General features: G+C 40.3%; 1 protein-coding gene and 1 pseudogene across 1 annotated transcript; one reads left to right on the top strand and one right to left on the bottom strand.

The window, feature by feature from the left end:
* Positions 1–60,367: 60,367 nt before the first annotated feature.
* On the bottom strand, positions 60,368–60,741 carry LOC130890124 (transmembrane protein 258). The gene has a single exon (XM_057794111.1). It carries the CDS (start codon positions 60,720–60,722, stop codon positions 60,483–60,485), a length of 240 nt encoding a protein of 79 aa, XP_057650094.1. The 5' UTR covers positions 60,723–60,741; the 3' UTR covers positions 60,368–60,482.
* An 18,413-nt stretch (positions 60,742–79,154) lies between these two features.
* Positions 79,155–141,243, top strand: LOC130889349 (protein S-Myc-like; annotated as a pseudogene).
* The last annotated feature ends 2,936 nt before the right edge of the window (positions 141,244–144,179 follow it).

Here is a 144,179-nt window from a genome sequence, read left to right as displayed (position 1 = left end):
AGGCAGCTCCACAAGATGACATCCACACATCAGTAATGAGCAGACATCTGCATACACACTGGGCTTGAAACATAAAGCACTGGAGGACTTCGGAGCTGTCAATCACTGGGGTTGTCCTGGCCCTGTGTTTATTCAGAAGTAATTTTCAAGGCTGCAGGAAGTGTTGTTACTAACTGATGAGCAAGTCTGAACACCGAAAATGAAGAATGATTGATGCCCATTTAAGTAAGCCGAGAAAGTCTTCATCCACTAGAGGCAGCCAGCACTCAGGATGTTGATAAGGCCTGACATGGTGGGTGAGTGATGAGCGGTGTGCAGTATCTACCGAAAAACAAAAACCTACAGCATTGAAGAAGAGTCCTTTGGACACGAATCCTGCAGCTTCCCATAGCAGCTAGTGGTCCTGATATCGTGACTTGATCCACAACCGAAGTTCCTGTAGGATCACTCTTACTTTTCTGATGGGACAAACATAAAAGCAGAAACTTACTAATTGGTTACAAACTCCTCTTTGATTTACTAATTGGTAGGTAATTATAAAATTTCCTAGGCTGAATGCTTAATTCAGTGTATTTTCCATCCTGTCATGTTCTGGTATGAATAGGTAGAATAAAGGATGGAAATGAATATTACACATTAGAAACATTGAAACCATGAGACCTAATTTGGGGACTCATGCCATGAAGTCAACAGACCTACAGGATCCCACCCTAGCATTCTTTCCTGAACCTGAGTATAGTAGAATGCTACTCTACTACGGATCTTTGCTGTTTGGAAAAAAACAGAATGCCCTTTTGATTATGGACCTATATATTGGCCGGCTCACAAGTTAAGGCAACTCTAAATATTGCTCAACTGTAATTCCAGATCAAAGTGGTCACACACACTTACACACAGCAGCTGAAGTGCATGTCCATTCAGTGATGCCCAGTGGGACATGCTCTATGCAAGACATAATATTGGTACCTGGTGAATGAAATCGAATTCTGTCTCCACCCAGAGGTGCCAGGTAGGATAAGAGTCTATTGTTATGAAAGAGAACGATGGGCTTCTGCAATGAATGGCTTTCTGCAGGCATCGTGTCCAGGATGAAACATAAAGATAAAATAGAACAAGACCAAGTAGCAGGCAAAGGTGTCCTGGAAAGGGGGAATTGTATGCAACGTAGGCAGAGAATAGCATATGCTAAATCTGTGCCAGACAGAGAGGCCGTAACCACGGGCTAATATGACCTGTTCTTAGGCAATGGAAATGATTGCAATTCATAAATACATTCTTTGTCTTCAAAGATTCTGCCTCTAACTTGATTATCCTTTAGGATTCATTGCAAGTCTCTCACTTAACTCAGAGCTCTCGATCCTGTACTTCTTCACTGGCATCTTTGGACTCCCTTCTCTGGCTTTATCCTCGGCACTTCAGACTTTTTCTATCATTTTCTGCAGCACTGAGAGGAAGACAAATAATCTGTTGGAATATTGACTTGTGGCTTGTCCCTCTGATTGTACTGTAGCTTGACATATTGAGAAGCTTTTCGGATCTCTCCTACACAGGAAGGAACCGACAGCCTCAAACATCTCAAGTCTCTTTTCTACCTGCTTGCAATGAATAACTTGCTTCTGTGTGAGAAGCCCCCTGGAGGTCTGCTGTTATGCAAAATGTTGTCCCATCAAGAGAGAGGACTTGAGATGGAACCTGTGAGCTGTCTTGCTGACAGATGATTTACGTGTCTTTGTCATTTTTCTATTCAGGAGTCTAAAAAGTCTGTAATCGTCAGTCAAACCTGGATTTCAAGGGCTGGGATGGATCTTCCTTGGCAGAGTGCTGGCCTAGCATATGCAAGGCTCTAAATTTGACCTCCTAGTACCATGCCTGTAACCCCAGGAGTCAAGAGTTAGAATCTGAGAGGATCCAAAATTCAAAATCATCCTCAGCTATATGCAAAGGCCAGCTTTGACTACATGAGACCGTTTCTCACAAACAAAATCCTGTACAGTCCCCTATAAGGGCCCTTCTGTCTTCCTCCTAACCAGCCCCACCTCTTCCAATTCTATGCCCAGTACTAAGTCCTGCTCTATCAACTTCCCTGTAATTCATCTCAAATCTCTTTCACTCATGTTTTTCTCAAGTCCTGTTCTCCACTTCAACCTCGTTTTGATAATTTATTTTCCTGATATCCTATAGAACTTCCTGCCTCCTCTGTGTGTATGCCTATTAATTATATCCGCTTGAGTACACAACAATCACAGAACAAAGTATGGATGTTTTCTCCTTGGCTATGTGGTAGAATGCTTGATTACTGAGGTGAAGGCTCTCCCTTCCTGACGTGCATCTAATTTCCACTGCGAAGCTAAATGTGTGGCAAGCACACGAAACATTAAATTTACAAGATAATGAATATTCAAATAAATAATCTTTTGGAACCAGTTTATATATGGTAAGGCATGTAAAGGACATTTCACCCTGCCTTACTCCTCGTCATCTCTCCACGCTCAGTTTATACACGCTGCTTCTCTCTTCCTGACTCTAAGTTCAGCCTTACTACTGTGCTACTAAAGTGCCCAGTACCGCTCAGAACACACCATTTTATACAAGAGCCTGTCATTGGTCTCTTCCTCCTTAAAGAAAGGTATCTCGTTTGATTCAGTTATTGAGCCCAATGCCCAGCTGTCCCATTGCAGTCATTGCAGAAAACATCCATTGAATAAATTACTGAAAATTTTGCTGATTTTAATACACAAATTATGCAATTATTGAAATAGAAGATCTAAGCGTCCATATTTACTAAATAGACCCATATTTCTTAACAAATCTGTTTAGCTAAGGCTAAATAGTACAGTTTGAATGTTCTTCAGGGATGGTAAGAGGGTCACGCGATGACAAGTGGTAAGCTGCACGCCTGCAAGCAGTCGTTATTAGCAGAGCATGTCAATATGTGACTTTGTAGCTTTGCCATAGGTAACAGCAGATCACAGAATCTCACCAGACACTCATCTCAGGCTCACGGTTAAAACTGTAAATTTGTCAAGATCTAGAATCACCTGGAAAACAAACAAACAAACATAAAGCCTCTGGGCATATCTGTGAAATTACCTAGATCAGGTTAACCTCTGGGCATGCCCATGAGGGGTTATCTAGATTGGATTAATTTAGGTGGGAAGGTCTACCCTAAACTCCAGACAAATAAAAAGGGGAGCAGGAGCTGGGAATTTACAGCCTTCTGCTACTTGACTATAGATAACAGCTCTGGGATTCTCTTGGATGGGGTAACTGAGATAGGAAGACCTGTGCAGATTCTGGAAGCCTGCAATCAAGATAGCCAAGGGTTTTATGAGCTGTCGTGTCCTTTTTCTTTGATCCAGGTTGACCGAAATTCCACAGTCTCAAAGTGTGTGTACCAAATACAGCTTAAAGTGCTTGAAGTGATTTACATTCCTGAAACCTCACCTGCCTTTAATTCTCAAGTTAACTTCCTTCTTCATGCCTAGGTGGCAGTCATTATTGTAAACCACTCAGTACTTTCTAGGTGTCTATCGAGATTGGATAGCATCTGCAGATTCATAATTCCCACCTTGAGGTTTTGAGGATAGTTCAAGATTTTTAGCAGACTATCAGTTCACCCATGTTTTCCCACTTTGGGTAAGTATTTAGGAAGCAACTACTTACTATGTAGTACAGCATTTGAAGTTAAGAATGGGGGAAAAGAATCCCTTACATGTTTCTTAGGTTTTCCACTGCAAAACAGAGGAATAAATACAGGTCTTCAGTTTCTCTTGATTTACCAGCACGGCCATAGTTTTAGAGTTCCCCACTGTCTGTGACTATAAAGACAAGTTCCTGTGGCAAATTAAGATGCTATCATGTCTAAATTCCTCTAACTTGCATCCATACCATGCAATTGGTCTATTTTTCCTGTTATTTTACTATCAGGTATATTTTTGCTCTTTCTTTCTTTCTTTCTTTCTTTCTTTCTTTCTTTCTTTCTTTCTTTCTTTCTTTTGAGCCTGTCCTCCTGGAACTAGCTCTTTATCTTCCTAAAAAGATGACTAAATCACAAAGGGTGTGGAATCTTTGTGCCACCAGAAGAAGTCTGCTTCCAGTGATTTTAAGTCTGTAGGATTTTCTTTTAGCTTCCTTCCAGGACTCATTCTGAAACTTCATGCTATAACTAATACATCAATGGGGATTCACTTGACTGATGGAGGGTTTGGGGGTATGTGAACCATGAAAATTAAAAGTGAAAAGAATTATATTTCCAACTGACCTGATTAAATGCCCAATCCTGGAATTTTTACACATTTCCTCATCAAATGAAAGTTATGCATCTCATGGCTGCCAGTGAAGGGCCATCTAAAAGAAAAGGGATGCTGAGAAGTTCTTATAGTGACATTGAAAAATCACAGAATTTGGGGATTTGGAAACATGTAGCCCATAGATGAAACACCAGAAAAACCACCAGCTCCTTCTCCATGGCCGAGCACCACCAAAGGCAGATCAGGGGGGCTGTACATTGTGGGAGGAGCAGGGTGTGGTCACTATGAGAGCACCGCCCCATTTGTGCCCATGAGCTGTGACATTCTTGATCCTCCACACTCTGGAGTTGTCAGATCAAGCATGTTGAGGACAGAGTGGTTTGTGTTTTGTTTTGATTTTTTACTATGATATACACCATATTCTCAGCAATGCCTTGGCTAAAAATGATAGACAATGTAAATACTGTACCACCTAAATGACTATTGTTACTGGTCATTCTTTTTCTGTTCCTTTTTTTTTTTTGTAAAAGAAAAAAAAACATTATTCCCGCACATGAATATTTAAAGTTGTCTTTTTAACACTGCTTCTGGGAGTCCTAAAATGTTGTGAATATGACTCCTATGAGCCCCAGAGAGTATCGGGTAGCTTATGGCAGGGACTGAGGAATCTCCAGTCTTGACACACCCTCTTCAACTTGATGGGCCCTATATAATATCACTGATGTGTGACATGAATGACGTTTTTCTTTGGCAGAGATGGGTGGATTTTGCAATAAGCCAATGGCTAAACAAACAAGAAGTCATGGTATAAGCTCATGAATTTTATCTATTTTGAGAAAAATATTGGATTTCAATGACATATATCTTGGGATACATCATTGTATCCGAAGTTTGTTTGTTTGGCCTTCGTTTATGCAAGTTAGTGTCATGAAGATTGCTTCTTTCGTGGGTCAGGCTCTAAGTGATACTGCAGAATAAATATTAAGGAAATGCAAAGTTACTTGTCAAAATAGCTTAATATTGCTCTGTACTGTTCTCCATGAAGGTCTGGTGAAACTGGGCATCACTGTCAAATGCTGTTTTCTCACATTGGAAGCAGAGCCCACATGGAAGTAAAACATATACCCATTCTGACAGGAATCTGAAATATAGAGTGTTTATGTAAGATGAACATGTGCTCATTTCCAAAGGCAGTTTGAAATGCAAGAAAACTAAAAGACTACAGTGTTAATCATTTGAATTCTATTTTCAATTTATTGTTTTAATTGATAAGACATAAAACGGCATGTATGAATCCTGTATGATTAGATGCTCTGATGTATGTGTGCATTGCAGAAGGAGTAAAACCAGCTAATTCACTCAGACTGCAGCTCACACGGCTTTACTTTTTGTGAAAAGAACATATCCTCTCCTCTCTGCATTTGTCTTCAAGAATATGGTGTGTTATAAACTACAATCACCATATTGTACATTATCTACATTCTTCCGTGTGTTTTCACATCCTCCCAGTGCCCACTGTGAGCCATTGCTGTGGGGAAATTTCGATGTGTAATTCCCATTAACAATGTGACAGAAACAGCAACTGTGTGACTAATTCCCCACATTGTATGGTGTCTTCTGCTTACACTACATTGAACACATTCCCTCATGAGTCTGACAGGAAGGAAATGGCACACCACCTCGTTGAAAAGCAGAAAGAATCCAGCAAGTCCTACAATTGTTCTGGGTACCAGAAACAGTCCAGCCTTGGATGTTATGTGTGCTCTCTGCACTGGAGCCATTATCTCTTTGCACACATGGGATACTTACATCTAATTAGCATTTGGAAACTGATGAACTCTCAATATGGTCAGCACAAGGCAGGGAAATACATCTTGATGCAGTCTATTAGGTCATTTATTTAATAAATTAAAATACTTGAGGAAGGAAAAATCAGCCTGGCTTTTCCTCCAATCTGTTCTCTTTTGGCGAACGACTGGATTGCAGCACAAATTCTAAGAGAGTGGAGGCAACACTGCATTAAAAGCTCCGTAATCAAAACAGAGAGCATAAAAACACTTGAGCATTGGCTAATGGACAGTTTATCATCCAAACAGATGCATTCATTAAGGGAAAAATTACCTTCAAATATCAGTAAAATAAATTGGGTCTCCTCTGATTTCTTATTTCTGCAGCAAGTGTTCGGAACTACAGAAACAAGAATATAAAAGATGTTCGTTGTGGAGGCAGGGCAGTTTGGGCATTTAAGTTTATTGGGCGAAGCTGTTTGAACTGCTTGAAGATGGTAAATCAAGCAAATATGGAACATTCCAGCTGATAATGTCTTTCTGGGCCAATTACTTCTCTTCTATATTTCAAACACAGAGACTGTTTTGTTACTCCATGGCCATTGCTGTTATTAATGCTATGGATAGTGCTAATAAGAAATCATTTTCTGCTTTGCCGTAGCAGTGTGGACTCGGATCACTCACTGCAGTATCCCCTCCGCGGCAGGGAGGCATCCCTCTCCAGCACAGAACTGGAAGGCTGGCCTCCTGCACTGTGAACTCACAGTCAGATGGCAGAGGGAATAGCTCTGTACAGCTGGTGGCCTGGGATGAGAGCGCTCCCATTTTGCTGCATTGTTCTGAAATTAACGCAGAGAAGCAGGGCTCCTGGGTGCCCCAAGGCTGCAATCCAGCCACTGAATGCTATAAAGAACTTTCATAAATAAACAAACTAAGCAGTGGCTCACTGTGATGTGGCCCTCAGGCACGTGGAAAGTGTTGCCCTGAGAGGGAGCCAGCAGAGAGATTCCCTAGACTTCCTAGTGCTGTGTCAGTACATAACACTTAGGGTGGCCGTTTCCAAAACACCCAGGGTGTGATGAGCACTCGCAACTGCTCTTGCATTTTCTCTGACCCTCACAGCAATCCTGTCTATACATATCATTGTCACTGAGAGGGAAAGGAAACGAAGGTTCCATGTGAGCTTGCAAAACCTTTTGTGTGAAGATACTTCCCTAGGGTCCTGAACCTTGACCATCATAAACATCATCTAAACACTGATTCCAAGCTAAAAGGTAGCTGGATCCTTTTATTTTGCATAGGATGAAATGAAGGAAACACCAGCTAAAGTAAGCACCGTCAATCTAAGTTTAATCAAGCAAGTTACCATTTGACTGTTTCACCTGTGGCCTCAGTGTGTGGAGCCAGGCCACCTCTCTGCAAAGAGAGAGGCCATACAGTGTTACAGGCAAAGATTCTCATGTTGGTCTGACCTGAGGGCATGGCCAGCTGTGTCATCTTTAGGAAACTAGCAAACTTTTCTGATCCTTGTCTTGTTATTTGTGCAACACACAAATAAATAGTAACAACTTGAGTGTGTAACGTGTACAAAACACTTTTCTAAGTCTTTAACAATATCTCAATTCACTTAATCCCTAGAGTGATGGTGCTGCTATTAATTCATAATGGTAAAACTAGGTTATAGTTAGGTTGTAGAATTTACCCAGGGAGAAATAGCAGAAAGTGCCACGAGTGATGTTGCAACTCATGTATTTAGACCCCAAAGTCTATGGTTGTACTGTTACTGTTTTCTTACCTGCCTCCCTTGGCTGCTTTTAAGATCAGGGAGTACAAATGTTATCACACACACATACGTACACCACACATACACACACACATACCACACACATACATGTACATACATACATGCACCCCATATATGTGTTTGTCATATATAGTATATGACACTATGTAAATATATTTGGAGGCCATCTGGTTTTTGAAGGACACACGTTGCGTGGCTTTAAATGTCAGTATCTCATACATAATGAGAGTAACTACATTGTTCAGTAAATGCTGACTTTCTGAGGTTAAGTATACCCCACAAACATGGCACACTCTTAAAGACAGGGCAAGCACCATGGAAGAAATCTTCAATCATCCTGTATATGTAAATGAGACAGAATGGTGTAGTCTTCGAGGAGAAGGCAGAGCTTTAGCCATTGTGTTAGCCTCAAAAACAATACTTTGCATGTAGAAACTGTTCCATCAAATTGATTCAAAGTGCTGGTTTAATTAGGAAATGTAAATGTAAGTATTGTGTTTCTATTGCAGGCATCTCTTCATTTAATTGGGCACTAAACCCTAGCCAGGACGATGAGGGTGCTGTAGTATGATTCTCTGTACTCCTGTACCTGAAGAATCAGGAGTCTGTTGGTTATAGAGATATAGACGATGCAGACAACACCCCTAAGTAATAGCTTTGTAGTATATGCTACAGTGTAGGAAAGTTAGACGGGAGAGGGTGGCTGGCTTCATCTATTGCTAGCACTTCAGGAAGGAAGATTTTAGGAACTATCACAAAGGATGACTAGGAAGTATCCAGTTAGGCAAGGCGGGCTCTAGGTGGAAATCCACTTAGAGTAAGTGCTCCTCAAAATGTCAAAAAAATTTAGACAGTAGGAGGTTGCATTTAGGGCGCTTTCAACTATATATATGCATTGCTAAAGTAGGTGTATGCTAATTGTGGAAGCCACTATAAAATTCAAGAACTGACGCTAGGAAAGTAAACCGTGTTTAGGTTTAGAAAAATGTCTGTGCTCTGTTTATACTTCAATTGTATGCCTTAGGAAAACACTGATTATTCTAATAAGGAGATTCATATGATAAAGTTTATGTTTTGTTTCAACATTTGTTCAGTGTGTATGTGTGTGTGTATTGGTATGTGCATATGTATGTATATGTATATTGGGGTGTATATACATGTGTATTGGTGTGTGTATATGTACATATGTGTATATTGGGATATGTATATGTGTGTATGTATACATGTGTAAGTATAGAGACTGTGGAGGGAAACATGATGTTTCTATGCTAAAAATATTTAAGATTCCTTGACCCCAAAGTTTATATGTAGAGGTCAGAGGACAGCTTGTGGGAGTCAGCTCAATCCTTCCAACAATTTTGGTGCCTCTACCCACCAAGCCACCTTATGACCAAGGATTTATGTTTTATCAAAATAATTGGCAAGAGGATCAACTAAAGAAGCTATCAGGAAAACTAAAAACAAAGACCTGCACCCAAGCCAGACAGGGACATGAAGAAGCGTGCTAGGCCATCACCACATGTGGGAACAGAAGTCGAGCTGCTCACGCCGAGACTTAGTAGCAATGACCCAGTTCAAGACCACGTGCAAACACTGAAGCCCACAGCAACAAGTGGCTTGAACTGCGATCACACAGCCTGCGTCTGTTCAACCCTTCTGTGGGAGAAAAAAAAAGTGAGTCTCTTAAAAATTAATTTACCTATTTTTTTAAAAAAATTCCATGTGCATTGGTGTTTTGCCTGCATGTATGTCCATATGAGGGTGTTAGATCCCCTGGAACTGGAGTTACAGACAGTTGTGAGGGGCGTGTGGGTGCTGGGAACTGAACTCAGGACCTCTGGAAGAGCAGTCAGTGCTCTTAACCACTGAGTCGTCTCTCCAGCCCAAACGAGACCAACCTTTAATGTTTTCAGCATGGAAATGTGAGTGCCCATGAACACATGTAGAACCCTAACTGTGTCATCTCCAAGGCAGTTCTTGTCTTCACAGCAAAGATCATTTCATGTCTTCGGGCTTCTCTTGGCCCACAGGATATCTATGCCACAAGAGATATGGTATAGGATATATGTCCACTGGGTAAGAAGCCTGATGAAAGGTGTGGGTTGTGTGTGGTTCATATGTCCACATTCTTACAAATAGGGTTTCTCCTTAATGCTAAAAAATTTAAATAGAAATATTAACACGTAAATACAAAAGTTGGGAATATTGCAATAGAACCAGGAAGAAGTCGTTCTCTTGTAGAGAACATAGAAGAACTTTGTCTGTGGTCAAGGCCTAGTCAGACTTCCTGGGGTTCCTACTTTGTGCCAGCACCATTTCTTATGAATTACATGCTTCTACCTCCTACAGCCACCTCCATACATACATTAGTGACCAAACATACATTGGTTCATCAGCAAGTCTCAATTTTCATGAGCTGAAGTGGGCATTGTGCAGCTGAATTTCCCACCAGCGTATCAAAACCAGAGTGTGGGTAGCCAAACCCTTTATCTGCTCTCTAGCAGCTGGGCATCCTGCACTGTCCCCTGCTTTCATCCACAGTGCACCGTTAATGCAGAATGCCATTATCTGGACTCCAAGCCTCCATTTCGGAGGAAGAATTCAAACTGCAGCGCATAAGCGTCAAATTTCCCAAGTAATTCTGCAAATTCAGAAGATCATTGCCCACTCAGCTGCGTGTGTGTTGTGGGTTGGCTTTGAAGATTTTGCTACTGTGGTCACTAAGGCCAAAGCTAGTGTTGACTTCCCACTCTATAGCTACTACTACTGCTACTCTCTCTCTCTCTCTCCCTCCCTCCCTCCTTCCCTTTCTCCCTCTCCCTCTCTCTCTCTCTCCTCCCTCCCTCTCTCTCTCTCTCCCTCCCTCCCTCCCCCCCTCTCTCTCCCTCCCTTTCTCTCTCTCTCTCTCTCTCTCTCTCTCTCTCTCTCTCTCTCTCTCTCTCTCTCTTTCTCTCTCCACCTTTCCATAAAGCAGGGAGAGGGTCTGAAAAAGTTTGGGGCTCAGTGCGTGGTTGTGGCAGTGACTTCTGCCCTTTTCACCTTATAACTCACTCCTCTAAAATCTTGCAGCATATCGTCCTGCAAGAACACCAGGGAGGAAGCGATTTCCTTGTGTGCCCAGAAATAAATGGGCATTTGAACTCACCTGTATGTGGGACAAACAAACAAACACGTGAAATCCAAGTGTGTATAATATTCTGTGCTCCTAGCCTTTGGTGGAGAGTGTGTATAGGTGAACAATAGCAGTTTATCTGCAACATAAAAAGATTCTGTTTATTCCTGATTTCTCCACAACCCTCTTGAGGCGCAAAAAAATTTCAAATCATCGGGAATAATTATAGTCCAAGCCCTTGGTTTGAAGCATGCACTGTGAGCCTGTATTTGTTTTGTTTTAGGAAGATTCGTTCTTTAAAACAAGTAGGTAGTTTCCACTGAGCAAGGCTTTGTTTCAGTTCCTTATAACTAAAGTCCATTTGTAAACTTGCAGGTTTTCTGAAGTGGCGAGTGAACTCACATTTTAGCAATAGCGACATTGCATAACATGGAGTGCTTTGATTTTTCCCATCTAAGTTGAAAAAGTTGTCACAAAACACCAGCAGATTCAAAACAGCTCTCGAAATGACTTTTGTTAAAGGCAGATTCCTGAACTATTCATCTGTGTTAAAATGCATTTTGCCTTGAATCATATGTCATGTTGCCAGCAAAGACTTGTTTCCATGCCAACTCGTTTGCAACACAGGGGGAAAAAAATCAAAGCTGGTAACATCTGGAAGATGTCAGTACTGATATCAGCCACTTACAATGAAAAACACGGTACCACGAGTGTCTGCCAAACACATCCTATATATGGGGGTAAAATTTTACGATATAATTGCCTAACAATGCACGGCACTTCATTAGAGGGGGAGGGGTTGTTGTCTTGATCTATACCCTATTCCAGAAAAGGCTTGCAGAAAGGAAGAATTAATATGCTTCTGACACAGTGTTATTCCTAGAGAAACTAGCACATGGGCCTCTTAACAAGCCACTCAATTTCCTGCAAGACATCAAAGCGAGACAGGAGCCCATCCCTTCATTCTCTGCGCGCTCCCTTTCACCTGCGGTCCTGCAAAACCCCACTTTAGACGGCTGGAGAGATGGCTCAGAGGTTAAGAGCATTGCCTGCTCTTCCAAAGGTTCTGAGTTCAATTCCCAGCAACCACATGGTGGCTCACAACCATCTGTAATGAGGTCTGGTGCCCTCTTCTGGCCTGCAGGCATACACACAAACAGAATATTGTATACATAAGAAATAAATAAATATTTTCAGCCAGGTCTACAAGAGCTAGTTCCAGGACAGGCTCCAAAACCACAGAGAAACCCTGTCTCGAAAAAAAAAAAAAAAAAAAAAAAACCTCACTTTAAATGAAGGTGCTATAGCTGAGATCAGTGAGACCCAGCATCAATGGATGCCATGACCACCAGTTCCAAAATACTCCTCTTTCCACATATTTCTGGCTTTTTTGGCATGTGTATATGTGTGAAAACATGTGTGTGCTCATATATATAGTGTGTGTACATATATGTACATATATTTAATTAGTTTGTTTCTTTCTTAAGTTATAAAGAATGATGCAGGCCAGGTGGCTTCTTAGAAATAGTGTCCTATAGGCAATGAGCCTAAAGCTACAAACTTTAGAGTGCTGGGAACGCTGTCAGAACAGCTCAAGTCAAACGCAGTAACAAGGACCCACTGAGTACCCTTGAGTGAAGAGCATGAGTATCTCACGTCCCAACAGAACATGAGTGTTTACTAAGCTTTAACAACTTGTAAGCATCCAAAAGGTCATGGGAACAGTAACCATCTGTGGTCCTTACCCCTGCCTACTCAAGCAGGAGTTTGGTCTTCTCTTGGGGTCCTGGTATATTCCAGTATTCCTGTCTGCAGAAGATGCCTCACCTATGCACACATGAGAACTCTGCTTAGAGGCACTGTCAGCGGACTTTCTTCTGCTACATCCTAACTCTATAGCTCTGCCCACCTTCAACCAGAGTAGGGGCAGTCTCCTGCAAGACCACAGACTGCAAGCAAGTGGTTCTGCATCTTACCACAAAGTCAAACTTTCACTGTGTCAAAGATGTACTGGTGTCTCCGATAAGGTAGGAAGGCCTTGGCCAATATCTCCCAGCACTACTCAGAATATTTGATGACAGGGTTCAAGGATTTTAAATTCAAAATTGCTTTCAGTGTGGCTTGCTCATGATTCTGTTGGGACCTGAGTCAGTTCCAAGCAAGATAAACTCCCAGTGACAATCACGATACGATTTTTTCACCCTGATCCTGACCCTCTGTCATGGTTTAGATTGCCTTGCTGAGTCAACCCACCCTTTTGTGCCTTGTCTTCATTTTAAGTGTATTCTTTTTCCAAGAAGTTCATTGATCTCCCTTGCAAAGAGATCATCTGACAGGCCCTCCCCAGGCTACCCAGCAAGATCTAAAGGACAGCTGAAATGCTAAGTAAGAATCCTATACTGTTGTTTGGCATCTCTTGTTTTTCCAAAGGACCAGATCTTTGGAGGCATTTTCAGACAGGACTTTTCCTTAAGAAAAGTCCAGTTTGTTCCTCCAAGCCCTCATCACCGTAAGTTCATCTTCAGTGCAAGTGGACTGTATTCATGGTTCCTTCTACACCCAATCAACATGAATGTGTTCTCTTGCTCTAAAGACACATCAGCTCTCTTGGCATATTGGCTGTCCTGATCTCCGCTTTACAGCGGAAGTCTAGCCAGAGCTCTGGTTTGTTCTAGTTCTTTCTCTATCTCAGATGCGTATCCCCACCTTGGGCTTTGGGACTGAGCTTGTTCATATTGCTGAATGAGAGGCCTGGCTCTCTAACCTGGGAGACCCTACAACTTGCTGCTGGTTTCTTTATTATTATTGTGTGGCTGGGCATATGTGTTACACATGTGTGGATGATGTGTGTGCGCACGTGTGCCATGGAATGTATGTGGAGATCAGAGGACAGTCGCGTGGAGTCATTTCTCTCCTTACACCTCTGTATGAGTTCTGGAACTAAAACTCGGGTCTGCAGGCATGCGCAGCAAGCGTCTTTGCCCACTGATCTACGCTGTCAGCCCCGTGTTGTTTGTTCTTAACCTCACTGATTCCACACTGGAAACCAAGTCTTCAGCCCCCACTGCATCTTCATGTCTGTTTCATTCTTCTCGAATCCTTCCTCCTGTCAGCTGTTCTGCGGCCACGCCTCCAGGCCTGTTTCTACATACAGGCTTTTAACGCGATATCTACAATCTGCTTTGTGACTGCTGACCCACTTGCCCTGAACTCCCCCTCCTGAGGGTCTCCAGGAACTCTCTGATGCATCCTCACAACTCTCTCTGACTCCTTTGCCCAGCTGCTGCTACATTTGCTTTATGCAAGGGCTGAGCCTCCTTTTCCTTCTTAGCCTCCGTACCTCATCTCACTACTCACTGAGCTCAGATTACAGGTTCAGAAATCAGGTTCCTCTCATAACAACCTTAGTATTCTCATCTCAGCCAATGAAAAGCTGACGAGTATTTCAGAGAAGCCAGACTCTATCACAAACACCACTGGGCCATGTTCAATGGGAAAATGGCCTTTTTTCATCCATGTAGGTTTCAAAAAATAATTGTGCCAACCATGGGATTAGTAAATTTCATAGTAGACTGCTAATTTCAATTTCTCTTGAGAAATCAGAAGTTCTTATAGTTTGCTCAAATTTCTTCATGGTGAAAATCTGGCTAGATTTGAGCAGTGTTGTTCACTAAAAGGGTACAAGGAGCCTAGTGCCCACAACCCTGAATGTTTTCTATGACACGGAGGTTATTTACCATTATCCTGGCACCGATGCCCTTTTCATAGTTCTAGTGCATGTCTCTGTCAAAGTTTAAAAATAGGAAGAGAAATAGAAACCTATTTGAAAAACACAACACGGACAATTAGTTGGGGGGGGGGCATTTGTATAACAGTAGAATAGCCTTACATGTTTAATAAGTAGCATGTATAAACATTGATCATTTAGTACAAGGCCCACATTATCAGTTTATAAACATTTGATTTGACCCCTGTCCTAATTTGCCTTTCTGTTGCTGTGTTAAAACTCTTACCAGAAACAATCTGAAAGGCAAGAGTTTGTTTCAGCTTGCATGTGATAGGCCATCATGGAGGGAAGTAGGGAAGCTCAACACAGGAACTTAGAGGCAGGAACTGAAGCAGAGGACCTAAGGCAGCAGTTCTCAACCTGTGGGTCGCAACCCCTTTGGCAAATCTCCATCTCCAAAAATATGTACATTACTATTCATAAGCATGGTAAAACTACAGTTAGGAAGTAGCAATGAATATAATTTTATGGCTGGGAGAACTTACCACAACATTAGAACTGTATTAAAAAGTTACAGCATGAGGAATATTGAGAACCACTATCCTAGTGCTTACTGGCTTGCCTCCTAGCTCAAATCTTATAGAACCAGGATAACCTGGCCAGAGGCGGCATTACCTGCAGTGGACTGGACTCTTCTCCATCAATTAGAAGTCTAGACAATGCTCCACAGACATGTCCCAGATTAATCTAGTGGAGGCAATTCTGCCATTGAGATTCTTTCTTCCCGGGTGGTCTAGCTAGTGCAAGTTAACAAACTCTAACCAGTGCATCCCCTAGCCTGAAGGATAAATGAATTATCTGCAACCAAGGCAGGCTCTATAGACACTTCAGCTAGCAACCAACCTATAAGTCGTGATTTAAGGACTACTCGTGTGACCATATTCATCAAGAAGCCCTGGAAAAGTTGGGTCATGCCTCACCAGCACACCTTCCCTGGTAACGTGGGCTCAGTTGCTGTTTATTGGAATCACACTAAATGTAATAGCAGCAGCTGAACCTGCAAGGCAGCTTTACATCTTGAGGACAGCCGCTCGGCTTTCATTTATTCAACTCAGCCAGTATGCATTGAGTTCCTCTGTCTTCTTGGCACCCTACTGTCACTTTACATAATTGTATTTAGTGTTGTTCATGAAGAGGCTGCTGTGCGCTGGGGCTCTACCAAACCCTTTCCAGATAGTAATAGTATGCGATTTGTGAGGCTCTGCCATCATGACTATCCTCCAAGTGGGAAAAGGGTATGGAAAAGGCTATGCGTCTGGTTCACAAATGCACACTCTTAATGATGTACTTAGACCCTGACCCACGCCAGTCGAAGTTTAAATGGAAAACGGTGACATATGATGGTTGTTTGTTTAAACACCCCAGTCTCTACATTACTCAAAACTGGATAATATGTACATGGACCAGTCAAGGTGGCTTGGTTGGAAACTATCATCCAAGAGACTCATCTACTGATGAAAAGAATGATTGGCTCACGCAGAAGGACAAAGCTTGCTTGTTCAAAGGACTTTAGTTTCAATTTCTAAATTATCCCCTGGCTTTGACAGTCCTGAAGAGCAGCTGGTCTACAGTGATCATCCGACTTCAGATCACATTTTTCACCGCCTCGTGTCAATGAGCCTCCCAGAATGTCACGATCGGCGTCCTACAGTAACTTCCACCTCTCTGCATGTTAATAAATAGTGGCAGAAACCCATGTGTAATAGCACAGTGAGGGAAAAAAGTAATAAAGCTGCTCATTACCCTTGACTCTTCTGCTCTCTTGCCCTTGTTTTCCCTCTGCACGGGGCCAGAAATTGAGTGGGTACTGAATTTGCTTCTCTCTTGCAGTACTGTTCATTCATGCTTTTGCAATTCATCTGCTTTACTTTGTGTCATTTCAATCACTTGAATTCTGCTTTGGCCTCCTTCATATTCGACCAACGATATTTGTAGGCATAAGTAGATTTATTAACTTTACTTGCTTACTTTCTGATTACAGTAGGCACAATCTCATCAGGAAATGGGTTTGTGTACTGGAATAAAGCCCCGGGAGCACAGCAATATCAGTCTTCCCTGGGGCAGGTACCCAATCAGGGAACATGACCTATAGCCCTCCACAACAATAATATGATCTGTCAAATATGTCAGAGCCATAATCACACGGACAGAGTTCATGGCTATGCTTTATATAGGAGCATGGACAAGCAAGTTAGCCCCTGTGTGTTTGTGTCTTCATCTGGAAAACACTTATAGCAACAGTTATTAGTTTTAAGGCTGAGATAAAATACTGTAACCAAAAGCAACAAAAGGAAAAAAGACTTTATTCTAGCTTATATTCCAGGGGGATAAAGTCCATAAAAAATAGAGAAGGCACTGCATATAGGCAGCAGGAAGCTAGCCAATCATGTACATATGCAACACAGAGAGAAAAAAACACAGGAAGGGAGAGATGCTTTAAACCTTCAAAGCCAGTCCTCAATGACATACTTCCTCCTGTTAGGCTGTACGTCATAACACCCCCATAGAGTACCTCTAACTGGAAACCAGGTGTTCAAATATGTGAGCCTGTGAAGATCAGATGTGGGAGTCCCCTCCCTTCTGTGTGCTGTGATTACCATTAATGAATAAAGAAACTTACTTGGCCTGTTGATAGGGCAGAACTTAGGTAGGTGGAGAGGACTAAACTGAATGCAGGGAGAAAGAAGGGAGGAGTCAGGGAGACACTGTGGAGCCGCCAAAGTCAGACATGCCGAATCTTTGCCAGTAAGCCACTGCCACATGGCAAGATACAGAACACTAAAAATGGGTTAGATTAAGATGTAAGAGTTAGCTAATAAGAAGCTAGAGCTAATGGGCCAAGCATTGTTTTAATTAATATAGTTTCTGTGTTGTTATTTTGGTTCTGGATGGCCGGGAAGAACAAGCAGCTCTTCCCCCTACAAAGAACATCTCTCATTCAAACTAACACACAACAGTATTGAAAGTAGGATTGTTTAATGAAAAATCTATATTGAGCACTTAGCTCATAATACTTATCAATGAATGTACATTATCATAATTAGCATTATTATTATGATGGAGCCAGGAAGGTGTAGCAATAACCTCCCTTCTTTTAGAGTAAGTTGGTTGAAAATGAAAAAGGCTTAAAAATATTACTTTCATGCTGTAATGAACGTAAAGACAATAACAAAAAAGTCACATTTAGTACAATTATGTATGTTTATGCAATCGAACAGTGTAAGGCTCATCTTGAACAGATCAGTTTGTCCTTCATTATCATCTCCCAATGCTATAAAAAAATGAGGATTGATATGCTGCCTTTGGCAAAATAATGAGTTTTTCTATCTTAAATAAGTTTAAGCTCTTTGGGGCTCTCTTTCTTAGACCTGTAATGTTGTGAAATAGACATCTAGGTGAGAGAGCCCCATCAGAACCACAGGTGAATATGTTGGTGTTTGTTTTAACATTGTTAGAATTTACTGATAATAATAATCTCATGAGATATTGGAGTTTTAAGGGCAGGAATCGGTCAGATAATCTTACCTACCTTGTTAACCAGGCCTAGATTAATGTGGGTTCTTTTGTTTTAATCTTAGTTATAGAATATTAACACATATCACAAAACATATCATAAATAGAGCTTTCTCTTTGTATATAAGTGGCTTACAGAATGAATGGAGGTTATCGAGGTTATGATCAGAGTTTAAAAATTTTAGAAGTGTGCTCACAAAATGTTAAGTATACTTTGGATTGAAAACAAACCAAAATCCAGGCATGGATAAGAAGCTTTTGTTGAGGCTATAAGAGAGTCAGGGTGGAGAGAGAATCGGTAGTTGAGTCTGGCTACAAGGTCAAAGGCAGAACGAGGTCAAGCAGAAATAGTACATCCATGTCCAGGCAGGTGAACTGGAGCATCAAAATGAACCAAAGCCTCAGGGTTCACCAGGAGTCCTCTGTCTGTCAGTCGTCCGTGTACACACCAGGTGTCAGGTGAGACAGTGGTGGGACTGGATAGATAGGTGGGACTAGATAATGAGGGACATAAACCTTTTTCTTCATCTGGTATGATTTTAATATGCCCATGTGACATGAATGTTATAGTTCATCCCAATAGACTTATAGGGTGATACCATTTCTACTCCCTGGACTACGTAATTCACCATCAGTCAATGCTGCCTAGGTGGTACCAGGCAAACATTGTTTAGAGGCTCACCCTGGTACACAATCTTCCTCTACCCTTAAAGTGCACTTAAAAGTTGCTTTAAAAAAAAATGGGGTCTCTCAACCCAAAACACAACATATATATATATATATATATATATATATATATATATATATATCATACATATGTATGTGTGTATACATACACACACACACACACACACACATATATATATCACTGTTTTGTACAAAAAAAAAAGAGTAACTCAGAATAGGGATTGCCTGAATACTACAAACTTTCTTTACTTAATCACTAACTTTTATTGGTGAATGAATTACAGCTTTATGGGCTTCCTCTTCATAGAAGATGACATTCTTGTCTCCTACATTCATGTAAAAGTAAAGGTAGTGACCAAGACATCCATGGACCATAGAAAGTCATAGTTGGGGCCATGTCTTGATTGACTTCCTGGTATCAAAAACAATAGCCATCATTGACATGAGGGTCACTAGCCTGGATAAGGCCTAACAGGATGAATAAGAAATGAACAGATACAGAAACTACATCTAACTATGTCATCTGCTTGGAAGGCTAAGCAGATGAGAAGGTACAGCCTGAATGGAAATGTCTAAAGGCTTCTGGCTGCTCCAACAAGGATTTGAAAGGAAAGTCACCTGGAAATAATCTAGTTCAGTTCTATCATGGTTGTTGTTATGTACCTGAGTGTTTCAAGGCAGAATCAATGCCCTGATTCACTCAGGATCATTGCTAGCTGGGTCTGTGGATAAAGACGCATGTGATGACCTGTGCCAAGGCTCCTTAGCCAACCCATCTAAGGTTCCTCTCCATGACCCAATCTGAGAGAGCTTGCCTTTTAGAGTGCTCATGCTCAGCATCTTCCTTCTGTATGCCTCCCTGGAGACGGTCCTCGGGGATCAAAGGTGTTTAAGTGAGCCCATAGTGCTAGTCCTTTTCAGGTGTGCTTGCTGGGAAACCATTCCAGCGCATTTGTCTACTAAAACCTGCCCGTCTCTGGCCCCTTACCAGGTCAGTTATAGCTTTCTGGAAATGCAGTGACCAGAACACGATCTTCGAGGGTAACACTATACTTTCTATTTCCATTCTCATCACCTTCTTGGCAATGCCAAGAACACTCTGGCCTTTTTTTCCCCCTGCACTTGTAGAAGGAGCCTTCAAGAACTGAGACTCTATGCCCCAGAAGCAGTTTAATCCAGCTGCTATTTACTGAGATCTTGTAGAGGCCATGAAAGAAACCAAGGGCTAAATTGTGGCCCTCAACGAGCTTAGGTATTCACAATTCTGTTAAACCGTGAGCACCTCTGAGATGAGATAAAATACTATGAAGTACAAATATTTGAGAAATCCAAAATAACTCAGATACTTTTGTTTTAAAAATATTTTACTGAGGTATACTAATCGTAACACAATTTTTCAATAAATAGGCCATAACGAGATAAATTAGGTGATTCTCCTATTACTTTGGTTCGATGCTAAGTTATATTACTCGGATCTTCTTATTCTTGCATAGCATCAAGAGAGGTATATAAAGGACACCCAGGAAAAGACAGATTAATATTAACTAAAGTCTTGGTGCTCCTGGCCTTGGAAAGGTAACTCATATGTGAGCTACAAGAATTTATTTTATTGTACTGGCCTAAGACTTAAGCTAGAGTCAAAAAATAAACTGTGTTTTCTGTGCCTCTGGACAAATAATAACAATTTTTCCTCACTAAATCCAGAAACAACCACCAATCTCAATTCAGTCCCTGTAATATTTTGTAAGTCATCACCTGTAATCAGAAATTGACATTATAAGCTGATACCTGTTTGCCAAATAACCCCAAGTCCAAGCTTTTATTAACTCGTTGCAGTTTGAAAGCGGGACAAGCCCTGTCCATATGCAGATTGCCACCACTGTCAATCTTTATGACCCTAATGACTTTGAATCAGTAATCACTACATGCATTATTATGGAAGATCTTTGTGGCCCAATAAAAGTTTAAGTCATAAATACAATCATGCTCTAACATGTCAGTTGTGACAAGTAACCCAAACACTGGTAGGGATAAAATGAGGTTATGACCTAATCAATCTATGTTCAGTCTTTCCTGATGTCAGTCATCAGCAGCAAGTTCCAGCTACAACTACAGCGAGCCATACACAATCAGGAAGGGCAATAGCCCTTATTCTACAATGGTCTGTCTCACTGAGCCTTGCTGCTTAACAGTAAAGACATCCCTTAACTTATAGCATTTTAAACTAGCATTGATTTATTATTGGCCCAAGCTTTCTTTCCACTCAGCAAGGTTGGCTCATATCAGACTAAATAAATTTTAATATGTTTGCAGGAAATTAATGTATGAAATTTGAACCATCTCTTCCCTCCATCCAATAAAGGACTTAGTTTCAGTTCATTAGTAAATCAAAAGACAAAAGAGGACTGGAGGGGTGTCTCAGCAGTTAAGAGAACCAACTGCTCTTCCAGAGGCCCTGAGTTCATTTCCCAACACCTACATGGTGGTTCACAATTGTCTGTACTCCAATTCCAGAGGACCTGATGCCTTCTTCTAGCCTCCAGAGGAACCAGGCATGCATGTGATGCGTATACATACATGCAGACAAGTACTCATACAGATGGAGTAAAAATTAATCAATGTAAAACTGAAAAAGAAAGGCCAAAAGAGGCTCATCCTCCAAATGGTGACCTCATGACATCTCATCGCCAAATGGAGGTAGAAACCTCCTTGACATGCTGACTCTTTGTGAATTGTTCTCTTTCAAACACTAACATTAAAATATTGTCTGGCATGCAGTCCAGACTACAAAAGTCCCCTGAATCAGGAGAAAAAAAAAAAAGGAAAAAAGTGAACAGAAAAAGATAAAAGGCAACTTTACACACACACACACAAAAAAAAAAATTCAATGAACAATTAATATAATGACTACATGAAAGTCCATCAGTGATCAGAGAAATTGAAGCCAAACCACAATGAGACACCACGTCACTTCAGAAAAATTAAGTTCAAAATTCTGTTAGCATCAAATGTTGGGGGAAATGTGAAGTTTCAGGAATGCTTTAGTGGAGTAAAAACATATGGAGTATGGTTTAGTTATATCAAGTGAAAATGAAGCTGTACAAACTTTGGTCAAGCGGGGCTAAGAAATTCTGTCCAGGTGCACAAAGAGGCATGCTGGGGCAATTGAGGCAATATTTATTTTTGTAATACACAAAAAAGAAAACTTTCCTTCTGGGAGCAGGAAAGGATGTAGACACAAACTTTGAGACATCTCTACGACAGAGTGCTGTTTGGCAACCTTTTATGTGGCCTAGAACTGCAAGACAGGTTCTTCAATCTCTGTTACAGGAAACTGCAGCTACAGAAAAAAAAAATCTTGTGACACAGCAAACAATACTGTCTAATACACACATCAGACATGGGGAAACGAATGTCCAGTGCACTCAGGGCAGACGGAAGGAAGTAGCATCACAGTATGTCTTAAGCTTCGATTAGAATTGAACTTTAGGGGCTGAAGAGAAGGCACAAAGGTTAAGAGCACAAACTGCTCTTTCAGAGGACCCAGTTTGGTACCATTTGGGGCAACTTGCACCTGCCTGTAATTCCAGATCCAGGGGAATCCAATGTTTCTGCTCTGCCAGGCACCTGCACTCATGGTACCCATACACATAATTAAAAATAAGTTTTTAATGAAGAAAAAAACTATGATTTTTGTTTATTTTAATGAGAAAACTGAAGCAACAGTGACAGAACATCCCATATGTTAATTCCGGATAGTGAGTGCATCTGTAATTATGTGTCTATTTTCCATGCCCTTCCATCATTTGAAATGTTGTATAATTATTTTCCAAATAATTTTAAGGTATCGTAATTTATTTTATTCAAGTCTGGTTTGTTGGTGGATTTTTTTTTATAGTCACAGAAAATTTTATAAATGAAACAAACCACTTCCAAAAGTAATTTATTTGGGAATTTCTCAAAGGAAGCCAGTATTAAGTGACTTTTCATCACTGAGAGAAAACAACTCAAGGGAGGAAGGATTTACTGTGGCTTTTGGTCTCAGAAGCTTGTGTCTATCTTCAAATGATGCTCTGTTTCTGGTTTCGTACATGGTGAGACAAAGCATCATGGGGGAGCATGCAATAGAGCAAAGTAGCTCAATTCAGTGAAGAATAAGGGGAAAAGAGAGAGTGATAAGTGAATCGAAGACAAAGTACACCCATGGTGAAATACTTCCTCTATCCATATCACCCCCAAACTGTCCTTTCAGCTGTGAACTCAACAGTGACTCAACCCATGGATAAACATTAGCATCATCAGCATCTAGTCACCTCGAAGTGAATAACCCATCATCTTGAGACCAAAACTTCAACACATGAGCATCTGGGCCCTCTTTATATCCAAACCATAGCAAAACCTCATACTCAGGACAGATAAAACCCTGTGTGACCTTGCGAAAACTAGAAAACTGTATCCTCTTCACTTTAGAGCCCCTGTCCTTCCAGAACCAGGGCTTCTTTTGTGTTGGTTTCTTTTCTTCACGTTCCTGTCTCTAAAATGATTTGTTTTCTCACTAAGCCAGGACTTATTTTGCTCTCCCTGTGCTCTGCCCTCAATTTCTCCAGACTCCCTGTATTACTTACAGCCCATTAACAATGGGTTGATAAAAACGCCTAATGCCCGAATGGCTAGACAGTAAGAAAATTGGATTCTAGTCTAGATTCTACTGCTCTGACTCCAATATTTTATTAGCTATTCATATTCATGGGTTATAGTTATGCCTGCGTCCTCAAGTATAATAAAGAAATAGTGTTGTGTCTAGCAGCAGATGCATACTTGAGACTCTAAATCAATAAAAACAAATATGTTGTAAGAATACCAGCCAAGCCCAACCCCATGGGACTTACCATTCCTTCACTTTCTCGGTCCATCTTTGTGATCAATCATTAATTCATTCCATAAGCAAACTTTCATTGTATTCTTCCAACACACAAAAGAACTCTTAAAATCTTGAAAATTCTTAAACATGCCAGGTTATTCTTTGTGTATCTGTGTGTATGCGTGGTAACCAGATACTGAACTAAGGATCTTGCGCATGCTTAGAAAGAGATCTCCAGCCATCTTTTTGCTTTTAATCTGATAGGATCTCACCAAGTTGCCCAAGCTATCTTAGAACCTGTGATCCTCCCTTGGTTATGCAAGGCTGGCCTAAGTCACCAGGCAGAGCCTATTTTCTTTTTTGCGTAATATGTAAGCTAATAAAGAAGTACCAGAATTCTTCAGAAGAAATTAAAGGTTACCCTACAGAATATTCCTAATCCACATTTTCTTCTCTAAGACCATATGGGGTTATAGATGAAATCTATGTTGAAAGTCGTTTGAAAGCTGTTAATGGCTGTTGACCAACAGTCTAATAAGTTAACAACTAAGAGTCTAAGAAATAACAGGTTAAGAGCAATTGTTTAGATGACCAACCCAAGTGCAGTGGTTTGAATAAGAATGATTCTATAGCTTCATATAATTAAATGCTTAGGGAGTAGCTCTATTGAGAAGGGTTATTGAAGGGAGTATGTCACTGGAGGAAGGCTTTGAGGTTTCAAAAGCCCAAGCCAGACCCAGTGGCTCATTCTTCCTGTTGACAGTGGATCCATCTGAATGTAGAATCCTCATTTCCTTGTCCTTCTTCCATGTTTCCCGCCACTCTGTTAATGAGCTAAACCTCTGAAACTGTAAGCAAGCCCCCAATTAAATGCTTTCCTTTGTAAGAGTTGTATGGTATTGGCATCTCTTCACAGCAATAGAACACTGACTAAGGCACAGGGCATTTTATCCTTTGCTCTACTGCAGTACCAGCCAGTATCTGTGGCTTAAAAAGACAATGAAATTTCCCTCCCAAATTGCATGCGGTGACTAAGGCTTATTTCCTAAATAAAATCACTAAATGAACAAATCCTACCATCAAATTTAATGAGAAGAAAGCATATGAATATAGAATAAAACATACAAGAAAGAAGAACATGGGGACTATGGTGGAATCAGAGCACACATCTATCCTAAAGCCATCCTGGGTTTTAAGCACTGTGAAGATTACATCAAACACATCAGTAGATATGACTTGCAGGCTTACAGTTTGCAGGCCATGTCTTAACTCCTCTTTTTCTGGATTACTGTAAAATACTTGGCAAAAGTCAACCTGGCAGAAATCCACTTGTACCAGTTATTGCTGCATAAAGCAAGTACTACTAAATCATCAATCAATATACTTTTTATTGCCCTAGTACTATTGTGGGTAATACGATCAATCAAAAATTTTATAAGGTAAAGAATTCATTTCTTAAGGAATTGATCTAGAAAGTAGCAATTATTTGGTGCTGCTATTTGCAAATCATGATGTAAATATAAAAGAAAGCATCTTTATTTGAAGCTCCACAACTTTGTGGTTGGCTCTTTTTCATTCTTGTTAGAAACTCAGCAAAGTACAGCTATATTCTTAAAGATTAGATTGTTAAAGACGAAGAAGACAAAAAGTAGAGAGATTATACGATTTATCTAGTGGCTTGCTTTCAACCTCTTTTCAGTCTTAGTTCAAAGGCCACAATTTTTCCTGCAGAGAGAAGCACAGAAGAACTTGAGCCCTGAGCAAATCTGACATGGTTTTGAATTCCATGCTGTGCTTTATGGCTACATCTCTTTTTGGTGTGTTGAACTTCTCTCTGTCTCTCTCCAAGTATTGTGGCCATGGAAAGAAAGAGCTTTATAACTAGTCTTGGCTTTTTGATGGATAGAGAAAATCTTCTGAGCTGAATTGCAACTGAAATTGTTTTCCCAGTGAGTAAAAACCATTCATTCTATGAAATGTCCTGTGTAGCCACATTGAAGAACTCCTTGTCTTCAGAGTATTAAACACTGCTCTTTAACTGTTCCTAGTAGGTATATGTTAGCCTAACAAATATATAATCTAGATATTCCTCCCACATTTGCAGAAAGGTAGGTAGTAGACAGACAGAATGATAGATAGATAGATAGATAGATAGATAGATAGATAGATAGATAGATAGATAGATGATAGATAGATAGATAGATAGATAGATAGATAGATAGATAGATAGATGATAGAGAGAGAGAGACAAAGATAGATAGATAATAGATGGATGGATAAATAGACAGACAAATAGATAAGACAGATGGTTCTTAAAAGCAAAAAGCAACCCAGCACTCAACAATAATAAATATATATATACATACATACATACATACATACATACATACATACATACAACACCAAATGTCCTTGTTGGATCTTGTTTTCATAATTATTATTCCATAGCCTAAAAAATCTCATAGATTCATCTGTTTTTATCTCAACAATGATGTATTTTGAGTACATGGACAGGTTCACTTGTGCCTTAAACATGTAGCTTGAGAAGTTCCTTAAGGATGCAGGCTGAGACACTTTCCGTTTATTGGCACACTTTTTAAATCCACTGTAACAGAAGGAGAAGAGTTGATGAACGAGCAAGTGGGGGTGTTGAACGTCTGGTCCTTCTCCAGATGGTGTCTGCATTTGAACGAGTCATTTTTTAAGGGAAGCCCATATCTCACAGATTCATTTTCTCTGCTGTTTGACAAATTTCGAATGTTTCTGGACATGATGCAGTGCACTGGCTTTCAATCAAGGTTTGATGGATAGAAGAGGTGGAGATTATGCTGGGAACAGAAATACTAGTAATTGAATGTTTGCTGCTGTTAGTAAGGTTCTTTGATTTGGGCATTAGAGAATTTGGTGAAAATAGAAAACTGGCATCAATGTAAATTTTAGGAGAGTGTCTAATGTTCTGGAGCGGAGGACACACTGCTGTTCTGTCTGCTAGTGGAGTTTAAGCAGCACTTACCTTTCAGTTTTTATCAATCATTACTTTCTTGACAATGCCTGTTTTTCTTTTTTTATTGTTTTTATTGAGCTCCATATTCTTCTCTGCCTCCCTTCGTTCTGTCTTTCCCTTCTACCCTCTTCCATGGTACCCAAACTGCCAATTTACTCAGGAGATCATGTCTTTGTCTACTCCCCATGTACTTTAGATCCATGTGTGCCTCTCTTGGGGTTGTCTTTGTTGTCTGGATTCTCTAGGATTGTGAACTATAGGCTGGGTTTTTTTTTTTTTTATCTTTTTTACTCTTTTGCCTTATATCTAAAAGCCACTTATGAGTGAGGGCATATGATATTTGTCTTTCTAGATCTGGGTTACTTCACTCAATATGATGGTTTCTAGATCCATCCATTTGTCCGCAAATTTCAGGATGTCATTATTTTTTCTGTTGTGTAGTACTCCGTTGTGTAAATGTACCACATTTTTCTTCTCCATTCTTCAGTTGAGGGGCATTTAGGTTGTTTCCAGGTTCTGGCTATGACAAACAATGCTGCTACGAACATAGTTGAGCACATGTTCTTGTGGTATGATTGAGCATCTTTTGGGTATATACCCAAAAGTAGTATTTCTAGGTCTTGAGGTAGGTAGTTTCCTAATTGTCTGAGAAATTGCCGTACTGAAATCCAAAGTGGCTGTACCAGTTTGCACGTCTACCAGCAATGGAGGAGTGTTGCCTTTACCCCACAACCTCTCCAGCATAAGTTGTTATCTGTGGTTTTGATCTTGGCCATTCTTACAGTTATAAGATGAAATCTCAGAGTTGTCTTGATTTACATTTTTCTGATGAGTAAGGATGCTGAGCATTTCCCTAAGCGTCTTTCAGCCATTTTAGATTCCTCTGTTGCAAGTTCTCTGTTTGGGTCTATATTCCATTTTTTTATTGGATTATTTGTTCTTTCGGTGATCAATTTCTTGAGTTTTTGTATATTTTGGAGACCAGCCCTTTGTCTGATGTGGGGTTGGTGAAGATCTTTTCCCATTCTACAGGCTGCTGTTTTGTCTTGTTGACCAAGTCCTTTGCTTTACAGAAGCTTCTCAGTTTCAGGAGGTCCCATTTGTTAATTATTTCTCTGTCTGTGCTACTGGGGTTATATTTAGGAAGGAGTTTCCTGTGCCAACAAGTTCAAGTGTACTTCCCACTTTCTCTTCTATGAGGTTCAGTGTGGTTGGTTTTATGTTGAGGTCTTTGATTCACTGGACTTGAATTTTGTGCATGACGATAGATGTGGATTTATTTTCATTTTTCTACATGTTGATATCAAGTTATCTCTGCATAATTTACTGAATATTTTTTATTTCTTCTATTTTATAGCTTTTGCTTTTGTCAAAACTCAGGTGTTTGTGTGTGTATTAGTATCTGGGTCTTGGATTTGATTCCATAGGTCCTCCTGTCTGTATTTATGCCAGTACCAGACTATTTTCAGTACTGTAGCTCTGTAGTAGAGTTTAAAGTCAGGGATTGTGATGCCTCCAGAAGTTCCTTTATTGTACAGGATTGTTTTGGATATCCTGTTTTTCCATGAAGTTGAGTATTGTTCTTTCGAGGTCTTTGAAAAATTTTGCTGGGATTTTGATGGGCATTGCATTGAATCTGTAGATTGCTTTTGGTAAAATTGCCATTTTTACCATGTTAATTCTACCTACCTAAGAGCATGGAGATCTTTCCGTTTTCTGGTGTCTTCTTCAATTTCTTTCTTCAAAGATTTTAAGTTCTTGTCATTCAGGTCTTCAACTTGTTTAGTTAGAGTTACTCCAAGATAGTTTATGTTATTTGTGGCTATTGTGAAAGGTGATGTCTCTCTGATTTCTTTCTCAGCCCATTTATCATCTGTGTAAAGAAGGCCTACTGATTTTTTTTTTTAGTTAATCTTGTATCCTGCTAAATTACTGAAGGTGTTTATGAGTTGTGAAAGTTCCTTGATTATTTATGTAAACTATCATATCATCAGCTAATAGTGAGAGTTTGACTTCTTCTTTCCCGATTTATATCCCCTTGATCTCCTTTTGTTGTCTTATTGCTCTAGTTAGAACTTCAAGTACTATATTGAATAGATATGGAGAGAGTGGACAACCTTGTCTTGTTTCTGATTTTAGTGGAATAGCTTTGAGTTTCTCTTCATTTAGTTTGATGTTGGGTATTGGTTAGCTGTATAATGCCTTTATTATATTTAGGTATGTTCCTTGTATCACTGTTCTCTCCGAGACCTTTATCATGAAGGGATGTTGTATTTTGTCAAAGACTTTTTCAGCATCTAATGAGATGACAATGTGGGTTTTTTTTTTCAGTTTGTTTATATGGTGGATTATATTGACAGATTTTTGTATATTGAACCATCCTTGCCTCTCCAGGATAAAGCTGACTTGATCATGATGAATGATTGTTCTGATTTGTTCTTGGATTTGGTTTTGCCATTATTTTATTGGGTAATTTTGCATTAGTGTTCATGAGGGAGATTGGTCTGTAATTCTCTTTCTTAGTAATGTGTTTATGCGGTTTTGGGTATCAGGGCAATTGTAGATGCCTGTTTTTCTTAACGTAGCTCAAAAGTAGGTTTCATCTGGTTCCTATTGAAGCTAATTGACAGTTTTTTCTATGTCATCCTTACCTCCCATCTGCAGTCATTACCTGCACTTATGCCTCTTTGAACTCTGAGCTGCTTCGGTAGTGACCCTGATATTGCATATTAGCCTTTCATGTGGAGAAGTGGCATTTGTGGGCTGGGAGAGTACAACTTCTCTTAGCTCATCTTCAGCCTGTGGTTTCCCATGATAGGTTTGACTCCCTCCCTTTTGGCTTGCTTTGCCTCTCCAGAATACACTCCATAAAATCTGATTTGCCCTGAGATGATTAAGTACCCACACTTTTAAGATGTTCATATTTTTGTCTCATTTAGTTTTGGCCCCACATTTTTTTTTTGCAATTTTTATTGCATTTTTGGAATAGGACAGCCTGCAAAAATCAGTTTTCGCCTTCTGTCATGTGGGTTCCAGGTATCAAACTCAGGTCACCAGGCTTGGCAGCGGATGACTTTCCTGTTGAGCCAAATCATTGGCCAAAAATTGCCTTGGGTATATTATTGCCACACTGGAGTACATGACTTCTTCCAAAGTACTCTAAAGAACTCTGCCAAAGTGACAGCTAACATTATTGAGTGTCTATCATTAGTCAGAGGCTATTCCTGGACCACTCCACTAATCCTTACAAGAACACCAAGGAGATAGAGATTAAAACTATTGTTCCCGTTTTACAAAAAAAAAAAAAAATAGTTAGATGTGTTTTTTAAATAGTTTTATGCATATAACTATGTTGCCTAAATATATATCTGTGCACCACATGTATGTCTGGTACCTAAAGACATACATGTGGTGCACAGAAGAGAGCATCAGATCTCCTGGAACTGAAGTTACAAACAACTATTATGTGAATTCTAGACATTGAAACCCAGTCCTCTGGAAGAATAGCCGGTGCTTATCAGGGCTCTTAATCTCTGACCCCTCTCAAGCCAAACCACGAGTGATCTTGTTTTACACTTGCTCAACATAACTGCCTTGAGTGCCCGTTCCATGCCTTGCAAATTTCTACTGATCTTTTGAGACCCATGTCAAGCATTTTGTGAACATTTTAAATCCACCCTGTAGACTTCAGCCCAACCCCCCAGCTTTAGCATTGACCATTCCACTCTTGGTGGTATTTTTAAAAAGAAAACATATACATCTGTTTCTCTTACCAAATTATAAAGCCCTTGAGAGTAATGTCTTATGCTTGTCTACTTTTATGTTCTTCTCACCTATGAGAAATTACTGGTCCCATCTTAGGAATCATTTCTATCTACCAGTTTGCTTCTTGTGTAAGAACAAAAGTTTTTTGTTTCTTAACAGATCTGGCAAAGTTTTATGGAAGGTTCAATTGTGGCCAGTATGTAGAGATTCAATTCTGTTATATTCTTCTAAAAATTATTGATTCTTTCTTGTTAGCAAATAGTTCTAAAGCTGGCTGGGCACTATGTACTAGGAAAATCTTGCGTTTTGGCTTGGATGTTGTAATTCACATAAAGTCCAGTGGGTTATTCAGAGGCAGAACACCAAACCCTCTCCTCTGAAGATCTTGTTGAAAGATGATTTTAGATCTTGGAAGGAAGGATAAAGATTAGGCAGCATTTTAGATCATTACCTTTATTCAAAAATTACAGGTTTTCTGCATTCCAGCTGCCTAAGGATATCATCAAGATGACTTTTATACAGAACCAGTCACATTATATTGCCATGTCTTAAGTTTGGACACGACAATATGCTTGTGCCTCTATCTCAGAATCTATTGAATGGAATGGATCTATCCTACACACATATAAAACCGATCTCCAGCCACAAATTCCCAGTGAATCTCACTTAAGTACTTGTGGGTCTCTGACTCTGTCTAGTCCCCAATTTCTGTCTCCTTTGACACCTATCATTACAACTAAGTAAGTTGATCTTACTTCCCCTAGCTTAGTGAGGATATCATGTTCTCAGCTAAGATCACCAGGACCAGGCATGTCAGAGTCAGAAAATGACAAGGCTCATTTTTTATTTTCTTGCCCTTATATTGTGGTATTATCCTGATCATACTCCAAAATTTAACATTTGTCTCATATACTTAGTCCATTTTATAACTGGTTTTGGCAAGGGAGGAGGTTTAGTGTTAATTATAATCTCATAGCTTTATAAGTTTAATATTTACTTTTACATTCCCAGATATTATGTTAACAAACGATAAATCTCTGATGATAAATAAATCTCTATATAGGAAATAAATGAATGAACTATGACTTTTAATGAGTTATATATTGTTCCAGATAATTAATATTCTTAGTATCTCATGAGATCACCAAAGTGGATTTAATTCTGCTATAAAATTAATTTGTTGAAATTAATGGAGAGGCGAGAAGAGGATTTCCCCCGCTCACCTCAGTTGCTGTCACTTATTTACAACTAACATATTCTTCTATTCCTTTGATGACGGACAGATAGATACAATTTAAAGTAAAACCCTAAGTTAACTGGAGTGCCTCAGAGACTGGAATTTTCCTTTAATGTAACTTTTCCCACCAGTGACAGTCAATAGAAAAGCTTTTTTGTTTCGATACTGATCATTGAAAATGTCAATGAAATAAAGAAATTCGCTTCCCTTTACCAGACACAGCCTCTGACCGCATAATGCATCTGAGGGCAGTAGAATTCCCATTCTGAATACTGCTCTGCTATGTACATCACAGCCCTCACACAGAAAGGAGAAAAGAGTAGGCAGTTCCCTTGAGTTGTGGCTACATCAAATGTTGATCCTCCTATTTTGACCAGTGCCTATGACTCTACCTCTGACTTCAAGTGTGGTTTAGAAATAAAGAACTATTCTCTCAGAGCTCTTCTTAGCTACTCTCCAATCTAGATATATGTAGTTCAGGTCCAGAGATACATGTCTCGTCTTGATGCCTGCTTGGTCTTGGAATGTTCCTGAAAAGTCTATTCAAACCTGCAGTTGAAAAAACCATGTGACCAAATCCTTAGAAGAATACATACTCTGTGACCTCATGTGCCTGTCTTCTGTGAGATCGTTACAGACCTAACTGCCAAGTACTTTGTTAACTGAATGACTGAGTTGATTTATCTTCCATTTTTAAAACATCTTTTTTTAAAAAACCTTTTCTCATTTTACATACCAATATCAGTTCCTACTCCCTCCCCTCCTTCCACTCCTTTCCCCATCCACTCCTCAGAGAGGGTAAAACTTCCCATGGGTCAAAAAAGTCTAGCATATCACTTTGAGGCAGGACCAATGCCCACCCCACTATATCTAAGTTGAGCCAGGTGTTCCTCCAAAGACAAAGGGTTCCAAAAAACAAAAAAAGAAAGAAACAGTTCAAGCAGTAGCGATAAATCCTGGTCCCACTGCCAGTAGGATGGCCCATGGACATAAATAAATAAATAAATAAATAAATAAATAAATAAATAAATATAAAAAATCTGTAGTACTTGGGATTTATTTGGCTTCTGTGATGGCTAATCATAGTTATCAATGACTACATCTGGAATCAGCTAAATCACTGATAGTTGGCATGCCTGTGAGGGATTTTCTTAACTGGTTCATTGGAGGTGAGAAGACCCACCTTCAATCAGGACAACACCCTCTTGTAGCAGGCCATATAAAAGGACATAGAAGGAAGCTCTTGCTTTTTGCCCGCTTGCCTTCACTCTCCCTGGCAAGTTCATCTCTCCTCACAAGGCATTACTTTGCAGGGATTAGAACCTACTTCTTTGGGATTGCAACATAGACTGAAGACCAGGTGAGACATCTAGCCTCATGGATTCTTGGCCTTTCTGTCAGGAGAGAGCCATTGTTGAACTAGTAGATCACAGCCTGTAAGGGATTCTAATAAGTCCCTCTTAAGCAAATATTCAATTTTATCAATTTTGTTCCTTTAGAGAACTCTGACTACTACAATTGCTAAAATCTATGAGTTAAACCTGTGATCACATTTGAAGAACCTTAACTCTCACTCTCATCAAATTTGACTCGTGCTGTTTTATTCTCTCCTATACTCCACTCTGCATGATTCTTTGGCTTTGAGAGCACAGAATTAGAAAATTCTTTGTTTTAAAAATAAACGAGACAATTTTTATTCATGGTAAACTGGAAAAAGCTGTGGTGGTTTGAGTAGGAAATGCCACCCATAGGGTATTAGTCTCTAGTTATTGGTGCTGCTTGGGGGAAATTTAGGAGGCCTAGCCTTGCTGGAAAAAGTATGTCACTAGGGAGGGCTTTGGGATTCCATAGCCTCCAGGGACCCTTGATTCTCTCTTTCTGTTTTATGCTTGTATTTGAAGATGGAGATCAGATACCTGTTCCCACTATGCTGATTCTTACAGCCACACCTCTCCACCATGATAGACTCTCATCCCTCTGGAATGAAGTGTTATAATTCTCAATTTTATAAATTCTATTCAATTCTTTTCAACATATGCTTAGTAATCCTTGTTGTTTCTAGATTTTTCTTAAAATTTTTCACTTATTTGTTTAAACATAATAGCTACATTTGTTTTGCGTACCAATGTTTGAAGTCTTTGGGGATCTATTTCTGTATTATATTATTTCTGTTTTATGTTGCATGGTACCATATTTTCTTCTGCACTTAATGAGATTTTTATTGTCAAAATGCTTATTTAAAAAAAAAAACTTGCTTTGGCTGTACTTTTAGGTCTGGGATGAGGGTGTCCTCCTCTAAAGATAACATTCATTTTTTGATGTCAAATAGATTAAGCACTTTAGAGTTACAAAGTATTCTGAGTCACTCACAGAGGAACAAACTATTTGAGGGCTAGCTAGCTGCTGAAGGTCCTCAGAAGAAATCTTTTTTCTTTCCCTTGGTCTGATTATCTTGAAGAAAAATCTCCTTTCATTTCTAGCAGCTGGCAGAGAGGGAGAATGACTTAATTGGGTGGAAGGGTTACCTCTGGACACTCCTTAATGGACTGATGGTCTCTTATTAGACTCACTACCCTAGTTATCTTGAGGCTTAGACACTTCCCATTGCACACGTCCAGTAGGCCAGAAGTTCAAAGCCCCAAGTCACCAACTTCAGTAAATGGTGTCAAGATGAAAGTAACATCCTTGTTTAACCTTCTCTGAGACCTCACTGTGATGACTGAACATTTATCAATCCATCTGTGTGTACACAGGCAGGGTACTAGAACTGGCTTATATAAGCGGGATCCTAAAATGAGATTGCTTGTATCTTCTTCCAATATGTGTTCAATGGTTGTTACATTGAAATCTTGAAACCAAATAGTCCATATTACCATAATAGTTAACAACAACAAAACAAACTAGTGTGTTTTGATTTCCAGGTGACAGCTTTGAAATATTTGAGCCGATGCTTTAATATACCTATGAACCAAACATGAATCCTTGTGTTGTTCTTCAGGAAGATAAGTGTGGTTACATAACATGCAAAGCACCCCCCTCATTGTTATTACTGCAGAACCTCCTTTCCCCCACAGTCTTCATACAACATGAATATATTCCAAATTTCTCAACTCCAGACCAGAAATGCCCTTTTTGTACTATGTATTCATTTATTGAGAGCCAGACTCTCCTTTTAAAGCTCAGGTTAATTGAATTTACCAATTATGTCAGATTGGGCTTTATATCATGATTCTCCGACTCTCACAATCATGTGATTACTGGCATATTTCTTGTATAATGTATTTGATGTGAGATTCTTCTCTGTATGCTGTGAATATGTTTGGTTAATAAAGAAGCTGTCTTAGGCCTGTGATGGGGTAGAGTAGAGCTAGGCAGGGAAAACTAAACTGAATGCTGAAAGAAAGAAGGTGGAGCCAAGGCGAAGCCATGTAGCCCCGCCAGAGACAGACACCAGAACTTTTCCAGGTAAGCCACAGCCTCATGGCAATACACAGATTAATAGAAATGGGTTAAATTAATATGTAAGAGTTAGCCAATAAGAAGCTAGAGCTAATGGGCCAAGCAGTGATTTAATTAATACAGTTTTGTGTGGTTAGTTTAGGGCTGAGAAGCTGGGAACAAACAAGAGGCTCCTACTACATGCATTCTTCAAGAATATTCTGCAAAGTTGTTATATTACTTCTCTATTTTAATGAAGAAACTCGGGCTATGGAAGATTACATAATGTGATCAATTATAAATGATTGGAAGTGGATGACAACAAGTTTTCACTTTAGAAGCTATGTTGTTCCCATGAACTAGCCACATCTTTTTTTCTCTCCCTTATTTTCTGCATGCTGAGGATTGAACCTGGGGCAACATACCTCCAGAGTTATAATGTAGAGCCAAGGTTTGAATCCTTGTCCCACAGGGGTTCGTGTGCTTTAGGTACAGTTCCAGTATAGGGTGCTAGGGTGAAAGGGGCTAACATGGGTCTTACCAACCCAGACCTGGTTTAGTTCCTGGTTCCTGGGAGGATAAGCTATTGTAAGGGCAATTTCACCCCCTCTCTAACTCCCTTTCTGCCTTTGCATCACACACACACACACGCCATCTTCCATAAGACCCTCACAAGAGCAGAGTAAACAATGATGGCATGCTATTAATATTAAATATTAAACTTCCTAAACTGCTAGCTAAATAAACTTCTTTTTAAAATAAAGTATCCAGCCTCAGGTAATTTTTTAAACAGAAACACAAAATGGACTGTGACAAGTAGCTTGGGAATTGTACTCAAAAGAGGAATATATTCATCGCATCTCTGTCTCGCACCGAGCCCTAAAACTACTAGGATTTTATTACATGTAAGATAGTCTTGTTGTTGTTGTTCATAACTAGCCTCCCTTAAATCATACTTGAGTTCTGCTAATGAGGTAATTTAGAGGCTGCCCTTAGGGAGCCTCAGGATGGAGCCAGTCTCCTCAAAGACGAAATGATTGGTGAAGGGGGGATTTTCAAACCCAATCCTACTCTGTAAGGAAGGGTGAGAGAGAGTGTCTGGAGATTGGGCTCAGTACAAGCTCCTGAACAAGTAGATTCCAGACGTTCCCATCTGGAAAAAACAGAAAAATAACTGGAAGCTGGACCTCCCTGAGAAGCAGGAAAGCTCTACCTCATAGCCTTTGCTCAGCACTTCCTGTCCCTTCTATGTCTCTTCCATACTTTTGTTCCTGGCCAATAATGTTTAGATTAAACTGGAAAATGTAAGTCAACTATTGACCTAAATTCCTTGAGCCATTCTAGCAAGATCTTGAACATGAGAAATAGGTCATGGAAACTCCTAATTTGTAGCTAGTTTGAAACTCAAGGCCAGGACATGAAATTAGCATCTAAAGTGGGGACTGAGACTTTTTTTGATTTGAGGGATTTGTCACTGACTATAGATAGTCTAAACCACATTTGATTGAACTGAATTATTAGAAACCTGGGTAGTACCTGGAGAACTGGTTGTTGATGTGGAAAAAGACCCCATGAGGAAAGTTATGATTTAAATGCCATATTCTTGGCAGAATATTTATCATCAAATAAATTATAAAAATGAATAGTAAGTAAGCATTTTTATTTTTCCTTTTATTGAAAATAGATTTTTCCCTCAAATAATATATCTTGATTATGGTTTTCTCACTATCTAATCCTCCCCTTTCCTCTTCAACTCCCCACTCATCTGGATCCATCCCCCTTTGGTCTCTCATTAGAAAACAAACAGGCTTCTAAGGAACCATAACAAAATATAACAAATCAAAAACTAACACATCTGATGAATTGAAAAAATAAATAAAAGAAAATAAAAGCCCTAGAAAAGGTATAATAAACAGAGATCCACTTGTTCACATACCCAGTAATCTCATAGAAACACTAAACTGGAGGCTATAATATATACACAAAGGAACTATATGGTAAAAAGAGAAATATATATAATATTAAAATTAAAGAATAATTAGCTACATTTTAAAATGAAATGAAAAAGGGAAAAAGCACTGACCTGACATGAGACAAGGAACCACCAAGGATGCCTTTAAGTTTTTTTACTCTTGATGTCTACTGCTCGGAAAGCAGCCTACCCTTAAGAGTAGTTTGCTGCCGGGCGGTGGTGGCGCACGCCTTTAATCCCAGCACTTGGGAGGCAGAGGCAGGAGGATCTCTGTGAGTTCGAGACCAGCCTGGTCTACAAGAGCTAGTTCCAGGACAGGCTCCAAAACCACAGAGAAACCCTGTCTCGAAAAACAAAAAAAAAAACAAAACAAAAAAAAAAAAAGAGTAGTTTGCTTCCCAGGTCTTCCCCTCCAAACTTCCCTCCCCCAATTGATTTCTTTACCCCAGCTCCCCACTCCAGTAGGCCACTCAAGCTAAGGAAGCAAGTAGGTAACTGGAGATCTTCACCTCTCTCTCTGCTTCCACCTCTCTCTCTGTAGCAGGCCACCTGCTGCAACGTCTCCTCATTCTCTATCCCCCATTCCTGGAGGACAAAGAAGGTTCTGGGGGAACCCCTTGCTTTGTCTCCCACCTTTGGACTTCCTCACACCCACCCCCAGCACATCCCCATTCCTAAGTGTCAGCTCCCAATATTCAGAAGGACATTTTACCTGGAACCCCCAGTGGCTAGACCTATCAAGATTCCAGAAGAATTTCCTACCAAACAACATGCAGCCAAGGCATTCTCCTAAGAACCAGATAGAACAACAGAAACCAAGGAACAAAAAAGCGTACCCAACAAAGACCAGATATCAGCATCTAGAATTACAATCTTCCCAAATCCAGATGCCTAGATGCCAGCATTAATAAAACAATCAGTAGAGTGAGGATTATATATCCCTTCTAGAGCCCAGCAACCCTACCACAGGAGTACTGCAACACGGACGTTTTCTTAAGTAGTCTTTATGAATATGAAAATAACAAATAGCCTTCATGAATATGATGGAGGTTCTTAAAGAGGAAATGGATAGACCCCTTAAAGAAATCTATGAAAACACAAACAAAGAGTGAAAGGACATGAAGAAAACAGTCAAGATCTGAAAATGGATAGAATCAGTAAAGAAAACTCAAATTGAGGGAAACCTAGAAGTGGGAACTTTAGGAACAGTAAACATTCTTAAAACAGTGGTCTCAAAAGAAGTTCATACAACTGTATAAATTACAAATACAGTTATATTTGATGACCGAAGGGAGAGCATTATACTATAAAGAGCATTCACATCTATAACACATTCAATCTAATTTCTCTGGCTAATAAATTTGATCATAAATAAAACTAATACCCTGTCTCGAAAAACCAAAAAATAAATAAATAAATAAATAATAAATAAAACTAATATTTGATCATTATAAACATTATTAAACTTTCTTTCCTTCCCTTCCAGAGCCTTAGAAGAACTTTCTAGACCCCTCCAAAGAGCTACAAATTGGAAAGCCTGGTAAGATGACAGTTCACGACACCATTCTCTTTAATTTGTCCAATTTAGCCATTGCTGTTGGATGCAGGCTGGCAAGTGTGTACTGTTTATTGTGAACTTAATGTGCACTGATAATCTTCACACTACAGAAAAATAAGTTCTGGATTTCCAACAATCAGATAGCAATGATTTACTTTGGAAAGCAATCTGGTGCTGCCTCTAGTGAGATGAAGCAGGGGTGCTTACTGGCTGAAGTGTACACTGTATAGGTGTGTGTGTGTGTGTGTGTTATACAGTTATGTATTTCTGTGTAAATTCCTTTGCTTGCATGTTTTCTAGATCTTCTAAATTTGGGGAGTATTGTGATTGATTCCTTCTAACTAGAGATACTGCTCAATTAAAATTTTAACAGTTCTTTGAAATATGGTACATGCTAAGATGATCTGCTTTCAACACCTCAGATTCTTACAAGATTTTTGATTCAATCATTAGACTTTTGATACACGTTCTACTTATATAAGGCTGCCAGAGTTCCCACTGTTGACTTAAAAATACTTCAGTCTCTCTTTGTTTTGTAAGACTCTGCAGGAGGGGAACTTTCCTCTGGATCTTTCATTGAAACCTTTGTCTGGATATGCAACATTTGTGTTTCAAAACTTCCATTGTCTTTGGAGACAGTATGGAAGAACTATTTTGATACCTAAGAGTCTACTTGTCTGTCTACTGGTTTATCTACATTTTTAAAAATAAGCTGATGAATTTGAAGAGCTTCCTGCTGTGGTTTCAGAGCTACATTTCTAGATCCTTGTCTTTTCCAGGTTTTTTTTCCCCCTATATTTGTCATTTCCCCAAAGCCTTTATGGATGCTGCCTTTGCTCTTATCATTATGTCCAGACATACTTCTTTCTCCCTGGGCTTGTCCCCTGGGGTTTCCTTCCTATACTTCTATTGCCTTTCTCATCTTATAGGTAATAATATGTCATTTCCTGATCTCTTAAAAATTCCCCTGTAATTTTAATTATCCACCAGTCACTTATGCACCATGATAAGACAGAAGAAAGGTGGGAGACAATCTCCTCTTCTCATAAATCAGTTATTACCTACTAGATCAAAACACACCCTAGTCCCTCTGTTGTTATCTCACAATTTATAGGTTTTTTAAAAAATTAGTGTGTGTGTGTGTGAGAGAGAGAGAGAGAGTGTGTGAGTGCGTGTGAGCGTGTGTGTGTTCAGAACAGACAGGTGTCCAGAGAACAAGAAAGTTTTTGGATCCCTGTAGTTAGAGTTGCAAGCAATTATAAATTACTCCATGTGGGTACTAGGAGCTAATTTAGTCCTCTGGAAGCACAGTAAAGGCTCTTAAGGACTGAACCATCTCTCTAGCCTCCATTCCAGTTCTCTCAGCTGTTTTCCTTGTTCTTTTCAGTTTTATTATGATATGCTCTTGTATTGGCATTTCCCAATATTAAGAGGTGACACCTTATTTATAGAGCCTTGGATCCCAACTAATAGCTTTTACTTTAGTTTAATTTCCACTGGGATGTTGATACCATCAAATTTAAACTTGGCCTCCCTACTTTTACAGAGATATATGCCAACTGGTCTTCAATAAAATAAGCTCTTACTTTGCTCCTCTGACCATATTTTATATGTGACCTTTAAATTTTTGATAATTTCCTTCTCTTTCAGGTACAATTTTATATATGAATCATGAATGCTTATCTAGACTGCCTAGAAAATATTATTAATATCTAGCCCTTCAACAATTGTAAATTTTTAGAAATTGTTAAGAATTGCTCTATATTTTACTTGTGACTTAAATATTAAAGCCATGTCAATAAAATTTTCTGGTTGAACCAAATATGGTACCTAAATATAGTGTTTGAAATATACTAGTAGCCAGTTCATGTATTGGGATCGAAACTTAGTGCCATTGTCCTTGGCTTCTCATCAGCCTTCATTGTCCGCCATGTTCAGAGAGTCCAGTTTCAACCCATGCTTATTCAGTCCCAGTCCAGCTGGCCTTGGAGAGCTCCCAATAGATCAGTTCCACTGTCACAGTGGGTGGGTGCACCCCTCGTGGTCCTGACTTCCTTGCTCATGTTCTCCCTCCTTCTGCTCCTCATTTGGACCTTAAGAGCTCAGACCGTTGTTCCAAATTGAGTCTCTGTCTCTATCTCGATCCATCGCCAGATGAAGGTTCTAAGGTGATATGTAACATATTCATCAGTATAGGACAGGGTCATTTCAGGTTCCCTCTCCTCAGTTGCCCAAGGTACCATCTGGGCTTTGTGAGAGCTTAGCCTGTTTGGACGCTCACCTTCCTGGACCTAGATAGAAGTGGGAGGACCTTGGTCTTCCCTCAGGGCAGGGAATTTGGACTGCTCTTCAGTATCGAGAGGGAGGGGGAATGGAGTGGGGGGAGGAGAAGAGGAGTGGGGATAGGGGGAGGGGAGTGGGGGGAGGGGGCAATATGTGGGAGGAGGGGAAGGGAAATGGGAAACGGGGAGCAGGTGGAAATTTTAATTAAAAAAGAATAAAAATAAATAAATAATAAAAAAATTAAAAAAATATACTAGTAGCAATGGCAGTTAACAAATGTTTATAGTGACACAATAATCTTGTTTGTACTTCATCTTTTATGAGAAACTGTTTTAGAGCTGGGGAAATGACTCAGTCAGTAAAGTATGGGCCATGTAAGCATGAGGATCTGAGTTCAGATCTCAGCACCCACAGAAAAACCAAGACATGGCAGCGCACCTATATAATCCCAGAATTAGGGTGTGGTGACAGACAGATCCCTGGAGCTCAGATAACCCAGCCAAATTCATGAGTTCCAGGTTGAGTCAGGGAATCTAAAAAGTAAGGTACATAAATAGATTAACACTTAAGAACATCAACCTCTGTCCTCCACCCTAAGGCACACACATCCACCTGCCCACACAAACATGTAAACTGCACTACAGTGTGTGATAAAGAAACAGAGACAAGAGAGAAAATTCATAAAGATTATTTGTACAATTCTACTTACTTGTGTAAGATTCATGATCTGGACCTGAACTATGCAAGTCTAGAATTTGTGTCCATTTTTACAAGTGAGCTATTTCTTTAGTCATCTTGTTATCTGATTAAACTCCCAAATCTCACCAATCCCAGTGCTTGGGTGGCAGAGGCAGGAAGATCTCTGAGTTCCGGATCAGCCTAGTCTACATAGTGAATATCAAGATAGCCTACATAGTGAGACCCTGTCTCAAAAATAAATAGATAGATGATAGATAGATAGATAGATAGATAGATAGATAGATAGATAGATAATAGATAGATAGATAAAATCGGCCTAGTCTACATAGTGAGTATCAAGATAGCCTACATAGTGAGACCTTGTCTCAAAAATAGATAGATGATAGATGGATAGATAGATAGATAGATAGATAGATAGATAGATAGATAGATATAGATGATAGATGGATGGGTAGATCAATCGATTGATTGAAAATTTCTATCTCATTGTCTTAGCTTCTTTACCCATTGCTGTGATACAGTACCTTAACATTTTAGGGAGGAAAGGTTTCTCTGACTTATAGGGTTGTACTCTATAATTACAGGGAATTTAAGGCATCAGGAACTTGAAGAATCTACTCATGTTACATCCACAGTCAAGAGCAGAGAACAGTGAAGGAATGCATGTATAGCAGTGCTCAGCTTGCTTTTTCCATTCTTTTTTTTAAGATTTATTTATTTATTCATTTGTTCATTTATTTATTTATTATGTATACAGGATTCTGCCTGCATGACAGAAGAGGGCACCAGATCTCATTATAGGTGGTGTGAACCACCATGTGGTTGCTGGGAATTGAACTCAGGACCTCTGAAAGAGCAGCCAGTGCTCCTAACCTCTGAGCCATCACTCCAGCCCACTTTCTCCATTCTTACGTGGTTCAGGATCCCTGCCCAGGGAATAGTGCCACTCACAGTGGGTGGTTCTTCCCACTTCAGTTAATGTTATCAAGACAGCAGAAAAGACCATGGGCCAAACTGGATAATCACTCATGGAGACTCACCTACCAAGTGACTCTAAACTGTGGCAAGCTGACAATCAAAACTGGTCATCACAATCATTTTTGTTACTGTTTTTCTGCACAGATTAAAATATAGCAGAACTAATAAACTTGACATAGCAAATTCATTCACTTTCTATATGAGCTATATAGATCACTGGATATCCATTAACACCACAGCCCCTGGTATTGCTTTAGAAGGACTGAAAGGAATGAGTCAACTCTGAAAGGTGTGTGGGATATAATGTTGCCCAGACATGATGGTGGTGAAAGTCAGGGCACTATGCCTGGGGTCACGTTCTCACATCAAGAATCTGCTTCACTACTTACTAGACTGAGGACATTTTACAACCGACTTAACTTTATAAGCCTCTCCTGTTAAACAGTAGCTTAAGGACACGGTTTTCATAGTATTATCAAGTCGACTAAAGGGGATAACATATGCGCAAAGGTGTCTTGTTTGAACAATACTCCATAAATTTAAGCAATGATCATCATTTCATTAGAGAAACCTTGGCAGGCCGATTCGTATCAAACTGAGGCTATTTAGGAAAGGAGGGTAAATATGTTGCATGTGGTTGTTCTATTATTTAAATCTCTTCACATTTGAACATCATTTTTCAGTCTGGTAACTTTTGGTTTGCAGCCTTACATCCTCCAACTGAAGTACCACTTGCTTTTGTTTGGTTCCCATCTGTGTCTTTTAGGCTACAGAACAGCATCTTTGTGTACTTCCTTTCCTACCAAGGTGTGACTGCATATTTGAGAGGAGTCTTCAAATGCATATCTCAACTTTAATACTTCTTGTTGACCATATCTTTCTTTTACAGCTCCGTGTGATGAGAAGGCATATATGAATTAATCAATAATAATTAATAAGCCTGTGACTGTGACATATGCTCAGTACAACCAAGTCCCAAGGGCAACACACACAGCGTGTTACACGTCTGTCACAATATGTGGTGATTTATGTACATAAGTTCTAAATCATCATCAATCTTCATTTAAAGAAATCACATATTTAGAAAATGAAGTAAGGCAGCAGTTAATACCACTTCTGTCATTGACAGTGACGTTTAAAGCAATCCTGTATCATTAGATACATATTACATATTAGATACCATAGTTCATCTCACATCACATGCCAGATACGTAAAATAAGATGGAAACAAAATAAGGTACTTATTTTTTTTAGCATGGCATACGTGGGTAGGTGGGGTGGCATGGCATACTTTTTTTCTTTATGCCAAACAAAACATACAATAAACAATAATTAAGAGGGCAATTTGATGATCTACTGAGGGATTTCAGAAGGTCTGTTTCCCATTGCCACATCTTTGAGATACTCAAAATCTCTCTGTGTGCTTTAATTACTGAGACTTTATAGTATTCATTATAATAAATTATTTCAGCTCTAATGTTAAAACAAAGATGTAGCACACAGAGTAAAATTAAGCAAAGGTCCAAATGGGATATTATTAAAATGTCAAATTGGGTAAGCAGATGGGGTTTGCATGGCTCGGTGGCTTAGTCACCAAGTCCCATTACCTTAGGGACTCTGGTGAAATCTAGTCTCAGTAGAATGATCAGAAAGTCAAAATAAAGAATGTAGGTAGGAGCAAATAAATAATTTTGTGCTCTCATCTAATCCGAAAATTCTTTATTTGTTTTTTTCTTTCTTTAATCACAGGCTTCAAGATTACAAGGTTGCTACATTTATTTCTATTAGAGCTGTACCCCCCTATACATCTTCTCTAAAGTTGGATGAATAAAAATTTGAGGCAAAATTGAAAAGTATCCAGATTTGTCAAGACCATCTCACAAGTGAGCAGGGGAGGTGGGGGGATATTTGGGGGTTACAGAGGCTAGATCTAAGTGTATGCTCTCCTCTGCAGCTGCAGCAGGCAACCTAGAAATGCAGGGTGATGCCAGTCAAATGCAGGGACTCTTTCCTGTCTCAGAACGAAGAAATTAAAGTAATCGCTGTCCTTCATCCTGGCCAGCTCTCTAACGCCATCTACTCTTCAGCAGCAAATTGATCTGTAGTGTAGGCACCTGCACTTCCTCCCGACTTTTACAAATCATTTTGATGTTTACCATGGCTCTACAGGATTGCATGTGTCAAGTCCCTGAGCTGGGCATGTTGGCGAAAAGCTGTCATTCCTGTTAGGAGATAGAATTAAGAAAACCAGAAGTCCGCAGGGTGGTAACGGTTCACACCTTTAATCCCAGAACTTGGGAGGCAGAGACAGGTAGATCTCTGTGAGTTCAAGGTCAGCCTGGTCTACAGAGCAAGTTCCAGGACAGGCTCCAAAGCTACAAAGAAATCCTGTCTCAAAAAGAAAGAAAGAAAAAAAGGAAGGAAGGGAGGGAGGGAGGGAGGGAGGGAGGGAGGGAGGGAGGGAGGGAGGGAGGGAGGGAGGGAAAAAGAAAGGAAGGAAAAAAAGAAGGAAGGAAGGAAGAAAACCAAGAGTTCAAGCCAACCCTGACTTCATAGAGAGTTTCAGCCTATACCTTATCAACTAATTTATTTAATAGCCTCAGAATCTGTACTAACTCGTAAGATAAAGAATAAGAACATATATGGTTCAGGAAAAAGTAAACTGCATGGCAAGTCTTTGCCCTACATCAAATAAAAGTGCCACTCAAACATTACATCATGAGAGAGAAAAGTACTTGACACTGATTTGTAAAGGGTGCTTGTGAGTGATGCTATGGTAACAGCTCCATTTGTCTGGGTACTGCTCTTCTATATGAAAAGAGCTCTCTACTATATGAAAAATGCAGATTCCACATGGAAGCAGCTACAGGGTAATCATGGACCAGGTGTAATTCTAGACACTGAAGTCACAGCAAGCTAACAATCCCAGACCAACAATGTACTGTGCTCATGGAATGACAGAATTCTGCTATGCCTTTATTGCTGTTTGACTCCGTTTGTTTTGATTTCTTGATTGATTGGCTAGTTGGTTGCTTGGGGTCAGAGATATGTTACATGTAAGTCTTGGCTTTCTTAGAGTGACCTCAAGCTTCACATGGTGATCTACACCTGTCTAATCCTGACATTCCAGAGACTGAAGCAGGGGAATTGTGAATCTAAGGTCAGTCTAGGCATCATAGTAAGAAAACTGGCTCAAAAAAGACAAAAATAAACTTGTGATCTTTGAGAACTTCTTTGAGGAGAACAGTGCTAAGTGTGTGTGTGTGTGTGTATGTGTGTGTGTATGTGTAAGTGTGTGTGTGTGTGTATTTCCACACTGTTACAATACATAAGTAGTTAAATTTTCAAATAGATGATAACAAATAGAATCAAGACACTGAAACACAGGACTAAATTGAAAGCAGAAGAAAGCTTCTTGTTGCTACACTGAGCCAATTATACTATCATAGTTTCCTTACTACAAGACTAATAAGAATCCACAAGTGCCTAGAGCCCTAGGGATTTGAACATGCCTGGTGAAAATTAGAAATCAATAGGAGTCTATAATCACAAGCCCATGGCATCACTTTCATTGGGGTAAAAGATGGCCGGCTCACAAGAACTGCTTCCTGGAGGACCAAATGATGCTTTCTGTCCTCAGCACATTCTCATTGATCCTGCCCTGGAAATTGCCGGGATTTTCTTTCCCTTTAGCTGTTTGTTCAGTCACTTCTTGAACACAGCTTTTATTATGAGATATTATGTATTGGTTAAATGTGTATCAGATACACCCAAACTAAAAACTAACCGGGTTGGCCAAGATGCAGCTGTCTCCCTGGACACTGTGGGATGGTGTTCTTCATTGTTCACTAAAAACAAAACAGGAACATGGGTAGAAGGAGTATATAGATCTTCCTGGACTTGTTCTAAGGGATGCTTCATAAAGAGTCTCCTTCCAACAGTCATTTGTCCCACACTCAGGTTCCTAGCCAGTTGTTCTCATCCCTCCCCAGCCGTCTGAGGAGGTTTGAATGAGAGATGTTCCTGATAGGCTTGGTTGTCTGAGCCTTTAATCCTAGCTGGTGGCGCTGTTAGGAGAGATTTAGGAGATGCTGCCCTTTGGGGAAAGTATGTCACTGGAGGTGGCCTTTGGGAGTTTAAACCTGCCAAATTCCAGTTTCTTCTCTCTGCTTTGTTCTTGCAGTTGGGAAATGTAGATGTTTGCTCCTCCTGCTGCTATGCCTGCCACCTGCTGTCATGCCTCCACTCTTTTGTCATAAATTCCTCACTCTGGAACTGTAAGCTAAAGCAAGCTCTGGCTTGCTCAAGTTGTCCATGGTTGTGGCATCTTATCTGAGCAACTAACTTAGTCTTTAAGCTTCCTGCTTAGTCTTTAAGCCTCAGAGGTCTTAAGAGCATACAAAGCCCCGCCCCCAACTCCACAAGACTCCTTTCCTCCCTGACCTCATCTCTGTCCTCTTCTTGAGTGTTCTCTGCTCCCATTGAGATTATTTCAAGATGTCCCAAAAGGCATCCTCAAGAGGTCATTTTTACCCTTTAAACTCTGACTGTCACCCATTTTATCAGTTTATTTCTGTTTGTTGGACTCCACCCTACTATAACCATCCCTTTACAAGCCCTGACTTCAGCCATTCAGTCTGCTGCCATGGGCATAGGTCCCCAGCTTTGGTCAACTTTATAAAACTCATGTCCTCTCACAGGGGAGTGTTCTCCCTCCTACCCCTGTCTTTTGTGGCAGAAGCTCAAATCTTTCCCTCCCATTTGTAATCCCAGCCCCTGGCATCCATCTTTGGAAGTTCCCCTCCCCTCAGCCCACCAAACCTTGACCCCTCCCCAGGAAAGGTGAAGACCACTTCCATAGGCTATTCAAACTGTGCCCCAGAAAATAAGCATGTGGTCTTTCCTCTTCCTCTGCAGTGATTGTGTTGGCTTTCCATCCCACCCACCCCCCCCCCCGGGCCACCTAAGAGTGCAGACATCCAATTAAAGCTGGATATCTTTTAATTTGGCTTGATTTGGTCTGATTGGGATTATTTGCGTCAGCGGAGAGGCTCGTTTTTAGGAATATTCCTAAACCATTTCATACCCTTCCCTCACTCCACAATGCCCATTAAGTTATTTGTATTTTCTAGGGAGAGGAATATATGATAGCTGATGTAGGAGCCTAACCTGGCTTCCTATAGCTGTGCATAAAGTGTATAAATCATTTTTCTCAATACTTATACTGGATTTTCTATCTACTCTACAAGATTTCCACTTGAAATTGGGAACATTTTGAAGAGTTAATACAGTCTTTGAGCATCTGAATTTAGATGCTCAAGTTGAGTACCAGCAGGAATTTCTTTCACATTAAAAGGTAAATCCTAGAACAGAGGGGTTGTGTTTATCTTGTGCTCATATTTTATAGGAATACAGAGTTGATGAATAGTTGATAGATAAATGAGTGAGTGAATTAACACATGAGGGTAATATGTTTTCTTCAGCAAGGGTCCCCTGTGGCCCAGACTAGTCTTCAGTTTACTAAGTAGCCAAGGATGACCTTGAACTCTTGATCATCTAGTCCCTGCCTATTGAGAGCTGGGATTGCAAGTGTGTACACCATGCCAAGTTTATGCAGTCAGTGCTGAGGACTGAACACAAGGCTTCGTCCATAGGAGGCCAGCCCTCTACCTACAGCTCTATATTCCCAGATCTACAAATGTCATTACTAAATTAGTTAGCTAGTACTCCGCCAAAGGCACTAAGTAAGAACAAATAAATTTTGAGGCCAGGGAAGGGAAATCTCTCCAACACTGGGGCATCCACCAGGATGGAGGCTCGCTTTGTCGCACAGGACTGTGGGAGGAGGGGCAGCTTGTTGAACATGGTGTTGATTGTGTGGGACATTGGGTCAGATTATCAATACAAATTTGTTCTCTTCTTCCCAGCATATGGGAAAGCATGGTTAGGAAGCTAGCCATTGTAGTATCTTACTTCTCTTGTCTCATGATAAACTCCTGACCCAACACCTTAGAAGCAGGACTCACTTTGCTCAAAGTTTTAACTCATTATGGTGGAAGGGGCATGGTGGCTAGGAAGAGACACAGGACAAGGGACCCAGTACAATTTCCAAGGTTTCAACCCTAGTGACCATCTTCCTCCAGGCAGATCCTACTTCCTAAGTTTCTACCACCTTCCAAAATAGTTTCCTAAACTGGAGGCCAAGGGTTCAACACATGAACCGTTGGAGGGTCTTTCAAATTCAAGCTGTCACAACTATGGAAGGAGAAAACTTTGAATTTTAGCCTCTTAAAACACAGAACTTAGAAAACTTTGAGGGCCTTGCAGAAGTCTACCTTTCCAGCTACCAACATTTCCTCTCCAGTCCAATGTTGTCACCAATACCACTCCACCACCCCTGTTCCTCTTGGAAGCAGAATTCTGCACTGGGCAGCAAGACTCCAGCAGGGCAGCTGGCAGCTGATACAATTTGCAGGGAAAGCCCAGAAGGGGAAAGGAAGCATGTTCGTCTTTCCCACCCCTTACCAGGATGGGTCTGCTAGTAAATTGCTTCTTCCAGAAAAGCCAGCTTGGCAAATGTGTTAGTTTCTCAGTGCTTGAGAAGTCGGTCCTAGGGTCTTCTGCATGCTCTGCCACTGAGCTACCCCCGCAGCTTGACTCCCAACACCGTGGCACCAGTTCAGCCAGCAAAGATGAGACCCTTTTTTTTAGTTATTGAGGAAGGTCATAGGAGGACCTGACATACTGAAACAGCACCTACCACGGCACTGGGGTCCCCTGCTTTCTACAGACGAAAGACTCTCCTTTGCCTCCTCTCTCTTCCTAAGGAAACTCACCTGTATCCATCTTCTCTCTTGTGAGAGCAACATAGGATCAAGGGATCATAAGTCAAGCTACAGCTTGCAGGGAGGTGTAATTAAAAGGTGTCGCATATAGGGCTAGAAAAAAATCCTTCACTCTGCTGAAGGATTCCTGCTGCCTGCTGTGAAAATCTATGTCAGCCTGACAGCGCCTGGCTTAATTACTTTAAACTTAAAATAATTAATAAGTTCTTCATTTTCCAACAGGAGTGCACTTAACACTGCCCAATAAAATAATCCATTGCCTACATAACTTGGGGCAGCCAGGAGGAGGGTTTTAGGGTTCTTTCCTCCTCTATAACTTTGAGTGATTTATCTGCCTCATGGCGTTTTCTTGCTGAGCCTCCCACAGGAATGTGTGTCCTATCATGGCGTTTCTCCAAGCAAACCCAGAGTCTCTCTCTCTCTCTCTCCCTCTCTCTCTCTCTCTCTCTCTCTCTCTCTCTCTCTCTCTCTCTCCTCTCTCTCTTCTTTTGACTAATGCTTCTGAGCCGTGGGCTTCAGTGAAAATGGTGTAAGAAGGTTTTCATCTCAAAGCCTAAATATTTGTTTTTAAAAATATTCAAGAAGAGATTGGAGGAAGGTACTCTAGTGAAAAGAAGGAAACCCAGTGACAGAAAGGGTACAATGTTGAAGTGTAGTGGTGGTGGCCACCACCAGCAGTGTGGGAAGGATACCAGCATTTCACCCTTCTTTGGTGGGCCTTCACTTAAGGTGCCTGCTTAGAGGCAATCTGGATGTGCAAGACAGAAAATGAACTTTAAAACCTGTTCAAAGAGAGGCTACTTGGTCTGCATGTGGATTTCTTTCAAGAAAAGACACTTTATCTAAAAGTGCCCATTGGAGAGCTTACAGCGAACCATGGTTCCTCCTGTTTTTGATGTCTACTTCCAAAACAAGCAGTAGGTTATTTGTAGCACAGATAAGTTCAGAAGTCTGAGGTCTTCACCAGGGACAAACTGAAGGAAGACACTAGGTCCTAATTTGTTGGCTCTCAAACCTCACTGTGTACATGACAGTCACCTCAGAGGTAGTGCAAAGACATAGGGCAAGATGCCACCTTCAGATGCTCGCATAAAATGTGACTCAGGATGTGCGTCTTGAGTTTCCACACCGGTGCTCTGATCAAGTCATCATGAATGACGTTGATATAAAGGTGGGTGGAGCCACCTGGCTGAGACCAAGCAGCCAGAAAAGGGAGCATGGACGCTTGGTGGGTAAATGCCATTTCACCCTGCTCTCCAGGCCTTATAATAACCAGACTCTCTTCCTCCTTTCACCCCACCATCATCTTCTATACCATCGGGGGCAAGGAGGACCCAGCAGGGCCTAATTGAGAACCCACCCCTAGATGATCAGGCTCTCTCCTTATTGGTCCTTATGTCTCACCTAATCTCAACCAAGGGGAGAAATTTCTAACTTATTTTAAAGCTTCGTTTATTTTTAAGTGTGTGTGCGTGCGTGCGTGCGTGCGTGTGTGTGTGTGTGTGTGTGTGTGTGTGTGTAGACATGAGTACAGGTACAAGCTTCAGTAAGAAGGTGTAAGATCCCCTGGAAGTAGAGATACAGTTAGTGTGAGCTTCCTGATGTGGGTGCTGGGAACTAAACTCAAGTCCTCTGCAAACAGAACTTTCTCTTAACCATTGACCCTTCTTTCCAGCCCCAGGAATCTCTAAGTTTGACAGATCTACATCATAATGATAAGTTCGCATCAAAGGCACCATAGCGTCAGCAGCACAATTAATTCTCCAAAATTTGATGGTGTTAAAATTTGATCAGAATAACTGTGATGGTTAAAGTGATATCTTAAGTTTAAATGACTGTGCTTGCAAGTTCTGTAAAACAAAAATGCCTGTAACCTGTAAGCCCCACTTGCTCAAGGACATATAATTTCCTGAAATCTGGAAGCAGATCAAACAGCTGAGGGCTGTTGCTCACCAATGACAAAGAGTCATGTGTTTTCACTTCTATAAACCAGTTCGATTGCCCCATCTGCACAGTGTGCACTTGATCACTTGTAGGCAGGAGATATGAAAGCAGGAAGTTCATCAGGACGTGTGCTTTCCCCTGATTGGACGAAGATGCGATGTAGGTAGCCTTGTGGGTTTTGCTTTTATAAGCCTCTTACTGATGTGATTTGGTGCCGTACTCTAAGACTCTCGGGTGTGGACCAGGCCAGGGTCCATCGTCCTGGCTAGTATTTAATAAAGCTTGCTTCAAATGTGGCTCAAAAATCGTGGTAGTGGTCTTATTCTCACCTGGTGAGCTTAAGATAACCTTTTTTTTTTTTTTTTTTTTTTTTCGAGACAGGGTTTCTCTGTAGTTTTTGGTGCCTGTCCTGGAACTAGCTCTTGTAGACCAGGCTGGCCTCGAACTCACAAAGAGCCTCCTGCCTCTGCCTCCCGAGTGCTGGGATTAAAGGCGTGCGCCACCACTGCCCGGCAAGATAACCTTTAAAAATCAGTTACCAGCCTATACCTTGTGTAAGTGCAGGATTCCTCAAATAAACACTGTTCACATTTCTGAATGGCCAGTTAGAGCTTGAAATGTCCTTGATCCATCGTGAGTGGATTCATCATCACAGCAAAGCAGCTTCTGACCTACAATATGGTGGGCAGTGAAGAGACATGATCCAGGTGCGGCTGCTTTGCCGCTATAACTTTGCTCAGTCTTCCTGTTCCAGGACTCAGATAAGGTTAGGGTTACTTGGGGAGGTTGGATCTGTACCTCTCTGCTGAGAGAAGAGAGTTGAGGAAAATGCACAATCCCCCTTAAAACTACTGCTCAGATGTGGCATGAAAGTTAGTCACATGACCCATCAGAGACAAGTTCCTCCTCTTCGGAAGCACACACTAGAAGCTCCATGGACACTGGTGGCGAGGTATGATATTTTTATAGGAAGGAAAGAGAATATTTAAGAACAAAACACTCTACCACAGTAAGTAACCAATACTGAATCTTTCTCATCTTAATGTCCCTGGGGCCTAGCACAGGTGTCCAATGAATATTTATTAAATTACATTGAATATTCATTGTATTGAATGAATATATCATTTCAGTGTGAGTCAGTCATCTGAAATAAAGAGCAGCTTATCATTTACCAGCTCTAATATCACCAAATGGTATTTTTAAAAATACTATTCTAAAAATGCTATGTATAACTAGCACTTATCTGGGCATTCTCCAGATGACAAAAGATTTTATTGATTACTTTTCATGGTTTTACAATATAATAAAGGAAAAGAATGGCAATTTTTTTGAAAGGCACTAGTCTACAGACTAGTTTATTAACACATAAACAGACATTTTTAGAATTCAGCTGATAATGCCAATCAAACCCAGAAAAAAAAAAAGAACACTTGTGTTTCTGAACCTTGTCTCTGAAATATGAAATTGTATTTCTCCTAACGGAAGCACTCTTAGGGGAAAACATCAAAAATAACATGTGAAGATATGAACAGTTCCTGTGCATAACGAACCCAGAAATTAGAAGTTGACTTGTGTTTATTCGTTTTTAGGGCAGTCACTGAAATAGTTACAGGGGTAAGGTAGAAAAGAAGATTCCACGTTGAGCCTGGATGGACTCCAAATATGATAAAAGTTGGGACTATGTTTGGACAAGGGCGAGTTGTGTTGCTGGGACTCTGCCAGCCCCTTCTTAGGGACGTGGGTCTGAAGGCTGTGCGCTGTGCTACCCCGTATCACAGAAATCTCTCATTTTAATTTGCAACCATTTCAGCCGTTGGCTACGGACAAATTCACACATCTAGAAACCAGCTTTTTCTCTCCCCCGCCCCCCCCCCACACACACACCAGTGTGCTGCACATTACAAGAATCAGGACTAACACCTTTATCCTGGAAAACAATGCAAACCCCTCCTAAATGCAACTGGAAAATGTGGCCAAGTTATCATTTGTGCTCAGCGAGTTTGTGAATTAATTCATTATGCCGTTCAAATCCCGGAGTCTCTTATCGCAGGCCCCTTTGAAGACTCCTTGCATGAACAGTGGCTGTCCCTTCAGCTGCCAACCTCGGGAGCTGGAGGCAGCTGAGAAGTGAATCCTTGAACTGAGAAATTCCACCTGGGGGAGGAAACGCAGCTTGGACTTGCAAACAGTGCACGGGGAACCCAGCGTAGCTATTCAAGAACCAGCCAAATCATCGATCCAGAAAGCCCTGATGAAAGTCAGTGCCGACTCCAGCTCAGATCAGAGTCAGGCTTAGAGAAAAATGCTGTCTGTAATGATAGCCCTGTTCTCTGACCACCGACAAGACGAAGGGATCAGTTGTGACTTACATGGCAGAAATCTCGTGCAAACACTAACCTGAAAATAGCAATCAGTAAAGCGAGGCAAACCCCTTGTTTTGAAATCCCTTTTTAAATATATGTGACTCGCGCATTTAAACTTAGATGTTACCTTAGAGAAAAAAAGAGGCCAGATCGCTGATTAAAAGAATATTTATTTTCTGTGCTACCACAAGCCTCATGCATTTGCCTGGCTGCCAAGCAGTAATTAATTTGCTAGAGTGCACTGCCGGTCCCCAGATTTCCATGGAGCCCCACTCGTATTTCTCATTAAAATGGATCCTGAAGGCACTTTGTTATTGTTTAGTCTCAGAGAAATATTGACAGTGGTTTTCTTTTTTCCCTTCATCAACATCATTGTTTCATAAATGCTAAGCCAAGAAGAAATTTTTGCTCACCTTTGAAGTATTTCTTATCAATAATTCATTCAAAATCACAAAGGAGCAAAGTAGCTGGGTGGTAGAAAGCATAGCAACGTTAGGAAAATCACATCTGCTTTTAAATCGTCATATTACTGGGAAAAAAAAACCTCCTGGAAGCAACAGCAATATCCACAAGCTCATGCCTGGCTCTTTGTGTGTGTTTCAGGCTGTGTCTTTTAACTCAAGCTTGGGAATAGGGGTGGGGATCCCTGTTCTGCCAGTATCAGGATGATGGTACGACATTTTAGTTCATCTTATATGGTATTGGTATTCCTCCTGAAACTTTAGGGCACCCATGTGGTGTTTAACTAGATCTGGTGAATGGATAATTGTTCTTAATATAGAGATTGCAATGCCTGCCTTTTAAATTTTTTATTTTGTATGTAGGTGTTTATGTATTTGTGTGTGTGCAGATGCATGTGGAGGTATGTACACACATGGGTGTCTGTATGTACAAAGAGCACAGGTTGACACTTAGTATCATCTACAATGGTTCCTCTACATTTTTTGAGACAAGGTACTGGAAGCTCACCTCAGGGTGGCCGGTCAAAGAACTTCAGTAACCCCTCTGTATCTGCCTCCCCAGGACTAGCATTGCAGGTGCACACTGCTGAGCCCAGCTTTTTACATGGGTGCTGAACTCTGGTCCTCATGATGGTGAGGCAAGCACTTTAGTCATGTCATGGTTGTCTTATTTTTTAATGCAATGCTCATCAGGAAAGGATTATCCCTGCTCCAAAATTCAATGTATAGTTGAATCTATTGCCACAACCACACACACACACACACACACACACACACACATTAGATTAAAAGAATGATATCAGCCATGCCACAAACAATAGCTAGCTAAGAAAAGAATAAAATTAAAACCAGTTACACATCTGCCAAAGACACCCTTTTCAGAAGTTAAAGATAAAAAAAGTGAGTCTTTTGGTTTTATGTTTGATGTCAAATGAAAAGGCCATACTATTTAGTCAGTCCAACCACAGATTAAAGAAAACAGCCATTAGCCCTTTGGTTCAAATATCCTTCTCCTCTCCTCACTGATTTGGAAGTTAATACCAGTGGTATTCTATGCTGAGCCACGGAGTTTCAAAAATCACTGAATCTTATTCCTGAGGTCTAAAGTGATGGAAAACGTGAAAGCGCAAACAGAAAACTGGAACTTATTTCCTTGGGGTTATTAGACATCTTAGAGCCAATGTTATTTAAGAAACTACAAAAAGATGAATTAAAATGTTGGTAAGGAAGCCTACTTAAAAACTTAAACCGTAGAAAAGACTTAGTCATACTTTCCAGGAACTACATGGGCACCTCCGAGCAGTCCCTCATTACTCAAAAGCAATAAAATCTCATTTAGCCTAAAATCAATCTTTAATATTACATTAACATCTCCTCCACAGCAAATCAGAGCATTGGACAGAACTAGCTATTAAATACCTTCGCCCCAATTATTCTTGTAATTATCTTTTTTTGCTGTTAATAAACCCCAATATTTTTGTTTTTATGTCATGTAGCCAAAATGTTCTACCTCACTTCTCCTCTGTTTTGTTTTAATTGGTTTTTTGTTTTTAGATGTCAGTTCCTTCTGTTGCTTTGCAGGCCTTGGCTCCTACATTCAAGGAACCCATCCTCTTTCCTCGGCATCCACAGTGGTTGAGATTACAATAGGTGTGTATGGGTAACTGAGAAAGTAGCTACCAAGGAAAGTTAAATGCAGGCTAACTTTTCCCAACTGACTGTCGGGTTTGTTCTGAATCCCTGCCCACGCCAGGCAGTGCTTAAGATCCACTTAAGGCTAGGTTTAGAATGAGCCAAGATTGGCCTGTCAACATCAACACACATAGAAACGAAACACTCAGTCAAAGGTTTTACAAATTGGGAAACACAAGCTAAAACTGAATTATATATTAACTCAGGAATAAAAAGTAAATGTCAATCAATAATCAATCCCTTGTCTACAAAGCAAACTAAGCCAAACAAGTCTCCTGTGTTTGATAAGATCTATGTCTATATTGATCAATTTCTTTGAGTACATGCCCTACATAATATTAATAGCAGCTACCCCTCACTGCGAATCAGGCACTACTCAAGAGGACAGTCCACACTGTCTATGGCAGTGCTTCTCAACCTTTCTAATGCTGTTATCCATCAATATGCTTCCTCATATGATAACCCCCAACTGTAAAATTATTTCCATTGCTTCTTCATAACTGTAATTTTGATACTGTTATGAATACTAATGTAAATATATGATATGCAACCCCTGTGAAAGGGTTGCTCAACCCCAATGGGGTCGTGACTTATAGTTTGAGAACCACTGATTTATGGGTTACATATGTAACATATATGTATTTGTGCATGCTTATTTAAGTAAGTCAGAACTCATTCTTTGCATTGTACTTAGACATTAGCGATATCATTCCCACGTTTTAGTGAGAGAAATAAAGGCTCAAAAGTATTTCCATAGACACAATGACAGGGCCAGAGTTTAAATTCATGTGGGTTCCACGAGCTTCATTTAGTAATAGGATTGCGAGAAACCTTAAGAATGGGACAAAGTACATAAATAGAAATTATTTCTCAGCATTCTCCACAGAGAACACTGCTGCGAATTTGTACATTCAGCCTTAGTTGATTCGGATTCTTTGTTTTGTTTATTCGTTCTCATGTGTGTTTACCTGCATGTATGCAAGCGCATCATGTGTGTTTCCTGATGTCCAAGGAAGCCAGAACAGACATTGGATCACCCAGACCTGCGTTAGAAACAATTTTGAGCCTCCAAGTAAGTGTTAAGAATCAAACCCTGGTCCTCTGCAGGAGCAACAAATGCTCTTAATCACTGAGCTATTGCTCCAGTCAAATTTCTTTCTTTCTTTTTTTTTTTGGCTTTTCGAGACAGGGTTTCTCTGTGGCTTTGGAGCCTGTCCTGGAACTAGCTCTTGTAGACCAGGCTGGTCTCGAACTCACAGAGATTCACCTGCCTCTGCCTCCCAAGTGCTGGGATTAAAGGCGTGCGCCACCACCGCCCGGCAATTTCTTTCATTTTTAATAACCAACTCTATTAAGAGCTGCTTTACCACTATACATATGACGCAAATCTAGGGATAGGAATCAGTTGATAGGGCAGGTTCTTAAATCTGTTTTGACAAAGAAGTCAACAACAAGAACAATCGCTGATTAGATATATTTAATATAGGTGGATGTTAAGGATTTGGTTCATCTGCCTTTGGTCACATGAGGGGGGAAATCCCAGTTATTAGTTGACCACAGTGGTATGAGAAGGCTGCCCCTGAATTAATGTTCCATGCCCTATGCAAATGGAGGGAAAGAGTTAAGCCATTCTACTCTGTTATCCCCAGGAACTGCTACAACGTGAAAAGTTCCCAGCATGGGGGACAGTTGCAATGAGCATGCAGGAATCCCCTCTCGGGTGTCATCAGATTAGGGAAAATATCAGGTTCAGCTGGGAAACCTTGCTGAACTCACCTAAGTCTCTGCATCTTGCTTCCCTAGATACCCACATGTTTAGCACTGCAGGTAGATGTGGCCAGAGGTTTCAGCTGATACATTTTGAAAACACTTTCTTAGTGACTACTAAATATTTTTGTACACACAGGATCATACACTGTCCCAACTTCTTCAAATATTCTGAATTTCAACCATTCATCTATACTCGTGAAGGCTACAAAATAGAAAAAGGCATTCAGAATCATATGGTAGGAGAAAGATACCAATGTGTCTTTTCTGTATTGTCGCCAAGATAGAGAAACACGTCACCTTAAGCATCTGGCATCAAATCAGAAGTGAGAAAACAGCCAGGCAGTGGTGGTACACGGCTTTCCTCCCAGCACTCGGGAGGCAGAGGCAGGCGGATGTCTGTGAGAAATGAGTATTTGTAACAACTGAGCCATCCCTCCAGCCCCCAGCTCCAACATTTCTAGCTATATGAGACACTGAGAGACACACAACTCCTGTGACACAATTTTTTCATCTTTAAGTCAGAGCAACAACAATGCCCAGTTCACAGTGCTCAGACAGGATTAAAAATGTCAGTGCACAAAATATTTACATGTGTGGTTTACAGTTGGTCTTAATAAATTGTACCTGCGGCCCATCGTCTCCCTCAAATGGTGATTATAGAAGCCACCTTATCTATTCTATGGAACTGTTAAGAATCACAGGCTGCAATGAGAGAAAAGTTACTCTGAAACCTGAAATTTTAGGTCTATCTTAGCTAACGGTTTCATCTCCACTATCTAAGAGTGCACAGAAAACTTGTGACATTTCTACTAGACATGACAGTTATTTGACAGGCATATTTGAGGGTATTCAAGAATCAAGAATTTATTGATAATTGTTATTAATTTTGCACATAGAACTATGTATGAAGATAGTCAGATTTATAGGGTATTGGAAGGAGACTCCAGAAATTAAAAATTCCAAAGCAACTTTCATAATAAACTTCATTGTGAAGCTGCTTTTGTTTTTGCTTTCTCAGTCAGATTTAAAAATAGTTTCCCTGGAGCAATACTTTTTACATTTAATTTATTCCAGTTGTGAACATGTGTGCATGAACATACATGTTCAATGCCATGCATGTGGTAAGCAAAGGATGCCTTCCAGGATCTGTTCTCTCCTTCCATGATGTGTGTTCTGGGATGGAACTCGGGTCATCAGGCTTGGCAACATGTGCCTTTACCTGATGAGCCGCAGACTTACAGTCATTTTTAATAAACTTCTCATGATTGAACTCAGGAGAACGGAATCATCGTTTCGCGCATGGTAACTTAGAATGAAAGCCCAGCACTATCATCAGAGGGCATCATATCCTCCACATGCTGAATCATAATCTTGAAACTCAGCTTCTAGTGGCCTTGAAAAGTCAGTTGTAGAGCTACCGAGGCAGCTCAGTTGGGGAGACCTCACCAGGAACAGAAAGGTGCTGGGTTCGGTACTGAGCATAGACAGCAGTCTGGAGATGGAGGCAGGAGAATCACTACAAGCTTCTGACAAAGCAGTTTGAGGCCAGGATGAGCTGCATGAGATCCTGCTAAAAAGAAAGAAAAGAAGGAAGGAAGGAAGGAAGGAAGGAAGGAAGGAAGGAAGGAAGGAAGGGAGGGAGGGAGGGAGGGAGGGAGGGAGGGAGGGAGGGAGGGAGGGAGGGAGGGAGGGAGGAAGGAAGGAAGGAAGGAAGGAAGGAAGGAAGGAAGGAAGGAAGGAAGGAAGGAAGGAAGGAAGGAAGGAAGGGATAAAAAGAAAAAGAGAGAAAAGTCAACCTTGTTGTTTTTGTTGTTGTTGTTTTGTTTTGTTTTCAAATTTCTAACAGGAATTTCTCTATGCCTGCTGTTTAATAAGCATGGTCATGTTGAAGAACTAGTTTAACGCCTCAGCAACAAATTTTGTTTTCTCTTCTCTGTCTTACACACATGGCTTAAAAATTGAAATTCTGGCCCAGGAGATGGCTCAGTGGATAAAGGGCTGTGATGCAAGCCTGAGGACTTGAGTGCCATCCTGGGACCCCAAAAGTTGTCCTCTGACCCCTACTTATACATGTGCAAATGCACACACAATGATGATAATTCTATCTATCCTTCTATTTCGATATATACATATGATGATACTGTGTATATCTACATATAAGTATGCAAAAACATATATAAACATATATACATGAGAAAATATATATATATAATCATGTGTGTGTGTGTGTAAAAGAGAGGGAGGGAGAGAGAGAGAGAAAGAGAGAGAAATGAAAAGTTCCTGGATAGTATTAAAATGCACAGAAGCTGATGTATCAAGTTTTGTCATATAGAATGGCTTCTCTGAAGGTATCAGAAGGTGGACCTTGAATCCAAACCACCTCACAGAGACTTCTTTTTTCGTATTTTTATTATAGACCCAATCATTGAAATGCTATGCTGCCTCAAAATTGATTGGATTTACTGAATTGGGTGTTCAAAGAAAAGGTTGTTTTATGAAGAAAAGGAACCAACTCCTTTTTGTTTCTGATCAGAAGATTATCTATTTTTTTTTTTTTAGTCACACATCTGCCTTTATTGTAAACAGCAGTTGGGACACTTGTAGCAATGGTAAAAAATTAATTTACAAAAGCAGGGACTTGGTGAAGCTGCCCGGTGGGTACCCTTGGGGACTCATACGTAGATGCCAACCCAGAGCAGGAGGAAGAGGACTCCAAAGCCCATGAAGAGTGACGCCACCAAGGAGATGAGGAGCTCTTTGTAAATGTCACGAGTGTACTTGGTGGAGGTGACCTCGTAAACGAAGAACCAGGCGGTGAAGAACATGCCGATGGCCAGAAGTACCACAGTCAGGTGTGGGAAGACGGCTGGGTTGACAGGGCTGGTGTACCTACTCATGGCCTCGAGCTCCATTTTGCCCCGCACACGATAAACCACCCAGAAGATTATCTATTTTGAAGTGCACCATCATCTCAAAATAAATGAGAAGCAGCAACAGGATCTGAATGAACACCCAAGAGATGACACTTGCTTTGAACTGAAGTGGAGGTAGAAAACATTCTGGCTAGAAGACGACACACGGGGCTCTGCCAGTACCATGGAGCATGGCAGATCCCCAGCCACCAAGAAAGAGCTTTGTTTTCAAACGCCCTGAGTTCTTGATGACACTCTTACTTTCACAAGAGCCAAAAGTAAAGAAAGCAATAACTTAAGAAAATTGTTGCTTTGTTTTGCTTTGTTTTGGGCTTTTCAAGAGTAGCTCCACTCTTCAAGTCATCTCCAAAGAGATACTTTAAAGGCCTCAACTTGCGCATGCAGACAGAATATGTGTATCTAATGACTGTCCTGACAGTGACCTTGTAAGGGGACAACTTAAGGCAAAAAGTCCATGCAGGTTTTATTTTTAACCCCGAAGATCAGTGTTTGAGATGTTTAGTCCACTTTTAAAATAATATCCACTGAATTGGAGAGAGGTAGCTCAGTTGGTAAAATCCATAAAGAACTAATTTTAATGCCCAGACCCCACTTTAGAAACTGCTGGGCCTGGGACTGTGCCCTTGTGACTCTAGCACTCAAGAGGCACAGACAGGTGTGTCTAGGGCTTGCTGGCCAGCGAGCCTAGTGTATTTGGCAAGCTCCAGACCAGTAAAAAGCTTTATCTCCAAAAGAAGGGGGTGGATGGCTGCTGACAATACCCTAGTTTGTCCTCTTGTCTTCTCTTACCTCATATGGAGATAGGCACACACATGCATGTGCACACACCCACACACATGTGCACAAATGAACGCTTGTGCAGACAAGAACAAACACTGAGACAGGCACACATACACAAAAATAAATTAAAAGTTCACATAGATACCCTAGGGTAATTTAGCTGCAACGTGTTTATACTAAAATAGAAAATGAATCATGCCACTGAGATTTTTAAGCTCTTTTCCCTGAAAGGGTCTGGCTGTTCCTGAAAAAGAAGATACCTTTTCAAGAGAAAAAGGCACAGCCAAACAGCTATTCTGACAGCCCACCTTTCCAACTGACAGAGTCGTCCCAGAACTTGAATCAAGAGTCTCTACAATGGAACACATCTTTAACACTGTCCTTTTCTCTTATAAAGATGAAATAACATCACAATAAAAAGAACTGTATGGCTCTATCCTCCAAAACAGAAGCATCCAAAATGCAAGTTTTATACACTTTGAAACCCACAGAAACAATAATTTAGAAATTTTCTCTCAACTAACTTTATGAAGAAAGGACACCTAGATGATCACACATAGAATAGCTGGAGAGATGGCTCAGAGGTTAAGGATACTAGCTGCTCTTCCAGAGGACCCAGGTTCTATTCCCAGCACCCATATGGTAGCTCACAACCTTCTGTAACTCCAGTTTCAAGGGACCTACTGACTTCTTCTGGTCTCCATAGCCACCAGAAACCCATGTGGTACTCATACCTGTAGGAAGAACACATACACATAAGTTATGCACATAAAGTAAATATGTAAATAAAATTTTAGCTGGGCACTCGAAGAAATAGGAGGTGACTTCAAGGCCAGCCAGCCCTACAGTGAGACCTTGCGTCACAAACAAACAAAAAAAGAATAATTCTTCTATTCAAGGGAAAAATAACAAAACCAAACCATACCTCTGTGACTGTGCTCAGATTAAAGTTGGGCTCCCAGCTTTTTTTGCTTCAGGAAAGAATATGTTAAAGAACAGAAAGGATGCCAATTTAAAACATCAACATTTAATTATTGCTACCAAAATTATAATGATAGAAAGAAGGGGCTTCTAAAATTAGAACCCTGGATAACTATTGAGCTAAACTCATAGTCAAAAACAGTACTAAGCATTTAATTAGGCAATTCCTGCAAGGAAGGAGCTGGCGAATCAATATCATCTAATAAGCTCTTGGCCAGGGCAGAGAAGAGTGATCACAATTGCTTGCCATGTGTTTACTCTTCAGGCCTTTTATTGGGCAAGTTCCACTAAGGAACAATACAATCAAGGAGGAAAGAGCAGAGACATTTTTTTTTTAATGGAAGAGTTCTGGCTTCAGGACATGATTTTATATATTGAAGATATATAAACCTTCTTTAGAAATTCTCCCTAACTATTTAGTTGGAGCTTCATAAGTTTGATAAATGACTGTTTTTTTTCTCCACCCTATTAAATAGAAAGAACAGGATGACCCGAGCATGCATGGTTTTAAAATACATGTGAATCTGTGAGCTAGCAGCTTTTCTAATTTGATTCATAGCAGTACGAAGAAGGGCTGGCTTTCTTTGAAATGAGAGGGAAATACTTTAAATGAGACAGTTTGCTTCAGCATGCTTCATTTTCACTCACTCACTTATTTATTTATTTATTGCTTATCTATCTGTCTTGAGATGGGGGGTAGGATGCTTGCGATGGCATGCGAGGCATGTGGAGGTCAGAGGACAATTTGTAGCAATCAGTTCTTTCATCCTGCTATATGGTTTCTGGGACTCCAACTCGGGTCTTCCAGTAGGCTAAGGCATCTTACCAATGTTTCCTAACTTGCTTTATTGACAAGAATTCTAAATTTATGTAGGAATATGTTCTATACAAAGAAAAATTACCCGGGTATTTCTTAAATCAGTAAGGAGGACTTTACTACAGACAAGTGTGTAGTAAGTAGACACTTACTGTCAAGACAACAAAGGACTCAGATTGGGCACAGCTCCACCCAGAGTCCAACAGAGACCCACTGCAAAGCTATAGTCACTAAGTGAGAGGTCAGAAGGTAGAAAATTACTAAGGAGAGGAATATCAAATTTGGGGATTCTTAATTAAACAACTAAATAAGAAGCAAGGCAGAAGCAAGGAGAAGTCAAGTTTTGATGGTCGGTTACTGATGAAGAGGCTGAGGACTCTAATCAAATATCAAAAGTGGAAAATTCTTTCTGTTGAGTACAGGAAAATCACATTTTAACAGAAGATTCTGCCTTGTCTGGTCCTGCAGTTGTTCAGTCCCATAAAAACACACAGAGGTCTACAGTAATTATAAACTGGTTGGTCTATTAGCTCAGGCTTCTTATTAGCTAACTCATATCTTAAATTAACCCATAATTCTTGTCTGTGTTAGTCATGTGTTGTAGGAGGCCACTTGTTTGCTTTCTAGCTCCTCAGCCCTAAAATAACCACACAGAAACTGTATCAATTAAATCACACCTTGTCCCATTAGCTCTAGCTTCTTATTGACTAAATCTTACAACTTAATTTAACCCATTTCTAGTAATCTGTGTATCACCACGTGGCTGTGGCTTACCAGGTAAAGTTCCAGCATCTGTCTCCGGTGGGGTTACATGACTTTTTCTGACACTGCCTTCTTTCTCCCAGCATTCAGTTTAGTTGTCCCCACCTACTTATTTTCTGCCCTGCACAGGGCTAAGACAGTTTCTTTATTAACTAATAGTATTCACAGCATACAGAGGGGAATCACACATCACACATGACTTGGTATCTTTTATCAGTGAGGCATTCTTATCTTGCTTCTTATGTATCTGGGTGATGACAGCAGATTGAGCCTTTCCTCTTCCCAGAAATCTAGTCTGGTTGCCCCACCTATACTTCCTGCCTGGCTTCTGGCCAATCAGTGTTTTATTAAACCAATATAAGTGAAAAATCTTTACAGGGTACAAGACCATTGTCTCACAGTAGTCACAGGACCTTTTATGTAGTCCTTCAAGGCCTGTCCAGTTCCAGTCTGGCTCACGCAATAAGGCTTCCCATGAGCCTTTACTACAGTCCCTGTCTGTTGTAAACAGAGCACTCTGACCTACTGATGCTTAAAAATATGTTTGTGGAAGTGTCAGTAAAGTAAGCTATGCAATGATAGACTACAACCTTGGTCAAAACCTAAAGAGATTCAGTAAACATGTTTACATGACATAGAAATTGGGTTATTTTTGATTCAGACATTTAAAATTAATAACTTAAATTGTAACTAGCAACATTATAACAGATGTCAAGAGTGTGGCAGTCTTCTGACAAAATTTCTAAAAAAAAATAAAAATAAAAAAGCACAAACTGCATTAAATAATTACATGAAAACCATTAAACCAAAAATCTGAAACAAGGAAGTAACAATGACCTCCTTAATTGACAACATTTCCTATACAATTATGACATCAAATAAACGTGAAAATTTTTGTTTGTTTCTCTTTTCATAAGATGGAACACAAAGTCTTTAGGGGTCTCTGAGAAATGGCAACATCATTTTGAGGTTAAGATTTTGTACAGGCGTGGGTTTAAGAAAAGTTAAATAGCAAAAGTACCCAAAGGTCTGAAGTTTGACTTAGTAAGATCATGGCTCATGGAGGAACAATGTTTAGCTGCTATTCTAAGCGAGTAAAAAGGAAAGAGCTCAAAGTCACTGCAGAAGGTGATGTGATTACGAAAGCTCTTAGCTCCTTGTCCCCAACATGAGAAGCCTGGCTTTTCTTAAGCAGTTACAGTCCTGATAAAGCTTAATAAAGAACACAGGAAATTATTCTGATAAGACACGAAATCTTTGTCTCTTTCCAAGGTAGATTAATCTAAAGGAAAGGAAAAATCTTTTACAATATCTTATTATGAGCAGACCAATAATCCAAGAAAACTTTGTTGAGAAAAACCTTATAAATAAATGTACCCAGTCTTGGGTTTCATCACAGGAGATAAGGTTTCTTTTTTGCAAACCTTCTGTAATTCTCCATTTCCATCAGTTTGTGCCCTGTGTTTTGAGCTTTCTCTTTCTAGAACACTTGTTCTCTTTTTTTTTCCTCTCAACAAAATTACTCTCTTTTTTTCCCTTCAACAAAACCATTGTCTACATATTTTGTAGCTGTTGAATGTTATTTACTTTACTGCCTTCAGCAGTCTAATGGATACATATTGACCAGATCTTTCAACCATTAGCATTTTTTGTTTTAATAGAAAATTCAGATGTTGATAACCTCTCTGCCAAATAGCAAGATTCTGCAGAAGTCTAGGAAACTTTGTTTCCATAACAACATTTTCATATATTTATGCTTTATTGTGACAATGTAGGGGAAAAAACCACTTACCATGAATCATTATCAGATTCAAATATATTTAACCTCTCCATAGAAGATAAAAATAAGAGGTCACCAATAAAATAATATTTAATAATCAGTGTTCTAGTAGTTTATCTTACTTAGAAGTGATTAATGAATATTTTAGCTAATAACTTAGTATAGGTCAAACATTCAAAGGCTGTGAGTTCCTAAGGAATATTTTGGAAAATATCTTCAGGCAGCTATAATAAAACAATTTTCATTGCAAAGTCCCTGCATAAAGCTTACATTCCACCAACATTAAGTTAATGTGCGCACTTTCAATTATATGGATTATTCATAGAAGCTTCCTAAGACAGTAAACAAAGCTAACCAACCTTTCAAGTTATTTCCCCACAACTTTTACAACGCATGTATGTTAGATCAGAATGTTATTGAGTCATAAAAGATGGATTTTTTTCCTTTGCTACTGTGCCTGATACAGATCAAATCACTTGTATTTGTTTCTTCTGCATCTTTCCTTATACACGTATTTATTCTTAAGTTTAGTTTACACTTTTCATGATCTTACACACCAAATAAATATAATATTATCGTATATGGCCCGTGAACTTACTCAGAATAAATAATATATAAGCTTATGTTATTCAAAAGATCTCAGGAGACACTCATTTTATTAAGCCAAATATAATAAATTCTTCTTATTCAAGTCTTGTGTACTTGAAAAGCATTTCCTTTAGAACCAAAATTGCTAACCTTAGAAAATAATATGGGTTAGTTTCTATATTTCTTTGGATTATGAGAATGAATTGGAATGGCACTTACTTAGCTCTAAACCAATTTAAAGGGAGTTCTCTGAAGACATTTTCTGAGATGGACTAGAGACTTAGGTCAGTGGTGCTTATTTACCTAGCACAGAGAGAGAGATGGGGGGTTGCATAAATTAATTTGATATAATACCATCAAGAGGAAGAAGACCTATTGACAAGTATAAAAGAAGATGTTAGGCATTCATTCTAGACTTAGCTGACTCAGGTTAAAATGAAACTTAGTCTGTATACCATAGTTGTTCTCATCTTTACTCCACTGTGTAGTTTTAAATCTGAATACTCTAGAAGGTTAGTTGTTCATTGTGGTGCTCAAAGCCTTTCACCTCTGTCTGTGAGAGACACTTTGAAGATTTCCAGTTACTTGTAATATGGAAAACATAAGCTGAATTTTGGACAAGGTACCTTTTTGAAATAGGCAGCAGCTGGGTGATTGTTTCCAGTGAGCAACTGACTGGGTAAAGAAAGACATTTGAGAAACGTTAAAAGATTCACTTTGGTATGTGGAAATCACAGAGTTTGAGTGGGCAGGGATTCCTATATCAGGCTGCTCCAAAACAAAACCAGCTTAGACATTTAGCCTGGGGTCCAAAGGAAAGGCTTTTGTGGGACCACTGGGCCCAAGAGCCAGAGAAAAATGCTTGGCTGGTTATAGCTGAGCCACTGCCTCATTGGGATAATTCTCTTGGAAAACGCCCGGAGAGACATTTGCTGATGGTTTCTGCTTGGTTCTTCAAAAAGATTTTATTTTCTGTGAATGTAATGTCCTCACTGATTTAACTATCAGTGTTCTCACATAGGAATCCAGGGCCCAGACCTACCTCAGGCTAATGTACTCCCTATTAAAGAATTTTAACAATTGGATGAAGGAGAAAATTTACTGCCTCCCTATGATTTGCTAAAAACAAAACAAAACAATAATGGGAGTTGGAGTAGAGAAAAGGTTAGAGCTCTAGAAGAGGCTGACCAAATCTAAAGATTAATAAACACACACACACAAATGCACTATTTTATAGATTAACTTAATAATATATAATTTTTAAAGAGTTTGAACCAATACACTCTACTGAGGATAATGCTGCTCCCTGAAGCCATAGATTTTCAAGTAAACATTCCAGTGCCAAGTGCAGACTCCCTCCCTATGAACTTGTTGGCCAGGAAACCACAGAAGTTTCCAAAACAATAGAAACTATTGCAACTGTCCGTGGTTGGCCACCATAACTAGATGATAGGACCTTATTATTGAAGACCCCATACATTTGGGTTGCAGGACACTGAGAAGTCAGAAACTTCCTCTCTGCTAGCTAGCATTCCTAGCGGCAGAAACTGCAAAGAAGGCTGCTGGGAAAGAAAATTCAGCAATGGTCTTACCCAGATGTGGAACCTGAATCCTGCAGTACCAATGAGCCAGGAAGGGTATGCTTATTGGTGCAATTGCGGCACACTTTTGCCACAATCAACTCCTCTTAATTAATTTGAGGCCTGCTCCATTGGATAGGATGCTTGTTGGTACCATAAACCTAGTGATCAAAAGCCCATGACTGGGAAAGTCACAGGCTCTAAGAAAGAATGTACTACTTATGTTTTGTTTTATTTTGTTTTTCTAAATGGGCACATAGTCAAACCAATTTCTGCACGTCTATGTCTACACCCTAGACTGTTACTGCTCTCAGTCTTGGTTTATAGATGCTTCTCTTTGAAATGGGTGATAATTGTTGTAGAGATTCGTAATTGGCAAGAGTGCTGAGAAGAATGGTTGAGTGCTGAGCTCTAAACAGGACATCTGTAACTCTCCTTCCAGGGCCCAGGCAACATCACAGAAGAGGGGGTAAAAAGACTACAAGAGCTGGATTGGGGAGAGGATTGCTGTAAAACACTGCAAAAATATGACACAGCTGTTACTGATGTGGGAGTCCACTCTGTATGCTATGAATACGTTTATTGCCATTGGTTATTAATGAAGCTATTTCAACCAATGGCTTAGTGGAGTAAAGTCAGGCAGGAAATATGAACAGAAGTATAGAGAGAAAGTAGGCAGAGTCAGGGAGGCAACACGTAGTTGCCAAAGGAGAAAAACGCCAGCCACCAGTCAGAACCTTACCGGTAGGCCACAGCCTTGTGGCAATACACAGATTAATAGAAATGGGTTAATTTAAGATGTAATAATTAGCTAAAAATATGCCTAAGCTATTGGTCAAACAGTGTTGTAATTAATATAGTTTTTGTGTGATTATTTGGGTCTGAGCAGCCAGGAAATGAACAAGCAGTCTCTGCCTACATGATACAATTATGAACGTTTAGTGCCTGTAACTACCTCACTAGATCTGCACCGAATGGGGCTGTTCAACTGTCAATAATGTATAGGGGAGGGGCTTGCAAGTCCACAGCTCTCCCCAAGGATCCATTAGCAGTTAATATCTGCCCAGAGAAGGATGCCATTTCATTCAGTTATCCATGCTCTGCTGTGGTAAATAGCCCAGCACCCAAACTCCTTCCTACAAAATAATATTAATTAAACTCAGTGAGTTAAGAATAGATAAGAAAGTAAGAGGGCTAGTTAAAAGCAAGAAAGCGGACAGTATATAAGAGAAAGAGATAAAATAAGGACAAGGGTCAATATGATCACAATACCCTGGGCACATGAACGAAAAGTGTTAAAATAATACATACACACACAAACATACACACACACACAAATACATAAATAAATAGGGCTCTTGGCAGAGTTCTAGTTCAGGAGAGGAGGCTACATAGCATCACCTCGGTCCTCTCTCACTTACTTTCCCAGTGGGATTTTCCCACTTCGTATATTCCGTCCCTTAGCAGGTCTGACTCTAGAGGCCATTGTCATGGTTCTGTCCATTGTCCCGATTCTGTCTGGTTGAATTTTCCATCTTACCTCACGAGGGTCTGTTCCATAAAGTGAGAAATGTGGAATAAGGACTCTCTGAGTTTCCAGAGATACATCCAGAACCAGAGTCACCCAAAATAAATCAACTCCCAATTCTTGCTGCACCTAATCTGAAACACAAATGCCAGCTTCAGCCATCTTGAGATTGTAATTGCCATAGAACTTCATAGATCATAGCATCCGAAGGTTCTTGGTCTCTATTGTGCATAATAATTGCTCAGCTACTTTTTAAAAGTGTAAACTCATGGGCCTTATCCCTCAGTACTACTGACCTGGGTAATCTTTCTTGAGACTAGAAAATATACATTTGAAACAAGATTTCCAGGAATATGACAGTTTAATGGGGCTTCTTGGACATTTGGTTGTATTCTTTTTTTTTTTTTTGGTTTTTTTCGAGACAGGGTTTCTCTGTGGTTTTGGAGCCTGTCCTGGAACTAGCTCTGTAGACCAGGCTGGTCTCGAACTCACAGAGATCCGCCTGTCTCTGCCTCCCGAGTGCTGGGATTAAAGGCTTGCGCCACCACCGCCCGGCCTTGGTTGTATTCCTTGAGAAACTAGATGTGATCAAAATCCTAACTACCAAAAAGGTCTCTGAATTCTAGAGAATGACTAGATGAAAATAAAAGAACAGAATTGGGGAGACAGTCCAGCTTGTCAAGTGCCTGCTGTCACAGTCACAAGGACCTAAATTTGCCCCCAGAACTCACATACAAATGCTGGCTTTCTGGAATTGTAGCTGAGTATAGGGAAACAGAGATGGGACAGCATTAACATATGGGTCCAAGGAGCTCAGTGGTCAGCCAGCCTAGCACATTGGTAAGTTTCAAGCTCAGGTTCAATGGGAAACCATGTCTCAACACCAAGACATGATAGAGGAAGGCACTGGTGTAAACCCTTGAACTCCAAACACAAGCATACCCGCACATGCGTACACTACATACATGCATAAAAAATAGCAAGTCTTAGACCTCTGGTAGGGCAGCCCAGATTAAGGACTGAGAACCCATGTGTGAATAAATCACACTCTAGTGTTTCTGAATCATGAAGTAGAGGGATGCAATTTATTTATATATATATTTTCTTTTAAGTTTCAGTTTTGAGGGCTTTCCTTGAACCAAACTTTTTGATATAATTAGAGGGAGGGATATGGTTGTCAAGTCAAACACTGAAGCTTCTACAAAGCACAACAGTAAGGTCCCTGATTCACCACAGCCAAGAGAATTTTTTTTCAACTCCCCAAATTAAGACAATCTATAAAGAAATGTTCATTTATTAGAACTTGCATTTGACAGTTTATTTCATGTCAGCCTCCAGCTCTCCTTTGCAGGCTGATTTGCATAATGTGTTATTATGTCTAAATGGAAAACTAAATGCCTCCATGTGGTCCTTAAATGACAAGTGCTTGTCAGCTTCATGCAATATTCAGAAGTAATAGATCCAAATCACAACAGCGCTTGCTGAGATGTTAAGAAAGAAGAGAAAGAAGAAGGGACTTGTTGTGTATCCTTCCTTGACAAATTTACACTTTGGTACAGAATTGTCAATTAGACATTCCATGTGTTAAACAGTTTAGCTCAACTGTGAAGGAATTTGCTGTAGTTTTATTTTACTGTGCTCTAAGTAATTACAATCCACATTAAGTTTCTTTTATTATTTTTATTTTAAAGCAACTCAGGGGATAATCCCTAGATGACCTTGGAAAAAAATATCGGCAAGTACTTCTGTTTAATTATTCTAGAATATGCAGGTGTTTTAAGGGTAATCTGAAAGATCTATTGTGGAAATCTAAAATTATTTTATCTTCTGTCTGATGTTCTACAACCAGCAAAATGATGGTAATTTTTAGTATTTAACAAGAAACAAACTCTTTTAAAGAGTTATTAAAGCAACATGGTTTTCCCCCCACATGTGTTTAAAATAGACATCATTTGAACAACCTGATTCAACATTTGATTTAACATCAGCAACAACAACTGAATTCACAGAACTTCCTTCCCATAACACATTGAAAAACTCATTTTGTCTCAATGGCCTTTTTAATTGCGAGACCAAGAGGAGAAGTAATCATGATAACATATTCACATGGCTTCTGCAACTCTGCCTCTCTGGCTCTGCGTTGTATTGCTCCTCTCCCATTCAGATGCTGCTTCAATGGTTTTTAAAATTTTTCAGCTCTAGGAGGAACGGAGCTGAAAACCCATGCCCTAAGAATTAACTTTCATAGTGCCAAAAGGTACCATGCAAGCTGACCATGGAGGGGAGCAAACAATGGTCCTATCCAGCTATAATGCGCACGAGACACAATGACCAGCCTGGCAAGATATCCCTAAGGGTGCAATAGTGGCACTCATATCTTAGTGATAACAGGCATCTCTCTAATTAGACTTAAGGCCACAGTTGACAGGAGGCAGATACAACTGGTACTGGAAACCTATCTTACTTTCTAGGACTTAGGAGGCTATGGATTTTGGAGGAGAACCTTATGCCACCACTTTACTAAATCAGAAAAGTTAATAGTTCCTAACTGCAATATATATATATATATATATATATATATATATATATATATATCCACAAATAGGTATGGTTCTCACCACTATGAGTTGGATTTAAGTATTTCCCTGTGGTGGTTAAATAAGAATGTCCCCTAAGGCTCATAGATTTGAAAGTTTAGTCACCAGAAAGTAGAACTTTTTTTATAGGATTAAAAGGCGTGGCCTTGTTGGAGGAAGTATGCCGCTGGAAGTGGACTTTGAGGTTTCAAAAGCCCATGCCAGGCCCGGTCTCTCTTTCTGCCTACAGTGTGTGCCTCTCAACTACTTATCCAACACCATGTCTCCCTGCCATGACGCTCCCCACCTTGATGGTAACGGACTAAACCTCTGAAATGGTCAGTACCTCCATTTAAATGCTTTCTTTTCTAAGACTGTCTGTAGTCCCAGGTGTCTCTTCACAGCAACAAAACAGTTACTAAGACACACCCCAAATGTTCATGAATTCTTAAAGTCTTGGTCTCAAGCTGGAAGAGATCCGACTGAGAATTGGTAAAAAGTCGGGAGATGAAAGGAAGTTAGTTCATGGGCTGTGCTCTTGAATGGGATATCGGGATCCTGCACTCAGGGATCCTGCTCCCTCTGTGCTTTCCTCCCTCTCTGAATCCCTTCTCCCTTCCTCCCCCCATCCCTTTTTCACTTACTCTTGCTCTCTCCAGGCACCATAAGAGATAAAGACAACAGCTTTGCTCTTACCTACACTGTCCTCACTACAGTTCCCAATGGAGCTAACTCACCATAGACTAAACCTTGAAACTGTAAGCCAAAACTGCCTTTGCTCTTTATATGTTATCTCTGGTGTTTTGTCATAGGGACAAAAAGGTAACTAACCCACTGCACTTTTTTTTTTTCATTTTTTTCATTTCTGAAACCTGTAATTGGCAGGTCTCTAAATCTTGCTTACTTGGTCTTGCTTTCTCTTCAAAGGAATCACAATATAAGTGACCTGTCCTGTCTGGCTGCTTGGACGTAGCATGTTTTCAGGCAATGGTGTTTCATTTGATGACTGAATAATATTCCATTATGTGTATCTACCAGAACATCTAATCCTTTGGTTGTTATAAATGGGGTTTTTATCAGCACGGTATTGAAGCCCATTGTGCTAGTTAGCTTTCCTCATCACTGACAGAACGCCTGATTTAAACAGCTGCGGGGGGGGGGGGGCATGCTTGTTTCCCTCCTGGTGGAAAGGAGTCTCTGCTAGGGCACAGAAGCCCACACTGTGTTGGATGGGAAACAGAAAAATAGAGAAATGTTTGCATTCTCTGCAACTTTTTCCTTTATCCACTTTCATTCATTCTGGGCCCCAAGTCTACACGATCACACTGAACATTCAGGATGGGCCTTTCCCTCTGGGTTAGTCCTCTCGAGAAATGGCCTTGCAAACACACCTAAAAAGGTGCTTTACCAATCTAGATATGTCTCTGTGCAGCCAAATAGACAGTCTTGTTAGGACTAGATTTATTGGGTCATGTGGGAATACTATGTTCATTTTTTTGAGCAATTATCAGGAATAGTCTTGATAATAAAAAGAGAAATAAGAAAAATAGGAAGAAAGAGAGCGAGAGAGAGGATATTGAAGGGTAGCTAAGTTCTGGAATTACTCCATTATAAGGAAATTTTAAAAACAGAATGAGGCAATGTTCATGTGCTCAGTCAGCAAACTGTCGGCGACATAAGCATGAAGACCTCAGTTCAATCCCCCAGAACCTATAGTCGGCTGTTTGCTTGTTTTGTTAAGGCCGCCAATCTCTGTGCCAGGGAGCTGAAGACCGGACCAATCCAGGGGCTTGTTGGCCTGGCAAACTAGGCAATCTGTCAAGCCCTAGGTTCAAAGGGAGACCCTGTCCTCAAAAGACAAGGTAGTGATCAATAAAGAAAGATATTAGATACCAAATTCTTACATCTACACACACACACACACACAATGTAGACTAAGTTCAAGGCAAGGTTTTCCGAGATCGTCTTGAAATTTATCTTCTGAGCGTTTGCTACATCTGTCACCGTTCACACACTTACGCTACATGTACTTATGCTCTCCTCCCACTCCAGCTCATCAAATCTTTCATTTATATTTCATTGACTTTAATTTACTTTTACTTACTTGAGCTATCTCTAACCCCAAGAACTGTGTAAGATCTTTGAAGGTAGATTGCATTTTTTTTGTTGTTCTTCTCTTTACTACTATTCTTTAAGAACTTATTATGACCGACATACAGTATGACACACAGTAAGTCAAATGACCATGGACAATTTTGCTTTTACAAACAGGTCTGTCCTCCCAGAGTCTGTTCTGGGTTTTGTTTGTGGTGTTGGTAAATAAAACCAAAGCCTTGTGCATCCTGGGCCAACACTCTACCCTCGAGCCTGATCCTCAGCCCTCCTGAAACAATTTCTCTAATTACAAAATACATCGCCTGTACTTGGTAAAATAACTTATGGCATCCACAGCCAACAACCAATGTAGATGTAAGAATGGGACATAGTAGCTTCCAGGGCAGGGAAACATTGAAACACTACCATCTAGGTAACTATGTGCCGCAGTCCCCCAGGCACGATGGCTGTCCTACTTGCTCCTAGCCTTCTGCAGGGGTGACTTGCAAAGTTTGTCATTTTCGAGATTTTGTTTTAAAAAGACAAGGAAGGAGCTTGCTCTGCTCTAAAGCAACGGTGATTTATATGTATAGCTCCCCAGGTATCAAAGAGAAAATGAACCCCAGGTTGTCTGCAGCTAACCAAAATAAGAGGCTTTCTAATGTGTCTGTACATAAGCCACAAGCTAGATTTAATTACCTGGGGAGATAGCAATCAGCTTGCTCCTCAAGGTAAGAGACAAGTGAACAGTAATAGAAAATTGTGTAAATACTGCTATTCATTTTTTAATCTATTATAAAACTGGGGAGAGGACAAATACAATACTTCACCCTTCTTGGGCATCCTTATTTGGGAGTAATTACGCCTGTAGGGATCTGTTACCACCTTCAAGGCAACTGTGGTGGATTATAGTGCTTGATAAGGTCCAGTGGCAATAAAAGGAAGTAGGACCCTCAAGACAACTTGGTGGGGGGCAATTATGACCCATTACCGTGTGAATCACACACTGTGATTAAACTTGTAGGAGGCACTCAGCATCCGCACTTGTTGTGAAAAGGGCCCTGATTAGCATGTGTGCTATGCATTTTGGTAATCAGAAATCATTATAGAGAATGCAACATTAAATGAAGGAATATGGCAATCTCTCATGCATTAAGTGAGCTAATTTTAAAAAGAAAAGAAAAGAAAAGAAAAAGAAAAAAAAAGAAGACAATTTTGTGTCCAAAGCAAATAATGTCATTTGTCCCACAAAGCATCAGTACTTGGTCAGACACTTCATACATGCACTCTACTTTTCTAGATATTGCCATGGTGTGTGTCTGGTTTGATTTGCAAACCCTCCACTTGGCATGATTCAGCAGTCATTTTCATTCAGCTCGAGCTGCTTTTGCCTCACGCCCTTAGTCTTGTCGAGCCCCGAATGAGGAACTCAATGAGTCAGAGATAGAAAAACCAACTCTTACATTCTTAAATTGTGCCAGCAATTTAGGTCAAGATTTTGAGAAGACTTCTGAGGGAGGAATCAGACATATTTTGGGTGGTATAAAATATTAACAAGGATGAAAGCCGTTAAACACACTCTTGTCAGCATATTCTGACACAATTTATTGCTGCTTCCAGAGATTTGGATCTACCCATTGTATTAAAGTTTTAAACGATTGTACCAAACCATTTTCTGTGTGAATTTTAGAAGGCTTTTCCACATTTTAATACGTAAACATCCTCTGGGGAGTCTTTTTGGCAGTCCTGACTCCTGACCATGAATCGTCAATTCTGTTTCATTTTATTATATAGATTACTTTGTGAGCTGGTCAGGAAAAAGCAGCTTTCTCAAAAATGAGACAATCAAATGCTACATCTTTTCCAAAGAAATCTGTAACATTTTATTGCTGGTGAGAAATTTAAACTATTTACTAAATGACTCTTTACTCATTATTTCATATCATATGATTTTAAAAAGTTTTAACATTAATTACTCTGTGATAAGATTGATTTCCTTGAATCTTCATTCTTAAATTTCAGTATCTTTTTCCCCTGCCAATCATTTGGATTGATTAACCAATCAGAGCTAATGTTGGCCACAAAGAAAGCTAATTATTGCTTATATCAAAGTAAATTAGATAATAGCTACACAAGGAAATTCATTAGCATTTATTAAAATAAGAACAAAATATGGTCATTATTCAATATTTCCCTTTTATTTGACTAAGATTATTTAAAAGTTATTCTGTAAATAACACAATGTTAATGAAACTGAATAAGTGTTGAATGAATGATTTTGAGAAAGAATTGAAGAAACTATGAACTATATATATGTTCTCATGCATTTTAGATTATTTCTGCCTAGCCAGGCATGGTGGCCTGCATCTTTAATTCCAGCACTTAGGAGGAAAGGCAAGTGGTTCTCTGTGAGTTCAAGGTCAGTTTGGTCTACAGAGTGAGTTCCAGGGCAGCCAGGACCACCCTATCTTGAAAAATGAAAATGAACAAATAATAAAAGAAATAAAGTAATCCAACCTGCAGTCAAGACACAGACAGTCTGGGAAACATTAGGAAGGAAAGGAAGTGAAGATGATAAAATATATTGTATGTATGTATAAAACTCTCAAAGAACAAACAAATTGAATTAAAAACTTTTTAAAAATCACAAAGTTCTAACAACAAATAGACTAAATAAAATAGACCCAGAAAAAGTCTCTGAGTACATTTTATTTAATTCCAAAATGTCAATGATCAAAGTTATGCAGCACAAACTTGAACAAAAAACGAAGTAAAAGCCAAGATATTAACATCAAGGCCAAAGTACCAAATCAACATACAGTGATAATAAAAACTGTAGCTATATTTTTAAAACTAAAATGAATATATGAGAATATTGCACAGGGCCTGAGAATGATACTCAAATCACCACATAGAGAAGCCATCGCCTTAATTCTCGTACTTGGGCCACTTGGAGATTCTACCCATTTTCCAGTCAACATGAACCTCGTGAGTGGGGTCACCAGGAATTGCAGGATGACAGTGCTATTCCACAAAGCATATTGTGAGACAAAAGAGCTGCATGCTCTGTCAGAAGAAGGTCTTGACCCAGCATTCTTATATAATAGAGATTTCATCAGTGACGAATCTCTAGATTAAAGTACTTGGCTGAGGTTACGAAGAGAACATACAAGGGTATAGACTCGACTATCCGTCTGTGCAGAGAAGGAGTGAAAGGGCACGTTCTGGGTGTGCAGGGTCATGGCAAACAGTGATAGCAGAAGACAAACTTTAGCAAAATCATTGACGTTGGGCATTCACCAAGGAGGGGACCCTGCCGTGCATTTACATCTGTGACTATGTGGGGTGCTCACAGTGCCAGGTAACAGGTATCTCCTGAGCTTTCTGAACAGAGAGGAGCAATTAGCATTTGTCTGATGAATACAGAGGCATTCGGTGTTGCGCTGAGTAGTGTGAGCCTGCCAGAAAAATAAGGACTCTTTCACCAGCAAGAAGCTTGCAGTCTATCCGTTGAAATAAAAGACTGCATGATGCTGCTCTAATAAATCATGCCCTTTGCTCTGACCCAGCATTCTGGCAATTAAATGTCAAATTGTTTTAGTTTAAACATACATTATTATTATTTTTTTAATTTACAAGCTTCTCTCATAGAGTTCCTTGCTTATCCCCATTTTTAAAAAAAGACTTTAAAATTGTGAAATTGCTTGTATCAGATTCCAAGCACACATTCTTCCTTAGGCAACCTATAGCATATTTGAAGGTAATGTGTCTTCTCCATCTTAGGTAGACATCAGAATTGTCAGGAAACTTTCAAAAAACAAATATTCACTTGTCATCTAAATCTTCTAGCTTACAATCTTCAAAGAAAACAGCCTGATATGGAAAAAAAGAGTTCTCTTTGCGTAGCTCTACTCTGCTAAACTTAAAGTCACCACCTCTGAGTTATAAAGGAGCGCATACGCAATCCATGATTTGGAAAAAGTTAGGCCTGACTTCCAATTGTCATTATATTGGTTTTGGTGAAATAAATGTATTTAATTGTCACTTTTTTTTTTCATCTACAAAACAAAAATAAAAAATAAGGGTGCTAGAGACAGCACAGTAGAAGAGAATGACCTTGTCCTCTCTTCCAGAGCCCCATCCTTCCTTTCATCTGGTCAGTTTGGAGGTCTTACACCAGCTGCAAGTCCTCTATTGACCTCCTATTCCTCACTCGCCTGAGCTTTATCTTCAACCCTAATGCTAACACAATGGTAATAAATCATAAAGGACTTAGGTCTTCTTGTTCAGACTCTTCTCTGGATCCCTGACCTTCAACCTCCAGAGACAGTGCTCCTTCCTTGTGGGTACAGGGGTGGCACTTGTCCAGTGAGGGACTTGTGACAGATCATCAGAGAGCTCTCTTCTTTGTTATGTGACCTGCTTTGGGCAAGAAGGGAGCAGGAAAGACTGGAGAATGGCCTTCCTGCTGGTGCTGTTTCTCAGGTTACCAGGTACCATATTTGGGGTAACATATTCCGAATTCCGTGAACAGTGCTAACTTTGTGAAGTTACAGTAACAACAAAATTAGATAACACAAGCTCAACGTGTGATAGCCCATCACATCAGCTCTCAACAAATGCTAACTCTAAGTAGTAATCCCATCTGATAGCTGAAAAATACATTCTCAGGAAAGTTAGAAAACCTTGCTGTAAGGTACAGATAATATGTTATCCATCCCATCCATGAATCTCTGTACTTCTCACCATTAGAGTCATGACTGAGTATATAATAAATTACAAATCATATTAGTCATCAAGGCCCATATGTTTCCCATTTCCCTCTACTGCTTGTTAAATGAAAATAGTGTGAATAATCACGGCAGTTGAAAGGGTAGAGAGAGAAAATACAATTGACCCCAGGTGAAGCACACAGTCCCGCACAAATGATCAGGCAGTGGAGGAGCAGTGCTGCTCCTCCTAAGGAGTCTTTCAGTTCCTCCCAGATAGAGCAGACAGCAGCAGCCGAATCAATAATTCCACCCGATGAGTTTGTAGGGATTAGTTACAGGAAGGTAAGTGAGGGGAGGTAACAGGAGCATGGGTGAAGCGTGACTTCACATGAGTGGAGTATATGAGTGATAAATGACTTCAGAACCATTGGTGACAAGTTTCTTACAAGAGCCCTCAGCAGTGGATGATCACCCCCCCAGCCCCTCCCCCCTCAGGAAAGCCGCAGGCTGTACTTCCAGGCTGTGCACCATCAATCTCTACCTCCCCAGCAACAGGTCTTATATATAAAAGGCAGGGGTCTCCCGAGACTTCAGAGTTTCTTGTGAAGTTGTGAACCTTGTGAGAAAATTTCTGAATCTAGAGGAATAAAAATAGGGGGGTATTTGTCTGTGGGATACAGCAATGCTGTTCATGCTGGCCTGAGGAGACTCTAACAAGGGAGTACTGAGGAGTCATGACCTCTAAAATTTTCTAACATCAAATCATCTAATTTAAAGTTCCCTAGAATTTATTGCTTGCATCCCAAAGAGCAACAGTAACTGCTTTTTTTCTAGAAAAATAACAGAAACCATGACAAACACCTGACATTCCTCACCTTAAGCCTTCTTCTGCATCAGATGTTCTACACTGTTTATATGATGGTCACTGAGGTACTGCTGTAAAATGAGTCAAAGAAAGGAAATAGTGTCAGGCATTACACGGGGCAGGTGAGAAACATACCAGAGTAACGGTTAGGAGCAGGACAATGGGATAGCATGGGTCACAGTCTTTATTGAAATCCCAGCAGGGAGCAGCACACACACATGAGGATTTGAGTTCAAATCCCTAGCACTCACATAAAGCAAGGCACTCATAACCCAGCACGGGTGTGTGTTGTGCAGGGAGAGGGAGGTGATGTTATGATATGAGGACTGGTGGGGTGTGGAGAGCCTGTCTCAAGATAATAACCCATAGAGTGATGGAGTATGACACCCATTATTTTCCTGTGACCTCTATACATGTACACCATACATATGTAGGTCTGTACCATAACCATATACCACCACACACAAAAACAGTTAATGAAATTACATATTAAAAGCATGGCAAGGTGTTTGGTTTGAGGATGGCTAATATGAATTGCTTTGGCAGGCCGTAAAAAACTATAAGACTTGTGTCTAGTGTCTCTGCCTCATATGATGAAGGCAGAGGATTGCTTCCCAGGGATGACTGATATGAGATTCTCTATGTATGCTGTGGATATGTTTTATTATCATTGGTTAATGAATAAAGCTGTTTTGGCCAATGCCTTAGCAGAGCAAAGCCAGACAAGAAATCCAAACAGAGATTTAGAGAGAAAATAGGCAGAGTCAAAGAGACACCATGTAGCTGCCAAAGGAGAAAGACACCAGAACAGAGCCTTACTCGGTAAGCCACAACCTTATGGCGATAAACAAATTAATATAAATAGGTTAATTTAAGATATAAGTACTAGCTAGAAAGATACCTAAATTATTGTTCAAATAGTATTGTAATTAATATAGTTTCTGCGTGATTATTCAAGTCTGAGCAGTCAGGAAATGAGCGAGCAGCCTCAGTCGACAGATTACCAATCAAAAGAGAAGGTGAGGCTCTGTGGTTGTTCGTTTGTTCATCAGAGACTTGGCCAGAGCTAGGATACTTCAGTCTCTAAGATCTGAGTAGTCACGATCTCCCCCATTCAGAAAAACTGGCATTGTGTTTCTGTCTTTGTGTAAAATGTTAATTTAAACATACACAATGTGTAACTAAATAGAAGGTAATGAGTATTTTTTAGTTCTGTATTCACTCTTCAAATTATTTTTATATATAACTTGGAAAAAATAATTTGACACATTGTTGCCTACAAATGAAGTTGTTTCGATGAGAATACAAGGTCATTGTTTGAAACCTTGTGGAGTGGTTTGAATAGGAATGGTCCGCATAGGCTCAGATGTTTGAATTCTTGACCCATAGGGAGTGTGTTATAGGCACTATCAGGAGGTGTGGCTTTGTTGACGAAGGTGTGGCCTTGCTGGAGGAAGTGTTGCACTGTGAAGGCGGGACCTAAGGTCTCCTATGCTCAAGGTAGGCCTAGTGTGGCAATGTCCCTTTTCTGCCTGCATATCAAGACGTAGGACTCTTAACTCCTTCTCCAGCACCATGTCTGCCTGCATACGGCCATACTTCTTGCTGTGATGATAATGGACTAAACCTCTGAAACTGTATGCCAGCTCCAACTAAATGTTTTTCTTTGTAAGAGTTGCTGTGGTCATGGTGTCTCTTCACGCAGTAGAAACCCTAAGACACCTTGTAATCAACTTCTTTTCAATGGTAAAAGATGGATGATTTAGATTCTTCTTTTCTGAAAAGTTTCAGAATTCACTAATTAGGAGTTATTTATCTGCCTTTATCTATGCATGCCAATCTTTCAGTTTTGAGGTTGCTATTGTGTGAAACCAGAAGGAGTGGACAGTGTGCTTGTCTCTGAAGGGCTCGGGAAAGTATGGCCATCATTTCTCTTTGTAGGACAGGAGTGACAGGGACCCCAAGCCTCAGGATGAAGCACATGATCCTATCTTGCTGTCGGCACCACCTTTTCTTACTGAGACAGGTTCTGTCAAAGCTGCCACTGTTCAAGGGTGACAGAATGTGACCTCCACAGAACGCAGAAGAATTCAAGACAAATTGAAATTTCAGGTAATTTATTTCAAGTTAGAAATGTAACAAAAGCCTTTTGCTGATAAAGAGGCTCTCACACAGAATCAGAGCCATTAATCTCTAAGACCCAAGTGAACAAAAAGTATTATTCTTCTAAAATGCAATATCCTATTAGTGGCAGAGAGTGTATTCACGTTTGTGAGAATGGTAGGTGCTAAAGTCATTGGGAGTTCAATTATTGAAAATATACCCATTTATGGAATAACTGCCAAACCCAATGTCCTGAAGTAGATATTATGAAGGATATAAAGTTGCTTAAGTCATGATCTTTGTCCTTCCAATACCTCAATCTAAAAAGGCAAAGACCAAGTATACACGTTGGAATTAACTATATTTTAGTTTGGAAGGACTTTAGACCCCTTCAACTCCTCCACTCCTTATCTGCTCCTCTTGTGGGAAAGCTCTGATTTAGTTTCTGAAATTCCCTTCAGTGACAACCTTCTCAGATTCCCTCAACACTGAGCTGTTGTCTGCTTCATCCTCTTCTGGTAGTGTGTATTTATTGTATCTTGCTCGGGTGCTGTTAGCACTGCTGTGACACCCTGTCCCCATGAGAACAGGACCTCCTCAAGTTATACTCATTCTTGGCATAAATATAGCCCCCCTTCCCTCAGTGATGTCACACTCACCTTCTCCAAGCTTCCATTTTGGTAAGCTTCCATAGTAACTGTTGAGTAGCAGAACACATAGAAGAGTAGATGGAATGAAGATACACAGAGCTGAGTCGCTGACCATACACGATTCTACCCTGTGGAATGGTTCTTCATCTCATTCTGCATAACTATCACTGCATTGTGCAGAACAGAACACATCAGCTACTTTCCAGACCTTTGTCCAGAGCAAATACAACTTTTGGTAGCTCAAAAAAGTCTGTGCTGGAGGGAGCAGCTTTCTGATAAGTTCAGTTTTTAAGTGATATATATTTCTGAGAATAGACACACAGAAAGTGGTAGAAGGAGGGAAAGAAGGAGTAAGGAAGGAAAAAAATGAGAAATTGCACCAAGGGACTTACACTGATAGCTTGTATTTCAAGTCAAAAGTATTCAAATTCCAACACTGGCTGTCTTGATGTCTTGTCTTTCCAAATGTTTTGGCAATCTGTTGAATAGTCTGCATGGCCCATGCAATTATCATGGGACCCACATGAGACCAAATGCCATTGAAATCTCCCAAATCCCCCCCCCCAATAACGGATTTTATCCCACTCTTTTCCCACTTCAACAAAATAAAATGTGAATGGCTCCAGTCAGTAGACCAATCAGAACAAGTTACTGATTTTCAGTTTCTTAATTTGTAAAGCAGAGATGTGATTCTCACTAGTAATTAAGATTGGATGTCTACAAAAAACATTGAAATCTTTAAAATTAAAACAATCTTAAAAGTTGAAAAAAACAGTTTTCACTTGGAAAAATAAAATTTCATAATAAAATATGTGAATAATTTTTGGTAACTCTTTTAACTACATAATCATTAAAAATAAAAAATCATTTTAACTGAACATGGAGAATAAACTGGAAAGTAAGGCCTTTGTTTTCCTTCTCCACGGATTGCTGGACAGATTTATGTGGCTATGATTATTCTTCCCTTTGCCCTAAGCATTGCCTCATCTTTGATTTATCAGGCAACAGTTTCTCCAGGGATCTCAACAACTGCTATTTTTAGTAGGAGAGATTTGTGATTTTTTTTTCCTCCGTGTTTTGAAAACTATTATTCACACATAACCAACAGGACATGTCCTATTGGTGTGTACAGCTCAGCTCCCTGGCTGGAAAAGTCTGTTTCTACAAACAGTTCAAACAAATGGTTTGTGAGAAGTATGTTTGCTGCCTATTATGTTTCCATCGGAATGCCAAGGTCATTTTCCTAGATAGCACGCTGGAAATCCATCATCCACACATGTATCCAAACGTCTTAAAATACACGTTCTTCCAGCCTACGGTGGCCATGCGCCCCATCCACAGTTGTGCTTTCCTCGGCTTCCACTAGTCATGCTCAGTCACAGTCCAAGAATATGAAGTGTCAAGGTCCAGGAGACAGGAGCGCATAAGGTTTAAAATGGTCACTTCCGGAGCGGCCTGATGTCACCTCAGTCTATCTCATGCCACCTCGCCAGGAGCATGAGTTAACCCTTTCTCCTGTGAGTCTAGCCTGTACCCACTACCACCCCTCCTTTAGTCACTTGGTCACCACCTCTTGTGACCGGGTCAACTGACATAGTATGGCAATACTATGTTCAAGTAACCCTTACATAATACCTAACATTGGATCACAGTGACTCCATCTTCTGGCTTCCTACATCTCTTCGTATAGCCACTGGGTCCTCTTATATTATCATAAGAAGAATGGAAATATGAAGGAAAGACTGAATCAACACTAATTTTATTACAGAGTATTGTTTTAATTTTCCTATTTCATTACTTATTATTGCTCGTCTTTGACTGTACATCATTTACAGGTTATATTCTATCACAGTAAATGTACATGAAATAACATAGTTTATATAGGACTTACTGCCACCCACAGTCTCTGGCAGCCACTGGAGGGTCTCCAGATGTCTCCCACAAGTAAAGGAGTGCTGTTCTGTGCTGACTGCTCAGAAATGTGCATTTCAGTAATTTTAGCAAACTTCGGCAAGATTTTAGGACCATGTGCACATGTGCGCATCTTCCTTCTTTTTTATCTCAAAGCCTATTTCCATTCTTATTGCACATCGTAAGTCCTTATGGGTTACTGTTCTCCGGTTTTTTATATTATGGACTTTCATTAAAGGCTTCTGAGGTGACTCGGCAGGTAAAGATGCTTGCTGTCAAGCCCAGTAACTTAAGGTTGATCCCCAGAACCCATAGGTAGAAGGAGAGAACTCAGTACCCTAGCCTCAGCATACTTGCCCATGAATATATATATAAAATATTTATATATATTTATGTATGTATGTATATATATATATAATAAGTAAGTGTGCTATAATTTTTTAACTATTTAAAGCCTTCTTACTTTTGGACCTAGTTGATCTCCTTATGTATGCATTTCCTAGGCTGTTTCGTGGATGACCTGACGCATATCAGTACACAAGGTTTTTCACTTTTCATCCTTTCATGCCTCTGTCACATACTGCATTGTGTATCATGTTTGATTTATATTTTCCTCCAACCTGGACTCCAGCATCACACTGCAGCAACTCAGTGTTTGGCCTCTATGTATTCCTTATTCTGTAAATATTCTCCTTTTGTCTTGGCTTGAGCTCATCCCCCATAAGACCTAAGTTTAGAAAGCGTCCATCTTTCTTCTACGCTGCCTGTGTCCCCTGGCATTTTCAAATATCATTTTCAACATTGGCTTAGGGAGCTAATCCGTGACTCTGAAGTTCTGAATCAAAAATGAGGAATTTCAGGTTAAAATAGCATAGGCAAATGTCTTTGCTGAAAAAAGAAACACACTAGGGTACAGACAGCTTTGGTAAGTCCATATGACACCTATGTTCACGCTTATGTTTCCCGATGTGACCCAAGCTGAGAGCTCTTGAAGAAATTGTGAGTTAATTTTTTTTAATTACATGTAGTTATTTATGTATGGGGAGGCCACAGACGTGCCATGGCGGACATGTGGAGGGCATAAAATAACTCGCCGGAATCAGTTCTCTCCTTCTATCATGTGAGTCTCAGGGATTGCATCAGTGGTAAGTGCTTTGACCCACTGAGTCATCTCGCTTACCTCAATTTTTTTAAAGCTCTTTTTCTCTGAGCCATTTACGTATATAGTAAATATAATAATAAGTTGCAACCTCAATCTTTAGATGATCTAATGACCTAGACATCCCAAAGTTCAGGGTTTTTGTTTTCCCTAAAACTAAACAAATAGAAAACAATTACTGAAACATTCAGCAATGCTTGTGTTTGAGTTGATTTTCTTGATCACCTAGACAATAAAAATGTAAACTTCTCTAAAGATAATCCAGTTTCTCCAAAAATGCACACTTTCCTGTAATGTTTGAGTTCTTCTAAATCAAAACAGTAGAATTACTTTTATCTTTTGCCTTGTCTCTCTTTATATACATTCAAAGTCCATTTCCTAAAACCTAGGAATATTAGCAACATTCATAATGATACCTTTGCTCGAGAATTTTAATGATATTATAATATAGCTATATATAAAAAGAATAACATTTGAATCATTTATCTTTAATTTTAACTATATTAAAATAGACATAATCCAGTTACCATGAACGCCTCAAGCCACACTTAGTTAGCAGGGTGATGATGCAACGGCAGGAACAATCATGAATATAGAAAGTATCTAAAGTGAATATTCAGAGTGCTCGAACAGTTCTGTTGGTGCTGAGCACAGTAGTTATTACCATGCCAGCAGAAACAGTTTTGGGTTTGTGACAATTCTATCATTCTCCCCTATTACAAATCCTAATTACTACTTACATCACCTACACATTGTTTTAGGGAGATGAGACCAGTGTGTGTGTAGAAGTGAGGTGATTTGTCAGAAGGAGTTGACTTAGCAGGTTATGGAGGTGACTAAGGAGTCTGGCTGTCTCCCTGCCCTCTTGCAATGTGGAGATGGAGGAAAGCCAGAGATGTTGTTCTAAGAACAGCAGGGCTGATTAGAGAAAAGAGAAAAGTCAGGCAGAAGCATACATATTAAACAAGCAAATAAATAAACACCATTGTGTACTACTCACTTCTTTTTTAAGAAAATGTTATATTTTATTATGGTGTATGGTGTGTGGTTGCGAATGGATGTATAGGGGTGGGCACAGACATGCTTTGGCATGTGTCTGGGGGCCAGAGGACAACTTTCAGGAGGTGTTCCTTCTTTCTACTCTGGGGCTTGAACTCAGGGAGTCAGGCTTGCATTGCATGTGCTTTGACCCTTCTTATGGCCATCGAGTCATGACTTCGTAGGAAGAAAAATTCACTGTTTATCTTTAAATACTCAAGTACAAATATTTAATGTAACTGCCAACAAATTATTATATGTAGAGCTTATATAAACATGGATAAATAGATTTGATTTTAAAGTAAACAGTCTTAAGCATCTGGGAAAACAAATTCATCCAAAGAGAATGCATTAAAATTGCATGTCAGTGTTATTTAAGTACTACCATTCGAATAGTTCATTCATTCTCTAATATGTTAAAAAAATTTACAACATATTCTATGACCTTATCTTTTTTAACTCAAAGAAAGAAAAATGGTATTTTCTCCTTATTAGATTTGACTTTTCTTAAGTTGATGTCAGTCTGGAAAACACCATTTGACCTGATTTTATGAAAAATATTTCTATTTTCAGAAATGTAACTTTTGCATTTGAACTCATAACTTCTCACATAATTGTTCCTGCTTCCGCTTCTCTTCACATCCTCTCCCCTTCCCATGCTTCTCCGCACTCCTCTTTTCCTCTTTCTCTTCTTCCTCTGCCTCCTGTCCCTCTCCACCCCCCCCCCCCCCGTCCCTCTTTCATCTCCTCAATGTGAGTTTAAGGAACCTGAAATACGTTGTTCAGGTCGAATTGTAAAATAGGTGTGCATTCAGACAGCCATTATCCAGATCAACATGTAACCCACTGCCAACATGACAGAAGACTCCTGTGTTCTTGTCCAGCCAATTTCCCCCTGAAAACTCAGTCAACTTTTCAAGTTAGTTTTCTGTGGTACATCTAGTTTATTTAGCCCATCTAATCACAAGCTTCATAAAAAGTCTTTTGTGTCTATCTTTTATGTTCACCCAATATCTACTCTATTGATCCATATTAATATACCTAGAGTATATTAACTTTTATCGCTACACAGTATTTCTTTTTATATGAATACACACCATCCATTCCCCCATGGGAATTTGGATTTTTCACAAGTTTTACCCATTGTTAATGAAGCAGTATGAACGTTCTTGGTGTGTTTTAGGTAGCTATTTGAACTCATTTCTACCAGGAAAATGTCTGGAATTAAGACTTCCTTGTTGCTTGTTAGGTATGTATTTAGTTTTAGAAGAGAGTGTCAGCTTGTGCAAATAACTTGCTTGATTTGCCCTCCCATTAGCACAGGCTGAGAGCTCCAGCTGACCCATATTCCCACCAATATTTAGTACTATGTCACCAGTTGTTAGCTTATCTGTTTCTGTGGATGTGAGCTTATATACAGTTGGGTTTTGGTTGCATTTTTAAAGCTCTTGTTTGTGTAGCCCTTGTATAGGTAGTCCCTCTGGTACGCTAGGCAAATCCTCTTCCATTGAGCTATGCCTCAAGTCCCTGTGGTTTTATTTGCATCTCCCTAACAACGACTGACATGCCATACAGTGTATACATATACTTGTGGTCAATTTGTATCATCTACTTTGTAGTAAAATGCTTGTTCAGGTAAATCATCCATCTTGTACAGTTGAATCTTCCGCCTTTCAGTGTCTGAATCACAGGAATTTGTTATCTGTTCTTGGTGTGGATTGTTCTTTGTTCAGATGCACGTATTTGCAAGTATCACTTCACTGCTGACTTTCTATTCGTTTACAGGTGTTTAATAGGTAGAAGCTTTCAATATCAAGATGGTCAATCTTTTTTCTTATGATCAGTACATGTTTGCTTTCTTTAAATAAAACATTGCCTTCAGTGAAGGGGTGAAGACATTCCTCCAAATTTTCTTCTATGACATTTAATTTATGTTTTAAAGAACGTGTGTGTGAAAGAGAGAGAGAGAGAAAGAGAGAGAGAGAGATGCAGAGACAGAGAGAGAGATGCAGAGACAGACAGAGAGAGAGAGAGAGAGAGAGAGAGAGAGAGAGAGAGAGAGATGGGAGTACCAAAAGAGGGTGTTGACTCCTCTGGAGCTGAGGTTAAAGGCAGTTGTGCGTCACCAGTTGTGAATGCCAGGAATCCAGCTCGGAGCCTCTGGAAGAACAAGTTCTCACCTGCTGAGCCATCGACCCAGTACAGGCTTCAATTCTTTATTCCTTGCACTTAAGCCTAGGTTTCATCTGAAATTTATATGTGACATAAGATAGAGGTTTACATTCATTTTCATCTATATGAATATAAATGAACTCAGCCCCTCTTACGGAAATCATTACCTTTTCCTCAGTGTGCTCTGGAGGCATATTTACTACCAGAAAGCAGAAAGTGGCTACACATACATGAGTCTTTTGCTGACTTCCACATTCTGTTCCATCTGTCTGTTTTAGTCTTGTATCAATCCTGCACTGTTTTTAATTGGTATAACTTTATAATAAATCTTCATATCTGGTAGTGTAAGGTCATTAACTTTGCTCTTTTTCATAATTATCATTGCTATGGGCAATTTGCATTTCAAATTAAAATTTAGAATTGCCTTATACATGCATATTTTCACACCCGCCCACCCACCAGGGTTTTGTGGGAATTCACAATTGTTTCTTAATGGTCATAATGGAGAGACTAATTTAAAAATTTTTGCTTTTTTGGCATATCCTTGTGTTGGTTAATTTTGCAAGTCCACTTGACTAGAACACAGGGTACCTACATCCTTATTATTTCCGGGTGTGCCTGTGAGGTGCACACAAGAACACCATACGTTGTGGACCTGAACAGAACAAAAAACAGTATAGGGTAGAGGACTTTGCTCTCTGTCCTGAGTACTATCTGCATGTAGTGCTTATTGTGGCCAGAAGAGGGCGTCGGATCTCCTGGAAACGGAGTTACAGGCAGTCGTGAGACAGGGGCACCAGTACTAGCAATGGTGTCTAGTTCTGTGGGAGTGCCCTGTGTGCTCTTAACTGAGGAGTCACCTCTCTAGCCCTACATGTTGGCTTTTTCAAATAAAAATTTTGAGGTAAGATAATAAAATTAAACATAATCCCAGGGCCAGAAAGATGGCCCAGAAGGCAATGGTGCTTGGCAACCTGGGTTTGATCCCCAGAATCCACATAAAAAGGGAGGGAGAAAATCAAGTTCACAAAAGCTGTCGTCTGGTCTTCCCGGTGAACATGTGGGTTTATACACTAATAATAGTAAAAGTTTTTACTTAGTATTATTTTATTTCATACAATGTATTTTGATTATGCTTTTCCCTTCCCTTGCCACCTCTCCTCACCCACTCAATTTCATGTTATTTTTTTTTTGCCTATAGAACAAAACAAAAACTAGAAAATGAGCAACCCAATGAAACAAAAACAAAACAAAACAATAACAACAAAAACCCAGCGTGGACTGGAATTTGTTTTGTGTTGGTCAATGACTCCTGGACATGTGATATGCTTTGGAGTATGTTTGATACACCCAGGGACACTGCATTGGAAAAACTGATGTCCCCTTATCCCAGAATGCATCAGTTGCAAATAGTTTCTTGGATAGGGGTGGGAACCAGCATTCCCCCCCACCCCCACCCTCGCTGTCAGAGCTGGGACCCCTGTTGGGTTTGAACTTTGGAACTTAATTTTCAAAAAGTTAAATATAGTCTGTGTCTAAAAAAAAAAAAAAACCTATAATTATTTCCTTAGAAAGATCATTTCCATTTTCTTAGTCAGAACAATGTTGTCATTCAGTGTGCCAGGACATACGGTGACTGTCATTGTTCTGGACATAGGCACATGTATAAGGTAAAAATAACATTGGAACTGATTGTATCTCCCTATAGGACAAAACCCAGGTTTGCACAACTATCCACTGTACTAAAGGCAACACTGGCCTCCTGGGGAAGGACTGGCAGGTTTGCATTCATTCTAATGAAAGGATTCAATCCACCTGAGCTCCACAATCCTGCTTTATGCATAACACCGACATGGCTCTCTTAGGCTGCAATAGAAATAAACCGATGGGAGCGTGGAGCTCATGTGAGTTTCTGTGCTTTGCCTGAAAAAGTCCTTCAACTCTGTTATGCCCAAATCCGCGAAGTCCCCCAAAAACCAACAAGGAGACGGAGTCCTGTATGTAAAAACAAAGAGCCTTTATTTTTTTCAAGTTTGCAAACTCAGTCTCTCCACTTTTCCAACATATTGGAATAAACGGAGAGCCCCAAGCTCAGTTAGAGTTGGATTTTTATAGTAGTAAAGGTGGGGGTGAGGAGTTTCTGAGGTTGGGGTCCTTGATTGACTCTAGTGAGTGTGTGCTGGCAGGTGATCCTGTGCACAGCAGTTGGAACCTTAGGCATTTCCTTTGGATGGTCTGTTCTTGGGTGGTGCTCAGGTAATCTTAGTTTTTGGCCCTTCCTGCAACCAGGTATTGCTTCAGGGTAAACTACTGAGACTCAGGCCCCTATTAAACTCATCGATGGCTGAGTCCTACTCTGGCAGATGATAATGGTTGGAAGTAAAGAACTTCCTTTGAGTGATCTGTTCATATTTAGTCTATCATGGCTGGCTCCTGCATTGACAGGTCTGTGACTAGACTCCCAGGGTAGTTTGCATTTCAGGGGGCTTTTCAACTACACTTTGGGTTTGGTTTGTATCATCTTAATAGGAAGGAGTTGAGAGAGGGTCTAGCTATATAGGTGAAGTTGGCTTCAAGCTTGCAAACCTCCCTTCTTAGCTTCCCTGGTGCTGGGACTGCAAGAATGTGATAGCATTGTGCAGCTGTACCTTGCTTACATAGATAATACACAGGCCAGTTCTCAGGCCTGGGTGATGCTCCATCATAGCAATTCTAGTCATAGAACTAATCCTGAAAGATCTGAGTGAGTGCCAGGCACAGTGACCAAATGCACCGACTGCAAAAATGACTCAAGCTAGTGAGACCCATCAAAGCACAAACTTCTCATCTTTTCTGAAGATCCCAGAGGGATAGCTATAGACAGGATGGCAAACTCCTCCCCACAGGAAGGGCATGCCATCATTAATGCCTCCTGTGGTTGGGCAGACCCTGCTTAGCTCTTTCACGCCTGCTCTATTCTGCTCACAGAAGTTCTGCTTTCCATGGGATGGACTTGATCATCTTCCATCCTTCACACAGTGTTTAACCAGTAACCTGCCTGCCCTCTGTGTCTCAAGGCAGGGGCTGTCTCATTCCTTTTTTGTAGGTATTACCTTCTCAGTGCCTGGTGCATAGTTGGTACTTGATGAGTACCTGCGAACTGAGGAGAGGATGTGTATAGATACCACACTCTTTCTGTTCACGTGCTGAAGGCCTATGTAAGGAGTCATCAGGCGAGGCACGTTTGTAGCCTGTGGCCTAAATGACTTAAGGCATGATTCGAAAAGCCTGGAGGCAAGGATCTATCGTGGCAAGTCTTCCTTCTTTACCCAGAGACTCAAAGATAACCTTTGATTGGCAGATACAGCCTTCTGTAATAGGGCATGAGTTTACACAGAAACTGATTAAAAGCTAGGCCATTGGTACAGATACCTTGGGAATCTAGAATACTAAGACATTCAGACATGAGAAGAAGGGGAAAGAGATGGGAGAAACTGTCTGGACTCCCCCCCCCACACACACACACACATACACACAAACCCTCTTTGTAAAGCTATAGCAGGTTTGGAAGAATTTCTTAACATGTGATGGAGGGCATGAAGGAAGAACAAAGGAACTCAGAAATTCCCAGCTTTCTCAGAAAACAGGACCTGTAAGAGACAGGACTTTGATTTCAACAAGGATACGTGGGTTTTAAATCCAAAAAAGAAAAGCTGTGTATGGCCGTAGAGGGCCTTTCTTCTCTTTCCCCATTGCCATACCCTCAGCCTCTTGACCCCTGTGTCAAACAGAGAAAGAATTTCAGTTTGGCTTTGTAGATGGAGAAAAACAAAGTAAGTGTTTATTTCTGGCCTTGAACTAGAGAGACACAGATCTCCATTCAAATTTTAATTTAGAGCTGGCTTCAATCCCCAGCACCCACAGGATGGCTCATAAACAAAGAATGATATGTACCTCCAGTTCCAGGGAATTGAAAACCTTCTTTTGACGTCTTCTGGCAGTGCACAGATATAAGTGCAGGCAAAACACTTCAACGTGGCACAGAGCACATTAACCAAGCTTGGGTGTTGCAGACTATTTGTTCCCTGTGCATAAACAACACTGTGGGTGTTGCTGTGATTGGTTTAATAAAGAGCTGAACGGCCAATACCGAGGAAGGAGAGAATAGGCGGGATTCCCAGCAGAGAGGAAGAGGAGGAGGAATCAAGGCCCTGCAGATTTCAACCTCAGACTCTGAGATCAGGATATGAAGTATGGCTGTGAGGTGACAGGTGTCACACAGGAGAATGTAGATTTAAAAATATGGGTTAATTAACTTATAAGAGTTACTTGAAAAGAAGCCTAAGCTAAGGCCAATATTTCATAATTAATAATAAATCTCCTAGCCATTATTTGGGGGCTGACACTCCAAAGATAGTCCTACAAGAAAGTTTGCTACACTTAAAGGTTCCTCTAAGCCTTAGAGTCCAAGGGCAGGGTTCTGAAGAACTGAAGACTTAGCCTAGGCATGGTGTCCTGAGTGCTAGCTGGCTTTCCTTTACTGTAACAAAGACCCTAAACAATTCACCGGGCAGTGGTGGCGCACGCCTTTAATCCCAGCACTCGGGAGGCAGAGGCAGGCGGATCTCTGTGAGTTCGAGGCCAGCCTGGTCTACAAGAGCTAGTTCCAGGACAGGCTCCAAAACCACAGAGAAACCCTGTCTCAAAAAACCAAAAAAAAAAAAAAAAAAAAAAAAGGACCAGTTTATCTGATTCATACCTTAGTGGACTAATTGTTTTGTACCTGTGACTTCTCACACCATCGTGCTGGAAGCCTGTGAGAAGGAGCTTCACCCCAAAGCAGAACATGAAAGAGAGGCAGAGACTAGGGTCCCACAGTTCCCTGTTAGGGCCTGCTCATGAAAACCTAGATGTTTCCCTAAACCTGGCCTCATAAAGACCCCACGACTTCCCAACAGCATCAAGCCTTCAAAATGCAGGTCTTTAGGGAACATCTAAAATCTACAACATAGCATCCTCGGGATTTTGAGTTTGTTTATGGAAAGATGGTTGATAAAAAAATGACCCCTCAAGGCTCATGTGAGGGTGGTCTGATTTATGAGGTGCAAAGTTCCCTGTTAAGGTAAAGGTTCAGTAACTATTAGCTCCCTCCCCTCCTTCTTCTTTCTTTTCCTCTCACATTCTTCACTATAATAGGGATAATATGTTAAATACACCTCTGCTATTGGTTAAATTAACTGTCAAAGAAACAAATATAATGTACATGTAGATAATGTTAGAGATAATTTTCTATAATAGCAGAGAGCGTATGGGATGATTGAAATCCATGAATTATCTCAAATCACCTCCTGAGCCATAACATAAACCTTCTCCCTATCAATTGCTTTTTAATGAGAATTAATAGGAATCCATTTTTCTAGTGCCATATTTCACAGTTGCACGGTATAGCACTGGAATCAGAATAAAGATCTCCTCCCAGCTCTGCTCTATCCACATCAGAGCGCTGTCCTTCAGGGATCTTAGCATTCACCGCACAACCACAAAACAGTGTCTCCTGTGTTGTGTGTTTTTAACAGACGATAAATCATAAGGATTGGTTTTGTTTTGCTTATTTTTTATAGTCAGTTCAGACGATAGCAGCTATACAATGCATACCAAGTACTCTGAGTGGGAAGCTTCCTCATTTTTTAGGAAATTCTCTCCTGAAAACCTTGAGAGACTGTCAGAGTGTCTGTTATGTAAATTAAATCTCAGCCTTGGGCAGCAGTGAATTCTGGGTCATTCACAGTATAAGGCAAAATGTCTTACTTTCTCTTTTTTTTTTTTTTTTTTTTTTTTTTTGATTTTTCGAGACAGGGTTTCTCTGTGGTTTTGGAGCCTGTCCTGGAACTAGCTCTTGTAGACCAGGCTGGTCTCGAACTCACAGAGATCCGCCTGCCTCTGCCTCCCGAGTGCTGGGATTAAAGGCGTGCGCCACCAACGCCCGGCTGTCTTACTTTCTCTTAACTAACATGAATTCCCTCTAGATTTAAGGTAAAAGGTGCACACAATTACATAATAAGTATGGAAAATGCAAAGGATCATGCTTTGTAGTCAATCACATTATAAAAGAGTATAGATTTTACAGACACTGAATAGTGTGTTTCCCATCCATTTCTCTCTCTCTCTCTCTATCTCTCTCTGTGTGTGTGCGCGTGTGTGTGCGCGCGCGCGTGTGTGCGTGCGCGTGCGCGCGTGTGTATGTGTGTGTGTGTGTGTGAAAGGACAACATGCAAAAGATAATTCTTTCCTTCCACCGTGTGGGTTCCAGGGATTGAACTCAGGTCATCAACAAACCTCTAGTCTCAGGTTTTATCATGTAAGAAGTCATCCCTACTGTCTTCATCACAATAAGGAGCTGGGTGGTGTGGCAGCTTCTCAGAACACTGCTGCAGGAGCTCCTTCGATTCCTTCAGCCAATAGCCTTTAAGATACCAGCCCACTGGGGCATGGTCTCTTATACTTTAAAAAGCAGCAGGGACCGGGCAATCTCTCTCTTGCTTCTGGCTCTCATTCTGGTGTCTGGGCTCTCTGTTTCCTGTTTGCATGAGAGGACTGTTGTTTGGGATGGTGATCTGTAAGTTTTTCCCCTCAAATAAATAACTCTTTTTATTATCCCTAATTCTTAACTGGTATGGGATTATTTTGTGACTTCATCTGGCGCCCAACGTTTGGGTTTAGAACCCCCGGCTCTACTGCCTGCCGCCAGCCCGGCTGGGCACCAGCCCTCCCTCAGCAGACTGCTGTCTGTGCGTGAAGCCACTGCGATGCCTGTAAAGGGCTTATCTGAGATAGTGATGGGATGGCAACATATTTAAGAAGCTGTGACTGTCCCCATGCATTAAGTTGTTCTTCTTGCCAAGTACCATTGGAATGGTTATTACTAATATTAATATCTAAAAAGTTGTTTTATTCATCATATACAGTTAGTACTATGGCTTTTGTCATGAAGTAGCTAATCTAATTATTCTTAATGTTTTATTATAACATTGCCACTATATGTCTTAAAGATTTTTCAAATGTTTCTAAATGTCCTGGTGGGGCATGAACCTTGTGGTAAAATATAAAATAATGGAAATGGTTGAATTCTAGATGCAAGAGCTAGATAGCAATATGCTTAATTGATTGGCCAAGCAGTGACTTAAATAATATAGCTTTCTGTGTGATTATTTTGGTGGTCTGGGCAGCCAGGAAATGAACAAGTAGCCTCCCACAACAGTGCATAGTGGCCCATGTCCTTAATCCCAGCACTCAGTAGGCAGAGGCAGGCAGATTTCTGTGAGTTTGAAGCCAGCTTGGTCTACAAAGTAAGTTTCAGGACAGCCAAAGCATCAAATGAAAAGTATAGAAATTTAGAAGGAAATATGTGTGACCTCGTTAGATGCAAAGTTTCAGACAAGGCTCTGAAAGTAAAGGAAAAGAACGTCAGACATCTGCTAGCTGAGGTCTTGTTAAGATGATGAAAAGATGAACCAATGACCTAAAAATCTATTTGCAAATCCTGTATCTGTGTTAAATGAAATAAGCCAGTCTCAGAATGTTGGGTCCTGCCTGTAGGATTCCACATATATGACATTCAGTGGAGGAGGAAAAGTGGGGAAGAACAAAGTAATGGCTCAGAAGCTGGGACTGAGAAGAATGGCAGATATTAGCAAGAGGGACAGTCATTGTGGTGACAGATTAGTCCTGTATCCTCAAGCAGAAACGGCGACATAAATCCATATGGATGATAAAAGTAATAGAATTATACACAAAAACATAAGGAAAAAGGCTGTAGGTCCTCAGGACCCAGTGAAATCTGAAGAGTCCTATGATTAACTAAATAGCAGGGACAAGTTTCCTGGTTTGGTAATTTAATATGATGATAGCAGATGATATTGGAAAAAGCTGGCTAATGGAATGCAAAGGAAATCTTCACACTGTTTTTGCAAACTCTTGTCAGTCTTTCTTCAAAATAAATTTGTTTTTTTAAGTGTGTATGTGGGATCAGGGAGAAGGATCTGTTGGCAAAGTGTTTGCTGCACAAGCATGAGAATCCGAGTTCACACCCACCACATCTACAGAAAAGCCAAGCCTGGCAGCAGGCTTCCGAGAGCTTGGCCTCAGAAAAGCAGAGGCAGAGCTCCGTGGAGCTCACTGTCCAGCCAGGCTAGCCATTCAGTGAACTCTGGATTCAGTGAGAGATCCTGCCCCCAAATGGTAATGTGGCTCAGTAGGTGCTTGCCACTGAGCCTGAAGACTTGAGTGTGAGTCTCAGATCCACATGATGGAAAGAAAGAACAGACTCCCTGAATCGTTCTCTGCCTTTTACATGTGTATGCATTCTCTCTCTCTCTCTCTCTCTCTCTCTCTCTCTCTCTCTCTCTCTCTCTCTCTCTCTCACACACACACACACACACACACACACACATCAAATACACACTAAATAAATGTAAAACAAAACATAAATGGGTTTGGTGGCACATGTTTTTAATCCCAGCACTTGGGAAGAAGAGAAGAGGCATGGGATTTTTATGATTTGAAGACATATGAAGGTCATGTATCTAATTCTAAGCTCTCCAGGGCAACAAAGTAAGCGTCTATCTCAAAAAAAAAAAAAGATAGTAACATGAAGAGTGACTAAAGAAGACACCCAAGCTACACAAGCACACACAAATATATATAAGAATAGACATAAGCACACATGAACATGTATGTATACATGCCTACAGAGAAGACACACACATGTGATGTGAGTGGAGCATAAACTTACTCTTACCATCAGCAAGCTCAAATCTGCATGCATAACCACACTGATTCTAAACAGAAACTAAGCATAGAGACAATGTTAAAATCCATAACAAACCAGAGCTGTGCGGAACCTGAAGCTCTAAGTGATGCCTCTGACAGTGCTAGACTTCTTGACGATCAGAAGAGAATGGAAAAGACATGACTGTCTTGAAAGTAGCCGGGCAGCTTCTTATTCAATGTAGCACATACTCACAGTCTATTGCACTTATTGTTTTCTAGAAACAATGTTTTCTTAAACCTAATAGGATAAAAATAACTCATGGGGGAAATTAGGGCCTGGAAATTGCTTTGGAAACAAAGGGAAGGAGTAAGAAGATTTGAAGTTAATATTGGAGGCTTTGTTGGAGATTAAACTCAGAGCAGTAGATACACACACACTAGAAATTGAGTTTTATTTAGGGAGGCTAAAGCCAAAGATCAAAATTTTGACTCTAATTAGCTGTTTTTGTTATTTGTAATCATTTAAATTAATAATTAAAATCTTTGGAATTTGAAGTTCTGATCTTTTGCTTTTTTTTTTCTTTTATTTATTTTTTATTCTTTTTTAATTAAAATTTCCACCTGCTCCCCGTTTCCCATTTCCCTCCCCTCCTCCCAAATATTGCCCCCTCCCCCCACTCCCCTCCCCCTATCCCCACTCCTCTTCTCCTCCCCCCACACCATTCCCCCTCCCTCTCGATACTGAAGAGCAGTCCAAATTCTCTGCCCTGCGGGAAGACGAAGGTCTTCTATCTACGTCCAGGAAGGTGAGCTTCTAAACAGGCTAAGCTCCCACAAAGCCAGTTCATGTATTAGGATTGAAACCTAGTGCCATTGTCCTTGGCTTCTCATCAGTCTTCATTGACCGCCATGCTCAGAGAGTCCGGAATCAACCCATGCTTATTCAGTCCCAGACCAGCTGGCCTTGGTGGGCTCCTAATAAATCAGTTCCACTGTCACAGTGGGTGGGTGCATCCCTCGTGGTCCTGATTTTTTGCTCTTGTTCTCCCTCCTTCTGCTCCTCATTTGGACCTTAAGAGCTCAGACCGTTGCTCCAAATTGAGAATCTGTCTCTACCTCGATCCATCGCCAGATGAAGGTTCTAAGGTGATATGCAAGATATTCATCAGTATAGGATAGGGTCATTTCAGGTTCCCTCTCCTTAGTTGCCCAAGGTACCAGCTGGGGACATATTCCTGGACACCTGCGAACCCCTCTAGAGTCAAGTCTCTTGCCAACCCTAAGATGGCTCCCTTAGATAGGATATATACTTCGCTGCTCCCGTATCCATCCTTCCTATATCCCAACCGTCCCAATCCCCCGAGCTCCTCCCATCCTCCCCTTCTCATATTTCTCATCCCATTTCCCCTTTGCCCCATGCCACCTCACCCGCAAGTTCCCAGTTTTTGCCCTGCAATCTTGTCTACTTCCCCCTCTCCATGCGGATAACTATATGATTTTCTTTGGGTTCACTTTCTTATTTAACTTCTATAGGATCACACATTATATGCTTAATGTCTTTTATTTATGGCTAGAAACCGATTATGAGTGAGTACATCCCATGTTCCTCTTTTTGGGTCTGGGATACCTCACTCAGGATAGTGTTTTCTATTTCCATCCATTTGCACGCAAAATTCGAGAAGTCATTGTTTTTTACTGTTGAGTAGTACTCTAATATGTATATATTCCACACTTTCTTCATCCATTCCTCCATTGAAGGGCATCTAGGTTGTTTCCAGGTTTTGGCTATTACAAACAATGCTGCTATGAACATAGTTGAACAGATACTTTTGTCATTTGATGTGGCATCTCTTGGGTATATTCCCAATAGTGGTATTACTGGATCTTGGGGTAGGTTGATCCCAAATTTCCTGAGAAATTGCCACACTGATTTCCAAAGTGGTTGCACAAGTTTACATTCCCACCAGCAATGAATGAGTGTGCCTCTTTCTCCACAACCTCTCCAGCAAAGGCTATCATTGGTGTTTTTGATTTTAGCCATTCTGACAGGTGTAAGATGATATCTCAAAGTTGTTTTAATTTGCATTTCCCTTATCGCTAAGGAGGTTGAGCATGACCTTAGGTGTCTTTTGGCCATTTGAATTTCTTCTGTTGAGAATTCTCTGTTCAGATCAGTGAATTATATAAGTGAATTATATAAGATTGTTTTGGCTATCCTGGGTTTTTTGTTTCTCCATATAAAGTTGATTATTGTCCTCTCAAGATCTGTGAAGAATTTTGATGGGATTTTAATGGGGATTGCATTAAATCTATAAATTGCCCTTGGTAGAATTGCCATTTTTACTATGTTGATCCTCCCTATCCAAGAGCAAGGGAGATCCTTCCATTTTCTGGTATCCTCCTCAATTTCTTTCTTCATTGACTTAAAGTTCTTGTCAAATAGATCCTTTACTTCCTTGGTTAGGGTTACCCCAAGATATTTTATGCTATTTGTGGCTATCGTGAAGGGTGATGCTTCTCTGATTTCCATCTCTGCTTCCTTATCCTTTGTGTATAGGAGGGCAACTGATTTTTTGGAATTGATCTTGTATCCTGCAACGCTACTAAAGGTGTTTATCAGCTGAAGGAGTTCTTTGCTGGAGTTTTTGGGGTCGCTTATGTACACTATCATATCGTCTGCAAATAATGAAAGTTTAACTTCTTCCTTTCCGATTTGAATCCCTTTGATCCCCTTATGTTGTCTTATTGCTATTGCTAGAATTTCAAGCACTATATTAAAGAGGTATGGAGAGAGTGGACAACCTTGTCGTGTTCCTGATTTTAGTGGAATAGCTTTGAGTTTCTCTCCATTTAATTTGATGTTAGCTGACGGCTTGCTATAAATAGCTTTTACTATATTTAGGAACGACCCTTGTATTCCTAATCTCTCTAAGACCTTTATCATAAAGGGATGTTGAATTTTGTCAAATGCTTTTTCCGCATCTAATGAAATGATCATATGGTTTTTTTCTTTCAGATTATTTATATGATGGATTACATTGATAGATTTTCGTATGTTGAACCAGCCCTGCATCTCTGGGATGAAGCCTACTTGATCATAATGGATAATTTTTCTAATGTGTTCTTGGATTCGGTTTGCCAGTATTTTATTGAGTATTTTTGCGTCGATGTTCATGAGTGAGATTGGCCTGTAGTTCTCTTTCTTGGTTGTGTCTTTGTGTGGTTTTGGTATCAGAGTAACTTCAGCTTCATAAAAGGAATTTGGCAATGACTTCTCTGTTTCAATATTGTGAAATACATTAAGGAGTATAGGTATTAGGTCTTCTTGGAAGTTCTGGTAGAATTCTGCATTAAAGCCGTCTGGACCTGGGCTTTTTTTGGTGGGAAGGTTTTTTATAACAACTTCTAATTCTTCGCGACTAACAGGTCTATTTAGATTGTTCACCTGGTCCTGGTTTAACTTTGGTATATGGTACTTATCTAAAAAAGTGTCCATTTCTTTTACATTTTCCAATTTTGTGGCATACAGGTTTTTGTAGTAAGATCTAATGATTCTCTGAATTTCGTCTGTGTCTGTGGTTATGTCTCCCTTTTCGTTTCTGATTTTGTTAATTTGCGTATTCTCTCTCCGCCGTTTGATTAGTTTGGATAGGGGTTTATCAATCTTATTGATTTTCTCCAAGAACCAGCTTTTTGTTTCATTGATTCTTTGGATTGTTTTCTGTGTTTCTATTTTGTTGATTTCAGCCCTCAATTTGATTATTTCCAGTCTTCTACTTCTCCTAGGTGAGTCTGCTTCTTTTCTTTCTAAAGCTTTAAGGTGGGCTATTAGGTCTCCAATGTGTGCTTTCTCCGTTTTCTTTATGTGGGCACTTAATGCTATGAACTTTCCTCTTAGCACTGCTTTCATAGTGTCCCATAGGTTTGAGTATGTTGAGTCTTCGTTTTCATTGAATTCAAGAAAGACTTTAATTTCTTTCTTTATTTCTTCCTTGATCCAGGTGTGGTTCAGTAGTTGACTGTCCAATTTCCATGAGTTCATAGGCTTTCTGGGGATAGCATTGTTGTTGAATTCTAACTTTAATCCATGGTGATCTGATAAGACACAGGTGGTTACCGATATTTTTTTGTAACTGTGTAAGTTTGCTTTGTTACCGAGTATGTGGTCTATTTTCGAGAAGGTTCCATGAGCTGCAGAGAAGAAGGTATATTCTTTCTTATTTGAGTGGAATGTTCTATAGATGTCTGTTAAGTCCATTTGATTCATTACCTCCCTTAATCCTCTTATTTCTCTGTTAGGTTTCTGTCTGATTGACCTGTCCATTGGTGAGAGAGGAGTGTTGAAATCTCCTACTATTAGTGTGTGTGGTTTGATGACTGCCTTGAGTTTTAGTAACGTTTCTTTTACATAAGTGGGTGCTTTTATATTAGGGGCATAGATATTCAGGATTGAGACTTCATCCTGGTGAATTGTTCCTGTTATGAGTAAAAAATGTCCATCTCCATCTCTTTTGATTGATTTTAGTTTGAAGTCAACTTTCTTAGAAATTAGTATGGCCACACCTGCTTGTTTCTTAGGTCCATTTGCTTGATAAACCTTTTCCCAGCCCTTTACTTTGAGTAGATGTCTGTCTTTGTGGTTGAGGTGTGTTTCTTGTAAGCAACAGAATGTTGGATCCTGTTTTCGTATCCAATCTCTTAGCCTGTGCCTCTTTATAGGTGAGTTGAGTCCATTGATATTAAGTGATATTAATGACCAGTGGTTGTTAACTCCGGTCATTTTTCCTTTCTTTCTTTCTTTCTTTCTTTCTTTCTTTCTTTCTTTCTTTCTTTCTTTTGGTAGTAGAGTTTGTGTGTTTCCCTTCTTCAAGTTGTGCTGGTGAAGGGTCATTAGATGTCTGAGTTATTGTGGGCATTGTTGGACTCCTTGGTTTGTGATTTTCCTTCAATTACTTTCTGAAGGGCTGGATTTGTGGCTACGTATTGTTTAAATTTGTTTTTATCCTGGAAAATTTTGTTTTCTCCATTTATAGTGAACGAAAGCTTGGCTGGGTATAGTAGTCTGGGCTTGCATCCATGGTCTCATAGTTTCTGCAGTATATCTATCCAGGACCTTCTGGCTTTCATGGTTTCCATAGAGAAATCAGGTGTAAGTCTGATAGGTTTACCTTTATAGGTAACTTGACCTTTTTCCTTTGCAGCTCTTAATATTCTTTCTTTATTCTGTATGTTTTGTGTTTTGATTATTATATGACGAGGAGATTTTTTTTTTGATCCAGTCGATTTGGTGTTCTGTATGCTTCTTGGACCTTCAAAGGAATATCTTTCTTAAGGTTGGGAAAGTTTTCTTCTATAATTTTATTAAATATATTTTCTGGACCATTGAGCTGTACTTCTTCTCCTTCTTCTATCCCTATTATTCTTAGGTTTGGTCTTTTTATTGTGTCCCAGATTTCCTGAATGTTTTGTGATGAGAATTTGTTGGTTATGCTGTTTTCTTTGATGAGAGTGTTTATTTTCTCTATGGTATCTTCAGTGTCTGAGATTCTTTCTTCTATCTCTTGTAATCTGTTGGTGGTACTTGTCTCTGTAGTTCCTGTTCGTTTATTCAAATTTTCCATCTCCATCCTTCCCTCGGTTTGTGTTTTCTTTATTACTTCCACTTCATTCTTCAAGTCTTGAACCGTTTCCCTTACCTGTTTGATTACTTTTTCTTGTTTCTCTTGGTTTTCTTGGGTATCTTTGAGAGATTTATTCATTTCCTCTACCTTTTTGTTTGTAATCTCTAATTGGTTGTGGCAGTTTTCACCTCCTGTTTAAGGTCCTCTATTATTTTCATAAAATTCACTTTTGAGTCGAATTCTTCTAATTCTTCTGGATTAGGGTGTACACTTCTCATTTCGGGATTCCTGGATCCTGGTGATGTCACGTTGCCTTTCAAGTTGTTGGGGGAATTCTTGCATTGGCGCCTGCCCATCTTTTCCTTCAAATGGAGCCAGGAGAGGCCTGATGTCTTGGACCAGTCTTTGCTGTGACTAACTCTCTAGGTGTATCTCCTCAGTGTAGGGGCAGGAACCGTTCCCTTCCAGATGAACTCCTCAACACCAAAACATGGATGCGTGGTATTCCAATGACCCGCGTAAAGAAGGCCGAATGCAAGGGGTCGGGCGGGGTCGAGTAGAACACAGGCGACACTGCAGTACAAGCTGGAGGTGCCTGCACTCCCTTTCGGGGGTTGCTGAGGCCTGCCCGCTAGGCAGGCACTCACTGCTCTGGTTGGGTAGCCTTAGTGTAGGGGCGTTTGTGCTCTCTGCCGGGACCGTCCGCCCCAGGATAGTACACACTCACCCGTCCTGATGAAACTTCTCGGCACCTACACAGGAACTCCTGGATGCCCCAATGAGCCAGGGACTAAGGGAAGTAGGGCGCAGGCAGAGCAGGTCCAGGAGATCACAGCAGAGACTGCAGCCCCAGCAGCAGGGGCCCGCTTTCCCTGGCGGGGACCTTGAGGCCTGCCCTCTAGTCAGGCACTCACTGCTCTGGGCTGGTAGCCTTAGTGAAAGGGCAGGAAACTGTTCCACAGCTAAGGACCTTGCAGACAAGGCAGGCTTGGGGGTGGGGGTGGGGGCGGGTGTGTAGGAGAGAAAGCCCTGCAGCAGGAGCTGGGGGAGGGGCGTTTGTGCTCTCTACGGGGACCGTCTGCCCCAGGATAGCACACACTCACCCGTCCCGATGAAACTTCTCGGCACCTACACAGGAACTCCTGGATGCCCCAATGAGCCAGGGACAAAGGGAAGTAGGGCGCAGGCAGAGCAGGTCCAGGAGATCACAGCAGAGACTGCAGCCCCAGCAGCCGGGGCCCGCTTTCCCTGGCGGGGACCTTGAGGCCTGCCCTCTAGTCCTGATCTTTTGCTTTTTAAAAGATGAAATCTGTGGGGCTAGAGAGATGGCTCGGTACTTAAGAGCACTTGTTGCAATTGCAGAGGGCCCAAATTTCCTGCTCAGCACCCACATCAGCCAGCTCCTAACCACCTGTAACTCCAGCTCCTGTAGTGTCTGATGAGGCTTTCTTCTTACCTGTGCAGGCACAAACACACATCAAGAAAAACACACATACACATAAACAAAAACAAATATTTAAACCCAAATTTCTTGCAGTTTGAAAATTACATCTTTATTAGTCTCTTCAAAAAATTCCTTTTAAGTTCTGGAAAATTTTGCAGTGGAAAGTGTTACCTTGTGGATGAAATTGTTTGCATAATGTTTTAGCATCTTAGAAATTTCTCTGGATTTCAAAACACTTCTTCTAACAGCTAAGAGTAAACCCCTCCATGTGGGGGCCCCCAGATGCGGGTCTCAGCCTTGATTAAAGGTCAGAGAGTTTGAGCCTACTCTTGCTCCTTCAAAGTTATTGACAACGGGTCTGACTCAAGGTGTGGCTACCGCCAAGATATCCTGATTTCGGGTATGGTTACTTGGTAATTTGTGTATTGGGATGGCTCAGAGAGGTGGATCTGCTCCACCTTGACCAAAGGTCAGAGTATTCAAGTTTATTCTTGCTCCTTCAAGATGACAGGAGGTTTGACCCAGGGAATGGCTGCCTACGTGATGCTTGGTCTAAGGTGTGGTCACTACATTTCCTGTCTAAATAACAGAGAACTTAACTAAAGATATAGTTGTTTGATGCTTCAAGTATTGAAGCAAGTGATTGTTCTGTCCTTTGCATCATGTTAAAACAGTCCTTTGCTTCCCTGCCCCTTTTGATTTGGGGGATATAAGCGTATGGAAAATAAATGTGAGCGATTCTTAGTATTCACTGAATTTCCCTCCCGGTGCTATCCTGTGCTTTTGTCTTTTCTTTTGTACTTCTGATTTTTCTACCTGCCATTTTTCAGTCCTCATGCTTCCCTCCAAGCACAGACAAGTAAGTTGGGCGGGACCCGACTGATGTTGTACCCGGTCACAGGCTACGCCACCTCCGTAGTTGAAGTAAAGAGGAAGGTCACAATATCTCTAGGTAATTTTTTTTTTCATATTGAAGAACATTTGCTAAAATTCTCCATCCTTCTTGTAAATTAAAGATTAAGGCAAGGGCATAAGGAAATTGGATATTGGTGATGTGGAAGACAAGGATCAGATCTTGAATGAATATTCAACGCCCCAGATTCTAGACACTGATGCAGCTGCTCTTGCAGCAAATGGACCGCAACTACATATTTTGAATTATTGAAGCGGTGGCTTGAAACTATTCAGTAGATCAGATGTATTGCCTTCCTCCGTGAGATTGATGAGAATTCAGCTCCACTCGCCACACTCCACTGCAGAGGACTGGAGGGCATTTAACACACTGAGAAAGGTCAGAGTCAGACTGCATTGGTTTCTGAACCTAAGAAATTCCCAACTCCTTACTACGCATTAAAATGAATGAAGAAAAGCTGTGTTGCGATGTGTAGCGTCCCAAAGACTTGCTTGAGGCATAAGGGAAAGAAGCTACGAGGCTTAGCCAGCGAGAATCCCGTTCCGCGCCTTCCGGAGCGTGTAAAGAAAGCGTGTTACTGTGTGCTCTCTCATCCCTGGGACGTTATCATCATCTCACGAGTTATGTGCAGCTTAAATAATGAAGATTCCAACATGGAAAATACATTAGTACTGCAGTTGGCCCTACTTTCTTGGCAGATATTCCAAAAACAAAATAGCAAAATGATTTTGTGATTTGAATTGATTGCAAAATGGATTTTTCATGCAAAAGCCTGGAGTCTGACTTCACTGTAGGCAAGAGTCCACAATAGTTTTTTAGGAAGCTAGGTTTTGAGAAACCATTTCCACTATGATCAGATTCTGACATTCGACTTTGCTGTTTGAGCCACAAAGTACTAAATAGTAGTATATCATTGTTTCCTTGGTAAGGTATACCCTCCACTAAAGCTGTAAGACAACTATTGCTTCAGCTGAAGTGCTGTGGATTTGAAAGAGAGGCTCACCTTCCCCCTCCCTGGTTATTTGTTTCCGATTAGCATATCTGACTGGTCAGGATAACAAGTGGACCAGTTCCTCCCCACAATTCTTTAGTCTCTCCTAACAGAAAAGATGACACAGAACTCAATACAGTTTTTTTTTAATAATTTTGTTTCTTCTTCTGAAGGAAATATGGTATAACAAACATAGACACACACACACGAACACACATACACATACGGACATACATACACACACCACAACATATATTCTTACAGTTCCTTTCCTTATAATTGACATCCAAAATTACTTCTAGTGTCCTCATCTATATTAATTATAAGATTCAAAATAAAATCTTCCATTGAGACACCATGATTGACAAGCTCCTGGAGAAAGAAAGAGAAATATTTATTAGTAGTAATTGGGAAAGCCCAAGGTAGTTTAGAAAAGGCGAGTGGTAGTCAGTGAGGCTTCACTGACACTATGTTACTGACTAATATCTGACACATTTGTAATCATTTATTTAGCACAAATAATTTATGAGACACAAATTTGAACAGTTACAAGCTGAACTTTTAAATTGAAGCTTTTAACCAATGATGTGGCATCTACCCATATATCCCTTTCCTGTACCATTTATCTCCCCTTGACACGAGATAGAACTGTGAAACTTTTCTTTATTCTTTCCATAATTTTTCCTTATAGCTCTAAAAAAATGTTTATTGTTGTTTGTTGGGGGGGGGCATGTGTGCGTCTTTGTAATGTGTGTACAGGTGCCTATACATGTATGTGAGTGTGGAGGTCAGAGGTAGGGGTGTCTTTATCTATCACACTCAACCTTATTCTTTTTTGAAAGTCTCTCACTGAACCTGGAATTCATTGATTCAGTTAAACTTGCTGGCCAACAAGTCGTAGGCATCTTCCTTTGTCTCTCTCCCCAATGCAGAGACTATATATGTGGTCTCCTGTATCCCACTTTTGTGATCCTAAGCTGGGGATCCTAACTCAGGTTCTCAGCTTGAATGGGAAACAGCTTACTCATTTCCCCTTCCTCATGGCTTTTCATCGGCAATTTGTTGGATGAAACAGTATTTTGTTTGATGAAAGAGGGTAGAGATTTGTAAAATAAGTAACCATTGTAGTCACCACTCTGTTATTCACTTGTTCAAACAATTATCTACCTCAAGAAGGAATCCATGTGGTTACTAGTAAGTGTAGATCTATAGTTACTTTTCTGTTGCTGTGACAAAACACCATGAGCAAAGTTACTAATAAAATAAAGCATTTAATTAGACTTGTGATTCCGGGGTTAGAGTCTATGATGGTGGAACAAAGGGATGGGGGCAGGATCAGCTAACAGCTCACATGTTGACCTCCAAGTAGGAGTCAGAGTCCACAGTGGGAATGTCAAAAGGCTTTTCAAACCCCAAAGCTTACCCCAACTGACACACCTCCTTCAACAATTCTGTACCTCCTAATCATTTTAAATCTGTTCCACCAATCAGGACCCAAGCATTTGAATATCTGAAACTATACGGGCTGTTCTCATCCAAACCAGCACAGTAGGCTATTATCCATTTTCACTGTCACATGAAATCACACAGTAGGAGCACCATATCACAACATGGGTGGACATGCCCTTCAAGCCTTTACCAATTCACATTGGAGGCTGAGTAATTGACCAATAAATTGATTTTGATCAGTATTACCTCTTGATGAATTATAATCTTTCATAGGAAATAAGCAAAAAAGATCCCTGGGGTCCTTGGATTCTTGGAAGAGGGACACTGGGTCCTTTAGTTAGTATGGTGGTTTGAAAGAAAATGGCCCCCAAAGAGAGTGGCACTCTTAGGAGGCGTGGCTGTGTTGGAGGAGGTATGACTTTTTTGAAGGAAGTATGTCACTGTAGAAGCAGGTGTTGAGTTCTCACACACGTTCAAGCCATGCCCAGTGTCTGAGACTACTTCCTGTTATGTGCTCGTCAATATGTAAGGACCCTGAGCTGCTTCTCCAGCAACATATCTGCCTGCATGCTGCCTTGCTTCCTACCATGACAATAATGAACTAAACTCTGAAATGTAAGGCAAGCCAGCTCCAATTAGTTGTTTCCTTTAAAAGAGTTGCCATGGTCATGGTGACTCTTCACAGAAATAGAAACCCAAACCAAGACAGTTAGCCATGTCCTTGGATCTATCAATTATTGTTCTCTTATCTTTTTATTCCTTCACTTTGCTGTCCCTTTTTCCCCTGTGTACCGGTTTTGTAACACTGCATCCTGCTTCATAATCACTCTAAATGAACATGATTTGAGTTTTGGATTCTGGAAAAGAAAAACAATTTTTATCTTAATGAACAGAGTTGGCATTTTAAATTGAATCACACCTGGGTTTAAATTTTGATTCTTCTGTTTTCTAATTTTGCGATCTTGGATTATTAACTCTCCCGTGTTTCAGATTTTTTTTCCTTTGAAAAGATGGAAATAAAAGCATGTGTTCATAAGATTGACAGCGCTGTTAAACAGAGTAAGATATTAACGCTCACCATTATGTCTGGCCCAGAGAAGGTGTTGTGATGTTCAAGAAATAGAAAGATTGACAAGTCAATAAGCAAGGGAGTGAGCAAAGAAGCCACACGTGAGCAAAAAAAGGAGAAAAATGCTGGCAAAACGATGATGGAAGTCAGAAGCATGTACCTTCAGCAGGGGCTACTGAGGCCATGAAGGTCCAGGGCTCCTTCTCCATGGGATGCTACACTGTACATGGTAGTGTCCTTAGAACTGGATGGCACTGCAGCTTGCTTTATAAAATCCTCATTGAAGAAGATAAGAATGATCTTGTTGAGCGGGGTCAGAAGGACCCTGATCTGGAACTTCCTGACCAATGGCCCTCTTCGGAGCTCCCTGATGGGAAACTGAAGCACAGACATCAAGGAAGCGGCATGAGTGCTCTAGCTTTTGACAGTTAGAGTTCTAAGCAGGACAAAGCTGGAAAGGCAGCAGGTGACCTGCTGCCACCATAGCTGCCAGCCACAATGCGAACTCCACGACAATTCTTCACTCATTGGCCCCATCTCTAACCTTGTTTGCACACTCACCTCTAGTCAGTTTCGGCCTGCAGCTCCTGTATAGACTCACAGAGAGGGCCTCTCCAAAGACTTCCTATGGCTAAGGTTTTGAGTCAGACTCTAGGATTCAGCCAATGAGTGCAGGCAGAGGGGCTGATTCTGGTCTCTTCCACCAGAGACCAGTGGTTGCAGCCTTTGAGACCTGCTAGTGACAGGAGACTTGTCGCTAGTATTTCTGTTAGTGACTTGTGGTGTGATCTGCAGGCTTGTTATGCAAGGGTCTGCTCTTGAAGACCGTGAAGCCCTTCAAGAGGGCAGGGCTGTAACACTTGCAAGCTCCGAGATGAGCGCCTCAAAGCCTACTAAGGGATTAGAGCTGGAACACTCAGAAGTTCCTAGATGGAATCCTGTTGCTGCAAAGGGCCTCAGAATTCTTACTTCCTGTACAAATTGTTACTTACATGTGACAGATCATGGGGGGGGGGGGTCCCTGAAAGCATCTCAGCAGGCAAGGTAAACTGTGAAAGGCAAGAAGCAAAATTCAGTTTGACTCAACTTAGTTGGTGCTGGGTCAAACTTCTAGCGAGTCTGACCCCAGAGGTAGTTTATGATAAACATATTTAAACACAGTACAAATTGGAAAAAAAAAAAAAAAGGTTTTCTGGTGCAATACAATCCCTAGTGTACAAGGAGGCATAATTACGCCAAAACTCAACTCAGAGGACATGGCATTTCTTCCAGGAAGTTGGGTTCTAGAGATAGGCCACATTTACTAGCTTAAGGGCCTAGGGCATTTGGTGTGGGTTGGGTCACACAGATAGCCTAGAGATCATTTGGGCTATACAGCCCATGTGACATCTCCCCTAAGAATGGGTTCTATTGACTGAGAAATAAAAGCTAAAGAAAAAAGTCTGGGGGTGGAGGGGATAGTCTGGGATGAACATTCGGGGGGATGGGGCCAGTGAAGTCTGGCTCTACAGAGAGCAAATGTCACCAGGTCACCAGGCTACTCCCAGCGTCCTGGGTGGAAAATGAATGTTTCCTCCTTTGAAGGGACAAGCCTGCATGATTAACATTCCTGGTTCCCCTAATGATCTGTGGGCACAAGGGCATTTGTGTAACCAACAAAATCAAAGCTGCCCTTGTTTTCCCTTTGTTGTCTTGCCTGCCCCATTCTTTCGAGGTCAGACAAGAACCTGGGTGGAAACAGGAGGCTGTCTCTACTGACCACTTCGGTGTGGCAAAAATGAAGCTTTTCTGCTTTGAATGTCCTGACACAGTCAACCTGAGCATCAGTCTGGATTTAGAATCACCATGGAAGCAAACCAAAGGGCACGTACAGGAGGGGCTTTGTAGACTGGGTTAACTAAGGTGAGAAGAGCCACCCTGAGCATGGGTGGCACTATCCTCCGGGATGCTGGCTCTAATAAAGTTAAGGAAGCAGAACTGAGCAGCAGCATTCATCCCGCTCTGCTTCCTGGCTGCGGATACAATGGGACACGCTGCCACCAGGATGGCCCCACACTAAGGGACAGTCTCCTTGAGCTCTGAGCCCAAGTAAGTCCCTCCTTCCTTAAGGGGCCTTGGTCAGGTGTTTCATTGGTGCGACAGAAAAAGGAAGAAATACAGTTGTCTTGCGTGGTGCTACTGTTTTATCTCAACTAGGCAAGGTGCAGTCAAACCAGACTTGGAAAATCTAAGACACCTCACAACAACAGAGCACGTATGTACAGGAATCGAATGAGCCTGCCAGCTTCTCCTTCTCAGCAAAAGACATGATGCTCTCTGTATTAGCTGCTTTTCTTCTCATTCTATCTGAATATCTGAGAAGCATCTTAAGGGAAGGGGGTATTTTTGCTTACAATGCAATCGGCACTGCGTGGAAGTCACGGCAGCGGCAGTTAGGCAGCTTCTCACCTTGCCTTTGCAGTCAGGAAGAGATGGAAAGTGAAAGCCAGGCTTTAAAAATCTCCAGGATGTCTCCTGCGACCTACTCCCTCCAGAGAAGATCCCCTTGAAAGTTCCAGTACCTCCCCAAACAGCCCCACCAGCGGGAGTTCAGATGTTCCTATAGGTGTGCCTATGGAGGACGCTTCATGTGGAAACTGCAAAGTTCTCCTGTCTAGTTTCCTGACTTTCTGACTTCCTCTACTTTCTGATCTTTGTTTTCAAAAGCCCTGTTCCTTAAAATGAAGATGTTCTGTGCAACCTGTGTCTAAATCCCTTTCTTCTCACTTTTTGGACATCTCTGAAGAAACTGTCATTTTGCTTGACTGTTGGGTATGGATAGAAGAAGCTATGCTCAGCTTAGACAGAAGATGTTATGGTTTATGGTGGTGCAGGTGACCCTGGCAGGGTCTCCTGACCCTGGGAGATGGAAAGAGAGCTTGGGTATAGAGTTTATTTAATGGGTATTGGGAAGGATATAAGGGTGGGAGAAGGACAGAGAAAGAGAGGAAAGAAATAGGTTGGGGAGGCAGAGGCTGCCTCTTCAGAAGAAGGACAGAGAGAGAAAAAGAGAGGAGGCACAAGATCAGCTTCCCTCAGGGTGGAAAGTGGGGAATTGGGAGTAGGCAGAGCTTCTCTTAAAAGACAGGGTACCCAGGTGACAGGGCAGGCCAGCATTAATTATAATTGTAACACAAGATCCATAGGATTTGTACAGTGAAGCCTTTCTGCTAGACACCACTGTTAATTTGAGTAAGCCACAGATCAGTACATGGACCTTAAACTTGTAAGTTTCAATTTCTTTCAGTACAATTTACAGGTGAACATTTAATGAAAGAACAAGAAAAAATGGCTCTGTCCTACCAGATTCTGCCTACCTACAAGATTGAACTTGATCAATCATGGTTATTCCAGCCCTCTTTACCCTTTCTACATCTTGGTTCTCTTTGAATTGCCCACAGATGATGATTCTAGATCCAGATGCCTAGAAATCATATTCCCAGATAGAGTGAAGCTCTGTCTGGAAGGTTCCCTCATGTTTGTCTAAATGATTTTCCTTTATTTCACCTTAGTAACCTCTAGGGGAAAACTGTACCACCAAGAGCCTGGCAGTTTTTTACATAACATCTCAGCAAGCCTCTCTTCTCATTACTAGGAATCTCTGAAACACAGATCAGACAGACTTTGACCTGCTGGCTTCATGGCATCCTTAAGACTAGCAGGCTAATAAGAAAGCAATCAATACACAGAATAGGTATTATACAACATGTGACATATAAAAATTACAAACTTCTCATCTTATGACATGTTGTGTATCACTCGTGGTGGTTACAGATACTAAGAACCTTAATACAGCTTTCCTGGGGACATTTGTAGTACCCCATCTCATGCAGTATTCCTGAATGTTCTCTAGGGATGTTTGTGGTATCCCTTTTCATGCAGTATTCCTGAATGTTCTTTAGGGACATTTGTGGTATCCTTTCTCACGCAGTATTCCTGAATGTTCTCTAGGGATGTTTGTGGTATCCCTTCTCACGCAGTATTCCTGAATGTTCTTTAGGGACATTTGTGGCATTCCATCTCATATAGTATTCCTGAATGTTCTCTAGGGACCTTTGTGATACCCTTCTCATGCAGTCTTCCTGAAAGTTCTTGCTCTTTCTCTCTCATCATATATGACTGTCACTGTGAGCATTTCTCAAGCTATGGGCATTCTTTGTCATCTGCTATTTACTTTCAGGTCTATGCTTTTTGTTTGTTTGTTTGTTTTTCAAACAGGGTTTCTCTGTGCAGTCCTGTCTGTCCTGGAACTCACTCTATAGACCAGACTCATTTCAGACTTAGAGAGATCCTCCTGCCTCTGCCTTATGAGTGCTGGGATTAAAGGAGTGTGCCACCACCACCCAACTCAAGTCCATGTTTTGTTCTCTCAAATGCTAGGATATGTATATGGAATAATTGTTGGGCTGGAAGACAAAAAGTAAAATCTATTTCCTTCCCAAGAACAAAAGTGGAAGACAAGAAATAAAAGCCATTTCCTTTCCAAGAACAAGCACTTCAGCATTACTCTTTTGTGCTCCAGGTATCTCATCTCCTCACAGACAGCCTGCCCTTTGCACTCTAAGGAATCCTCACCAGGAAAGCGAAAGTGCAAGAGTCTTCATCTGGATACTTAGTCTACATTAGAATTACAAGCTTGTTTTTCTTGCATAATACTAAATTCAGCATTCACTGTGTCTTTCAAATGCCATGGAAAACCTAGGTTCATTCCATCTTTTTGCTGTGTGTACTTAATGTAAAGATTCTTTTCTTTCATTTGCAAAATAACGGCTACACCTCCATGTCTCACATCTATGTTGAGAGAGGAAGGAAGCAGACTAGCAGAAAACTAATGTGCCCTCCTCTCAACAGGGTTTCTCTTCTGGGCAACTCTCTCCCCTCTGATCTAAATTGATATTACTCCTGATCAAAACTGTTCTCCTGGACAAGCCAGTCTGTAACCACAGCCGGGACGTGAGTTATTTTAATTTTCTAGCCTTTAAAATAACGAAGTATATTTTACAAATATATCACCTCTTCCATTGATTTAAGAGAATTATATTCATCAATTTAAAGGAATTATATTCATGGACTGTATATACTGTGTGTATACTGCTGTGTATATAATGATGTGTATGCCTTTTACATTTTATATTGGATTTGACGAGGTTCCTTCCCTAAGGCACTACAAGTAATTCTCAAGCGGTAAACATTTTGCAGAATAATTTCTTAAAGATCCTGCTACAGAGTGAGAAGTATGCAAAGGGGGTAGGAGAAAGTGGCAGAAGGCAACAACGGGGAAAGAAATACTAGAAATGAGAGGCAGAAGAAGAGAAACTGAATCAGATGTGAGGACAATAAGTTAACAGCCGCCACAAGTGCTTGTTTCTCAAAATCAGAGTCAGAGCACACTCAGTCTCTCTTCCCAGGGTGTTGATGAGGGCACTGCCGGAAGAGAAAAACATCCAGATGTTTCAGTGCCTCCACAAAAACACATATGTAATGTTTCTAAAAGAGAGAAATTATTGATTGCATTATACTGCATAAGAATATTCAAACACAGACAAAGTTATCTTTTTCTCTTTTGTCTCTTAGGAATTCAAAACTATCAATAGCCTTTAAACTGTATCCAAAAGAGACCTGCTAACAGTATGCTGTGTACAGAAACTAGAGGGAGTCCAGCTGAGGATGCAGCTCAGTTAACTGGGAGAGGATTTGTCTAGCGTGCATGAATTCCTGTGTTCCATCCCCAGGACCACAGAAACCAGGGGTGGGGATCAGAAATTCTAGGTCATCCTGAGCTACATAATGAGTTAAAGGCTACATCTGCGTGAAAAAGAAAAGACATGGCCATGAGCTAAAACTCACTTCACTCCTATTTTGTACTCCAGACTTCAATTCTTCAATTTTATATTCCCTCCTTCCCTTGCTCTTTTTCTTCCTACACACACACACACACACACACACACACACATCCCAAATCTCTATATCCCTCTAGTGTTTTGGACAAATACACACAAATTTTCAAAATAGCAATATGGTTTTGCAAGCAAAAGCAAAATATTAAAATATTAGAGAATCCTGTTTAAGGAGAGGAACATTTTAAAATTATTCCCTTTAGTTTTATGTCTTTAAAAATTAAATGGGACAAAAAACCCACTCTAATGTCTTGTTCTTCTTGTCATGGCTTACATCCTTCTGCATGAAAATACACAGATAATTTACCACACACTTATGCAATCCTGAAATAGTAGCAAAAATTGTTATTTCCTTTTAAGGTTTATGTCTCTAGCATCTTAATACTATATTTAGCTCTCACTTTCAAAAGCACTTCAAAATCCACTTTTAATATGTATCCATATACCATGATTCCACAATTACAAGTATGTTGTAAGCCTAAAATATTGTTCATAATTAATACATTTAAGAGAGATCTCATGAATAGTATTCAACATTTTATCACAGTAGGATGGTCACATTTCAAATTCACTAGTTCACCTGACTTACTTGTCTGCACCTGAAATGTACGGATATTTGTGATTGCTCTTTTCTTCTCTGTGGTCTGTGCTAAGGAGACAAACTTTTCTTCTCTGTGCTAAGGACAGACTCTGCCATCTTCTCTAAACACCTCCAGCATCTACTGTGGTATCTGGACACGGTTAGTGTTCAGCAGACGTTTCAGAATGAATGGATGAGACCAGCCTTCATCTTCAGCATTTGTTTCTGCTTTCTGCTGCATTTCTTGGCAGCTAGGCAACTGATTCCTTCTCTCCCACAGAGCAATCCACAGCCAGTGAGACACAACTGGAATACCTTCTGGTTGGAAGGCTGAGACAGAAAGATCACATGTTCAGGGCCAGCCTGGGAAATTTAGTGAGATCCTCTCTCAAAATAAAGTCTAATAAAGAGCAAGGAATACACGCATGTGAGTGTGTGTGTGTGTGTGTGTGTATACACGTGCGTGTGTATGTTGGGGGATGGGGGAATGATAATGTTATTTCAAAGTTCTTATCTAGTGTGCACAAAACCATAGGTACAATTCCTTGTGACCCAATAGATAAGTATATGAATGAATGATCCTTTTCTGTACTGTAGAACTGTAGGCTTGGAGGATAATTCCATTTATTTCATAGGATTATATAGCATGTTGATCCTAAATAAAACATTCTAATTTAGAGGAACGCTCTTTAAGATGCAAGATGATGTATATGGAGGTGAAATATTACATCCTGTAGGGAAACTCATTGAGGCTCAGGAAATAAAAAGCTCAATAGCTTCAGGAAGCCCCTGAAACTGATTAGATTCACTTGGCCCCTCCTCCCTCCCCCCAGAGAGAGGGGGGATGAGGAAGGCTGGGAGAGAGAGAGAGAGAGAATAGAAGCTCAAGGACAATTTATTAGAAATTAAAATTAAAACCCCCAAGGCAGGCAAGCCAAGGATCTTGCAGCTGCCTGAGGGTGAAAAATGAAGAAGAGAAGGAAAAAGAGAACACACCATTGAGATGACTCAGCATTGAGGTCAGCTATATTGCAGGGCAGGGAGCTTTAGAGAAAGAATAAGGAAGCACAAAGTCCCGAAAAGGCATACCTAAGCTTTAACAGCGTTTACGAAAAAAGACAAAAGTACAAGGAATATTTCCTGTTATAAAATTGCCTGAGAGAGACTTTGGAGGCAAGTGAGAAACAGAGACACTATGCAGACAGAGAAACCTAGTGGGAAGAGAGATGCAGAGAGACAGAGAGACCCACACCGAGAGACAGACAGACAGAGAGAGGAGGGGGTTGGGGAGCGGGAATGAGAGAGAAGAAGAGCAAAAGGAAGAAGAGAGAAAAAGGTTCCGCCTTTTAAAGGAAGGGGTGTACGCCTGAGCACAGAGACTACACAGGGCCAGGGCACTGCCTCCTTACCCGGCATGCACACAAGGATGACGCACATCACCAGGCGTGGGGCCAGGTGTGCCTGAATGCTAACATTGCTGACTGAGAAAAGGGGACAGACCCAGGCAAACCACAGGGCAGCAGGTAGGAACCTCACTAGAGCTACGAATTCTAGCAAGGACAAGTAGTTCATCTTAAGGTGGACAGGCCTTTCTAGAAGTGGGTCTCTCAGTCAGGTCCTTGACAGGCCTGCCTGAATTAGGGGAGGAGACAAGGGCCCATTTCCATTTAGAAGATGATCCCTTTTTTTTACAGCCTCTGCCATGTACTGATAAACTTGCCACCAACTGAGATACTCAGAAAGATAAGCCTTCTACCCTTCTTCTCGCTCTTTGTCTTTTGGATACTGGCCAGAACCTGGACATGCTTTTCCTGACTCTCTGCTTTCCCGTTTGTTCCCTGAAGCCTCCACCCCTCGCATCTTCCATGTGACTTCTTGCTGACCTCCTCTACTAGATCTACCTGGTTTCTAGCACTTTCTCTCAAATGGACTGGCTTTCCAGGTGCCGTGTCTCTGTCTCCTTTCTCCTGGAACTGCTGAGATGTTCAGCTTGCCTCCCTATTATTTTTCCTCACAAATGCTAATAATAAACTTATCTCCACATTTTCTTCTGGAAACATTTCTAAATTCTTTTATTGGCCAGACTAAAAATCCAAAAGAGGGAACCTGGGTTTCTCCAGTAACATAATCTTGTCTGTCTTTGGTGTCCGATCTGGAGCTAAGAGACATTTCTTCAAGTCTCCACAGGAGAAGACACCCAAGAACAAGTTTGTCAAAATACTTTCCTCTTTGAAAAAAAATAACCGGGGCATACCAGTTGCCACTGGGATTTTCCACAGGGTCCCCTAAGGTTTTAAATTCATCTCGTATATTCAAGAGCAAACATAAAAAGATTTTATGTTGATTGTTCTATAAATTTGGTGGCCATATAAAAATGATTCCAGTGGATATATTCCTTGCTAGAAAAATAAAATTTTGAATGTGAAAATACATAACTGGTTTCTGGTGGATGTTCCATATACGTTAGTACCGTATGAATCATTTCAAAGCATCATTATAAAATGAAAGATTGAAACTTAATTAAAGACACTGTAGTGATTTGAATGAGAATGTCTCCCTTAGGCTCATATTTCTGAATGCTTGGTCCCCAGTTGGTGGACCTGTTTGGGCAGTATTAGTAGATGTGGTCTTGTTGGAAGAGGTGTGCCACTATGGGTGGACTCTGAGGTTTTAAAAGTCCATATCATTCCCTTTTTCCCCCCTGACCTCTCCTGGTTGTGAATCTGATACTATCTCTCAGCTATACATTTCCTTGATCATGGCGTCTCTAAATAGCAATAGAAAAGAAACTCACACAGACAACCACTTCAGACTAACTATAAACCCATCATGATACCAGTGCCTAATTTTAGCGTCTAATTTTTATGACAAATTAGAAAGTTGAAAAAGCTGGGTGGTAGCAGCACACGTCTTTAAACCCAGCACTCGGGAGGCAGAGAAGGCAGATCTCTCTGAATTGGAGGCAAGCCTGGTCTACAAGAGCTAGTTTCAGGACAGGCAACAAAGCTACACAGAAAGCCTCTCTCAAAATACAAAAAAAAAAAAAAAAAAGTTGAAAAAATCCTGTAGATCAGCTAACTTCTAGATAGCTCTTAGAACTTCTACTGTCTACAGGAATCCATATTTTTAAATAACAGTGAATGAGAATTCTAATCCTGTTCTGTCAGTATTTTGTTTTGTAATCTTTTTCTTATTCCATCATAAAATATACATTAACATAAATTTCTTAAAAGGGCCTTTGAGGTCTAAGTAGTATATTAGTGTGTGTGTGTGTGTGTGTGTGTGTGTGTGTATCAGTCTTGGAAACTCAGAGAAAAATTATAGTAATTCTGATAGTATAGTAATAGTATATACTTATAGTAATTCTCTAAGTTTATACATATTTAACATATAGTATTTTTATATTTAATTCAACATAGTTATAAATATATAATATGGTAATTCTATATAGTAATATAGCATATAGTAATATTATATATAATATACTGAAGTTACAAAGCAGCTTTATAACAATACATATTTTCAATGTGACTATTTTAGGGTTTTCTTCCTTATGCCAATATTGGAATCTAAAATATTGGTAGTAGCTTTGCTTCCTGAAAACGAAAGTAGAAACACCCTTTTCTTAAAGCACCCAATGCCCGTAATTTACCAACCATTGTTAAAGTAATAACCTTAGTACTTTCTATTAAGAACCAAAATCATAAGCAATAAATTCAGTGTGAGTAAGGAAGACGGCTGCTACCCTTGGCTTGGGCTCTGGTGTTTCTAATGACATACTGACACCATCCATGATGCATTAATGTTCTATGAGTGGGTTGCTCAGGATCCATATAACAAGCCAAATGTTAGTTTAAAACAAAGCTGTATAAAACAATGCCTACGGAGAAAAAGGCCACAATACAAAGGGGTGGGGGCAAACTCTGAATGTCACAGTGACAGCCCCAAATTTTCTTCTGTTTGTTCTGCTGAACTGAAAGCAATAACAGCCATCATGTATCTATTATGGATTAATTCCCATAACTTGTCAGTGACTAAAAAGCAAATGTCTAATCATTGAAATATTTCCAGTACATATCAAGAGTGACAGTATCAGATTCCCTCAAAGTAAAGATTTTGTTATCACAGAATCCAATTCCTTTGCCTGCCAAATCCCTCATACATATATACACATAAGATATACAAATGTACATATATGTGTATAAATATATATACTAATATATATAGTGACATTCTTCTAATAACAGAAATATTTGAACTCAGCCTGCCTATCTTTTTCTATTCTCATCATTACTACTAATAAATAATCTAATTTCATCTGCACTCTGGGTATTACTGCTTCTGTTTCTACAGCCTGTCACTAAAGTCGGCCCTGTCTGTTGCTGCCAAGATAACTGATTAGAGGAATTAAGAATGGAACTGAAGACCAAGGCGAGATTTCAGGGTGGGTGGACTGGGGGTTCTGATGTGACTTTGTGCTGTGCATCAGGGTGGAGGTGACTTTTCAAGCTATGGTTCTATAAAGAATTCACTTCAAAGAGTGCAGTGTAACTCCACAGCATGACAGTAGGTTCAGTGAAGTCCGACACAGCGCAACAGCTCAGGATAGAAACACTACCATAAGTCAAGCCTCTTCATCCCATACCTATTCAGTCCACATCTGTCCACACCATACCTGCTCACACCGCATGGCTGTGTACATTCCAACCCAAAACAATACCAACTAGTAGGACTCATTTTTATTTTTTCCTCCTTCAGATAACACCATAGTTAGGGACACAATTGGAGGGGTGGGTGTGTGTGTGTATGTGTTGCTAGGGTCTTACCCAGAATCTCCTCCAGGGAAGGTTAACATTCTATTATTGAACTATATGCCTAACCCTTCATTATTTTTTTATTATCTGTTCTTCTACTATAGTCTTAGCTTAGTAACAGTAGGGACTTTGTCTTTTAATCTTTGTGTCCTCAACAGTACCTGATACATCATATAGAAATCATGCATCTTATATAGTGAAGACATTGTCTAGGATGTGACAACGTCCTAGTAAATAATATAAGCCACATGGAGGTTCAGTAATTTTGCAAGTTTCCAAACTTGGATTTATCATATGGACTAGAGAGACCATAGAGTGAAGCAAAGTTATTTACAGGATTGTCTACACAACACTTCTAATCACACACACACACACACTTTTCTGTGGCCAATACAGAAAAACTTACAGCATTTTTGCCCCAAAACTAAAATATGATCGTTACCAGTGAAAACTTTTTCTGTAAATATCCAGACTTTCTATTGTAAAACTCTACATTAGGAAAATGGTAGCAGAGACTTTAGACCTAAGGAAGAGATGGAAAAGACAACTCTACCCAAGAGAAAGACTCTAGAGAAATCAGTGTGTTCCTTCCAGCATGCATCTCTCGGCTCTGCTTCCTTCCACTCTCATTCATCTAGATTGAAACAGTCATGATTATAAAGAGAAAACCCCAGATGTCTACCAAATGCATGGAAGAAAATTATTTGGAAACAGATTCCCCAAGCATTGGTGTGAACCATTTCAAAGTATTTAAACATTAATTTGTCGTTTCTTAGAACTGCTCCATAAGGTATCTATAATCTGACAGATAAGGTTAAAATGGTGAAGTAATCAGTCCATCCTCACAGATTTCAAGTGCAAAGATATGAAACTAGAAAGTTTTGCTCCATATCTCTGTACTTTTTACCACTAAAGCCTCAGTGGAAGAAATCCATGAAAATTCCTCATGTTGATTCCTTTGGCTTTCCATTCATTAATGGAACAAGAAGGGAGAAAAACAAGACACTTGAGGTGGATATGTAGAGCAGCTAACATAATCAAACAGAACAATTAACACTATGGGAAGCAAAGTAAGTCAGGGAAATTATTTAGTAGATGTCTAATAATATCCCTTAAAACGATTCAAGGGGCTGTTACCTTCATAACAATTCATATAATCAAGCTGTTTTGAAAGATGAAAAATCAGAAAGTAAAAAGATCTTGGAAGTCTAAAATATTGTTGAAATTTTCAGAATACAACTATTTTTTTTTTTTACAACTAGTCTTGAAGAATAAAAGAGACACAACATGAAACCAACTGCTAACACCTGGTCATGGTAAAGTAATCCCAGAAAATTTAGCAACATTAGCATAAATAATGTTTAATGTGATTGACACCATTTATATATGAGAAGCTGATCTAGGACAAGGTGTCATAGTTAGCTCCATCTGTAAACCTAGAGCCATCTGCTGAAAAGAAACCTCAATGGAAGAATTGCCTCCCTCAAATTAAAAGTAAGTGCCACAATGCCTGACAAATACCCCAGATTTAATAAGAAGCATGTAGGCAAGTGGGAAGGCTCACACATAAAAGTGCTTGTCTGCAAACCTGATCTCCTACAGTAGATCCCTGGAATCCGCTGTAGATGAAGAGAAACACATCCTAGAAATTGTCTTCTGGCCTGCACAGCTACACTGTGGTATGCACATGCTCGCATGTGTGCACACACACACACACCATATAGACAAAAGCAGTATCATTTCAATAAAAATATGATTCTAGAACATCAATCCATTTTGCCAATAGAGAAAAGAAAATTCAACAATGAACTCAAGAGAATACATAAAGCTCTACCAGAAAGCTGGGGTTCTAAACTGAGTCAGGGGTTGAGGATATGACTTTCTGTGATACTTTGTAAATCCACTTGACATAATGTTAGAACATTCAGTGTTGAGGAGTGTAATTTTAATCACATATGATTATGTTTTCCTTTTTTTAACCGGTAAATCACACAATTTGGGTACTGATGTCTCATGTTCTATAATTAGTTATAAATATTATTTTTAGCTTATAACTTTGAGTCGAAATATTTTCAAAGTCACAAAAGTTCTGATTTTACTTATGAAATGATTCAAAATAAATAATTTCTTATAATGGACAATATTAGAATGACAGAATTTAGAAGACCACTAGGAGTGCTGGAAGGACAAGTTAAGGGACTTTATTCTTCACATTGTGTAAAAGAAACTCAAGAGATTCTACTGAAATATGATACATCAAAAAATAATATTAATATTTAAAATTACAACTGTTCTAGTTGACCTTGTATCAGGTTAACCCATGCTAGAATTACCTAGGAAGAGGAGATATTAATTAAGGAAATGCCTGCCCAAGATTGTTCTGTGGGCACGTTTGTGGGGCATTTTCTTTTTTTTTTTAGTCTTTTTTTTTTTTTGAAGATTTATTTATTTTATTATGTTTACAACATTCCTTCCATGTGTGCCTGCAGGCCAGAAGAGGGCACCAGATCTCATTATAGATGGCTGTGAGCCACCATGTGGTTGCTGGGAATTGAACTCAGAACCTCTGGAAGAGCAGCCAGTGCTCTTAACCTCTGAGCCATCTCTCCAGCCCCTGTGGGGCATTTTCTTGATTGGTGTGGGACAGTGCAGCTCTCTCTCTGGGTGGTGCCACACCTGGGCTGGTGATCCTGGACTGTGCAAAAAAGCAGGCTGAGAAAGCCACGGGGAGCAAGGAAGTAAACAGCCCCTTCCTTTTCATCCCATAGCTTCTGCTTCTGTTCCTACCTCCAGGTTCCTGCCTTGAGTTCCTGCTTTCACTTCCCTTCAGAATGGACTGTTTGTTACCTGGAAGCCTAAGATAAAATAATAATCTTTCCTCCCCAAGTTGCTTTTAGTCAAACAGTGTTTTGTCACAGCAATAGAAACCTAACTAAGACGATGACAATCAACACTTGGGTAACTAATATAATAAACAGAGTGGGAGGGAAAGAGAAGGAGATTTGGATAGAAATGTAATTGGGGTCGCTTTCAATTTGCAGCATTGTTTTCGTCAATATCATCTAAATTTCAGAGCAGCCGGTATACAATGTTATTAAGAGATATAATGGAAAGCTTCTAGAACAACAAACTGTATAATACATAAGCAAGCGTTCCTATAAAATTAGTAAATATCTTGGCACCTTGGTAACACCGGCTAAAATAGTAAATGGAGAAATTAATTAGTCTTCAAGTCATATGGCTCAAAAACAACATGTTTTTACAAATTAAAAGCATATATTGTGAAAACAATAAATTATGTGACATTAATTCCAGAATAGTGACCATTTCTTATTTGAACTGAAGAATAAACAATGTCAGATAAGCAAAGATACATAAAATAATAAATGTGTTTAAAATATTTATTTGTTTTAATCACCAAATTTCTCAATACCAAGCTTTACTGTCATTATCACTCTTTGCATATGTATCAGAAGGTCGTCTTGGACAGCTTCTTCAGTATTTGGGTCTGGTGTGGTGAAAGAATAATCTAGTAACAGTCTGAAAAGTGACAGCCGCACGGTGGTGGCACACACCTTAAATCCCAGCACTTGGGAGGCAGAAACAGATGGAGCTCTGGGAGCTTGAGGCCAGCCTGGTCTACAGAGGAGTTCCAGGTCAGCCAAGATTATACAGAGAATTTCTTAGTATATATTTGAAAACCTCAAGTATAGAGAATACAACATGTAACCCCACTCCAAATTATCATATAGCAATTAATCTTTCCTTTCACCTACTAAAAGAGAAACTGTTATCATTTTATTTACTTAGTTTTAAGGCTTTGCTTTTTAGGAATGTAAGATTTACAACAAAATTTGAGAAAAGGTATAGAGATTCTTATACCTACCCTGAATAGGTATAATTTCTCTTTTATTTCCTGCCCCACCAGAGTGGCACATTTACTTTATTTGATGAGCCTAGACTCAGTTACCCAAAAGTTATAATCTACTTTTCGGGTTCAGGTTTTGGTGTTTTGAGGTTATTTTCATTTTGCTTTGTTTTATTGTTGTTGTTGTTTTGGTTTTTTGTTGTTGTTGTTTTTTTGGGTTTTTTTTTGAGCTTTGAGGATATTTTCGTTTTGCCCTCTTTTTTGAGATAATGTCTCATGTAGCTATGACTGGCCTCAAATTCATGTAGCCAAGGCAAGATGAAGTTTTTCCTGATATATTTCATGAACAATCATTTCATTCCTCACTATCATTGGTATTTTAAATTATTGATTTGTCATTAATTCATGAGTCAGGAATACATTTACAGTGGGGTTAGTACAAGACATTTTAGATGGGAACATTATGAAACAGTACTTCCTGCAGCCTGTGAGATGGTCTGTGGAGGGTGTTGAAGGAGTTTTGCTGGTGTGATCATGGAAATATGCTGCATGTGGATGAGCTTATGTGTTGGCGTACAAAAGAGTTCCACAATAGCCTGGAATGGAGTATAACAAGGTTTTATTTATCTGGGGATGAACTCACAGAAAGAGTAGTGATCTGCAGTCCTCTGTGTGCGCTGGGAACTGGAAGAGAATCCAGCAGCCAAGAGGCCCTCGCACATTTTTGTTCTACATTTATAGACCGGAGACTATGCCCAAAGTGGGCCGGAATCTTAAAGGCTATGGACTGAAAGTTCCCACAGCACTTAAGTTCCAAGACAGCACACTATTTAGTGAATACTTAAATGAAGAGCTTTTGCCCAAATCTGTTGCCTTGACCTAAACTACCTGAACTTTGATCTGTGACTCTTCCTTCTGGTTCTGTTTTCCTCTTCTCCCTCACAGGTACCAATACTACACCTCACTAATCATCCCCCAAGGTCACAAATAATTCATCTCAGGAAAAAGTCTAGGATTTGAGGATCATGTAAGCCTTTATAGAATTCTTATAATAACCAAGATAGATACATATATTAGCACTGATGTCATATTCATGCATAAAAATATCTATGTATGTGCATTTAAACATACAGAAAGGAGGGAGCAAGGAAAGGAGGGAAAGTGACAGAATTCAGTTTAACATCTTAGAATTTTTATTATATTGGAACTGGGGAGAGTAGCAGAGCAAGATGATCTCAAAGTAGTTCTTCGACTAGGTTTCCATATGTTTCTGGGCCCCTGGATTGGAGATAAAGAAAGAACCTGAAGAGAAAGAAGAGAAAGATCAAGAGAAATATGGCTGACTGGTCTTTTGGCCCATGTGGTTCCTGCTTCTGAAAGGGAATCCAGCTTGTTGAAGGTCAATCAATCCCATCTGAAGTTATCATCATTACATCTCAGGGGCTAGGAATTACTTACATTTCTTTTCTAGCAGACCTAAATTTGTCTTGATGGTAAGTCATGCTTGTTTTTGTAAAATGCGTTTTACATAAAAAGGTTTTATAAGAACTACCACCTTCTAGTAGAGGTCAAAGAGAATTAAATTTGCCAAAGGATTATTTTTTTTGTCAGAAATGGTATTTCTTATTCTTAAGCTGCTCTCGAGGGTGTGCTTATGTGTCTGTGAGTTTCTTTGCAGTTCCCTTCTGTTTCGCCTCTGTTACACTGGCAACCATGCTTCAGATAGGCTGCTTTTCTGATACCACATTTTTCTTTGTATGTCAAACATGTCTCACAGGTTGGTTCATTGTTATTTTATTAATATAAACACGAACATCGTATTTGAAAGAATACCTGGAAGAGTACTAGGTATAAAAACACAGAAGCTGCAATGAATGTTGGGAATTGACTGATAAAACGAAACATTTATTTGAAGTTGTTACAATTGTCTGTCTTCAAAAATGCAAGGACATCAAAAATAGTCCTTTAGTGTGGTCTGTTAAGGGACACTATCTAGACATCTGTAAGATTTACTAGAAAACAAATTGAATGATGGACTAGAGAGATGGGCCAGTGCTTAAAAGCACCTCCATCAGGAGCTTGCCCTCTCCCTGTAGCTCCAGCTATAGGAGATTGGATACCCTTTTGCCTCTTGTATGCTCCACAGGTATTGCGCCCTCTCGCGCGCGCTCTCTCTCTCTCCTCTCTTTCTTTCTTTCTCTCTCTCTCTCTCTCTCTCTCTCTCTCTCTCTCTCTCTCTCTCTGTGTGTGTGTGAGAGAGAGAGAGAGAGAGAGAGAGAGAGAGAGAGAGAGAGAGAAACAGAGAGAAAGAGAACTGAAAGTATAATTTAGATACACAAGATCCATTAGGAGGCCCCACAATAGAGAGAGGGCCAAAGATTAAATGAAGAGCCTGGAGTCTGGGTAAGACAGCCCTTGTCCCCTTGTCTGGATTGTTTTGTTCCAATTGTAGTAGCATCTAGAGACCAGAAAGAAAAACTATTTGGTGGCCTATATTCGTTATGTTTATATTGATGTCATGAGGCATGATATTGGGTACAGCACACAACAGTAGCAACAAAGGTTTGCCAAGTGACCATTTAAGTGATGACTGGGTAGCCAGACCCTGGAAGTACATCTTCTTGTGCCAACAAGAGAACTAGGCTCTGCGGACATAGGGTCTGATGCAACATGCCTGGCAAGTTTTCTTTTTAGATGGCATAGTAACCTGACAAAATTAACTTTAATAATGAGTATTGGCAGGATACTGCCAGTGTGATTTCATCTGAGGTTAAGAAAAAAAAATTCAGAAGTTAAGATGAATCACACATAATAAGTTCATTCCTGCTTTCTTTTTTAAACAAAAAGAGGATCCTGGAAAGACAAAATGTTGCTTTCATTACCTTAATTAAATATACAAATATCTAACAACCTTAAAGCACTTACATGTTATTAAAATGAAGTACAATGTGGGTAGGGCTGGCAAACATTTTCTGTTTTGTTTCCAGACCAACCTATAGCCTAATTACTGGCGATAATTTGTTTTCATTGTTTTTATGGTTCTATTTGGAGAAGTCCAATAAAGCATATGCCACAGAAAAGACAGGGTTTCTCTTCCCCATTTCTGAAATAATTCCTCCTTAAAAATGTTCCTGGCTTAAAGAAAATTTGAAAAACCTTTTCTCTTTGAAAAAACTCACATGATTGAAGAGATTTCACCTTCAAAGGGTTTGCTTTCCAAAGGAGCCCCCTTTGAGAATTTTAAGTATTGCATGGGAAATATATTCTTTGAAGATTTTCATGTTAAAAAACAGTTGCATGTCTTGGGTATCCTCTTTGAAGCTTTTTTTAAAAAACAATATTTAAAGGATTTCCCCCTTCGAATGTTTTCATGATACAGTGACTGGTTTTCCAGGAATATATTCATTCTGCTAGAGCCATTTGATTTTCTTCCCCCCCTCTCTATTACTCTACCTTTGATTTTTTTGTTTATTTGTTTGGTTTTTTTTTTGTTTGTTTGTTTTGTTTTTCGAGACAGGGTTTCTCTGTGGTTTTGGAGCCTGTCCTGGAACTAGCTCTTGTAGACCAGGCTGGTCTCGAACTCACAGAGATCTGCCTGCCTCTGCCTCCCAAGTGCTGGGATTAAAGGCATGCGCCACCACTGCCCGGCTTACCTTTGATTATTTTGTTCTAGTGAGACTACTATAACAAGACTTCTAGATACTATGAAAATAAGATGGGGTTTCCCAGCCCCTTCCTGTGTCATCTCAGATTTAAAAGTATTATAAAATTACTAACTCCTAAGTAACCACTGTAGAAATAACGCTATGTCCCATGATAAAGGTCTATAATAGTAGATATTCAGAATCTTGATGTAGGAAGCTTACAAATTTAACACCTCTCTGGGCTGCAAAGCAAATTCAGGAACACCCTGAGCAACCTAGCCAAGCCGTGTCTCAATAATAGAAAAGAAGTAGGATGTGGTGTGGTACTAGAGCATTTAGACAACATGCATGGGAAGTCGGAGCCCTGTCTTGGGGTTCTTGTTCTCATTAATACACAAATTTAAGAATGGACTCAGAATGAAAGCACATAAATAATTTTATTAGAGTTTAAAAGAAAACCTCCCAGGTCAATAAAGCTGTAAATCTTATCAGCTTTCTGGAGGAGAAGAACGAAAGAGAGAAGGGAAAAAGTAAGCCACATTATGAAAGCCATGACAGAAGTCACCCATGTGGCAGACCAGAGTCCCAGGGTGGGGAGGATGGGTTTAGAGAAAGAGTGATGACGCCCAAGTGTCCTGGGTAGGGTTACTATTCTGTGACAAAACACCATGACCAGGATGAACTGAGGAGGAAAGGGCTTATTATTATTTGACTTGCATATTTTGAACCACAGTCCACTGAAGGAAGCCAAGACAGGAACACACACAGGGCAGGAACCTGGGGGCAAGAGCTGATGCAGAGGCCATGGGGGAGTGCTGCTTACTGTCTTGCTCCTCTTGGCTCACTCAGTCTGAGTTATTAAAGAACCAGGACCACCAGCCCAGGGCTGGTACCACCCACAATGGGCTGGGCCCTCCCACACCAATCAGTAATTAAGAAAATGCCCTGCAGGTTTCCTAAACTGACAGAGGTATTTTCTCAGCCTAGGCTCTGTCTCTCCAGTGATGCTAGCTATGTCAAGCTGACATAAAACTATCTGACTCACCAAAGAAATGGGGAAAACATCCTTAACTTGCAGCCAGCATTCAAATGAAAGAGCTGAGAAAAGAAAAGGAGAAACTCACATCTTTCAGATCCCGATCTCAGAAAGGCAGGAAGATCGGCTGAACATTAGGGTGTCTCACTGGGACTATGCTAGGGGCTGAGCAGGGGAAGAAAAAGTACAGTGTCTTACTAAAGAACAAAATATCCCACTGCCACTTTAGCGTGGTTTAAAGAGAGTTCATCTTCTTAGGAACGGCCCCTTAGCCAGGCGATTGACCTGGCCCAACTCGAATGTTAGGTCTCCACCGTAGCCAGACATTCTAGTCTCTTGGCCAGGAGGTATTTCCACTGATCTCTGTTGCTACTCTCATGTAAGGGAGTAAGGCAGAGGCAAAGATATCAAAACTAAAGAAGTTTGTAGGAACTGGGGATGCCTTAGGAATTACTTAATAACCTCAAAATTGATTACAGATAATACAGTATCCTTCAGTGAATGATACCATCCTAATCATATTTTGAAGTCATATATAACTCAAGAAGAAAGAATCTCTTAAGATACATTGTGTGATATATATAGATATATACATACATATATATTGTGATATATATGTATATATATGATGACTTGGGATGATTAATATCAAGTTTCTTTCATTAGACTAACTTCTTAAAAGACTCTAATATGTTCTAGATGCCAGAATGCTGAAAATAAAGCCATAGTCTTCCTCTCAAAGAGTTTATGTTTGATTAAGACTCTAAAATGCCCGCAAGTGCCAATCACGTAGAGTTCTGTGTTAATAAGCACAGGGGAAGTGGAAAGACTGCATCAGAGCTTAAAGAAAGGAAGATGCAGGATTAAGTCTGTATTCAGCGGGTGGCTTTGGGTAAGCACTACAGCAAGGTTTTCCCATAGAAGCTCATGATTCACAAGTGGACCAGGAGGCAATTTGATGGAATACAGCTCTGCACTCTTATTTTAACAAGACAGAATAGTAGAAAATAGAATACGGAGCAATGAAAAGATGACATGCGTGTCGATTTCCCAAAGTGAGAGAAAATGTCCTTTTTTTTTCCTTGAATTTTTCTTTTTTTTTAAGTTTATGTTTATGTATGTGTTGGGTTGTAATGCTATTATCACAGTAGCTCTCAGCAAAACAAAACTGACAGAAAGTGAAAAGCTACTATGTTTAATGATAGAAAAATTTGAAGAAATTAATGTGGGAGAAAAGACACATTGGACAGAGAAGAAAAGATGGAAACAGGTTGAAGGACACAGTATCTCATCTTCTGGAAGACAGGGTTTACCAAATGACAGAGGGAAGACTGGAGAAAAAAAAAGTGGAGGAGAGAGGGTGAACTACAGAAGTACTTGACATCAAAGCCAAAGATTTGGGGTATTTGGAGCACAGAAGAGGCATTGATGGGTTTTGGACAAGCAATACAGAAGCAGAGCTATGAATCGGGATAATTAAAGTATTGTGATAGACTGCAGCAAGATATTAGCATTAAAGGAGGAATTACGAGGTATTGCGATACTAATGGAATGACCATGGTGGTTGTTATTTTAAAAATGAAATATATGTGAAGAATAAATACTCTGTGAGTTTTAGAATACCAGCATAGAGGAAACCATAATCACCATAATCACTGCAGTCCCAAATAGATTTTCTTTTTACTTAAAAAATGGGTTTCAAAAAAATCTTCACTTTGATTATATTCTTTCAAATAGGATGTATGAATTTTGAACTACAGTGGGGCTGGAGCAATGGCTTAGTGGTTATGAGTACTTGCCACTGTTCCAAAGGACCTGGGTTCTCTTTATAGCAACCACATGACTGCCCACAACCGTCTGTCACTACAGTTCAGAGATTCTGATGCCCTCTTCTGACCTCTATGGCCATCAGCCACACACATGGTGCACATATTCATACATTCAGGTGAACACATATACACATAAAATAAATAATAAACAAATAAATCTTTAAAAAATAAATTAAAAAGCATGCCATAGCAACAATAAATAAACACTAAGCCTCGGAAATTAGATTTCATCCAACTAATTTTGGTTTTCTTAATATTAACTTGAGACATCTCCCTATTTTTTATGGTTTAAATATGAAACCATAACTTGTCTCCCACAAGTTCGTGTGTTAAATGTTTGGCCCTTGCTGTGATTCTGGGATATTCTGGAAACTTCAGGAATTGGTACCTCCTAGGAGGGAGCAACCACTGGAAGTGAGTTGTTAAGCACTCTTATTCCTGGCTCTTTGTCTCTCATCCACCTTGAGGTCAGAAAACCTCTCACACATGCTAATACTACAGATACTTTCCATGAAAGCAAGAGAACTGGAATTCGGAACCCAGAACTCACATAAAAACTAGGTGCCTGCAGTCCCTCTTGCTATTCCAGCCTACAAATTAGAAGAGATCCACAAACCAAGCTGAGATCGGTTGAGAGACTATAGAAAAGAATACGTTGAAAGCATAATCATGGAAGATTCTGACATTTACCCCATGTGCACACACACACACATGAGAAGAAATAAATTAATATTACTTAAAGGAATGAACTCTTTAAAAACAACTCTTCATTCCATTCTGATAGCCTATGGCAACCGCTATTTCTCCCTTTTTCATCTTTGGCTTCTACAGAATACCCATATAAGTAAAATCACACAGTATATGATTTCATATTTTAGGATTTCATTTAGTTTGATGCTTTCAAGATTTCCTATGTTGTGTATCGCACATCAGAATTTCATTCCTTTCTAATGTGACTATGTGTTTTTATTATAGCACCTCATTAGATGCTAACTTAAGGATTCCCGGAAATCCTCTAATAGGCTTTTCTGCTTTATCTGACTCTAGCACTCTGCAGGCCAGAGATGTGGGGTTCTTCCTGCTGCTTCTCTGCAGGCTAATCATTTCCAATCTCCTATTTAAAAAGGGGGGGAGCTAAGGGGAGCCTTTGGCAGCACCACCTGCTGAAGAGCAGTTCAAACACCCACACCCTTGTCTGTTCCCAGTGCTACCACACTTCAGTTTCTGGACTGAGGAATTCATGAACCTGGACCTTCCTGAATGTCTCACACATTGTCTGACCATTTATCTCCTCCTCCCAAGCTCCCAAAGCATCCTTCCCCATACTTCTGGGGTAATCGGCTATTGTGATATATTCACTAAGCATTAGCATGTTGAGATTTGCTAAGAGGATTGGAATTCTTTATTATTTTAAAACACTTGTAGTCACTGAAGCATCGCTGGTCACTTGGAAGAATGCTTGATAATCGCACATGTAATTCCATGGTGACAAAAAAAAACCTCTCTGTGAATATGTTTATATAATAATATTTTGAAATGGCTGAGATATTTAATTTCCAGCTCCATTAAATCAGTTTTGTACCATTCTCTATATACCTGAGACGGTTGCTAAGGAACTATTCAATGTAAATATCAAGTAATTCAGATTTGGGCTTCAAAGGGCAAAGTGATAAATCTGAGAGATCAGAGAGAGATAATGGTGCTTTGTTTTCTTTTTCTCTTTTCTCCACTTGCAAATGCACAGAGATATCCTGAAGTCTCCTTTGTTCCTGTGTTAGGGGCCCCTATACCTTGCCTGTCACTACACTCATCCCTCTTAGGATGCTATGAGGCCTCGGGGAGACTGTCCACAGTCGCCTAGGTACCACATGAAGTCTGTCTTGTGTTTTTTCATCTTTCTTTCAATTTTGTCATTCAAATTGAGGCCTGACAATAAACTTAGGCCTATTGTGGATTCTCAAATATCTATTTTAAAATGAATAGATAGCTGACTAGACCAATGCAGTCCACTCTTTCTTCCTTTCCTAGCTTTGCCTCCCTTTCTCTCACAGAAGTAACAACTGGGAGTGCAGGTCACTGGGAAGACCATACAAGTCCTCCTTCTAGGTTCCACTCTACCAGCAGTTAACTCAAGTAGCAATGTGGTTCAAGGTTGACCAGGTCAAAATCAATACTTGGTTTTTCTTAAAGTTTGTGGGAAAGGAGAGAATCTTCTTATAGAGTGGCTGAATTAAGAAACTGTACCTCAGAATCAGACAGAGCCAAGCAGAAGAGAAAAGAGCTGGCAGCTAAATGGAATGTCTCGGGTTCCCAGACAGATTTAGGATCTCTGAAGCCATGTCTCTCTGACCTTTCCTACGTGCTATCAGTTCCGCGAGCCAATATATAGCCTTTCTATTAGCACATTAGTGGAAAACTGCTGTCATGTACAAATTAGATCTTGCTTGTTGTAACAGCGAGCTTTAAAGTAGACGGTACATTTGAAAATCTGTAGTAATTATGAGTAAAACACGTCAATATGAAGATAACTGTAATTGTTAAGGCATTGTTGTTAACTTTCGTGAGCACCGTTGTTCTACACAGCAAATACTGCAGGGTTTTACTCTGTGGATTGACTATATGTGAGCAACAACCTCTCACTGTTCTGCTCCTTGGAACCTCCCAACTGTTCCTACTCTTTTGTAGAAGCACACAACATACCTTAGCTCTCATGATTTGCTGGATAATGAGTGCAGGACCTTAACGGATGCCATCCGCCCTACAAAAGAAATAGCACCTTTCCTCAAGGGTCTTAACCACATTCCTGAGATCACTAAGAACAAAATGAGAGAAAGAGTACTCTCCCTGAGGAGTGTGGTGATGGGGGCATGCTAGTAATTAGGCCCCTGTTACATTTTTTTCTAGTTACCTATGACTGTTCAATACTAGACAATGCTTAGGATGCACACATACTGACAAGTAATAATATTCACCTTAAATTTAAATACTGACATATGACTAATAGGTCAGCTACTAAATAGCGTAGCTCTGAACTGAAAATCTCTCTGCTGTCCCTTCCTAGCCGAATGATTATGGTTAAGTGCATGAAACTTTGGTCTCAGGTCTCTTGTTTTTAAGACAAAGTAGAGTACCTAAAAATCCCCCAACCCTTAAAATCATTTCAAGCTGTCCGGTAGTTTTGGTTAAAAGTTTAGTAAATTTTGTAGGAAGTTTGATATTTTGTAAGGCTGTACAGATGGTATGAACGTTTCTATATTCTTTTTTAAAGTAACATTTATAGTAATTTTTTCTGACTTCTGAGTAGAGAGCACACTATATGTTGAATACACCCCCCCCCTAGATTACTATGTTGATCTTAACTCCCAACATGATAGTAGTCAAAACTTTGGCCTGTGGTACGTTAGGAAGCCATGATCACGAAGCCTTCGTAAATCACATTCTTATCTTTAGAGACTTTGTGAGAGACGTTCCTGGGCGCGTGTGCATACACATACACACACAGAGAGAGACAGAGAGACAGAGACAGAGCTGGGGAAGACAGAGGGAGAGAGTTCATTTACTTCAGAAAGAGAATCCATGACAAGCCAAGTTACAACCTGGTGAAACAATGAGTTTTTATGGGGTTACCATCAGGAGTATGCGTGAGGACATACGTGAGCATGGGTGACTTAACATGCGTTGTATAACTGAAAAGCCTACCTCAACAGGGGCTAGGACTCAAGAAAGCTACAACCCTGGAGCACCCTACACAGCTTTCAGACAGCTCCACAGGTCCAAGGATTTCCTCTCTGCTGGTTGGCTGGCCAGAGTCCTCCCAATCAGTTGTTTACTCCCATTGACTCTTGGGAAGAGCTTAGAGAATCTTCCCAGTCTCTCCTTCCTGCCTTCATTTTAGTAGTCTCCCTCACCCTCCTAGCTGGAACTTTCCAGTACAGAACAAGCAGCTCTTCCAGAGAACTATTAAGGTTCCTTTACCCTGCACCCGTGTGAAGACATTGTTAGAGGGCACGTCCCGGAATCTGGAAGCAGGTTCTCACACACTGAATGTAGCAATGCCTTGGTCTTCCAAGTAGACGGCTGCTGTTTCTCAGAACCTGAGCCTGTGGTGTTTCAATACATAAACCTCGACACGTTAACACGGAACACGGGAGAGAGGTGATTATGTAGGAAAGCAGAAAAACATGTAGGGAAGAGAAACTCATTTATAACTAGGATGGCCATATAATTTGGACAAATGGACAAAATCATGACACTTTAGACAGGGAGGACACTAAGGATAATTCCAGTGGGATGGCATCTGGGAGTTAGAACTGTCCCAAACAAACTAGGGTGTGTAGTCACTCTATGAATAACTCACCAAGGCATTTGGAAGTAAACCACCAGCACTCGAGAAGGTCAACATGACTTGGTTTGTAGACGGGTGCCATCAGATGTCACAGCCCAAGGATAGGTTTTGTAGCATACAAGGAAACAGATGAGATTGCTTTCAGCCAGTTCTTCAAAAATGCCTTTCCCCCGAGCCAGACCTTTGAAAGACACTGAATAACAATGCACTCGAGATTAGGTGCGATGCAAACGCATCTCTCGAAAATTGCAGGTTAAAAACAGACCTGTGCATTTCGCCAGTCAAAGGAAAGGTCAGAACAGCATCTCGTATTATTAAAATTAGCAGTGGCATATGGGAATGTTTACTATCACTTTAATTCTAGAAAAATGGAAAAAGTCCTTATTTCTGTGAATAATAATTTGCTTACACGTGAGAAGGTGATTGAACTGCGACTTATTGCTGATGATGCTTTACAGTTTCATTTCGCTTGGAAAATAAGACAGATTTTTTAAAAGATGGCACTATTATTTTAAGGTCTAGAGATAGGCTCAGGGGTAGAGCACCTGCTGAGCATGTGCAAGGCCCTTTCATTGAATCCTACATCACAAAATAACCAAATAAATAAAATACTATCATTTTGCTGCCAATTCAAACAGCTACACGCCCTTCTTCTACTTCCATTGTGTTTAAGCGGTGTTTCTAAGTGGACGTCATGGAGTTGGTTCTGCTTTTTCCTCCAGGAGCATGATATGCTTGTCTCCATCCCCCCAGTGCTGGGGTCGCAGGTGTACACAACAACGTACAGCTTTTACATGGGTGCTAAATATTCAAAGTCCAGTTTTCGATGCTCGCCGAACCTGAGCTCTTATCCGCTGAGTTGTCACCCTGTTATAATTTTTAATAGATTATTTTTAACACGTCTACATTCCAATATGCCCACCTAGCAACTTTTACGATTCAGGTAAATTTAAAATTCTAAACTCTGGAAGGGCCATGTTATTTAAAAAGCAAACCTAACTGTATATTGGATCTTATGTAATAAAATGGTAAAAGAAAATTATCTTCTTTTCACAGAGGTTGGTTTCCAATCCAGGGCTTCATGCATTCGAGGCAAAACCTCTCCCACTAAAGTACACCACCAGGCCCATAATAATGCTTTGTGTTTTCTATTCCTGATCTCAGACTTGTTAATGCTTCATGATCTTTATGCTGTTTCTTTCTTTAAATGTTTTGAGCATATTATAATATCTAAAGTAGCTGCTAAGCTCCATCATCTCAGGTTTGGGTTAGAGCTCAGCTGGGGGAGCGCTTGCCTGGCGTGCACAGAATTGTGGGTTCAGCTGCACGCACCTGGTTGTAGTAGTGGAAGTCTGTAATTTTAGCACAAAGAGCATGGAGGCAGGAGGATCAGAAGTTTAAGGTCATCCCTGGCTCCATAGTGAGTTTGAGGCCAGTTTGGACTACGAGATCCTGGTTCAAAAATAAACAAAAACCATCACCTCGATAATTGATGTATATAATTCTATTGATTGATAGCTCTCTGATATGAGACTCGTTTTTTCTGCTTGTTTGAATGGCTTTCAGTTTTATATTGAATTCTGGACACGGCAGTTTTTACATTGTGTGTGTTTGTATTCTTACTCCCTCTCTCCTTCTCTTTCTTCCTCCTGTCCTCTTGTGTCAGTGCTGAGGGGTTAATCAAGAACCTCATCCATGTTAAGCACTTGCTCTACCACAGAGCCACACCCCCAGCTCTTGAGTTTTTTGGTCGATGTTGACATTTGTTTGGCAGACATTTAAGGTCTTTTGGGATGAGACTGAAACTTTCAAGATTCTTTTTATAGCTTGGGTAGGGATGATCGTGAAGAATCTTAACACCAATCAGGCTCCTAACTCATCTGTGGCCTTTCATGGATCTCTCCTGAATACCCAGGGGGACAGACTCCAGTTTGCAGGGATTCTAATCTCTCTCCACCTTATGTGGCACTGGGGTGTCTCAGCTGACACCCGCTCAGTCACTTTTACTGCTCTGCTTTCCTCTCTTTATTGAAAATACATTATTTTCTCGTACCATGTATCCTGACTACAGTTTGCCCTCCCTCTATTTCCTTCCCATTTCCCATCCCAACTGGATCCACTCCCTTTCTGTCTCTCATTAGAAAAGAACAGGCTTCTAAGAGACAACAACACAATAACAAAATAAAACACAGTAAGATAAAACAAAACCACCACGTCAAAGTTGAACAAACCAACAGAAGGAAAAGAGCCCAAGGGAAGACACAAGAATCAAAGACTCTCTTGTTCACACACTCAAGAGTCCCATACAAATACTAAGCTGAAAGTTATCATACATGCGCAGAGGGCCTGGGGCAGACCTGTGGAGGCCTTGTGTATGTTGCTTTTGTCTCTGTTCTTTTGAGTCTCTTGAGTTCTTGCGAGCTTTGCCCAGTTGATTCAGAGGGCCTTGTTCTCTTGGTATGCTTCATCCCCTCTGGCTTTTACACTCTTTCTGCCTTCTCTTCCGAGGGGTTCCCTGACCTCTTAGGGCAGGGATTTGATGAAGACCTCCCATTTATAGCTGTGTGTTCCAAAGTCTCTCTAGATATAATGTCTGGTTGTGGGTCTCTGTACTTGTTCCCATCTACTGGTCTTGTAAAGTTTCCCACTGTACAGGTGCAGCTCACTGAGCACCAGCAGAATCAGAGATCACTCTTTCTGATGGCTGAACCTTTTCTATGCTCCTTTAGCGTCCTGTCCTCAGCACTTCATCCCTGAGATGCCTTAGCTTTGCCCAGATCTGAACGCCGCAATATTGTCTCTGCTTTTCCTGACTGTCACCTCGCGACAGTCCCATAACCGCTTTATGGTACGAGCTGGAGGGTTCCCAGGGCTTGCCTCAATGTTTCCCTTTTCTCGCTTTTGCACTATTTGTCCAATATATGAAAAAGTTCCCCCACTGCTTCCGATTTTAAATCTTAAGGTGTGCTAAAGAATCAGCCATTATTCTCTAATGGAAAAAAAAATCCTATTTTTTTTAAAGAAGAAAAAGTTCTTTGTGATATTCTTATATAAGAAGGGAACCGTGTCTATCAGAGCTCCTCAGGGAAGTATAGCATTATTTGAGAGCATTATTTCTTGGAATTAATGCTAAAGGCTCCCAACACCATGTGTCACTGAAATGATACGTAAGAGATAGGTGGGCTTGAACATGAAAGGAGACCTAGCAGTCAGAGACACCAGCTCAGTGCTTTTTCATTGTGGTCAATTTGTTTTATTCAGCAATGAATTTTCTATTTTCCATTCCAGCCACTGAAGCTGGGTTAGGGGGTTAGCTGAGAACCCAGACAGTCTCATATGAAAATGTGTTCAGTTTGGGAGTCACAGATTGAAGACAGTGATCTTGGGTGGGGAGAAAGGGAAAGAGTACTGCTCCCTGCGGTCATCATCACTCTGGCTCACGAACCTTGTCCCCATTCCAATTAGGTCAAATGCCCAGACTGTGGTGAAACTTATTGCTACCAGAGATTCACGCAAGATCTTGGCCATTATTTCTTACCCAGCTGGTGCAATGTAATTAATATTTTTAAACTTTTAGTACTATAAATACTTACATGCTATGTTATGTACTTACATTAAATGTTATGAAATATTTCATAAAACAAATGCTTATAGTGAGATAAACTTTGTAAATATGAAATTCATAATTTGCATTTTAATTTCTTTGAGTTGGCTGTTCCTATAAACACTTTGTTTCCAAATAAACAACAAGCAAAGCAAACATAGGTTGGGGCAGGGGGAGGTAACAATCTTCTTTCCAATGGATCATCAAATTTAAAGATAAGGTATACAGAGGAAATGATGAATTGTTATGTGTAACTTGGTTAAATATATTTCAACACTATAGTACAAGTAAAGGGATTGGTTTATCAAGGTGAATGCAAGAAAGTTTCCACCCTTGAGATACTACAAAGTGTATATCAGTGAAGGACCTGAAACACAGACTTAGGGAGGTAACTAGAACATTGTCGATGAGAATGGATGATGGAGAGCCAAGGGATACTACCATAGCCCAAAGGGAAAGGCTCTTGTGTAGAAGTGACATATGGACTCCAGTAAAGCAGGCAGATATTAGTTAGGTGAAGGGTAGTGTAACACGATGTGGCATAGTTGAGCATGGGAAAGCTGGAAGATGTTAGATAAGGGCACTGAAGCAAGAGATGGTGTGGAGGATGCTAGTATCAGTGCTTGATTTGTACCATAAAGTGGAAGGCTGGAGTACCTGGGAATGAGGCTTACCGCTATGAAGGTTTCATCCCGTGCTAACAAGATGAGACTTCATCTATAGTGAAAGAGAGCCATCAAAGGATTCTAAAACACGTAGTCCTATAAAGAGTTCTAGATTTTACATAGAGTGGAACGTGGAGCTAATTTAGATAATGATGACTTTAATGATCCAAAAGTTACTATAGCAAATAAATAAAGAGGTGATCATGCCTGCCCCCCAACAAGGGGCAGAGTATAATGGGGGGGGGTATTGACGGAAAGGAGAACACAGCACAGATGGTACATCATCAAGGAACTGAAAGCTGTGCTCTTCACCGTCAAGACGAGAGCTAAAGGCTGTGTGCATTGATCAGCATAGGTCTCCTAGCTGAGAAAGGGTCACCTCACGGTTATATTTTCGATCTGAGGGGTCTGCATGGGAGCAGATACATTACTAAGATGTAAGCAGTTTTAGGAGGGCGGGCTCAGTGCAGATCAAAGGGTTAGTAGGAGAAACGATTACGACAAGTGTTATTACCTAGTTAAAGGTTTGGAAATATAATGTCCTGGTGGAGCAGCCCTAGGCTGGGACACTTTCCACTAGTGACACACACGTGTCTAAGCATAGGAAGGAAGACTACCAACGGAAGCCTGGTTGGGGTTTGTGCTGATCAAGGTAGGAGCACAGGGTTTCAGAGTCTCCCTGAGCAGCAGTCAAAGCTTCTTGAGGTTATCAAAATCAACATTTCCTCATATCAAAAACTAAAAAGGAAAAGAAAACTCTATTTTAAAAGAAGTTTGTCTGTAATATTCCCATAACGGAAGGGAATGTTACCTATGAGAGGTCCTCACGAAAGAAACAAGGTACAGTATTATTTGAAAGAATTATTTCTTGGAGTGGATTCTAAAAGCTCCCCAAACCATGTCTCACTAAAATGATTTGCAAGAGAAAGGTGAGAAATTCCATTTTGTTAAATTGGGAGAGGAGAGGGCATACAAATCAGGAAGACAGAGGGAAAGAAAGACTGCAGAAGTCAAACACTGCTCCAGAGACCTCTTCATTGTCATCCTTAAGAATGTGAAGCCAGGGTGTCGGGGATAGACTTCAGTGGATAACAGTGTTTGTGGCGCACGCCTTTAATCCCAGCACTCGGGAGGCAGAGGCAGGTGGATCTCTGTGAGTTCGAGGCCAGCCTGGTCTACAAGAGCTAGTTCCAGGACAGGCTCCAAAACCACAGAGAAACCCTGTCTCGAAAAACCAAAAAAAAAAAAAAAAAAAAAAAAAAAAAAAAAAAAAAAAAAAAAAAAAGACCTGAGTTCAGACCCTTTACATTCACATAAAAACACAGTGCGTGGCTTGGCCCCTCCAGCACTGAAAAAAAGATGCATAGATAAGAGGACCACCAGGCGCGCACAGTCCAGCGAGCTGATTCTCAGGTGCGCGCTACGTCCTCATTCTTGAGCAGCACAACTCCGCTGAGCCACCAGAACCCTCTGTGCACAGCGAGGACTCGCCGCATCACAAGAAGCTCAAGAGTGAGGCTTCACTAGGGCCCCTCAAGTGTGTTCTCCTGCTGAAGCCTACAAGACTGAGTCCCCGCAACTCAGACTTGGAAGGACATTGAGCGTAGCTGCAACCACAACATGATGGAGCGCCAACGCCACGACAGTATGCGCTCCAGCTTCCTGATCCTCAGGGACCTTGTGCCTGAGCTGGTGCACAATGAGAAGGTGGTCATCCTGAAACAGGCCACCGAGTACATTCGCACGCTGCAGACTGATAAGTACAAGCTCCTGATGGAAAGGGAGAGACAGCAGTTGCTGAGGAAATCAAACACTCCGAGATGTACTAAGTATTTCTTAAATAGATAGCCACCGCTACTTTGCACATGTTGACGTGAAAAAAAACTATTGTGTTGACATTAAGAATGCTGGTATGCCTTCATATTGGTCCCTTGTCAAGTTTGGAGTTCGATAGGGGCAAGTCATGGAGTTTTAGTGGTGACTTCTTTCTTTCCAACCACAGTGATGACCATGAAGGTTCAAAACAGTTGGGAAGCCGCGCGGTGGTGGCGCACGCCTTTAATCCCAGCATTTGGGAGGCAGAGGCAAGCGGATCTCTGTGAGTTCGAGACCAGCTTGGTCTATAAGAGCTAGTTCCAGGACAGGCTCCAAAAGCACAGAGAAACCCTGTCTCGAAAAAACCATAAAAAAAAAAAAAAAAAAAAAAAACCACTTAGGAACCTTGGAAGGCGATGATTGAAGTCATGTTTATTCCCAGTTCCCAGAGTCACTTCTCCTTTTTACAGGAGTAATTACATTCCAATAAATGCCACAGAAAAGGAATCCTCATTTGAAATCCCTGGGGGAATATTTCTGTAAATTCCATAGACTCGCCCACCAAGAGGTTCGTGTTACACTGGAAGTTCACACCTTAGTATCATAATAATACCTCAGTGTTAGAGGAGCATGTTTTGTATACAGATATATTGTCAATCTCTGTTACGTACTGTACTAATTCTTACACTGTCTGTGGTGTACGTTAGTCTGATGCTGATACGTAACTAAATTTGATATTTATGTTTACATATGGAAATGAAGAGTGAAGGTTTTTGGTAGATATGACTTTATCACTTCTTTAATTGAGAAACTTTTTAAGGAAATTATATATGTACATGCATATTCCCTTTTCTCCAAGCCTACGTCTTTCCGTTAGTGTTCATGTGTGATGTGTACAAACGAGTAAATGCGAAGTTGTGTGCTCAATTTCTACAAAATGTGTGCCCTTTGAAGTACCTCATGTTATTATGAAATAAATAGCAATGAAATGATTTTTGAAAGGAAAAAAAAAAAAGACCACCAGGACTCGATGGCCAGCCAGCCTTGCTGAAATATCAGCAAGCTCCAGGATCGATGTCCTGTCTACAAAGGACAAAAGGAAGAGGTGGCAGATCATGACACCCAACATCCTTCTCCTCTGGTCTCTTTGGGTGTGCATGCGAGCACAGGCACCTGCACACACACACACACACACACACACACACACACACACACAGAAGACAGCCTCACAAATACCTAGAGAATATTGCTTCATTCGTGTAAATAGACAAGGGACTGAACTTCACTTGCACATCAGGACCAAGCGTAAAGCTGCAGGAGACAGACACACGAACTGTAGCCAGGGTTGATCAGATGGAAAAGAGCCCCCCGGCCAGGCAGTGATGCTTCACATGCAGTGTACCTCAAAATTAGGATGATGCCCTGCCCCCTGCAGCATTGCATTGACACAATTCAAAGATTCCGCTCTGTGTCTCCTGACCTCCTTACATAGGCCTTATACCCCCAAGGATGCTTACTTGATAGACACCATTTCGAGTCATCTTTCTCAAGGGCATCCGCTACCTTTTCTAAGAGCAGCTGAAGAGAAAGTGACTGGATCCCTGACCTTTTATTGCTTCTAAGTAAACAACTTGAAGCACAGCTCAGTACTGTCATTTTCATATAACACGGCCATGACATTTTCAAACAGCAGAGCACTGCGAGCCCGTATGAGCTCTTTCTGAGAGAGGCTGTACGAGCGGAACTATTCGTGCGTTCTGAGCCACTACAGACTGTTGGCATTGGACTAGGCGAGAAAGCCACACTCATAACAACCCTCTGTTCACAGATCCAGGCATTAGCTCTTGCAGGCATAGGCTGGCTGTCAGGTCTCTGTTGGTGGGCCCAGGACATTGTCTGGAGAAGGCTCATCAAGTCTGTCACTATTATGGCTAGGCTGGACTAACCTGGAATTAAGCTAAATGTGTGCTCAGGATGTCAACAAAGCAGGGCTACCATATTTTTCTCTTTTAAAGAAACAGTTCCAAACTGTGACTGAAGGAAAAATGTGTTGGACATGGTTTAGAGTTTTTGGGATCTGGGAACCTATCAGAGGTTACAGAGGAACTCAGCTGTGCTTTTGTGAGCAATTTTAACTTGAAGACTTATCACTTGTATCTGTGGATGGATGTTATCAGCACACTTGGTAGCACTGGGTGATGAAAGAGTGGATTCACTGAACAGGTTAAGGTAACTACAGTGTGATTCAAATTTCTGCTACTCTGATAAGTACCCAAAATAAACAAATTAGGTGGAAGAAATACTTGCTTTGATGCATGATTGCTTGGTTCGGTAGCTTTGGGGCAATGGAAAGGCAAAACATGTAAGAGATATTTGGTGATACAAACATGTTTAGCTCGTGATGACTAGAGAGGAGAGAAGGAAGAAATGACCCCGTTCTTCCTAGCCCATGAAGGGCACACCCGCTGACTTAATGACCTTGCATGAGGCCCTACTTCAATCACCATCCAAGAGCTGCACCCTGGAGACCAAACTTCCAACCTTTCAGAGATACTCTGGATCCAAACTCCAACCATCATTGAGAAGGAAAAAGAAAAATTCCCTAGTGTATTTGACAATGATGAAAGGCAGAAAATAGTTCATAATTTCAGCTTCATCAGTTAAGTCTTAAGTAACTTAAACTCTTATAGCTAACAAAAAACATATTACTGAATACAAATTCCTAGGGGGATTATTTAATGGATAGATAATAATTATTCATAAATTAATCATAATTAGTATATCAATTGTATTTAAATTCCCTACTTGTGAAGTACTTGAAGTTGTTGAAAATACTTAGAAACAGTTTCTGTTCTGCGCTGTTCTGAACACACTGTTTAGAAATAAATTGTAATAACTGTAAGCAATGTGGCAAAAATTAAATTTTATTCAAGTTCAGTTCTGCCTCAGAAATCCTAAATTATTATAAA

The sequence above is a fragment of the Chionomys nivalis genome, chromosome 18 (assembly GCF_950005125.1).
Source record: "Chionomys nivalis chromosome 18, mChiNiv1.1, whole genome shotgun sequence".
In the NCBI taxonomy this organism is placed as follows: domain Eukaryota; kingdom Metazoa; phylum Chordata; class Mammalia; order Rodentia; family Cricetidae; genus Chionomys; species Chionomys nivalis.
The sequence above is the reverse complement of the archived record's forward strand: the minus strand, read 5'-3'. Positions and strand labels throughout refer to the sequence as shown.

Coding starts and splice junctions, on each gene's coding strand:
- LOC130890124 (XM_057794111.1), bottom strand. CDS start 60,722: ATGGAGCTCGAGGCCATGAGTAGGTACACCAGCCCTGTCAACCCAGCC.